Source organism: Poecile atricapillus, chromosome Z (assembly GCF_030490865.1).
Source record: "Poecile atricapillus isolate bPoeAtr1 chromosome Z, bPoeAtr1.hap1, whole genome shotgun sequence".
Taxonomy (NCBI): Eukaryota; Metazoa; Chordata; class Aves; order Passeriformes; family Paridae; genus Poecile; species Poecile atricapillus.
In genome coordinates this window covers 111,347,596-111,468,599 of record NC_081289.1, presented here as the reverse complement: position 1 = coordinate 111,468,599, position 121,004 = coordinate 111,347,596, and the positions used below count along the sequence as shown (strand labels likewise).

General features: G+C 38.1%; 2 protein-coding genes across 2 annotated transcripts; both read right to left on the bottom strand.

The window, feature by feature from the left end:
- Positions 1-749: 749 nt before the first annotated feature.
- FXN (frataxin) lies at positions 750-11,742 on the bottom strand. The gene is made up of 5 exons (XM_058827126.1): positions 11,599-11,742; positions 10,044-10,126; positions 8,593-8,713; positions 5,167-5,264; positions 750-2,391 (listed from the first exon to the last, which is right to left on the bottom strand). Exons 1-5 carry the CDS (start codon positions 11,728-11,730, stop codon positions 2,238-2,240), a joined length of 588 nt encoding a protein of 195 aa, XP_058683109.1. The 5' UTR covers positions 11,731-11,742; the 3' UTR covers positions 750-2,237.
- Positions 11,743-14,404: 2,662 nt separating this feature from the next.
- PIP5K1B (phosphatidylinositol-4-phosphate 5-kinase type 1 beta) lies at positions 14,405-113,607 on the bottom strand. Its single transcript, XM_058827867.1, has 15 exons — positions 113,380-113,607; positions 77,623-77,704; positions 76,844-76,912; positions 65,334-65,464; positions 55,269-55,386; positions 51,544-51,696; positions 49,536-49,835; positions 40,780-40,991; positions 39,004-39,087; positions 38,843-38,891; positions 38,236-38,320; positions 33,913-34,068; positions 33,068-33,212; positions 26,527-26,644; positions 14,405-14,532 (listed from the first exon to the last, which is right to left on the bottom strand). The coding sequence occupies exons 3-15, from the start codon at positions 76,910-76,912 to the stop codon at positions 14,461-14,463; spliced, it is 1,692 nt and encodes a 563-aa protein (XP_058683850.1). The 5' UTR covers positions 77,623-77,704; positions 113,380-113,607; the 3' UTR covers positions 14,405-14,460.
- Positions 113,608-121,004: the final 7,397 nt, after the last annotated feature.

Here is a 121,004-nt window from a genome sequence, read left to right as displayed (position 1 = left end):
ACTTACAATTTGATTCAAGTATTAAAGCAAAAAATGAGTCATGTCCTATGATTCATTTTGTACATTGAGATAAAACTCATTCTAACTTGCTGACACTATTTATCTTCACCAGTTAAGACTAAATCCATTTGTTACTCAGATACTTAAACCCAGAAATTGTTTGCATAAATAGCAGTAACATTACAGATGAAGGGCAAGGCATGTAAACTGTGAAAGCTGAACTGCTCTTACAAAATCCACCTTCACTGGCCACACTTAGACAGAACCTTTCTAGTATGTGTTTTAAGAAACAGAAAGAATTCAAAAGTAGGAACCTGTCTGTGGCCTTCACCCTTTTCATCAAACCCTTGAATCACATCTTTACATAATGAATTAAGAATTCTACACGCAATTTTATTTTGGTATAAACATTTCTACCACACATAAGGGAATGGAGAATAAGCTTCCAAATACCAATTAGATGCATGTTAGTGGTCATATTGCATGCAAATATTTAAGAAAATAATTTTTGGAAAAGTCAATTGGAAAAAAATAATCACATGTGGTCAGAATAACTAGGTATCCTCAATTCAAATATAAAGTCATTAACTTCTACACAAATGTGCTTAAATGACTATCTGAAATTGTAGGAGACTGAACTAAATATTATAAAAGTAACCACATAAAAATACATATTTCCATATGCTCTAAATCATTTCCAGTGTTCTAAATTCAGAACAGTAAAAACATATTCTATTTTTACTTCCCGGTACTTTTTTAAAGAAACATGCTTTATTCTTTTGTTCATGAGATCTGGGAGTCATTGTATTTACCTCATTCAGTAAAGTGGAAATTTATATTGATTGTAAAACATGCAAAGAGCATGCACCATTAACCGAGAGCTACTTCCATTGAAATGTTTCTCTCCTTAGTAGTGGGAAATAGCAGGTAACAATCCTTATACTCTAAACGCAAATACTGGGCAAAACCACTTTACAGTTACTATTTTTCAATGACAAAATCCATCCTTATCTGTCAAAGCTAGCTAGAGAATCATGCCAAACTAACCATAGCATCAGAGAAACCAAGAAGAAAAATATTGTGCATGGAACATCTTTTCATACAATCTGCAATAGTATAGTAAAATTTTTCCCTCATGTATTAAAATCAACAACTTGGTCCTTCCCATTTTATAGGCAGTTAAAACCTGCAAGTATTACAATGGTGCAACTGCTGAAGTGTTACCATTCATGATTTCTTTAAATGACTTTGTTTTCAGGTCTGGAGTATATAGTTAATTTCCTTCAATAGATTGACAAAGACAGCTTCATCAGCCTAAGAACCATATTTGAGTCTAAAAAACTTCTGTGTCAGCACAGTGCCAGGGGGAGCCTTGCTGCATCATGGTGATAACAAGCTCACCACTTAAAACCACTGAAGAAATGCAGTAGAATAAAATCAGTGCAGATTTTCACTACCATGAATTAATTCCGCTCAGCTCAAAAAAAAAAAAAAAGTATTTTGTCTCTTTGAAGAACAAAAGGGTAGAGAAAGAGAAATGCACAGTAACAGAATGAAATGTTTGCAGAGATATTGCTGTACAGCTTAAACTTCACATACTAGCCCTTCCAGTTCTATATCATGCTCAGAGCCACAAAAATGTATAAGTAATTTAAAGTTTAGCTCCAAAAAAAAATAAAAATCCTGAGATGAAACAAACTACAATTTAGAATTTGGAGAATAGCAAGGTCAGCAATACTAAGAAAAAAACTGTCATTACACACATTATGACATGTTAAATGTGACTATGATGTGTTCCAATAGGCACAAATTTTGAGGCAATACATTCACAGTACCACAATTCATGTTAATGTACCTTACAGGTATTTCTCATTTTGGGTGAATGTTTCACCAAGAAAAGTTCAGTGTTTGTGTGTTGTTCAGAAGTCACCAGGTAGTCACTCTTTACATGCAAACAAGTCTACAGAAATTAAAAATTCATGACTTCTGCAGAAAGAAAGCAAGAAATTAAGAGACAGGATAGGCGACCTCAGCCACATGTACTACATGGGCACAGATTCAAACAGCAAACAGAAATCCAAAGACTGAGCACTAAAGAAAAAATATATTATTTTCTTTTTTGTTGCACAACATATTGATACCAAGAGAAACAACAGAATTAAGCTCAGGTACTTCAGCCCAAGAAAGAGCTTGGCTTGAGGTTGAAGTCTTTAAAACTTCCATGAGGTAGAATACAATCAAGTGTCTTCTTTCCCAGAATATATTAAGGAGGACAAATCCAATTTAGTTTTTAAAGCTGTTGAAAACTCTTTTGATAGTAGTTCATGGAGAGATACTCTGTCATGAGAATACACCCAGTTCCGTCCAGTCCAGTCATAGCGCTTGGGTCCACTAGAAAAAAAACACAACAAAACATCACACACTGTGTAAGTACAGATTATTTCAGGAGACCTGATGGAAGCCTGTATGCATAATGTATGCCACAGAGTGCCCAGGAAAACTAACAGATAGCACGGGGAACGGCTGGTGGGCAGTCTGAGGAAGTGGAGCAGAAAAGGCCTGATATGTCAGGAACTACTGAGCCATCAAACAGATATATCTGAAAGGTGACAAGATACATCAGTCACTCCTAGAAGAGACAAGCACTTTCCCTTCCTGCTTTTGGCACTGATCTCCCCATAATTTCTTCCTTTAGCCCATTCTTCCCTCAGATATAATTTTCTTGCACACAAATATCACAACAGATATTTTTATAATGCTGAATTAATGCCACTGATTAGTTCTTGCAGAAATTCTATGCACACCAAAGCACAAATAATTTCATTTTAGATGCAACAATATAACTTAGCCCCTGAAAGCAAATATATTGGCATGTGGGAGATTTGTAACTAAAATGCTATTTTTCTCTGCGCTATTGTATTGTTACTGGCTTGTTTTTCCCATGTCTACGATAAGTATCAAGAAAGAAACTTGAATACTTGGGTTCCACTCCAGACCTTGCTATCCACTCAGTTTTCCACATGTCAAATGGGAGAATGATTGAAGGGTACTCACTGCTGTTAATATCAGCTAAGCAAAGAAAATAGAAAGGAACAAAACAGTCATCTGGGATAAACAGATAAAACCCTTGATCTTGTAGGACATATGGCTTGGAACTCAGTCAATGTACAAAAAACTGCTAGAAAACAGACTATCCTAAACATACATAAGAACAATCTGCAGGTTCTCTCTCTACAAGCATAAGCATAAACACTGATCTGAACCTTGATTATCCTGAGTTACTTACAGTAGTCAAATGAAGAACTTTCCAGCCACTAATCAGTGTATAAGAAGTTAAAAAGGCAACCACAAATCCAAGTCACTTTCACTGAAATCTCACTGTCTGTATCAGAAGTGGTAACTGTTTGAATCAGGGTTACACGCACCAGTTATTTTACTAAGTATTTCTCACTTCACCTTTGCAGCACAAGCATATGTTTATACTCTCCTACACCTAGAGAACAATGGAATGTCATTCATGAAAATCAGGCTAAGACAGACCATTTAATCAATGACAAAGAAATATGTATGTTATCTGAAGTGGTTTTAAATGTCATGCAGTAATTATCAGTGATAAGATTAGCATATGAAGCACCTTCATAGTTCTGCGAATCTCCAAGTGTACAAACGTGACTTTTAAATTTATAGTTTAAGCAAAGATCCAGTGAATTCCATAAAATGCCTACAAAGTTAAATATAGATTAAATGTACTTCTCATGGAAAATCTGCATATATGTTTCAACCATAAGAGAAAAGGATTGAAATATCACATTAAGGTATTGCTAATATTCTGTAAGGTTGAAAAGTCTTTTCAGTCAGGAGGTTCAATTACTACAATCACACTGCTGGCAGGTTGCAGAGGTTGCACATCCCCTCATGCCCTTATTTTTAACTGTCAACTAAGTAAAGTTCTCACTTAGGTGTACAGATACTCAGTAGCAAACAGATGGCCAAATACAACTCCAAGAAAAATGTCTCACAGATTGACAAATTTGTCTCCCTTGGGATATATTCTTAATGACTAAAGGTCAACATTTACCGTAAAAATGCCCCAAAACATTCAGTGCAAGTGATTACTGGCAGCAACATTTGCTTCTTTCACTTCCCAGCATACTGTAGTTAAGAAGATGACAGTTCAGATCATACAGCATATTAATTGCTGGAGTTGCCTTTTAGAAGTTAGGAAATAAGTGAACACACAGCATCATGTTCCAGGAAATATCACTTTTTATCAAAATACCAGTTAAAAGAGTATAAAAATGAAAAAATTAACTTTTTTTCTCAAACTCCACATTCCAGAACACTGTATGTCTTAGCTCAACTACAACTAAACAGACAGGAATTATCTCAAGTTTTGTTTTCATAAAGAGATGAAGCCTGTACATCAGTGATGCAAAAAATCTTATAAGCTGGCTCCTTCACCAGTAACACCTACCAGCTCCCTGGGTTCTTTTCCAGGGATAGTGACAGAGAATACAGATTTTGGGAGGGGAGGAGGGGTGGGACAACACAGCTACAGCATTTTCCCACTTATCTGTCTGCCCTCCAGTTTCCCTACTGAAACCAACCACAAAACCTGGAATGGATCAAAACAGAGCATTAGAAAAGGCAGAGGAAGCAGCTAGCTAAGGCTCCTGTTAAGTACAGATGCTTGACAAAAACAACCAGTGTGGGCATACATAAACATATAAAGCAGGAAATCCCACAAGCTTAAAAGGGAAGGAGCCACCCTGTTTAAAACACAAAGAGAGGTTTAGATGATGACATCATCATCACTCTTTTTTCAACAGAAGCTTTGTTTGTTTCTTTGTAATCACTGCTGGTTGTATTTCCTATGAGTAGGCTATATTCCTGTAGACAGTGGTTTTGGACTGAAACAGTATATGAAAAGTCTTTGTTACACATTTCCTGTATTAATTTAGGTATGAAAGTAATATTGCAGTGTGCCCCAAACCCCTACACCAAACTATTATTAAACATTTAGATTATACCATGCTTTGAGAATACACAGAGTAGAAGAGTTACTTACGAAAAGCATATTACATGATCATGCCATGCTATAAATAAGGGGAAGTACACTTCCACCCAGTCTGCAGATATTATGTAACTAACTTACACATAACTTACCTAGTGGGTGAGGACAGCCAAATCTGCCGGTTTGGTGTTTGCTTATTGATAACATATGTTCCCATGTCTCCACCCAATTTAATTGTTAGTACTCCACTCTTAAAAGACAAAGAAAGTGAGAAATAAAAAATTTGTATCCTGTTACTTTGACAACAATTACTTCATCTGCAGTGACAGAAACTCGTATCAGATTCTTAACCATCTCCCAATGATCATTACATACTAAAAATGTAAATTAATACCTAGCATATCTTTGAGTCTGATCTAGACTTTGAACCTTCTGGTTGGAGTTTGACTTTAACGTGTTTGTACGATTCACAATGGTACTACTTAAATAATACTCCTGAGCTTGAAGCTGGCATCTTGAAAGGACCAGACCATTGCAATTAATTTTGCAATGACTAAAACATCATCCAGTAGCAACTTTTTTATATTAATGAACAATGTAGAACTGGTGTGGTTCAAAGTCAAGAAGCTTTATGTGTCATTGCTAAATTTCTGAGCCATGCATTTTTACCTTACTTTTCTTCAGTAACAATTTAACAGGGAATAGATACATTTTTTTCTTGATAATTCTGATTCATACCTGAAAAAATGTTCCGGTTCTAAATCCCAAGATTCTGTTTTATCATGAGTCTGGTTTTGCTTTGGTTTTGCCACCTTTAGACCATTATCCTAGTGAACATTTATTTTCTCTTTCTTGCTCATGTTTCTTACTGACAACATGAGTCATGTTTCTTGTAAATTACAAAAATATTTTCTGTTCTGACTTTAAGAGTGAAAAAACAACAATGTTTGGACTGGAGTTGAGCTAAAGGTGATCTGAATGATACTAATTTAAAGGGATAACATTTCTACAGAATGCAATGTGATAATTCTAAAATAATTTATTTAGTTCACAGCATTTCAAATACTTCAAGCCCTATAGCACAATAAAGTTTTTTTAAGTGTATCATACTTGTCATGCTTTAGTCAGAAGATACTACTAGAGCTACCTATCATTGCTCAGGCTATTTGCTATGTATAAGCACTCACTATGGGGAAAAATACTTTCAGGTATGAGTATCTACTGTCTGCCAGTATACCGTGTAGCACAAGCAGCAAGTCAAAGCTTCCTTCCACTACAAAGTAACTCAGTGTTACTCATTTCTGACACATCTCAAGTACCACCAGACATAAAAAAACACTCTCAGAATCTGACTTTTTACCTTAGTTTTCATGCTGTTTCTGTGCTTGTTAAGGCATTTATATCTCTGATCAAAACAATAAAAATAAAAGGGTCTCCTGGTTAAAAGTTCCATCAGGTTTATCCTGCCACTTATTTCTATTGGACATTAGTACAGTGCACAGAAAAACAGGAACAAGCTACTTCTTTGGTTGTCAGAATTTCAAGTTTTCCATATCTCAGTGGTCTTAGAATTGTAGAGATACAGCAGAATAAGAACAGGATGGAGGATTAGGCCTGCATAATGATATACAGGCTTCACCATTCCTCTCTGCAGTTTGTAATACCATATTAAGTATTCAGCATGATATTATGCTACATGTTTCTAAAGAAACACCATAAGTAAATAGGTTTTCAAAGAGTTAACAAAAATTTATACTATTATTTATATCATGTGTCAGCTGTTAGAGAGTACTGTTGCTCGATCCTTGCAAAGTAAATAGAGTTTAACCTTTACTGCTGTTTTGGAAACACCTCCTCATACATTTTCCAGTACTTCTGAAATACTAGAAAATACAACTTTAATTTTTTAAAAAATTTAAATTGAGAGATACTTTTACCATATTTTAAGAAATACTGCTGCATGTGTTTTGTACTACCGGATGAATGTTTCCCAGTTCCTGGTAACAAAAATATTCTTCTAAAGTGACATTTTTTTTCCTGATCACTAAGTATAAATTGCTCAAAGCAATCACGATTACAACAGGCACAGCAGATCTTTATCACATTCGCCACCTTGTGGCTTCCTGCAGCACTGACCCCGTTTGTTTAGAATTAAAACCTGGGCTATTTAACCTTCTGCTTATTATTAACTGTCATCATGCAGTCTGTACAGTAAAGGACCACTGGTAAAAATTAAGATGTAAAAGTATTACCTCTTGAGCTTCACAAGTCAATGTCAAACATAATCCACCATACAGCAGATGGAGAGAAAAATTACGACAAGACTCATCAGCTTAACATAATCAAGTGTCTAAGAATTCTAAAGATGTGAATCTCAACCTTTGCTAATTTTTGTCCTAGGAGAGTTACATCAGGCTAGTAGGTACTGAAATCCTAAAGCATACTGAAGAGTAATGGTTAAACAATGCTTTTTACCAGAAAAGCAATTAGCTGTAACATTATCTACGTACTTAATTAAAGCAGCAAGTAGTATTTGCTTAACAGAAAGTTACTGGCAATATATTATTTTATATCCTAGCTGTCAAAAATGCAGAATGAAATTATGATGAAAGCTACACATAAGGATACAGACTTTTGGTTTTGTTTTGTATTTTGCACAGTGAAACCCAAACCATCCGAGTCAGCATCTGGAGGCACAAAACCCTTACTGTCAGTGCCAGTAGAAAGCAATCTTGTTGTGGTAAGTTACAAAGAGGGAGCAATAGCTGTGTGTCCTCAAAAAACTGAAAGATATGTGTAATAGACAGTATGTGAAAAACAGCACTCTTCTTCAAGTTATGTTGAGGGCCGTAACACATAGATCACTTCAGGAACTGAATTTATATAAAAACTACTAAATTCCCTATACAAATAAAACAGACATTTTTAATCTGAGTCTGTCACACCTGTACAAGAATTTGAGTGACTGACTACTGAAGGCTCCACGCATGCAACATCTCCTGTGACAGTAGCCTCCTCCCCATGTATGCTCTGGTTTCACTTCTGCAACAACTTATCCAAACACTGCACCCTCCTGTTGTTTCTCCCGACCACAGGCTGTCATCAGTAAAGCCAGAACAAGCATATACTACCTGGTCAAGACAAATGCTGCTTCTCCGTATTCAGGACAATCAAAGAAACTGCTCTAACAGCTACATGTGATGTACTGTGCCATGTAGACCTACTGTTCTAGTATTCACCAGAAGGGAACTGATTGCTGTGCCAGATATCTGCACCTGTTTAGGAAAATTTATAGGCCAATGTGACATTGGAAAAAAGTTTCCATCTCCTCTTGTGCTCATTTATTATTCTATATTACATCTTTCTCTAAACATGAAGCATTTTAAATCCCTAAAACACACAACAGTATGTGCTACTTTTCACTAGAATTGTTGCCCCAGTCAGCACACAATAAAGGTGTAAAAACCCATTGTAGTTTCAGCGTCAGCACTAAGGTGACTAATTTAAAATTCTCCTTCAAATAACAGAAAAAAATCCGCTACAATAATTACAGTGGTAATATAATGTTTAAAACATACCCCTAAAGAGACATCATAATCTTCTGGGGTAAAAGGTTTATCTGTCAGGTCCTCAAAAAAATCTGCTAAGGAGTCCAGTGTTTCTTCAGCCAGTTTCTCATAGGTGGTCTCATCTAAAGAGCTACAAATGACATAGAAGTCCATAATTAGGAGGAAAAGCATGGAAGAGAGCATTTTCCCTATAATAAAAACATACCAAGACCATGACTTTGGATGAAACAGTATCCATTAAATGATCTTATAAACAAGTAGTCATTTTTCTTAAGGTCATGTAGGTGACAATCCACCTTAGAAATGGAGGATAAATTTTGAAATTAATTGCTATTAGAGATCCCTTAACTGAGGAAAAGGGACTTATGTCCTTAGATATACTAGCCCCCACTTAGTATACAGCATTAGATTTGAAAGTAAGGAATTTTCATAAAAGGACTTTGTGTAAGAATTGCTCAGTTTTGAATTCTACAAATAGAGACAAAAGCATCTCCCATTTAGAAATACATGTCATTTGACTCTACAAAAACTGCTGTAGCCACACACAGTTTAGAAATGTCAGTATCACATGTTTATGTATAGCATTTGCCTTCTCAACTGGAATTACCCATGCAGCCTGGTAATTAGATGTTATTTAAACTGTGCTTATGATCTAACACTTATGAATTACAGTCTTCTCCAGAGAGTCTCAAAGCAGCCTTGTGGCCATTACGTAAGGCTTAAAGCACCTGTGAGACTGCTTCTCTTTTCCTCTTTAGTGGAACAAAGAACAGTTTAATTAACCAAATGTAATTAAATAAAATAATGTAAGTTGTTCCATCTCCATCAGTGTCAGCTTTTAACTGAGTGTGTAAAGGGGTCTCCCCACCAACAAACACTTCAGTGAAATAATCTCAATTTTTGCTAATGCTTATGGCAATGAAACAGTTACCATGGGCTGATTATATATCAGTTGGTAATAGAAAACATGCCTTTTTAAGAAGTTTCTTATCCAGTTACTGAAATAAGCTCTAACTCACTTATGTGAGGGATACCACAAAATGCCTTGGGGCATGGAGAACAGAAAACCTTAGGATCAGGCAGGATTCATGTACTGGTTAAAGGTCCACTTTAGGCACTTGAAGGCAAGAGCCATTTCAGACACCTGCACAATCTTTTACTGTGTCTTGAACTGCTGCATCAGGAGGGGAGAAGTCTCCAATAGATGCTGTGTCACCTCCTCTCAGAACAAGCAGAAATTTCACATCCTCTACTATATGTAAAATGGTGCTAGACAGTTGCATTTAGGTACATGAATTATTTGCTACGCAACTTCCCAAATTCACAGAAAATGCTTTTAGCTGAAACTATAGTTGTCCTTTACATCACATCAACATTGCATTAGTCTGGTAGTCTTAGTATGTATGTAAGTTATTCTAAAATACATGACAAATATCTTCATATGAATCTCTCATTTTTACCTTGTGTCACTCAGAGTTCCTGTATTTCTTAAATTCATGAACCAAACAGTCCTGCTCTTCACATCTGAAGAATACTGTAATTGCTGTTTAAAGTAAGTAGAAGCAAAATGGAATTAAAACAAAAAGAATTATAAACTATATACTTATCATATAAATTAAACAGCTCCTTGAAGTCCTTTCCATCCTCAAGTAAAATGTTCATATTCTATATCACAGGGCTAATACGGAAGGAATTACGCAGCTTTAGTCTTTGGATGATTGAAGCAATCTATAATATCCTTGTCTTCATCACACAAACTAATGGAAACCCCCACAACCCTCTGATTCATACACAAATGAACTAGGAAAAGAGAACTACTCTAACTTTTCTATTGCTCTGCCAGAGATTTACTGAGCAACTGCAGACAATCAAATGGCCTAGGTTCAGATTTTCATAAATATCCACAACTCACATGCTGCACTACCAACATGTGTCTCTCTGCTGGAAGTCAGGAACATACTAAGCTGAAATAAACACAAACCCTGAATCCTCCTTATGTACAAAAGAGACAAACCACTTCAGATTCCGGATTTCCAAATTACGGAAAAGCTGTATTGCTGTAACAGCAGTATCAGACAAGGAAAGCAAATGGGTAAACCCGCTGAGGGGAACCAATAAAAGCATGAAAATAAAGCTAATCCCCACATCAGACACAGTAGCAGAAGTTATCATGCACTTATGCTATCCACCAAGAAAGGAATATGGCATGATTTCCATTTTTTCTTAACTGGCACTGACCAGTCGGTTTAATGTTAAAACAGAATCCATAATTACTTTCTGTGTACTCGTGCCAGGTTCTGCAAACTTCAGACTGAGCTGAAAAGCAAGTGACATTTGCAAAAGAGCTATGTCAGCCTTTCTTCAAGCGCGCAAGAGCAAAACACAGGCCGATATCTCTCCATGGGATGTGACATCTATCTGCAGGTATTACCAATGAGCTGCCAGTTAGTCCAAAACTACAGCACAGGCATAAAGGACAGAACGCAGACACAACCGTACAGGCCGACAAAATACACCACGGTGCCTGCATGTTTGACTGCACCCCTTTCCCTACAGCATGTTATATACGCTTAGAATCAAAAGCTACAAGACTACGAGCACGTTCAGGCTCTGTCCAGGCTGAGAGGCTCTAATTCCACCAGCGTGTACCCACACTCTGTTTGTGACTGAAGGCTGCCAACAGCGGTCCCAGCACGCAGCCGGCATCTGCCCCCGCGTACCACGCCCGGCTGCGGGCAGCCAGCACGGCCTTCTGCGCCTGCACAGGGGCAGCAGACGAGTGCACCAGCTCCTGTGTGCGGCACCTCCCGAGGCACGGAGGGAAGGAGAAAGCAGAAGGCAGGCGGAGGAGAGGGAAGGAGGGAGGACGCGCCCCGCTGCCGGCCGGCCTGCGAGGAGGCCCGGCGGCCGCGGGATGACATCGACCTGCTGAGAGCCGGCGGCCGACTCGGGAATCCCCGCCCGCCGCCGCGCAGGCCGCGCCTCGCCCCCGCCGTCCGCCCGCCCCTCGCTCACCGTGCGGCCGCTGCTGGCGGCGCCTGTGCCCGCCCTCGGGGCGCTCCCGGTGCCGCCGCGCCCTCGCCGCGCCCCCGCCGCCGCCGCCCGTCCCGCGGCGCGCACGGCGCCCGCCGCCCCCGCCCGCCACATGGCGCCCGGGCCGCTGCGGAAGCGGCGGGGCGGGGCCGGGCCGGCGCGCGCAACCGCCCCCGCGCGGCGGCGTGAGGAGAGCGGCGGGGCCGGGCCTAGCGGGGCTCGTTCGGCAGCGGGAAGGAGCTGGAAGGAGACGGGCGGAATGTGCGGGTTTCTCTTCCTCCCAGCCCCTGCTGGCTCCAGCCTCAGCAGCGCCAGCATAAATTAAATCCAAGTGCTGCTGCTGAGGCATCACAGGCATATCGGAGCCGAGCACGCTCTGTCCGCCCGGCCTGGCTTTCGAGGCTGCGGCGGCTTCCCCGCCAGCCTTATCCCGGTGTCCTTCTCCCGGCAGTAGCACGGCTTGGCGCGGCTGTTCCTAGGAAACGGGTGCGGGGCCCGCTGTGCTGCTCAGGCTCCGCTCGGAGAGATCTCTATCCCGACATGTCGTAGAGTCAGGGAGCTGCGGCTGCTGCCGCTGAGCGCTCCACCGCGCTGCTCTTAGAGCGGGCAAAAATCGCTCGTGGGCGAGTCCCTGCAGGCATCTGCTCGGGCAGAGCGGTCTCGCTGGGACATTTACAGCGAGCTCGAGCCTGGGAAGAACAGCAATTAGAGGCCACACTATGCACCAGGCATTGACTCAGGGGCTCGTTCGAGGACTATTTTCTGTGACAGGAAGTATTCTGATCTACGTCCTGCAGGTAAAATGTTTCACTGAGCCAGTAAAGGAAAAATAAAGCACATAATTTATCACACCTGGCATTTTCCACTAAATTACATAAAAGCTGGTGATGCCATACTGTCAGCAGTATGTGAAGATGTAGTCTCAGCCAGACATGTCGTATTCTTAAACCAAAAGAAATAAACTAGGTTTGCCAAGTAGATGAGAGGAAAGAAATAATTCCTATAAAAAGGTTTCTTAAAAAACCCGCAGAGTTTCTATGGGAGCACAGACAACTTTCATTTCAGAGCTTTCCACAGGACAGGACCAAAAGATGCAGCCGTTGCAAGTAAAACCATAAATATGAAAAGCCTACTAGTGTTCAGAAGGTTACTGCTGGTTAGTGTGTGATGCATTTTTATATTTCAAAAACTCTTAATTAAAGTAAGCAACTGGGTGCACTGAGTCACCTAATCTAGTTGAAGATGTCCTTGTTCAAGGCAGAGGGGTTAGACTGGGTGACCTTGAAAGATCTCTTCCAATCCAAACTATTCTGTTGCTTCTATGATCTTCCACTGCATTTGGGATTAAGTTACCAAGCTTCTCACCAAGATTTGTAATTCTATTATATTCTTCTATAAGCCGAAATTATTTTACTCTACACAAGGGGAAAAAGCTCAAACAATTCATGCCACTTGCATAAATTTCAACTGAAATGATAAAGTCTGTTTTAGCTAAAAGCTGTTTGTACCAAACTGTTATCTAACTTAGCCAGCTTCTTGTGTCTTTCCAACATATTCCTGTGTCTTTGTTACCAGTGTCCTCCCAGTTTGTGTTCTTGTTGTATTTTGTAGGAGTGGTTTTCATACATCAAGCAGATTTAAGATACTCTTTAGTTCCTTGAAGAGGAACCCATTCTTAGCCCTGCTGGAAGAAGCGACTTATGTTTCTACAGGAGTAATGGTTTACAGACTGAGATAAGGCCTGTACAAACAAATTACTTGTGTCAGACCACAGAATACATTGGTAAAGCAAATGACTGGGTTTTCACACCTTGGTAGGGAAGGGGAAAAACAGCTAGAAGAAAGGAGGAATACCTGTTCTTTTATGTAGTATTTAACCTATTTAAAGATGCTGATTGTTAATATAGCTTGCCTTTCCTATTAAAAGAACCTCAGGTGTTTTCCGGTATTATCCAACTAGTTCCACAGTGATTTTTCTCTAGTCATCCAAGTCATACACAGGTCTCAATAGGAAATGTTCATCTTGTGTTTCTAAGTTCATTATAAATCAATGAATTAGTGTGGATTAAATATTTTCTCTAGTACTAGCAATTCCACATACCAAATATTTTAAAAAGAGATTCAAATGTAAAGTTAAAGTTAGTGAATTTTACAAGATCCTTACTACCAAGCAAGGATCAGTCACACAACTTCTAAAGGCCCAAGTTAGGGATTACCAATTTTATCAATGATTTGTTAATGGTTCTCATCTTGATTCTTGTCCCTTAAGTTAATGTTGTTGATATCACAATATCACATATCACATATCAGTACCTTTTAACGCTGGTGTTAAATACCTGTGAAGGAGTTTGAGATGCAGAAGCGCTGCAGGGTCAGGCCCCACACATGTAGAAGTCCACAATGGCTCCTACAGAGAACAGGAGGTGCATGCTACTGATTACTCCTTTATCACTGTCTAGTGGAAGGGTTTAGGGAAAATACCATCGGGTTATATGAAATTAAATTGTCTGAAGTATAAGCAGAGAAAGTGTTTTCAACAAGAAAACAGATGCTGGGATATGTGTGCTTTCAAACCACTGAATTATAGCACAAGGACAGAGAGTGGGTGTTTTTGTTTGTTTGTTTGGCTTGGGTTTTTGTTTGTTTGGGGCTTTTGTTTTATTCCTTATTAAGTGAGGGCGGCTATTTGGTGGTGCTACCACCAAAGGCAAAACTTCACCTCTGAATGCCGTATGATTAAGTCACAAGCTCAGATAACAAAAAATTGGAATTATTCCATACCTTTCTCAAAGCTGGCATCAACCTGTGCTTTTTCATTCTGAGCAGCTTGCAGGGCCAGAGTATTCAGATACAATTGCCCACAGATAGCCCGTGTTTGTGACCTAATTCTTCTTCGCTCCCTGTGGCAAATTCCATCTGGAGAAACAGACCAATACATTACTTTAAATACTCCCATCTGATTGTGCCTTCTGTATATTATTTTTACTTGACATGATCTCTCTCATCAGCTCTAAAGGTATAAGTCTTTAAATTTTCATCAAGTGAAACACTAACATGAAACACCTATGCAAGATGAAGAGAACCAAAATACTTAAACATGAAACTTTCACATCCCTACAAACTCCTAACTCTTTGATATTTGAAAATTGATATCATTTAAGCACTAGAGAGTAAAATGGATTCCAAGTTGTTGATCATTAACCACACACACACACACCTTTTAAGTGCACATGCTTTGGAGGAGGTTTCCCCAGCAGGCTCCATAGTCATATAGGATTTCCTTTATCAAGTGTTCAATGACTGTTTTGATTTATAAATTACTGAGTTCAGGGGATTGTACACGAAAGATGTCTGAGTGTCTGAATCATTTGGTATAGATGTTCTTGTTTTGGACAGAATTGTTGCAGTTAAGTTGTGAGTCCTTTGGGTTCTTCCTAAGAGCAAATGATTCAGATGCTATAGTTACTAGGTAATTGGGGAAAAATTGTCATGCGTGTTCTTTATGAAGGTTAATGGGGTGCTTAAATGTTTTTCCCCAAATAAGATTAATGACAAATATCTGCTTTGCATACAGACACATTCTAAATATCCTGTATACTGCACATGAAGGAGCAGACACTTGACAGATGAACAAAATGTTTTTACTCATAGGACATGAAGATTTGTTTTACTTTTCTCAGAGGAATGCTGCAGAAAAATTACCTTGCTGAGACTAAGCAGTCTAGTTTTAAAGCCTAGAAAAGTAGTAATCACGAGATACAGGCTGTGAGTGAAGCCTTAGACTCTGCATACTTAGAAAGCAAAAAACCCCAAACCCCTTTAAATTTCTCTATACTGTGAATAATTTAGTAATTATTCTTCTTACTCATCAGCATCATAGGATTATATCAAAGTAAAACAAAAAAACCCACCACCACTATCTCCAACCAAGCTAAAACAACAACAACAACAAAAAAAAAAAAAAAAAAAAAAATCCAACACACCAAATCCTTAAAAGAAAAATTCCGTACAGATACAAAGTATAATTCTAGGACTTAAAATATCAGGTTCTGTTTTTGTCAATTTAGCAGGTTTACAATGCTTATTCCTAGAAGACATATTATTACAAATAACTTTGGTAGCTTTCTAATTGACACCAGTGCAAATTTTTAAATACACCACTTCATTGAAGCATAAAATCTTGGACTGATGATCACTGGCATTTGGTATTATCTCCTTGTTACTTGGGAAATTTGGGAACCAAAACAGTTTCTGTAGTTACCCTGAAATGATTGCCCATACTGAAAAATCTGAAATGGTTTTGTAAAGCAGTCCCTGTTGAGTATGTTCCTTTGGCTTTCCTGCTCTAATTTCAAGGTTCTCCTTTTTATTATAGAGCTGGTAAAGATAGACGCTATGTTTGTCATATCTCAAGAGGCCTCTTAGGACTGTCTCATGAAAGTAGGGAAATGCAAGGACAATTAAGTCTAGTATAGGTAAATAGCAGGATGACAGCTGTGATAGTCTTCAGAATAAAATCTTTTATTCATCAATAAAACTATAGTTTACAGTAGTATATTCTAAATAAATTATAGAATTTCTCTTTTACAAGAAATAGCACAAAATCAAAAATATTTCAAGGACAATATATGTACACAACATAAGGCCTTATTATAAATAACATTTTTATCTCCTTTTTACCACCAGTGAAAGTATCTTTAGAGGTTCATTTTCATATGGTATGTGCAGATATTTGCCCTAACCCTCATACAACATCAGTACCAATTTCCACTGATGTGGACCTAAGCAATTAGAACTGAGGGAGTCAAAAAAATTAAATTGATTTTATTCACCACTGTGTTTATTTTAAAATAGGTAAAGTAGGTAATCAATTTTGCTTGTGCAAAATAATTACAGAATGCATGCAAATGAAACCACTAGAGAGCTGATAAGAAAATATCACTTCAAAATCCAAAAAAGGTGATTGGCAATTTTGTAGAAAGCAGCCTGAACACACAGGTCTTCACAGCTCAGCAAGCAACAGCAGATGACAGCAGTGTGGAATGTTTCATGTCATTTTTGTCAAGTCCATCAAACTTTTCTATCGATCAAAGATCCTGGCATTTCTTAGAATAAGTTCCATTGATTATTACTCTGTCTATTAGGCTCAGCAAACTCCTCCTTCTTAAATGAGGACTGCAGAAAGTGCTCTTCATTAACCATGGTCACTTCTCTTAGTTTTACTCTTCATGTATTCTTTGTTACTGGAAATACAGAAATGACAAGTTAAGAGTTGCCTTTACTTGTTTTCTTACAGAATTATAAACAGGTAACATCTTTCTTCCCCTAAATGGGCTGCAGTACAACTTGGCAGCGATTGTCTCATGACCCTGACTCATAGTCAGAAGCATTGGGTCTCTTGTACAGCAGCTGACCCATATGTGTTTTATAGGCATTGCAGTACACTTGTATTACGTGAACTAGAACTACTTGCTGCTACAAAATGCTGAACACTCCAGATGTCAGAGAAGACAACAATCTGACAGCACTCAGCAATTCACAACAGCTTATTTTTATCTTGCAGAACTGTGGTATTTACTACTTTAAAGCTGCAATCTTCATACATCATGAATAAAAGTGCTGTCAGCTTCCGCATGATACTCTTTCCCCAGATGAAATATCAAACCTATCAAAAAACTTTCAGGCACAATAAATGTTCTAGTCAGTGTTGTAGCAATCATCCTATTTCACAAAAAAGAAAAAAAAAAAGGTATCTATATAAAATTAGTTAATAATGTTGATGGAATAGTTTTCTATGTCATAGAAATAATTGATCACTTCTTGGCATCCCTGTAGAGTTAGAGATGAAATGAAAAATTGAAAAGAAACTGTTCTTTGCCGAACATCTTATCGTGACAACTCAAACGAAGGATAAATGGACATCTGAAGTATGTATTTCAGTAAATCAAATGCATGTCAGCTGATATATCCAAAATGGAGCAAGATACAAAATCTAAACAAAGGGATCTTAATGATCTTACTCCAAAACCGTATTAAAAAACATTACAAAAATTATTTATGAAACAGATTTTTAAGGTCGCCTTTACATTGTGCTTTTTGATATGCTTAAATGACCATTAAATAGTTTGACAACAGTCTGATCTTGATTATGAACAAAAAATTTCTGAAGGCATTTCTTAAGCTTATCTCAGAGAAAGGTAACCAGTACATTTAAATCAATATTTTTGTTATGACTTCTAGCACTAGCCCTTGAACCTTGAGAAGCGGTATTTCAATATTGTTCTCTGACAACCTTTAAACTTCCTACTGTATTGTGCACCAGTGTTAGAGTGTTCATAATCACTGATGCCACTGAGCACAACAGCGCCAATTTCTCAGGTGCTGTTCACTCTCTCTTTCTCAGGAACTGTGGTCTGGCAAGTAAAGCTGACTGTCATATTAGCACCTGAATGTGCTAAGGCAGTACTTAGAAAATACAGAATCATTTCATATATGAAGTGAAATTGTTAGACAAGTGAGTAAAATTAAAGAAAGTACTATTCTAAAATCATTGTGATGTAAAGCTAACAAGGACTTTTAATTTATTTTTTTTAAGAATCTGTTTGGCAGAAAAGTTGAAAAATGCTAGTACCAATAAACATAATAATGTTATATGAAGCAAGACAAATTAATCAAAGTTTTCATTAGCATCACCTTGTTTCTGTCTGAAAGTTCAGATACGAATGGCTGCAGATCCATTTCTGACAAATATGTTCATCACTCAGCACTCAGCTTCTGACTCTCTGGACTTATTACTGCTTTTCACTAAGGTGGTTATTGGTATTGCTGATGCTGATTTTATGGTATTCCATTAATTATGCAATGCAACCATGTCTAGCTTATTCTTATTCCCTTTCCTCTGACCCTTCCAAAGCATTTCAGTAAAAAATTCCAATAAAATTTGCATAACAGAGTTGGAGAAAAGAAACCTGACAATAACTTGTAGCAACTGCTAACTGTATGAGTCAATCACAGAGGTACTGTTAATGATACTAATGCCATTTTAAGAAGATGAGATTTTCAGATGTGTTGTAGTTTAAGGCCTTGCGTTCGGAAAATATCGGGATGTAACGGAAAGTTAGCAGTCCCCCTCTCTGTTAGGATAGTAAGGCCCCTTGCAATTAGCCAATAGCAACGAGGTGTGACGTATGTAGATGGGAGTAACACAGTGACCCTAGGCTATAAATGTTAAATTCTCCTGCAATAAATTGCCATATTCGCCATCCATCACATTGATGCTGTGGGTTATGGTCTGTGCGGCTGAGGATAGCTGCCCGTGCTGGCTCTAGCCAGGGTGCCCGCCTTGCTTGAAAACCCACACAGATGTTCATATTTATGTCAGCTACAGTCCAGTACTGTATTATTCTGGAAAGAAATCCATCAATTTCAAGGTGCAGGACATGATCCTGTAGGCAATATTGTATCTGCTGCACAACATTGGGGTTACATTGATTACAGATAAAGGAAACTTTTTTTTTTTAAATTAAAAACTGAGTTTGGCTGTAGCAATTTGGTCTAAAATGATAAATAATGCACAAATGACATTACAGGAATCATTCCTATAATGTCTGCCTAAGATGTCTCACACTGTGTATATAATGGATTTACAATGTTTGAGCCTACTTGAGGCTTTTTATCTTGGAGCATTTTTGTGCTCCAGTTCTCTTTCCATGGATATGTTTTTGAGCTGATTGATTTCCTCTTATGGTGTTTGAAAAGCCCCAGGCATGAGAAAATGTAGTTCTGTGATAATACATGCTGGCATTTTAGCACTTGGCTTCCTCAGGCAACGTACTGCTTCTGATCTGAATTGCTACCTTTTTAATCTAATCAAGCACCTAATTCCTGTGTCTGATTTTCATGCAATGGCGACTAAAAGGTTCCTTGTTACATAATGTTTCTTCTGCAAGAACACCTCTGCCACGTAATGTTCAAGTGCTTGTTTGTTTTTCACCCCAGGTTTCAGTTTTGTGGGAGACAGAGGCCTTTTTTCCTCTCCTTTTTGTCATCATGCATGGATGGATACGGGGAAAACACAGATAGCAACAGAGGAAAGGACCAGTTAACTGTACAGCATAAAACAAGTTGGTTTGCCCCTTTCAGCCTGAAACAATTTCTATTTTGAGGAGAGTACTTGATTGGTTCTACCATGTGCACATAACATTTTAAGGATTATAATGCTCTTAGCAGAAAGAAAGGATGCCTGTAAGTGAGAAGGTCTTCATTACTGTCTCAATTCAGGTTCAGTCTACTGTGTTTTTCCACCAGTATCTTCAGAGGAAATGGTGAGGCAGAGAAACTGAAACTTCCATAAAAAGAGCAACATACCAAAATTCAAGATATGCTGTGCAGTGCTGCACAACTTCTAACTTGTTTTGCATGTATTCTGCCTGGGAATTGCTTTCATTTCAGCTGCACTTGTTATTATCCCACAACAGTACTTTGAAGAAAGCTAAACCATGATTAGAATTTAATTGAAGTTATGTGAGAGAATACAGAAGAAGAGGAGAACTGATGAGTAAGAAGAGTCAGAAAGATTTGACATTTTCTAAACAGGTATTTTATAGACCAATATTTGTAAATCTGCTTACCTATGCATCTACAGCAGCTTTGAAATACAAAATTAATCTTCAATATTATTTTAAGACTTCAAAATCCCATAATAAAATTGGCATTTGGAAATAAACCACACCATAAGTAATTTTAAATGTAATAGTATTATCTATGCAATTCATCTGACACAAATCATATCTACACTAACCAGCCTCTAAATACACTAAGCTTGCTCATCACTAGAGTTTTCCGTTATTTTATTTTACTGAAGCCCTTACCAAACCATATCTTCATTAGCAGTGACTTTTAAATTATATATAAATTTATGAACCTTTCCTTTAGCAATAGGAAGCAATGCTGTATTTCCATGTGAAGACTTCTGTACTACCCAAGAATTTTGCATTATAGTTAAATATACAGAAGTACTCTGTAAATAAAAAGAATTAATTATTGAAATCCTATAGGCAGGACATATATTAAAGATCCTATAGACAGGACATATATTTATTTATTTAAGTCCTATATCTACACCAGGTAACATCTGCAGCATCACAGCAGAACAAATGTAAAAGTTTGTCACTGCTATTTACATGCATGTCCTTTTTCTGTTGGAAGTGCAAGGAAAGTCAAGCCTATTTTAAGTAAATCAATTAAATACCTAAGCCTTACTACTCTGATTTTATTGAGATTGTAGTACAGTATGTCAACTATTTTTATAAATAATTTCATGGGAAGGCTAAGAAAATGCAGTAGGATAGTTTATAATTGCACATGTTGCTTTTTTAGCTAGAAAATGCTCAATCAAACAATTTGACACTTTAGTGCAGAACAGAAGGAATAAGGTGACTTTTAAGTTATTCCTTACTCTTTAAGTGGAATTATCAATTTTAAGGCACTCCATAGTGATGCTGGACTAAGATCTTCAGGATTGGTTGCACTTTTTGATTGTAGATCACTGTTAAGGAACTTTTGCAAGTTTTGGCTTTTATATTTTACTTATCAGTTTCCATAGAACACTGAGACACTGTTGTGTTCAACAGCATTTGCTGACAATGTTTGAACAGACACCAATAAATAGGGCTTCAAGGGATTCTTAAAAAGAGATCCTTTATTTACAGAGGAAGGAGAAAAGCCTGTTTTGTGGATTTCTACATCAAAGTGCTAAATGGAAATGTGTTACCTTCTCTGTTTCTGGCTTATATACAAGAAACCTATTTATCTCATACAGAATAGTTTGTTTCAAACTGGCTGATCTATCATTGTATTACATATTCACAAAAGCAAGAAGCCTTTAATGTTTAAATTTATGCAGAGAAACATTTCAAATTTACAAGTTTTTTCTATATCTCCTATCTATAATTTATTATTTATTTCTTCCTTCTGTTTAATTGATAATTAATATTGTATGAATTAATCAGTTTTGTAACTATGTTACTAGAATAACTGGAAATAATTTCTATTGTCTTATACCTACTGCTCATTGCAGATGATGTTTAGTTATATTCTAAGTCATAAAAGCTAGATTTCTTAAGCTGTTATCTGGGTTAAAAGGTTTATGAGAAAATAAACCAATATAACTTAAAAGTAAACTTGATTTGAGAATGTACCTAACAGTGCTTCTTAGAACAGCAGGTGAACAAAATGCTAATTTGAACTAGGTCTTTCCTCAAAATTAAGGAATTATGGGCTCAGGCCAGCATTCAGTTTTGAACCCAAGATGTGTCTCTACTTGTGTCCCGGAACAAAAATTCTTGCTGTTAACCAGGTGCATTCTCAGTTTTGACATCAGCAACACAGTGTGAGTTTGCATGGAGTTCCCTTAATGTAAGGGAAATCCTCGTACCTATAAGAGAAATTTTTTTTTTATAACTTCTGTTCTACCTCACCTTACTTGACTATCACAATTTTCACACAAAACTGTTCAGAAAATGCCATTTTTAAGCTGCTCTTTATAGTAAATTAGTACAATGTCATTTTATGACAACTTTTTTTTTCTATACATGGGACCAAAAATTCATAGCTCTTAATTTACTAGTGGACTAAAATTTGTCCAAAAGGTTTAGCATTTCAAAGAAGGATGCAAAGACATCAAAGGATTAATGGTGTCTGAAATTAATCAAGTTAAGGTATTTTTCATTAAAATATATAGTGGGTAAGACTACAGCAGCTTGCCTTGTGGTAGAAACACAAAGATTATTAATCACAGGGTTAAAGGAAAATCTGAGAATGCCATTTAAAACTACATTTTTCTCCTTGCATTTTGCCCTTTTAAAACTAGATCATGTAACCTTTCCAACTGAGATTCAGATCAGCTAATGCAGACGTCATTGATTTGCTTTCTTTTTGAGATACACACTAGAAATGACTAGTCTGTTCCTAGTGTTCTCAAAAACATGCATCTTTTCCTTCTAACATGCATCTAATCATCCTCCTATAAAAGCAAAATTGCCTTCTGGCCGGCACTTGTACTTTAGTATCCTCAAGTATTCCCAGCAACGGGCTAATTGTTTCTGGGCCCACTGAAGGATATTGCAGGACATCAGGGAGTAAGATTGGTAGATGAACAGCATCATATTCCTGTTTCTTCCACAAACACCTCAGGATACATACAGGGTACATGTGATTACAAGTTACAGCTCACTTCCACAACAATCTCAAAACAGTTAAGTAGGCATCAATATAGGATGTGGGACGAGAGAGAGAAGACAGGGATAAGTAACTTCTCAAGATGAGTTTGCTTAAGAAGTACCATGTGCTTAGCTATGGTATCCACTTTCCTGTCAGCTGTCAGCTGTTGCATACCTAGACAGTTCAGGTGTGTGCCATTACCTTGATTATTGAATTTTGAATTTGTTTTTTTTCAGGGTGCAGAGGAAGGATGCTGCTAGTTCCAAAAAGCATGTACGATTGTCTCCACTTAAGACATATTTATTTGTTCAGACCTTTGCTAAGGGAATAAATATTGGGTATTTGTATGACATCCAAAATTGGGTTTTAATTATTTTTCTGTTGATACTCACCAGTGGAATACACACATACTTATTTCAGTCTCCAAGGCATAATAGTAATGAATGTTCTACAAGCTGAAAACCAACTAGAGAGATGACTACACCTGAAACTTATACAGCTTTAAAAAAGGCGTCACCTGTGCCTATCACTGGATTTTCAGAGCACTTCACCATCCATCCTACAGACTTCAAACCTAAAATTAAGTACTTCACAGTGATAAACAGTATTATTGTAAAATAAAACTGTTGCTTTATAAATGAAATTCAAAAGCTATCAAGAAAAAATGGTTTCACAGTTTAAATGGGACCAAAAGAACCACACATCAGCCCAGGTTGAAGTAACCATGAGAGGCCATCTTAATTCAACCTTTTTTAGGAAAGAGAGCCTGGATGAGATTATCGAGCATTACTGTCCAACTGCATCTTGAAAGCCTACTGTGATGGGGACTTTACCCCTGCGGAGGTCAGTCAAGTAAATCATTCATCATTATAAAATCACGCTTATTGTATATCATTCTCCTTGAATCATTCTCATTGTCAAAACACAGAGGAAATCTCCCTCACTACAACTTGTATCCACTGCCCCTAGAGAAAAGGAGGGTCTCAATACTATCTGTAGTCATGCTTTGGAAAAGTGTGTTGAGGTCCCTCCTGAAAATTCTATGGACTGGAAAGATCTAACTTTTACAGTCTTTCCGCAAATGTCAGGTTCTCCCCATCCTTGGCCATCTTTATGGCACTCTTTTGACCCCTCTTCAGTCTGTCCACATCTGTTTTGGGACTGTGGGGGCCAGAACTGAACACACAATGCCATGTGCAGTCTGACAAGCACTGGTGAAGTGGGATGATCACATCTCTCTGTTAGCAGTGCCCCAGGGATGCAGCTGAAGATCCACTTTGTCTCAGTGGCTGCAGCAGTGATGACTGCTGACCTGATGTGTGTGTGTTGTCTGCTGGGAGCCCCAGGCTCCTCTTGGCAAGGCTGTTCCACAGCTCATTGGTCCTAGCCTGGCTGGGCTCTTTGGTTTTGTTTTCTTGGCTCTTTCGGTCTTTCCTGCTCTCCCAGGTTCAGGACTCTGCACTTCTTTTGGTTGGACTTTACGCAGTTCTTGTGGCCCAGTCTTCCAGCCTGCTCACATCTCTGAAAGGTGGCTCTCCCTGCCAACGTGTGCCCCTCAACACCCAGTTTAGTGACACAGCAAATGTGGTGAGGGTGCTTTTGGTCCCATTGCCCAGATCAGTCATGGAGATGTTACAATGTGGAGCCCAGTACTGGGGGGGCCCACTTGTGACAGCCTGCCAGTCTCAGTAAAACACACTGATCACCTATGAGATGATTCCTGCCCATCTCACAGACCACCCCCATCCAGTCTGTTTTTGACATTTGTCTAGGAGGAAACTGTGGGAGACACGACTTGTCAAATGCTTTACTGAAGTGCAGGCAAGCAACATCCACTGCTTTCTCATATTGACTGAAGATTGTAATTTGTTTTAGAAAGGTGATCAGGTTAGCCTGGCATGATTTGCCTTTGATAAATCTGTGCTGGATTTTCCCAGTTACTTGATTCATTTAGTTGGTAATAATTCCTAGGAAGCTTGTTCTGCCACTTTCCCAGGGACTCCAATAAGGATAGTGGGTCCTCTTTCGGGCCATTCTTATAGACAGGTATGAGATCTGCCCTCTTCCAGTCATCAGGGATGTCCCCTGATCTCCATGAATTTTCAAAATAATAAGACTCCAGCCCTGCAACAATATCAGCCACTTCTCGCTCAAGATTTCTGAGTCCCTTTTTTTGAACAGATGGTTCAGGTCAGCATTGTGCTAGTAATGAGCCAAATCAACACAAGTCCTACAGGACTGTGGGGCTACTTGAGGTCACAGTTAACTAAGTCAATTCTACATCTAATTGGCCACTGGTACTTTCTACTGTTTTGTGTCAGTGGAGGCAGGACAGACAACTCCCCTAAGTGTGTTGGACTATTAAATTAGTAGCTATTAACTGAGTACTACACACAGTCAAGTGTTGCCGGCTAATAAGAAGGAAAAGAACATGAGTGGCACAGCCTACAGGGAAAGAGAATGTGACAAACATATTTCATCTTGATGTAAGATCAGACACAAACATGTTTCATCTGAACATGAGAACATTTTTTTCTGGACAGATAATCAGTCACTGGAACAACTTCTGCAGGATGTGGCAGAGTTCCCATTGCAAGAGGTTTTTAAGCTGCAGTGGAAAAGGGTGTTGGATAATCTTATCTAGGCTCCCTTTTCTGCAAAAAGCTGGACTGGATGATCTCTTGAGGCCTCATCGTCCTGAGATTTTTTATGATTCTAAGAGACCATGGATTTCTTAAGACAAAAATCACGTAACTAGGGATAAGAAAAATAAAGAATGCAATAAATTTTATCTAGAAAGGAAACAACCACGTGTACATGAAATATTTATTAGAAACATCAACAAACTTCCCTCTTTTGATTCTTCATCTCTGGTGCAATTCTTGCCATGAGAGTCAAGGGGAAGTATTACTAGAATAATGTCAGAACTGTTTAGGATTTATGAAAATAAGCCTTTAGAAAAAATGCCAAACTTAATATACAATTTCAGAACAGCCTAAAAAAATTAGATGCACAAAACTTCACTCAACTAGAACTTGAACTGGGTGCCTACTGCCTTTATGTCTGCAGAATGTGAGCTGTGGGTACCAAAAGAACATTTGAAACACAGGTGCTATGAAGATAATGAAAGATAGACTTTGACCTTATCTTTCAGCAGTCAGAAAAATTGCACACTAGGAACTGAAACAGCAAAGATACATTTTTAATCAGCCATCACAATTAGACAACCCTTCAAAGTAGAAAAGGGGGCCATTAATATACTTCAGCTCTATTTAAGCTCTGTTGGCTTCAAAATCGGTGACATGAACACAGAACTTTCCACTCTGAGAAAATTTAATTTCTATATTGTGAAGTACTCTACTTCACAAGAGGAAAGATTTTGTTGTTGTTGCTGTTACGGGTTTTGTTCTTTTTCCCTCCAATGGAAAACAACAGAAAAGATTTCTTACCATTAGAGAAAAACTGAAAGGTGTTTTTGCATACTTCATTATTAATCCAATAGCTATAGGCATATAAATTCTTCAGGGATTTGCTTTGGCAAATCATACCTATGCAAACTTATGTGTGTTTCATACAAAAAGTACCTCAATAAACCTCTGGAAAGTTAAGCAGGTATTTTAGTCACTTACTGAGCCTGAGTCAAAGCAATTACAGGTGAAAAAGCCCATCACAAACTGTTTTACAACTTACTAAGTAAACATCCAAAACTGAAGCATTATCATTTTCCATTTCCAATGTGCTCTGTTCTGAAGTCAAATAGATGGCACTGTCTCCCAAAGTGAATGTTGAACTCGAAGGTAACCCTTTACTGCAAAGAGAAGGGAGAGTACAATCAACCAAAAGTCCAAGTTACAAAGCTCAGTCATAACTGAAAATTTACAAATTTCTGTGTTAAACATAAAAATCTTCAAATACTTGGAAAATACTTGGAAAATAAATAAACAAACATAGATACTTTGGCAATGGCTGGATAACTGGAAGTTCATATTTGACTACCTGTTCAGAAACCTCAGATTTTAGTTTTGCATTTACTAAAATTTTAACAGAAAGTAATGCTCTTCCTGAACGTCAGTATTATTTAATTAATGAAACTATGTCACAGTAAATGTTACAAAGTTTCATTAATTTCAAAGTACATTACTTCTGTATTACACATGGTGTAAATTTTGGCAGCATTTCGTGATTCAAAATGGGGACAAAAGAGTAAGAAATTAGGCACATTGTAACATTACTAACATTGGACTTTTCCATGCAGACACAGATTATTAACAGCCATAAGTTTAGAAGGAAAAGTGGGAGAACAAGAATATTGTGATTAGTACACTTATGCAAGGAAGTGATGTTTACAGAGCAGGTGCTATTACTTTATTCATTGATTGCTTTTTTTTATTCTCTGACACACAGAAATAATGTGAAACTGCAAATAAACCTCCACATAAATTTCATTTGGTAACACACTTGACTTGGTCAACAATGCTGAAACTCTCAAAGGTGTTTTAATGGAGTCAGGTGTCCCTTATTGCATATCTTGACTAGCTGCCAGAAGTAAGGCTCCAGGCTATCTTGAAAACTCAACTGTCAGTTGTGCAGAGATATATTTTAGAAATTCTTAACTATTTACAGACAAGGTGAAAAGCAAAAATTATTAATTATAACTTGATATGGAAACATGGTTACAGCCATCAGTCTAGATACGGCTCATTTACCCCTCCCTTTTGTACTACTTCAAGTATACTTCAGATGGGATAGAACTTCAGAAAGGGCAAAACTAGCATGCAGAAAATGTTGCTTTGATTCAACAAAATAATGAATCAGTGTTGTACTGGAACGGAGCTTTACATTCACCACATTACAGTGTTCCTTTTATCATATAATGCACTGGACATTTTTCAAAAGCAAGACTATTTCTCTTGCACTAAATGACCCAGGTGCTACTGACTTAGCACTATTCTCATATGTGTAACTTGAATTCTATTGACCAGTGTATAAGAGTAAAAACAAAAGTCTTGTAATTAATCTCTTAACAGTAATACACATGCTGTCAGCAGTTGGTAACTGAAGTTCAAATTTCTTCAATAGCATCATCATAGATGCATTTATTGCCAGTTTCAATGCAGACTGATTATAATGACACTGATAAGGCAAAGACATATTACTGGCGGCACAGAAGAGAACAAGTGAAATCCCCACATAAATAGTGTTTCAGAAAGAATAGTTTGGAGGAACAGAGTTTTAATACAGTTTCTACAGTGCACTAAGTTCTCATCCTTAATTTTTAGGTTGAAAAAGAAAAGCCAAGCAAAAAAAAAAAAAAAAAGCCAGCACTTTTATAGGTACTTTCTCTCTCATACAGTAATGACCACCACAAGGAGCATGCTCAACTATGATGTTGCCCTCCTCTGGCTAAAACATTCTATTTGATCTTGGTTCTTAATTAAGAAAAGAAAAAAAGAAGCAAAAATAATTCCATCATTAGAGAACTGGGAAAGCTTTGTTTTACTTTAAGCCACAATTACATGTTGCTTCAATCATAGTCAAATTTTCTTTCCCATGGGGGAACCCCCCAGTGTCTCAGTGCATCTGTTCATACCATTTAAGCATTCAAGTCTTTTTCCTTCCACCCAACTGCTTATTATCGTGAAGCATGTGTGAATTTAATCCACTTTGAATTGATTCAGACGAAGTTGTCTAAGCTTCAGAAGCTAAGAGTAATGTGTAATTATAGTAATGGACAGACAGAACGTTGAAACTTAACATACAAAATTTTGTTTATGTAGAACACCAACTGGCAAAAGGGGTGCTTAATATTCCTTACAACAGAAAAACCAATACCTATAAGTCCCTGTCGCTGGAGAAAACAGCAGAACAACAGTTCAAAGTCTGGATGCTTCAGGAAGCTTGACTGTATGAGTGAAAAAACGCACAATCCCTCAATGCCTTCCAAAATTTCAAGTGATCTCCACCAAGAAACAGCAACACAAAGGTAAGACAAACAAAAACTTGAAAAATATACAGATAAGAAGGAAGAAGAAAGAGGAGGCAGAAGTCCAGACTATATATACATCTTACAGAAATCAGGCATAGAATGCATAAAGATAAAGAAGAATTAGATTTCAGATAGATTTTTTCCCTTCGGCTCAGGTGTATCAGAAGAATTCAACAGTCCTCCTTATACAGCCCACAGTATCTTGGCATTACTCTAAAAAGGGAGATGAAGGACCCCTTCATGCATCACAGGATTTAGCTTGGGTTTGGGACTAGAGAGCCCCATGAGGCCTCCTGGAAAATACATTGAAAAAAGACTTTCTGTATTCTTGAAATATTTAAAGCATAAGTTGTAAAACATCTACAGTTTGAAACATTTTAAAATATTTTAAAGCAAGTTTCAAACATTTCCAGAAGCACCATTGACCTCCTTCAGCTCCTTGCAATTCTAAAAACAATGTCAAGTTAGATGAGTTAGAGTGCTTAGGGCATTCAGATTTGTCATATTTAATTCGTCAGTACTTAATAAGAAAACTTTTCCTGGAAGGAGAAAAAATCTGTTATCACTTCTGCTATAAAAATTATCCCCAATGTAACACGTAAGTATTATATTTACTCAGATAAAACAAACCCTTTCAAAGAAGTGGTTTTGGACTAATAATTACATTTTCTAGTGGAAAACAGACCATCTAGGAACTAAAATATCTCTGCATCAAATATAAACCTACTTGAGAAATGGAAAATATTTGAAAATTTTAATAGAAGCAATAAATTCTCAATTCTGTTCTTTTACTGAAGGAATACTTGACACTGCTTATGACAAAATCACTTGACTGAGAAACAGCTTCATGGAAAAGAAACCAGCTGTCTTCTGACAAACAAGAAAGCCTGCATTTACTGAATAGCATATGTCATGATTGTCTTTCTTTTCTTTTTCGTTCTGTTTTTTAGGTCCAGTCCTTGTGCTGGAAAATACAGCAATTTACCCTTCTCCACTACTCTTTCATTTGTACTAATTCCTCTTCACACTGTCTGGACAGCACCTCAGGTTTCCTCTACTTTTTCAACAACTGAGGAATAACTTGGTGAAAATAATCAGCTTGCAGCCTGGAAAAACACTCCCAATAAGCTGTATATTCATGACTGCTGCTCAGTCTCTCTTTTTCACTTTGATCACAAGTCCCCATACACTCCTCTGTATTATCTATCAATTAGTTATGCTAGTTCTAATCTGTACCAAGCCACCTTTACAAAAGCCCTCCTCACAAGACACAGCCTCAGGAGCTGGCTCCACCTCAGCAAGTCGCCTCTGTCTGCTTAATCTTAGCAGCAGCAGTTTCTCCCTATCTCCCACAAATGCTGAGCACTCCCAAGGAAAGATGCTGCTGATCACCTGTCTTATGCTATTAGCCATTTGCCTCTCCTTGGGGAAGTATTACAATGGATACTAGAAACAGGGTAATTCTGAACATAAAAAACAACCTAAATAGAAAATATGGTGTGTGATTCAAGGTATCCAAAAGTATTACTGGTCTCTTTTTAATGAGGAAAATAATACCATCTGTTTTCTAAGTGGTATGGGCATATACTGCTCATTAGTAGGAGTCAAGGAGCTGTACAAATATCACATTATTACTACACACACAGGACTCTCCTCCTTTATTACCTTAAACCAGAAATTTGTGACAGGTTACAAGCAAATTCATGTACTCTCTACTTTGTGCTATGTTACTTTGAAGAACAAGAAAAAAGCCTGCTGAAGAAGATGTCAAACTGTAATTCTGTTAAATAATAAAGCAGAATATAGTCAATTACAGATTTAAAGATTGAAAGCAGGCTCACATTTGTAAACAAGTCTTTAATTCAGGCTTTGTTTCAAAGACTGCTCCAAGTTTCTGTTTACCAGAGACAAATAGCAAAATGATGAGTCCTACATCACATAATTTTCTAATATTCAGAAGAAGAACTCTGGCAAGAAAAAACCTCAGATCGAAATCGAATCTACAATTCAGTGCATCATTGTAGCATGAGTTTTTTTTGTGGGTTTATTTCCCTGCTATCTTTTTTTATTAGAGGACTGAAGTTCCTTCAGTGATCCATAAAAACATAAGTAAAACTTTAGATGTATTTAGTGCCAAGAAGAAGGAATGACCTTCCTGAACCGATGCCAGAAGAAGTGGATACAAAACACCAGGTGCCCAGAATCTTATGAAAATTAGTTCAATACTGAGCAGCTTTCTTAACTCCTAAGAGAAAGCCATTAGCTATGCCAGGGAAGCTAGTCCTCAAGAATTTTACATACTGAGACTATGACACACACCACTACTTAATGAGAATTAAAAGCTGCCACCAGGCCCAAGCTGAAGAGGGCACACCTAGACCAGCAAAGATGCTAGTTGGTAAGCCCCTATGACAGATCTCTTAGCGACAGTGTAAATATTTTGGCAGAAGATGTGGAGACAATCACACATGTGTGAATGCTGGCACCAGGTCTGGTGTGTTAGAGGACGTGCCCTCTTGTAATGATGAAGTCCATACCTGGACTGCAGACACTAACAATCTGATTTTGTAAGAAAAACATGTTAATCACATAGTTTGCACGTGTCCTGCATTAGAGGTTATTTCATTGACTGAATCACGACTGGAAAGTAAATGAGTCTAGATGTACAATCAAAGTGTAGACCTGCTAAAAACTTTATTTTAGAATTATTTTGGAGCATCTTTACAGTACAAACATAATGGAATTATGTCATACGTTTTCCTTGCAGTAAATTTTTTAGAGAATAAAGAATATTTGAAATGCATTAAATCTGAGCTCTTTATTCAGACAACTCCACCATTCTCTTTTCCTGACTGATGCTGATACAAAGCAGTTCTGTAGATTTTATTTGATGTTTAAAGCAAACAAAACCCTCCAGTACTCTGTAACTTTATTTCTATCAAAGAAAAAACTTTGTGAAAGATCATGAATATTGAAGTCCTACAAATAACTTGACACAAGTTGAAGTGAATGAGCTCTATTTCCACTAATGCTTATTCATCAGTAGTTTTATTTTCTAAACTATTTCCTTGTGTAGAAACATTTCTGTTCTGCAATTAAAACTTCATCTTCATTACACCCCAAAACATTCAAGTTTTTATAGCAAACCATCAGACATATGGAAGATGCCACATCAGTGAGATTTATTTCAACTTAATGCAAGTGGAAGCTGTAAATATCACGTCCATCAAGTAAAGCTGCAAGTCATTTTACTTTTTATGTAAATGCAGTTGTCAAATATTTAACTGGAGGTAAAATCCTACTGCCTCAAGATTGCTTTTAAAATAACTTGAGTTTTTGGGCAGCATGCAGTTTACAGGGAAGAACTACATCTTGGCACATTAGTGCATTTGTTAAATTTATACATTGAGTAGTTCAGGACTTCAAATTATTCCAAACAATATTCAGGATGCTTGAATGGCTACCCTTCTTGATGAAAACAGCAAAGAAATGGCTCAATACACAGTTAAGAGATCTGCAAGCAGGCAAGGTGACAAACACAAGACACTTCAGGTGCACAACGGAGCATATAGGCACATACAGAGATGATCTCCCAGCAAGACTTACTGGCTTAAGCATGGTATTGGACAGACACTGATGAAATATACTCAAACAACTCAAATCCCATTCAACCTAGCTCATTAGCATCTGCATTACTTTTCTTAAGACATTCCTCTTTTTATACTTTCTGGATGAAAAGCAGACAGGCTCTCATCACACCCATGAATGAAGTTTCACAGAAATTTACTTCAGAAAATGGTTGTTATGGAAGTATTTAAAGCAGAGCATTCAGCACTGTACATTCAGAATAAAGAACAATTATTCCTTTTCCTAGCACATCACCATTTTTTGGCAGCTGTTTTAGGCTACAGATGTGACCTTAATGTAGTTTGGTTTATGGTACAGACTAAGACCCAAGCAAAGTTTAGATATCAAATTTAATTTTGGAACATGAACAAAAATTCATATAACATTTTTCACTCTGTGCTTTCTATTTCATGATCCCCAGTTACAATACGTAAATTTATGAACAGATATGTGATAAATCCTACAGGCTTTTGGCACCCATCCTTCACTGGAAAGGTTAAAGACTGAGTTACAAAGACAGTTTCCCCTCCTGCTTCTTATTTTGAGAGCCTCCTGTTGATCACAACATTAAACTTCTAGCAGAGCAGCGAGGAATCCTCTAGCATATACAGCCTTTACCTGCTAGAATAGAGTGTAGGTTGATCACGTTGACAGTGCTCATCTACATTCAAGGAAGAAGAAGAAAGTGTGGTTGCCAAAGAAGCTGCTTCAAACAGAGACGGAGTGCTTGGCACTAGATCCGGCCGGTGATGTGAACCTAGTACTGCATATGCAGAAATAAGGAACAATGTTAACACATTTCATTTTTAATTGAGCCCGAGAATTTTCATGTAAATATATTGAGTCTCACAGTGCCCTCATCAGCTTCTTGAAATTTCCTAATATTTGAAGTGATGAGATGGTAGTTTTCATATGCCCACACCCACACTCTTTTGTATTACAGAGTGAATTTCAGCTGCTAACAAGTATATTCAGCAGAATACAGAGTAACTCCAAGGTCAAATATTAAGCAGAGGTATGAGTTAAGGATTCTGCTCAATCCTGGGACTATTCTCATGCTACCAGACCTCATTTATCTGATTGGATTTAGGCAATTGGTTCTGCTTTCTTCATGGCTGCAGGCAAATTCTGATAGGGGCAAAGTTGAATCTCTCCAAAAAGACTCTGGGAACATGAACTGGGCTTCAAAACACTTCATGTGACATATTTGTTTAGAGGTCAGTGAAAAGTTCTGAAATCTGCAAGTTTATCTGCAAGCATCATACTACAAACCTTGATTCTGACTTCGTCTTGCTCCTGAAGGTCCATTTTGCCAAATATTACTGAAAACTCTCTCCATAAGAATAACCTCACTCTGATTTTGAGACATCAGCCATAGTGGTACCGTTCTAGTTATAGGACTTCTAGAGTTTATACAAAATTCTTAAAAACATCATTAATGTTGTTGATCTGAAACACAGTACCTTCTTCATCAAGGCTGGCATAACTTTGTCCTTCAGCAAGAATGCCATGCTTTTCATCCTTCCAATCCTGGCTAACCGCACACACTATTTCTTGTGACGCTGCCTTTAGGGCTGTGATGGAATTGCACCATTTCTTTGAAGGTGAAGGCCTTAAAGCTGCATTACCAAATGAACATAAGATGACATCATTCAACACCTATCTCCCTGCACATCTTTAACAGTGTATGAAAAAGTAAGTCATATAGAAAATCTAGGTTTTGAATACAGATGAAAAACATGTCCAGAAGTTTACTTAACAAACATTACATTAAAACTAGAGTGAAAGGTATTATTCCATCTGCAAGAAAAGTATGTTTGTCTTTTTCAGTTTCTTACTGCTTATTACAGGACAATAAGTCAAGTCACTGGCATCACTAAGTTTAAAAGCTCCTATAGAGTACCAACCCATATAATCAGAGACAGAATGATACAGAAACAAACCCCAGAAAATAAGAAAATGGAAAAGATATTTGGAGTATTCTGAGAGGTTACGATCTTTTTTTTTGAGCTGATAACCACTTCTATATAATGATACTGCAGAATTTCCACTTCATGTATCAAACATTTCTTTTGGGTACAATAAACACTTCCAAAATCTTAATGGCCTACACATGCCAGGTATCAGCACCTCTTTTATAATTCTTAGCTAGGGCCTGCCTATTTAAAAAGCACTCTAGAACTGATCATTACCACCACTGCTGAACCATGACCCCCATCCATAGTTCTCCAGAAGGATGCCAGCTATTTCATTCATTGTTTTTCAGCTGCTAGCTGCTGATCTCCATGCATTGGCTGCAAAGTTACTTCAGATGCACTGTGACACTTCTTTCATTGCTTTACTACAAAATTCAGATAAAACACTTCAAGTCACTTGGCTAAAGACTGAAGAAAAGAATCAGATACATAGCTCCAGGGTAGTTTTAAAAAGTAATATAGTAGATAGTTGCCGAGCTGGCCTCTGCCCAAGGCTAAATCCACTTACTAAGTTTTGTTGTTAATTATGCATGGTTGTTCTGTGCTCTAGGGGAGAAAAAACAGATTCAGAACAGGGCTTAAGCGTTTAAACAGAAATGTCTGACTCAAAGCTTAGAAATAGTGTTCCTGAAGGCAGGAACACTCCCAATTTTTTATGAAAGAAAGATAATGCATGTGAACCACTAATCTGTATAAAAGTGCATTAACAGCCCTGTGTACAGAGGAAATCAATAAGAGTAGGATACTTAGACAGGTTAATAGCCTGGAAAAATGAGACAGATGAATCAAGATCAGAGAGAAAATTTGGCATGATATCCTTTAATTGTACATTGTAGGCTTCAAATACAGAACAGGTTGTGTCTTGTCCTAGAACAAATTTAGCAGTCAGAATTAGAAAGAATTGGGGAAAAAAAGACTCAGATGTTGAGGTAACATATATGGCATTTATTTTGCCAAACAGGAGTATCAAGTAGTAGGGAAGCAGACACTCTTTATTCTTTATCAATTCAGAGGAGTTCCTTTGACTATTGTCTCAGACTGCAGAACTCCCACCAGTTTTTCAGCAAAATTATTCTAAGATTTAAAGAGAACTGGGTCTCAGGAGGCTCCTTTCTCCTTTAGCTGAATTTTGCTTCACATTTTGTCACATTACATGAAATTCTTCTATTTTCTTATTAATCAATTTTTCCAAAGGATTTAACTTTCAACACTTTATATCATTAATTTATTCTAGTATTTGTAGTCATTTTTGGTTAATCTTACTTGCCTAAATCTTATTTAGCTTTAGAGTTTGTTTGTATTTTCTTCTCGCTCTGTCCACACAGACTTATTTCTCACTCCAGATAGCAAATGAAAATGTTAAAAGACCAGCATAACACCGGTCAAAGCATTTGCAAAACACCTTTTATCAGTTTCAGACAATGCCATATGCTTAACACTCCTTCTGTAGTATATGAGCCGAGTGTCCATTCCACATTTTGACACTCAGACTCTGAAGCAAATACACTTCTATGAGCAGGATTATGAAACTGCTAACTCAGATCCATTTTAAAGTACAAGTTTCTCTATAAACTAGAAAATTCTAGCCCATCAGTAAATACTTATTTGTCAAGAACACTGCTTCATAAAAAACCACTCAGCCCAGAAAGCACTCTCTCCTAGAGGGTTATCAAAAATCAATTCTCTTACTAGAAAGAAGCAAAAAAAAAAAAGGTACAATTTCAGCATCATCTCCATGGGTTTAAAAAATAATCTGGTAGTAAAGCAGCAAGGTAATACGTATACACACTATTTAAAACACCTAATCTCTATGTCTTACTGTAAGGTTTCATACCCTTTGGATAACTGCTAGGAAAAAAATCTCATTGCTCATAATCAGAACAGCTTTTCCCCAAAGAACAGCCTGGACCTCATCAAACCACAAGCACTCTTGTTTGCCTTGCCAGTATATTTGTTAGTGACTTCCTTACTGCACACACATTGAGCACATCTCAGCAGTTGGCACAGAATGGCATGTGTTGGAAGGGATTTTAAAAATCATCTAGTTCCAAACCCTGCTGAGTTAGTGGTCGGTAGTGACACCTACCACTAGAGCAGGTTGCTCAGATCCCCACCAAATTGGCCTTGGACGCTCCCAGGATTGGGCATCTACAATTCCTCTGGGCAACCTGTTCCAGTGCCTAATCACCCTCACTTGTAAAGAGCTTCTTCCTAATATCTAACCTAAATCTACCCTTCTTAAGTTTAAAGCCATTCTCTCTTGTCCTATCACTATATGCCCTTTTAAAAAGTCCATCTTCAGCCTTATTGTAAGTCCCCTGTAGGTACTGGAAGGCTGCTACAAGATTTCCCCAGAAACTTCTCTTCTCTGGGTTGAACATCCCCACTTGTCTAGCTTGACTTCATAGGAGAGGGGATCCATCACTCTCATTATGTTGGTGTCCCTACTCTGGACTCTCTCCAGCAGTTCCATGTCCTTCCCGTGCTGGGACCCCAGAGCTGATGCAGGGTTCCACGTTGGGTCTCAGCAGAGCAGAGCAGAGGGGCAGAATCCCCTCCCTGGCCCCGCTGCCCACGCTGCTCTGGATGCAGCCCAGGGCATGTTTGGCTTTCTGGGCTGTGAGTGCCCATGGCTGGGTCATGTCCAGTCTCCCATCCACCAGCACCCCCAACTCCTTCTCCCCAGGGTTTCCCTGTTCTGTTAATCCCCCAGCCTGTCTTGGTATCTGGGGTTGCCCCAACCCAGATATATCACTCTGCTCTTGGCTTTGTTGAACCTGGTCAGGTTCCCATGGGTCCGCTTCTTGAGCTTGTCCAGGTCTCTTTTGTCCCACATCACCATCCTTCTCTGCACTTGCAACACTTCATATTGAATATCCTTTCAGTAGCATGGTCAATTTATATAGAAATTATCCATCAATTCATCAATATTTATAAGACTCACAAAAAATCTTATTTTCCTGAAAAGCTGTCATAACACATCATGCATCCACGGAATCACTGCTAGAGGTTAATTCAAATTTTCTCTTTTCCTTTTAAAGATTTCTTCATTCTACCTAAAATATCTTAATGGTTTTAGTACAGTTACTCTCAGCCTTTTCCTTTCATCTATCTATTGTATTCTTTTTCTTATTTAGAGTTGAAAAAAATACTTGGCACCTACACTTATGCCTTCTTATTGCATTATCAATTTTCCCTCCTCCTTCATATGCCTTTACACATAATCATGTCTGTTGTTCTGATCTGCCAGGCCTTTAACACTGGTTTTCATGGGCCGGCTCAGAGTTTACTTTGAGTGTGTCTCTTTAGACACCATGCAGAGCAGCACAGGCCAATATGACTTCCAGTGGTAGAAAAGGTAGTGAAAATAAAAGTTGATCTGAACTTTTGATGGAAAAAGCCTGTATGAATGTGTCTCTAAATTTATTTTTTTTTTTAATTAGTAAGACAGTAAATTAATTTCCCTGATTTGAGTCAGTTTTGCCTGGGATAATAATTGGTGAGTGATCTCTCCCTGTTCTTATTTGAACCCACCTGCCTTCTGTTGTAACTTTCCCCATCCTCAAAGTGCTCACCTTGGTCTGAAGCCAGTTTCAGGCAACCCTGACGTGACAAAAATATGTAGTACATAATTCTCTGTAATTTTGCTAATAGAGTAAAATCCCAATTGCCAGAAATTTAGTTTCTTGATTGGACCTATGAAAGTACTACATGATGGTGGAGAAAGGCTTGTTTTATTGCCAAGACTGAAGCATTACAAAGTTATGATTATAAAAATATCTAAAAGAGTAGAAGTCACTACTTTCTTACCTTGAACTTTTTTGAAGACTCTTGTATTCATAAACTTTAAAAATCTGTCTGCATAAAAACTTGGTCGGTGAACTGAAACAGTATCCTACAAGATTGAAAAAGAGCTCAGTCATATTTTCCAGAAGGAAATCACAAGTAAGGTGTTAAGAATCTGGACCTCAGGCAAACTATATTATGCATTTCAGACATAGTCAAAACTAGTGAATCAATACCATTTTTTTCCCTTTTTAAAGGCTGATTCTTCAATAACTTCTTTAGGTATTTCATTTATGAAATTATGAGTTATGAATTATACAGCTGTATTCTGCAAAATATTTCAAGCATTTGAAATTAATGTTTTCAAGTCACATATATTTTTCTGTTATAGATTCATTAGTGTTCTGGTAGGTGGCTAGACTTGTGTAAGTTCTAAGGACTAATATTATTAGTTGTTATTTGAAAGCTCAACAAATCAGAGCAGGTATTGGGAAGATTTCAGCAGCAGTTCAAACCACATGGTGAGGTTAGACTACAAATAAACCAGAACTAGTTTTTTCCTGGTCAGCATGAGTCAAAGGTCCATCAGCTAAAATATGAGCAGTTTAAAAAAATAATAATATCTACTTACCCCATCATAAACAAGAGCTTTCCAAGAATGTTCCAGTTTCTTCATTAACCTAGGTATGTAAAAAACTAAATAAGAACTTCTTTACAGAACTTCCACTTCCATACGTAGTTTCAGAATATTTTGCTTAGTGAAAATTCATTGAAAATTGAAGTTCAGCTTACCTGTAAGACTGGAGAATATCTATAATACCCATAAATAAAAGCAGCTTTTCACCTTTATGGCTTTTTGCTGGAATACCTCCCATCCTAAGAGAAACAAAATAGTTAGACTATCTTTTAAGACATCTCTGATCACCAGTTACCAGCTGAACTTGTAAACACAAAGGAATAGACAATATTCAAGCCAGGTGCCATGGTGCAAAGTCAGTCAAATGTGAGTCACCTAGTATGCAACAGATTTTAAATAGAAAACTTGGATATCTGTGATTCAGTGGAAAATATCCGTCATTAAAAAAGGAGGAATATTTTAAGATACATTTTAGAACTGGAAATATTCAGATGATTTGAAAATTGGAAGAAAGCATACATCAGTTTATTGCTATGGAACATAAGTAACTTTAGATAAGGGATAATTTTCTCATTTTGTTGATCACAGGTAACAAATCACAGAGTCTGCACATTAATCAAAGTCTGAAAAGGTTGTTTTGTATATTTTTCACTAAAATTATGTATTACTGCGCTTTTACAAAATTTCTTTACAGACATATAAGTGACAGATAAAGCAACAGTATCAAGCTGAGAATCCTCAGTGCATGGGCTTCCAGTTGGTCCAGGGTCTGCACTCAGCCATGAACCTTCATTCTAAGACCCTCTCTTCCTACTCCAACACCTAGCAAAATGGTCCATTTTAGAAGCTCAGCATTGTTTTTCACTCCACTAGCAAAGTGTCAATATGAGAGAGATAGTGCAAAGGGCCAAGGAAGGACTCCACTTGTCAGGATCTGCACAGCACTGTATTAGCTCAAGTGCTGTGGGAGCCCAGGGTGGCAGCTAGTGCAACACCTCTGCCATCACACAGCAGCACTGGCCATCTTCTGTGTGAATGTGAGTGAGCTGTAAAAAACAAATGAAATAAAGCTCTGTCTAAGTATTGTGTAGAGTTCTCAGTGTTTGGAAACTCTCTGCAAATGCTAAATATCATAATTCTCTCACTTGTTTGCTGTAGGTTTAAGCACAGATTTCTGTATCATTAGTTGTATTTACCTACAAAGGTCCCTTGAGAACCAGGAGTAAAATGAATCTTTAATTTCAAAAATTTATTTTACTCCTCGTTGTAAGGAAGGACTTATATAAATCCTTGTTATAATGAAGGACTGATTATATGCAATACTGAATGGTGGTGATAATGCCCACATAGCACTTAATATATTATTAAGGAAACAACAGAATAATGATTGTTATATATTCAAATTTCTACTTAAGTTTTTGCTAGACAGAAAAATATGAGAAAAACATCAGTTCTTAAACTCAGGATATATAATATATGACTGCACTTCAGTATTCAATGATATCATTCTATGTACATTGTATATAATACTTCAAGGTGAAAACAACCCCATAGGAATATCCATTTCAATATTAATTTATAGTTTTTGCCTTGGTCTCACCAGGCTGCTTCCAGTTAAAATTAGCTGGGACTTCCAGTTAATTATAGCTGGGACATTTGTAATAGCTGTCTAACAACATTTCTTTTACAAAAGAACACGTGTGCATACGTAAGTCACTCTGAACTATCATGTATTCAAAGACAATCAATCTGCTGACCAACATTCTAATTCCATGCTCTGCTGCAAATCTTGATGATACAGCTTTTGGAAAAAAAAAACCAAAAAACCAAAACAGGCTCAATTTTTAAATTCCTGGAATGCAGTGTACTCATGGATGTTTTGCTCGTTAACAGTTTTAATAGCAATCTTAAGAGGCAGTTACAGCACTTACGTGTTTGTTGTCTCTCTGGTGACGGAGTCTCCAGACTTCCCAGGGCCCTGTATAGATTCCATCGCTGTGGAATAGAGAACTTTCTGCCCTCCATGGCGTTTTGCGTCTGATGCACTCTGGGAACACTCTCCTTCTTTTTCCTTCATGTTACTGTTCAATATGTGGATTCCCAGAAGAAGGCTGTAATCCATGATCTTAAAACTTTCTAGAACCTACCAAGGAAGAATTCACTACACTGAAACCACGAAAGAATTACATAGAAGCATTTTGCAAAACTGAGTAAAAACAGGCTCTCAAGGCACCAGCTTCTCTTACTAGGAAGTGTGTGAAATTAAACAAAAGCCTTTTACTATCCCACACAAGTCAAAGTGCTAGTTATCTAATTAGCTGAATGCTCTTGCAACAAGTGGGAAAGAAAGATGCACAGTTGAAATGTAAAATGTTGTTATTTTGTAGTCAAGGAAGATAATTCCAGGCAGCACCTTTTTCTTTATAGAAAACAATCAATTAATGGTTCTATCATCACTTACGAACAACACATTATTAAAATTATCTCTAATCTACTTTCCAGACCTCCCGGAGCGTTTTGGCCTGTACTCCTCCCTTATCTCCCCTCCACCTCCTATTTATAACAGAGGCCATACTGTTGGAGAACTTTCAAATGTCAACAAATGTATTTGTTACCACCTCCTTATTAGCAGTTGATGGGAATGGAGTACAAAAATCATGCATCTTTCTACTAAGCTAAATAGGCCTACCTAAGCTCAAAAGACAAGTTCTACTTCTGAAGCATGACTTAATCACCCAGCCTTCTCTTCTAGCTCTACCAACCATTTCTGTCTCTGGCAGCATGTCTTCTCTCACACACAAGTACTTTCATTTGTTTTCAGTCAGCTACACCATTATGAATTCTGGCATGCTGTCATTGAAAGGCAATACAGCTCAGGTCAATACCCACACATGAACTAAAAGCTGCAATCATATCTAGTAATATAACCAAACTGTTCACAGACAGCAACTGTGTTTATTTTCTTACAGAATGGTGCACTACTAAGTGGAGGGAGAAACACCAGTAACAGCCAAGAGGGATATGCTGTGCCACTCGCCTCTCCTTTACCTCATGCAGCTCAGCAGTGATTCATGACATGTTTTGGCACATAGTGGCCAAAGATAAGGATGCAATTTTTGTCACAGAATCAAGAGGCAACAGTACGTCTTTTTACATGAATAAGAAGAGAAAGTGATGTTACAGAGATGAGAGCAGATTCCAGGTATGTAATTATGATGAAGCTTATCCAAGCGTAAGTTTTTTTTGGTTAAACAGAAACATCCCTTCTATTAGTGAGAAAAAAAAAAAAAGCAATTTCAGCACTTGTATAGGTTTAAAAACTATATGGCCATAAATCAGTAACTTAGTATGGATCTGTATGTCTAATCATAAGGTTTTTATACCACTTACCCTAATTATTGGAAAAATACTCATTGCTCAGATAACCAGAGCAGTGATGAAAAAAGCATAACATACTATAATATAAACGTAGAAAGGCACAAAATCAGACCTGATTTTCAGACTCAAAGAATAAGTTTAAGACACCACGGGTTTTCTCTTGTGCAGATGAATCCTACACAGGGATGCCTTAGTTCAAATGGAATAAGAAAAAGGCTGCTAATGTATGGCCTTAATAGTTAGTCAACAGCATCTTCTGATGACAGAACTCACAAATGATTTCATGCACAATAAAAAATGTATTCTAACCACAAGATTCTGAAATTTTATTGTGCCTTACGTGGAAATATTATTATTATTATTATTATTTAGAATAATAAATTGCAAAAATAGCATGGCTAACAGGTACAAAGGCACTTGGTACCAAAAACTTCTAAAATTGTCTTTACTGCTTACTTATTACTACCCTTTACTTAGACTTTCTCAAAAAGAAATTACAATATCATGTATTCATTAAAAATACGTAATCAATGAATGTTTGCCATCAAATGCTGAAAGTAAATTCTGGGTAGGCTGAAAAATAACACCTTAGTAGTACAGTAAGCAACACTGTTCATGCAAAACCAGAACAGCAGCTAGTCAGTCTGGTGAAAAGCATTATCACATTTAGTTTACAGTTATAAATTGCTGCTGACAGCTCTGCCTTCAACATATTCTTTACTGTATTTTGAATTAGGTCACATTAGAGACATGATTTTACTGCAGTGATTACATAACCTACATCTAGGATTGGATGTAGTCTTGTGGGATGCTGTGCAGTAATGTGCTGCTCCTCCTTCCACAGGGACCTCTTATGTGATAAAATTAATCCTTCTGACTACATCAATTCACCATTGCCACTTAAACCTATACTACTTGTATAGTGCAAAAGACTATGCCTTGACAATTTATGATTTTGGTGTAGGATTACCAAAAAACAACATAAAAGCAAGTAGCTATTTTGCCATTAGACTTCATTGTCAGACTGAAACACCTTCACATCCAATGGATTAACTGCAGTAAAAATTCTTATAAACCGCACACAGCATAAGAACCTTTGTCCCCCTGACACTCTGTTCATGGCAATACTCAGAGGTGGCATTGTACTGTCCAAAGTGTCTTCAGGATATCATGACATGATCTGGCTCAGTCTGCCTACAGCTTTGAGGTACAGTTCTAATTACTTCCCCTCAGAAATGTGATAACCAAACCAACCACTCCTTACGCAAATGAACCTTTGTGACCATATCTAAGCATGTTTCACTCCCCATTTGTTTCTAATGAAACTTCTGGTAAGAAATAATTAACCAGAATAACAAGGAAGAATCTCATATTCATATAATAAGCATTCAACAAAACCTTGTGTCAAACTCCTCAGTCTGTATTAAGACAGCAGTTATACACATACTTCTTGATAAAAGTATATCAGTTGGATTTACAGTTGAATATATCTGAGGGTTCTTACATATGCATCTTCATTAATATTTAAGATACCAAATTGTGACAAATTTAAAATGTGTAAGTAACATTTTGCACACACAGTTGTACAAAATAATCTGTTTCTACAATGGCAAGTTACAAAATGCAGAACATAATGACATTTCTGGACATGCAGTATTCTATGAGTACATAAAAAGACACAAGTCTTTTTCCTGTGCTGAGGTTTGTTTGCAGATACTTTTGATGATTTTAGGACTGTTTTTGAGATGCAGCAGCAAGTTTTTGCTACAAAGGCACCAAAAAGATAACCTAATCTAATGAAAAAAACCCACTCAAATAAATTACAGTATTACATGGATATATTCATAGCAAAAGGAGAAAGCCCTGAAAAACACCTGATTCTATCCATGTGAGATCACTAGAAATTTACATAAACTCCTAGAAATAGACTACTTGTGTGGCTAAAGGGGGGGGAAAAACACAATCTTTGCTCACGTAACCGTGCTGATACATACCTTGCTAACAAAATGGCACTGTGGGGCTTCAGCAAGAATGGTCTTAATCATGGTATGTACTAACAAGTGGTGTACTTGATAATGACAAGTAAACCTTCAGTTCACTAACTTAGCATTAAATTGTTCATCTTGGTAGTATTTATATAGGTGATAATTCACTAGCTACACAGATTCTGTCAACACAGTGCTGTCACTTGGCCACCAAGTATGGCTGTCAAGGCTGACTTCAGCTGCTCTGAAAACATCCAGATGGCAAGTGACACTCACCTCTTATAGCCTTAAGCACTATTTTGTTTCATACCACATAAAAACACACAGTAAAATGGCATCACAAAATATGTTGTTTCAGAACATGAAAAATTAACTCTCTGAATCAGATTTTCTTTTCTTAGAGCTAATCAGATGTTAAAATATTCTGTGAATCATCTCAGGCATGGTTACGCTCCACTATCTCACCCAGTGACTAACAGAGCAAAACAAGTATTTCTGCCACGAAATGTCATTTTTATTTTATATGCAGCCAGCCCAAACTACACACTATCTGACAGAGAAATCTGCATTTTCATTTGCTATCCATGCAAAACAGCAGGCAAAAAAAAGTCATCAGATCATTTTCATAAAAGGGTCAAGAAAAATCCAACTCAAAAGAAAAAAACTACAAGCTTATTTAACGCAAGTACTAAACAGATAACCATGCAAGGAAATGATTTCCTCTCCTTTGAGCATTTTGGAAATTAACTTAGGAATTGACTTAGGAATTAACACAGTAGAAAGAAGACTGATTTTACAACAAATCAAGAATTAATCTTTAACATAATGAGTTATATGAAATAAATACAAATTAAAGGACTGCCTCAAACTAAGCATTTTTTAGGAACAAGTTTACAAATGTCAATGCCTAAAAATGTGTCTAGTTTTGAAAAAAATCTATCCCAAGAAAATGAATCACCATATTCCCAGCAAAGTATATGTGGAATCACTTCCCATTTCAACAGAATTCTCAAAATATATTGTTAACTAACCCTCCAAAACTAACAATATGGATTCTAATTTTAAAAGTAAAAGTAATAAGGCATTCCTTATGTCAATTGATACCACTGAAGTGATAATATATAAAGATACAAGAGATCTACAGCATCGTGCTATGGTAATTTCCCTCAAACTACCACTTCTGACAGAGGTCCTTCATCTAAGATTAGTATGCTCTCCATATCCATGCCACATCATGCCATCTTTTATTTCTGTCCTATGTTGCAGTTTTATTTTTTAATTAAATTTATAATAATATAAATGCAATTTATAATTAAATATATTAATAAAATATATTAGATATAAAATACTATATATTCTAATATATTAATATCTATTATATACAATAATATATATAATATACTAATAATAAATATATTAATTTATAATTAAATAAATGCAATTTAAGTTTTTAATTTTTCAAACATTACTGTTTGAAAGGATATGCTGTAGAATGGGTCACTGAAGTTATTTCACTTAAAGAATTATCTGTGTAAATGCTTTGAGGCAGAAAAGGCAAAAAACTGCAACACACTGCACATGCTACTATGGGATTTAAAAAATTCTGTGGATAACTTTGGCTATACAAGGTCTCTATCACTGTTGTTAACAGCACACAACAGACATGCATTCACACCATAAAACCTTTGTAGCAACTGGCTAAAACAGCAGTGATGGAAATAACACCCAAATCTCAAACTTAGGAGATATGACCCTCTTTATCTTTAAATTTCCTTGTCTTTACAGGTTGCTTCGTTAGTCACTTAAAATATAATTTCCTCAGAAAAGTCCAGTATTCTTTGCTGTAAAGGTAAAATGCAGACTCTCAAAAGCCATTCATTTCTCAATAGTAGAAACATCTTCAAATTATTTTTTTCTCTTAAAAACAACATGATCACAATTTGATTAATTGTTACTGCTTCTCCTACAAGGCAAGGATAGGATAGCTATGGTAAGTCTCTGCAATAGTCTGGAATTTGAAAGCTAGTTCAGATTTTCAATTGTGTACATTGTACATATGATAAACTCATCCATGTTCCATCTTTAGGAGCACTGTAATATTGCACTCCTTGGTTCAGTTAAGGTCCAAATACTGCAAAATGAACGGTGAGCAAAGTTTTCAGACCCTGTCACCTCAAGTGTGAATGAAACAAGAAGGGGATGCAGGAGCTGAACAATGCTACCGATCTGTACTTGTCCCAGCACAGATAATCTGGAGGCACCAGCCCATGAGGGGTTGCCACAAGAAAATCAGCTCCATTCTCTAACTGGGCAGGTCATGCATCTCCTCACCAGCACTGCCAGGAGGTGTGACAGGCCAGAACTGACACTCCAGCTGGTATGCTGGTCCACCCCTGCAGCACTGCATTCCCTGGGGAAGGAGTTGTGTGTCAGTCGTCATGATGGTCTGTGTTGGCTGAGCAGATGTATCAGGAGACCAATTCAGCTAAGCAAGGAAGCCACAGCACAGCTTGAATATGAAAAGTCAGCATACAGGACAGATGGGGACAGACAGGCTAGAAAGAAGGAATAGAGAAACATTGTCTGGGCATCTAGGGATGGCAGCTGTGGTCAAGGAAACCAAAGGCCAGACAGAGCTGAGACTGGCAAGGAATATCAAGACACAGAGGAAAGATGACCACGGAAAACACAGGTCCAGTGCTGAGTAGGGCAGGAGAGTGGCAGCAGTCACAGACCATGGCAGGTCCCCACCACCACAATCTTTCATTATCAGGAAATTCTACAGGGCCTCTGAACTTAGCAACAGATCTTAAGGAGGAGAGGGCCTGGCAGCCAAGGATGTTTGTATTTAAGAAGTAGGAAAAAGGTCCATTGCTTCCTGATTCTGATTGCATATATGAGCAATGGAAACACAATCCAAATTTAAGCAACACAGAAGAGAATTTCTTAGTCCTGAAATACTGGAAAGATCAAAAATTACCTTTCTTTAATGAATTCTTAATTTCAAGCGCCTACACTAACTTTCTCACCTTGGAGTAGCAGTAAAAAGAGATAACAAGTTTTCAAGTCCTAAAAGGCTGGTCAGTTATCACGCACATTACCCATCTAAATACCTCATGGACAGAAGAAAGCAGGGGCACACACTGATGTGCTTTTCACAAAATGGATGGAATGTTTCTAGTCTTTTAAAGGCAGAAGGTAAAAGGCAGGTAGTCAGATCCAACTTTATTAGCTGTGTCTGCTCCCTCTGTTTTATAACACAGAGAAAGCCTTGCTTGAATAGAAAAAAATGTCAGTTAATTTTTCTTATATACGTATAACTTTCATGGTGTGTATATACATGTATCTACAGATACACATATATACTTTATTGGGTATATGTGTGTTTATGTAAATACACTGATTACTGTAGGATAATTTTCTTCTTTACTTTTAATACTTTTAAAATTTAGCTGGGCCTTTAAGAACTCTAGATTAACTTTAGAGTTGTTAATTTAAGATATGCACTGAAAAGGATTATATTAGCACTCAAATAACATGTAGCAGGAATTTTCCCAAACTTTCAAAGAATCAGTACGAGTCCCTTTATATGTAACAATTAAATGATTGATTCTTGTTTTTACTTTTCAGTCCTGTCTCATCTTTCAGATTCTCTCTATTATTTCCAATACAATAGATTCCCCCAGGCTTTGACTGGGTAAGTAACCTTGGACAAGTGGGGGATGCACAGAAAGGCACCTAGATCCCCAGATGTGACATAGTGATGCATTCAGTGTCATCACACATGATAGGAGCTCAGGAAATACTCACTGCAAGAGGCTACAGAGAGAACAATGTGTTGTGTTAGAGAAATGTCTCATGCTGAATATGCAGCTGAACATTAGGTCACACAGCTTTACAAACCAATCACAAGGCATTGCAGGACTTCTGTGATAGTTAAACAAAAAATTCTATTCATGTGCAAAAACAATGGTTTCCATCTTGTACCACAGGTGGCAGAGAACAACAAAATCTGATATTCAGGGTGTCTCTTCTGTGTGGTGAGTTCAGACTATTCATTTTGCTTTTATATTATGAAATTCTTAAGATATCCCTCAGACAGAGCGAATTTTTTCTCTCCAAAACCCCATGAATCCTAGGAAGCTGTGAGAGATCTGGAGTCTCCCTTTTCCTACTTCATATTTTCCTACCCATTCTACAGAAAAAAAATTAATTATTTTACATCAATTCTCTCTGTCTATAAAAGGAAGTGATTCCTTTCACCAAGGTCCTTTCAAAGAACAATGACTGGTATCCCTATTCTGCCTTGAAAATATTATATGGACAACTTTTATGTGGACTTTGCAGCAGAGGAAGAAATTACCTTGCTCTAGAAATAAGACTGCTGCCATTAGGCCTGCCTTCCCATTCCTAGCTAACCAGGAGACATATTCACAGCAGCTCTACATACACCTTATCATACATAATAAAGGTTCCACGGGGCTAATTATTACTTGGAAAAAAGTAATTAAAATCTCCAAATTAATGGAAATCATCATCAAATCTCATGGACTTCATTCCTGTATTTACTGGTATTGCCAGATGGATCAGCGTAATCCTGGATATACTGAGAAACAGAGGGATAGCCCTGGAATTTAGGGTTGTGCGACATGATTATGAGTCAGCAATGTGCTCTGGTGGCCAGAATGTTCAGCTGTATCCTGGGCAACATGGGGCACAGTACAGCCACCTGGGTTTGAAAGAGGTGATTGTCCCACTACACTCAACATTGGTGCAGCCTCACCTCAACAACTGTGTGCAGTTTGGAGCTCTACAGTGTAAGGAGGATATAAAATATTAGAATGTGTCCAAAGGAAGGCAACAAAGATGGTGAAAGGACTACAGGGCATGATTCGTGAGGAGCAGAGGAAAATATTAGGTTTGAGGGTGGCAGAAAGAGTGCCTTTCTCTTTCTGAGAAGTGGCACCTCTTTGGTGCCTGGTGATAGGATGCAAGGGAACAGTTTAAAGCTCCATTAGGGAAGTCCAGAGTGGATAGAAGGAAAAGTTCTTCAGTGAGATGGTGGTCAAGCACTGGGACCAGTTCCACAGTGAAGGAAGTGCTCATGGTTGCCAGTCTGCTGGTGTTCAAGAAGTTTATGGACATTCTATTCTGTGAATATGATCTCAGATCATAATACCTTAACTAAAATACAGGCTTCATCAGTGCTCTGACATCCATATTTATCCCTCCTTAAATAGTATGGGAAACAAATGGAGGTTAAGTAACCTGTACTGAGTAAATTTAGAGTAGAGGTAAAGACAGAAGTTTAAATATATACTCACTCGACAATCCCGCTGTAGTGTTTTCATTAGTGCACTGTGTGTCTCAGAGTCAAAATACAACCCTTCATGCATATCTTGCAGGAAATCCAGGTCTTTGAATGTAGGGCTGGACTTCTCCCTCTCTTTCCTCGATGCTCTCCGTTTGTATGTGGAACCTTTCAAGTCGTATGTGAAATGCATTTTCAAGGCTCGTGGCAAAACATTGTTCATGACAACAATTCTAATATTAATGCCTCCTGACTGAACACAGTACAGCCCATAAAATTTGGGAAGAAGAGTCCTTGGGTTCTGGTTCAGATTCTAAAACAAAAGAGATAGTTTTACATATGTCTATTTTCAATGAACTTCCATGCTTAAGAAAGGGGGTTTTTTTAAACTGTAAAAGACATTAGCCTGAAAGTTGTGTATGTTTTCTTATTCAGCATTGTTTCTTCAACTAGTTCATTATCTTTGTGGGTTTCTATTCCAGAAAGCTAGCAGATGCATTGCCTTTTTGCCAGGAACTTACAAAGCCTAAGAGAGCAGGAATCACATTTATACCAGGTTTCTCTTTCTCACAGAAAAGAACAGACTAGGCTAAACCTAAAAGCATCCCAAAGACTTAATTTAACTTTTCTGAACAACCTATGCATTTTACCTGCTGGAAGGAGTTCAAATTTAGTTCTCATTATCTTGACTTGGATTCTGAAAAACAGAGCCCCTCTCTCCATGAGGCTTTACACACTCAGGGTTGTCAAGTGACTACGTTATTTCCAAAGGAGTGTGAGGTCATAACAGAACCACAACTGACCATCAGAACAGAAAAATGTGAAATAATCCAAATTCCACAACAGGCAAAATAAATTAGGTAGGAGAGGATAACAGAAGTAAGAGAAAATCCTCCTTCTGACTGCAACTATTCTCAGTCTTCAGCATGAAAAACAAAGAAGGGGGAAAACTACTTCAGGTCTTACATGATTACTAAGTCACAATATACAACTATCAGAAGAAAGTGTTTCCACAGAAAAAATCACAGTGATTGAAGTTTTATACATTGGAAGCCATTGCATAGCAGTGAGAATAAAGTTCCCAGAAACAATACGAACTGGCCTTATACGTAACTGTAACAACTCAAACTTATGCTGAGTGGATTATGATGATTAGGAACAACAAAAAAGTATCTGCCACCATTGTCGTTTTTGATGTGTCAGTACACACCTTTTTTTTTTTTTTTACACAGTGAATCCATGTTACTTAAGTGCAATAACAACATTCCTCATTTTTAGTAAAAGAGCGTAATTTTTCAAGTATTGACTTCAGAAAACAAAGCAAGAAAAGAAAGTCAGTCAGAGACCTAATAATACAAAGTCCCACATACCACCCAGAAGAGCATCTGTTTGTATGTATGATTGGCTTTTGTTTTTTTTAAAAAAATAATTATACTTACTTTTTAATCAATGGTTTTCCCTTCAGATGACAGACAAAACCCAATACAATGGACTTAGAATTAGCCCTCAAAAAGCTCCATTTAAAAATTAAGTTTTGAACAATTCACATAGATAAAAATATCTTTCACATCATTGCTTTAATACATGAGAAATGGAAATTAGAAGTAGTTGGAAACAAAAGGGAAACTGACCGGTCTAGTTTCTTTGTCCACTCTGAGTGAAATGCAGAGGGTAGACAAACACAAAATGGAGAAAAAAAACTGAATTAGAAATTTAGAAACCTTATTTTGTTACTAACTTATTAGAAGCAAAGTTTGGTATCAAATTAGATTATGACATTCAGCTTCATCTTGAATGCTAAAAGAGCACAAATTCTTTTCTTAAATATAGTTTTGATTTGTATATATTCTTTTGGTTGGGTGTGTAGGGCATGAAGTAGAAAGACAGGTAAAAATGTAAAAAATATTACAAAAACTACAGATAAACCCAGTGAAATATTTCAAGACAAATGAAACTGAATCTTCAGAAGCGTGACATGAAACAGGAGAAATAGAGGTAAAATACAGTCTTCAGTTACTTACCATATAATAACCTGGCAAGAGCTTCTGAAGAAACTCAGCCTCTTTGTGTTGAACTGTTTTGATGATGAATTCGTCACCACTAGTTACAAAAAATAAGGACCCACTGGCGCCTGGGTTGGATAATTCAATTAAAGGTTCACTGCAGATTGAGTACTGGAAGAGACAAAAATTGCTTTTCACTGCCAATGCGTACATTACCCAAACAAGTTTAATATGAAGAACTGCAGGTTCAAGTAGGCACAAGAGAATCATGTAGCAATACTACTGCTGCTGGCTGAGATTTGGCAGGCCACTCTGCCCAGGTCACGCTGCACAACCATGGAAAAGCATCTGGCCACTGCACATACAATCCCTCTTCATGTCCCAAAGCAACAGGTGGATGTTCCTTTGGAGTGAAGCCAGTGGTTGAGGTGGAAGTAGTCAATCTCCACGTCAGCACAGCAAATTCTGAGTCAAAAACTTTGAGAAGGCATTTTCACTGGAACTGGTTGCTTTTCACACACACTTTTGAAAGTAACAGGTACAAGATGGTAGAAAAATAATCTGGGACTAGAGGTTTCTCATTATAGGCAAATAGTCAAATCCTATTTTGTGCAACTGGGATTGAAACGAAACTGGGACTGATAAACTTGGTATAGCAATAGCTACTTATTTTAGTATAGTAACTAATTTTTTTAATCCTTTACTTTTTTTGTATTATGATTGAAAACTGCTTGAAACAGAAAAAAACCTCAATAGCAGTAAGCAAGAAAAACTGGAATTTGAAGGACCATTATATTGTATATTTAGGCATTCCCATGATAGGATTCCTCTTCCACAGGACACATTAAGAAGGAAACAACCACATTAAGGAGGAAAAAGACATCGAAGACTACTCCTTACTAACAGAACCATATCTCATATGGAGACTAATGTATATTTATCAAATGTCCACTATTCCAAACTGCATTCAAATTAGATGGAGAGTAGACATTAAGCTCAAAACCATAGAAAAATCTGTTTATATTAAACTTGAAAACAATGATAACAGAAAATCTAATAAATATGTTCCTTAGTGAGTACTTGAACTAAAGAAGCATGTTTTCTCTGGACTTATGCCATTGCCTTAATGCATCTTCTTATCCTAGCTCCATCTAAGGCTTACAATTTTTAAGAGAATTATGCATGATATATAAATATTTCTTCTTCCTGTTTCCACTCAATTCCAATTAATACAAAATACCTTTCTTGTTAATCCAATAGTTGCAATTTTCTACAGACAGAATGGCCATACCAATCTGTAATACTACAAACCTTTAGACCAAATCAGCAGTAGTACTCCAGCAATTGCATTTTTCTTGCCAAAATATTTAAATCTTCATGAGTAACTATCACTGTGTTAAACATTTGAATGCAATTATCCTAAATGTTAAAGCCGGATAGAACAGTATAACATAAGCTCAAGACATTGACCTACACTCTGTATTGGTTATTTTCCAGTGGTATGCAGTCCTGTAAAAAAGTCAGCCCAGTAAATGCTGCTATATGAAGTGCCCATCTAGTTTTGACTGGACACCTCTAAAAGGCAAATCAAAACCAAAAGGTAAGAAAATCCTCCAGAGTCTGTCAGCTGAGTATTTATGTTCAAGAAATTTCCCTGCAAAATGACAGTATTCCATGAGGTTTCCAGTGACAATTTAATTCTACCAATTGTTCAAATGTATTTACACTTGTTATCCTATCAGACTCATACAGTACCTTACTGCTCATCCTCCTTGGAAAAGGTAAGGCTTTCAGTCTTGAGCTTTGTGACTTCAAATTAACAGAGTAAACTCACATATTCTTGCTGCAATTTCTACTCTTCTTTTACTTCGCATGCCCTTCAGCCACAGCTGGACAATCATTTACTACTTACCGCATACTACTTGTGTGTTTTCCTGTGCCAAGAGAAAAAAGAATCTGCAACAAGTTGTCTTGACTGGGAACTTCCCTCAGGGAATAGTTTTTTTGTACTTAAACTGACTGTCACAAATCTTATTCACAGCATGCAGTCTTTGTATAAACTTTAATATCTGCTACTGCAAAGGCTTCCTTAGATGGAAAAGTTGTTGCAGGTGATAGCAACTTTAGGAAGCACAGTCTTTTTAGCAGCTGGCAACACAGCCCACATACTTCAGCTTTCACCAAGTCCAAAAAAAGAGCTAAGATAAATAACACATTATATAATGACACTACGGTCACCCATTATGTCCTTATCTCTAAGTTGGAGAGGCAAAGATTTGATGGATGGATCACTCAGTGTATAATGAATTGGTCACACTCTAAGAGATGTGGTCAATGGAAAAAGAAATTCTTCACTCTAAGGATGGTGAGGTGCTGGAATGTGTGGTCTTGAGAAGTTGTGGATGTCCCATCTCTAGAAGTGTTCAACACCAGGCTGGATGGGGCTTTGAGCAAGCTGGTCTAGGGGAAAGTGTTCCTTGCCCTTGGCAGTGAAGGTTGAACTAAATCATCTTTAACTCCATTCCAATCTAAACCATTCTATGACTCCATGATTTATAAAATTCCCAAACAACTTTCTTTCCTTGCTACTAGCATTTATAATTCAAATTAATTATCTTTTTTTATATATAACTGTTTTATATATATATATATATATATGTATATGTTATATAGTCATGAGGACTAGTAACACAGAATCCATACATAGCACTAAAGAATTGAAAAAAGACACCCACATTAAGACACCCACATTCAATCTAAATAAAAGCAAAACCAGCTAAGTGTTACTTTCAGGCTTATTGTCTATAAAGAAAGAAAACTCCATTATAGCACACTTGAACACATCAGAAACAATTTAGTTAGTAGTATATTAATATTTCAGAACCATTTAATAAATTTTTCTTTTTTATTCACCCAAGCCCTTTCAAATTATTTTAGTTTTAAAAAAGCCATTTTCAACATTGGAGTAAAAAAGGGATTTTAAAACTCATTCAAAAAAGTGCACAATAAAACTCTGGCATTTAAAGTTGCTCATTTGAACCAGGACACTGATTTTTTGGGTGAAACACCATGAAACAAACTGAACACTGGGCAAACATCTAGAAGACAGGAAAACATCTAGAAGACAATCCAGCTCAGCATTCACCCTACTGTTCCAAAAGCAGACCTATAGGAGAAATAAAATAGTGTATACTTGTCCCAGCAGTGTACAACGTGGATCCACCAAGTGAAGCCTGATTTTACAACACCAGCAAACTTGCAACTTTTTTTCTCGTTTAAACCGAACTCTGTGAAAGAGTAAGTCTTCAGTTTATGCAATAGAGAGAACAAAGGAGTCATTCTATAATGCTTCATTTTCAGTCTGCCATCCATGTTCCTCAAAGCTAGACAGAAACATTTGCAGACCTCACTTTGTAATGAAGTGTGTAAACAAACCACACAAAAGTACTTAATTAGAACTGAATTGATAAAAGTCACACAACTACTGATCATAATTTCTGCAGAAAAATTATCTGAATGACATGGATGTTGCTCTAGTCAATTAACAAAGCAGATTTTTAATACACATAGTCTCAAAGATAATTAATTTTTTGTAAACATTAAAAATATTTACTAATTATATACCCCTCCACACACAAAATTTCATATTGATTTGGGCACCCTTTAAGAATCCTTTTCTGCCACAATGAAACTTGCATGCTTTATAATAATTTGTAACTCAAAGGAAAACTGCAGGCTCTTACCAAATAGTCATCAGGCTTGATACCAAAAAGCTCTCTGAAATAGCGGAAGGCAAGGGGTGCATATGTCTTAAATCTGAAGTCAGGGTAATGATGAGCAGGGGTAAGATTGCTCCCTTCACTGAAAACAAAAACAAACCAAACCAAATTACTGAGCAATTATTAGCAGCTAGTTTCACCATAAAGCTGCTTAACTTGACTGCCTGCTGAGGAAAAGAACATAAATGCAGATAAATCTCTATCACCATTAACCACAGTAATAGAAATGCCTGTGAAAGACACTGTCAGCAAATTCCTTTTTCTCACCTTAAAGGAAATTATTATTTTCACCACCTGTATGCATTTGCATAAAGATCATGTGTAAACATGAACAGGACAAAGTTGGCATTCCAAAAGTCCAGGGTAGAGGCTGACTCCACTGAGTATTGAAAACTCTTGTGTCATGGCTGCTCAAGATGGCTCCAACCACGGCATCTCCCCCAGCCCTTCTCTGTTTGTAAGCAGCAGATCCAGCAGGGCAGCTCCTTGGGTAGGCTTACTTCCCAGCTGTGTTGGTAAGTTATCTCCTAACCTGCCTCCTCTTTGCTGTGTTAAATTTCCAGAAGACATCTGGCAGGTTAAAATTTCACATGATTTCATGACAATCATGAAACAACAGTCAGCTTATCTTCATCCACTTCCTCATCCTCTATGGGTGGTCTGTAACAGACTCCCACCAGGATATCTGCCTTGTTGGCCTTCCCCCTGATTGTCACCCATAGATACTCAACCTTCTCATCACTGTCCTGGAGCTTTGTAAAGTCAAAACACTTCCTAGTGGACAGAGCCACCCCACCGCCTCTCCTTCCTTGCCTGTCCCTTCTGAAGGGCTTGTAGCCATCCAATGCAGCACTCCAGCCATGCCACCATGTTCCTGTGGTGGTGACTATGTCATGGCTTTCCTGCTACTCTGTGGCTTCCAGTTCCTTCTGTTTGTTACCCATACTCCTTAGCTCTTTTCCTCATTTCATATCTATCATCTCACTGTATTTTTAATCTGAGTTACAAAAGACTTGAGATGAATTCTAGATATAAGGCAAAGGAAAAAGTCAGCAGCAAAATGCTGCTAGTAACCCCTATGGTTTTTCTATGCCCATGGATTCATTTATGATACAAACTGGGAGAGGTCTTTTAAGCAGAAGAATAAAGTTCTACACTGTGTTCAAAACAAACAAGAGCACTCTTAAGACAAAATCAGCTAGATAGAAACTTCCTAAAACATTTTTGAGTATTAGAAAGAAGGCTTTTATTAAAGCATGCTGGTAATTCTGGGGATCTCACTTATCAATAATCAAGTGCTCTGAAAGTAATGTAAACAAAGTTTTTACCATACACTGTGATTATTATTCATTAGCTATCCCCACTTACTTGACTTTATTTCACATAATCACACGCCTTATCAGAAGTCCTTATCTGATTCTTCAATGAAGAATCATTGAATCATGGGGTCTGTCTTCAATGTCCAGCGTTCTTTCTATGTGGCTCTTCCTTGACCTCTGCTTCTGAGTAAGTGCAGTATCATTGTTTTGCACAACTTCTACTTTGTCAGCCTTGCAGAGCTGAGCTGGCATCCTGGTTGCATTTGGCATGACTTCTGTTTGCCTAAGTTACATCCTTTATCTATTTCTCCAAGGTTGTGCTGTCGTGTTCTACTGTCCTTAATAAGAGTAGAATGCTGTTCTGTTTTACTATTCTTATCAGTTTGGGCAGTGTCTGAATGCTCTGATAAATAGAGAAATACAACATCCAAGACTTGACATAGTTACTGAAATCAGCTTTTCCAGCTCCTCTTTATTCATTTACCATAACCAAATTATTCAATAATGTAGACTGTACCATTATTCTTGGCAAAAAGAATATCCAAAGGACTCTAAAAAAGAATAAAAGGCTACTACAAATTCACACGGATAAGAAAAGCAATAAAAGTTAAGCAACATTCCTGAAAAAGATAATGAATAAAAATTAAATATAATTAAATAATTTTATAGCTTTCATCCTATACAATTAATATTTGTCATATGAACTTGCCACCTTTCATTAACAGTAGCTTGATGACAGAAGCCTAGCTGCCCCTGTATGCATGCTGCCATACTCCACGCAACTGAACTGCTTCAGTGACAGCAGGTGAACAAGCCTTCTCAGGCTCCAGAAATGTATAACACTTCAGACTCTTGAACAGGAGATGCGAGAAGGAAAAAAAAACAAGCAGATTTCTGTCTAGAATTCACACATAAAAGATGCTTGTGGATGACCACAAATACAAAGACAATAGAATACTGCTTCTTCTTGGAGTGCTAAACCCTAGAGGTAATAGTGAAGGCTGCCTAGTCCTAATGAACTCCTTTGATCACTTTCTATGTACTGCAGTACGACTCCAAGATACCAAAATCAAATCCACGTATGCTTTACTGTTCCATTATAGAGCTAAAAATAGAAATCAGTAGGATATAAGCTGAAGATGGTAGTGTTTCTTTACAGTTAAGATAGACTAATGCTCAGAACACTGCCAGATTTGTCAGACACTGAGTTTTATATAGCTGGTTGTGATTCACTAAATTATTGCACAATATGAGGATGTCCCAGTGGTAATACAGCTACACTGGAAACCTGGGGTAAATCCATTTAATTGTCATAAGATGCAGAAAAGAACAGAACAGAGTGTTTGCTGCTGAAGTATCACAATTTTCGGGGAATATGAAGCATCTAAATTTTTTTATAAAGTTCTACATTTTGGTACAAAATACTTTTATAAATCTGCTTCCTCCAGCTAACTTGAAACTAAAAAGCTTCTCTTGTGAAAGCATGTCAGCAAATAGATTACATGTCCTTACCTTACAATAAGATGTATGGTCACCTCAGGTGAATGTCACCAAGGTGAGATGAATGTAGGAGGTTTGCTATGACAATAGGACAGTTCTGAGCCATTTTGTAAGTGTGTTTGGAGTAAAATGACCAACACTGGGTCAGCAGGTGCACAGTAATGCATAGTAAGTGGAGATTTATTGCAAAACAGAGCAATTATATTGGAACAGCTTCTACACAGGGGGCAATTCCATGTATTTAGAGCACATCACATACTTTATTACAGACATAACAATCAATTTCCCTATGCAGACAATTTTCCTTATTTTTTATGAAATCATCTTTTAAAAACACCTTCTGTTTAAGGTCTACAGAGTATTTTGCTATACCCTACTATTTCTGTTAATCATATTAATTAGTTTCAGCTTCACTGCCCAACAGAATAGTTTACTGATCCCAACAGTAAGCTCTTCTGTAATTCATGAAGCAAGCCTGACACAAATTTAAGATTTCTTGTTATTACTCTGGAAATTAGTTTTTAAGGTTTTCTTGATAGTACTTTAAACAGAAAAACGAGCCTCACTTCCAGTAATTTCTTACAGTAATGGAAACCTTTCAAAAATCTTATCAGTTTGAAGCTCATACGACAAGTATGAATTGAATATGGCCTTGCTCTTCATGGAAAAGGACAAACTCCACCGTACAGAATGCTTGATGCAAGTACATCCCTAACCTATTTAGAATTATGCACATTCCACTCTATTAGCTATTGAAATAACGTATCTGTGGTTTCTCTCCACATTTTGTTGATGCATTTTACAGTTTCACTCTTGTGGGATAAAAGTATGTACGCAAAGCACTACATATAACAATTTTTAATCAGTCTAGGGAGTTTCAAGGGAAGGATTATGTCTTTGAAATTGAACAAGAAAAATGCCCATGATCCACTGACAAAAAGTTAAATCTGCAAAATGGTGCTTTGGACATAATAAAAAAGGGGGGTAACCATATAATTTCCCCCTCAGCTAGTTTAAGCACAGGTCTACCTGAAAAACAAAGATAAAGGCTTTTAAAATTAGCTCTGATTCTGGCAGTCTTGAGGAATTCAAGTCGTCCTCTATGAGCTATGACAACAAAATACAGGCTTTTGAAAGATTACGAAGCAATTGTAACTTACGAGTTATTTTAATAACCTTAACTGTTACACCACACAAAAGATTTATAGGCAGACTAAAGACGAGAGACTAAACTTAAAATGCAAGTTTGGTTTAACATGTAAATTGTAATTTTTTTTTTTTTAATCAAGCACACCTTGAAATGACAATATGCGCATCTTAGCCTGTGTCTTTGTAAACACTGAGAGTCAATTCAAAGCATAGGTGGTGCAATATAAAACTAAAAGTGAAGTAAAACTAATTACATTTTAATGACTAACCCAATGGCTGTAAAAATTTGTTTAACACCCAGATACATTTCTCGGCAGTTTTTCTTTGCTGTGGCCTCACCCTGGTAGGATGTACTCAGGAGATACGACACCTATGTGAAGGGGCAGAGAAAGCCAGCTGCATATCTTGGTAGTAAGCCTTCATTGCTGAGGATTGTTAAAAGGCTCTGATAGAGCTGTTAATGAAAGAATTAACACGGGTCTGTAGTTGTGACCCCGTGTATAACTTTTTTGTGTGTATTGTAAAAAAATTGAAGAAGAGGAACACTGCTTCTATCAGTAAAAGCAATTCTTTTTTTAGATTGTAAGATCAAAATAAAATGTCTAAACACAATTGCTCCCAACATTAAAAACTTAGATTATCTAATTTCAATTTAATTGCACTTGAATTCAGCTGTTTTTTAAAAATTCATCAAAATGTGTTTCAGCTCTAAAAACTGCATCAAACAAGTACATGCTGCAGGTATGTTCCTTTCCTGTATGTAATTTCAGGAAAGCATCATTTGCCACATAATGGAAGTAGGATATCTGTATAAATAAATATATTATATTATATTATACACTTATTTATACAGTATGAAGGAAACACTTATGTGTCTGTGTTTCCTTCATACTGTGGGTTAAAGTCCAGTGGTAATATCCCTTTTTCTCACTTACATTTTCCTAAACTTTCAGTTACCAAATGCTCTCCTAAGTGGTTCCCCGCAAGTCAGCTTTGAAATACAACTAGGAATAGTGAATAACTTAAAAACAAGTCAAATCAATCACATCTACATAACAGCTGAATACAGAAGCATTTACTTACAATGATCAAGATATGATTATTTCACAATCACTGGAATTGCTATTAAAATACAGGATCTCAGGGTACTTGAGAAGTATTTTAAGCAGTCTACATAACCATACAACTATCCGGGTTATCAGAGGTTTACCAATAATTTATTGGTTACAGAAGTAGCCGAGTCCAGTAATTCACACCAGATTTTGCTTCTGTCACCAAAGTACACCCATTTCTAATTTTTGTTTTACATCCTCCACTGTGCTATCACTCAACTCACAAACCATAAAATCCTTGTCAGAATTTGAGTCATTCTGTGCATGTCTGCAACTGAAGCACCAAGGAAGAGCAGCAGCACTTTATCAGAATATTCAAGTCACTTTATCTTCCTTGTGAAACTGCCCAATAGAAACCCATGTTATGGTGTAAGGTAGGCAACAGCTCATTGTTAGTGTGAACATTTAAATACAAGTCACACTGAACGTCTAGAGCATTCTATACTACAAAAACACTACTTAGTCCATCAGCTAACCTATGATACAGGTTTAGTACAGGTATTTCAAAGGGTATCAGTTTTCTCAATCGGTTGTCAAAAACATTATAGAAAGCACTACACTTCAGTTTTAGATGTAGGGGGGAACCCAGACTGGCAAAGTTTTTACTTTCTTAGTACTTTTGAGTACTTATTTGGGCTATTGTTCAAATGCTATCACAATACAACGGTAAGCTTCTGGCATTAAAGAGGAGAAACTACTGAATAATCTTTCATTAGCATCACAAGAAAGCAATTTGTAAATGAACAAGTTTAGTATACAGATTGTAGCTGGAGAGTGCTACAGGTCATCAGCATCCAACACACTTCCCAGCTCCATTAGAAACCATAGCAACTGTTCTCAATATGCAGGATCTAGACCCTGTAATCAAAGTGTATTAACAAGCCAAGTGCATAAGATTGACTAACTTGCTGCAAAAAAGGTCAAACTCAATAGCTGTGCTTAGAAGCAGCCTCCATTTAAGAAAAAACAACGCAGACTGAAACATACTGTCTTGCTTGAAACATTCTGCATTTCTGAAGCTTCATAGCCAAAATTAGCTGATACAACGGAGCAGCTTCTGTTTGGCTTCTCAATGACCACAGAAAATTCACCTCCTGTGTCTGCTGGAAGAGCTTAATAAACTGCCTACACTGCCAACTTACAAGCAGCTGCACAGCCCCATGGCCCTGTGACTAGTTTCAACCACCACTGCCTGACAGAGCTAGCCTTACAAATGGGTGACGAGCCATTCTAACCAAGGCCATCTCACTGGGAGCCAGCTCCACAGCCAAGTCAAAGGGCTGACTAAATGCTGCTGAAGCCACATTATACAAATGACTGACTGGAAACAGACTGTGCCACCGGGAACTGCTTCCAGCCAAGGAAGATGGGCACAAATATGCCCCTCACAGCTTGTCACAGGACAGAGCATAGAGAGCACATGCAGGATGAGTAACATTCCTACCAAACCCTCCAGCCACTCTTGCAGCAGTTACAACACCAGGTAAGCATCTCTGTTGCTGGATTTCCAAAGCAGTGTTGAAAAGCCAGAAAAGAGGTTACTTGGAGTGGTTTCAATCTATCCAGTGCATAGAGTATAGACTGCAGACACTGTCTTCAGAATCAAGTAGGTCAGTGCAGGGTGCTTTTAGTTTCTCCATCCTAGGAGGAAATTTGCATAGTACCATTTTAACTCTTTGGGTGGTGGTTCTCAATAAGCAGCATTATAGCAACTTCCAGTAGTACCTCATTTTCCAAAAACAACATGTTATACAAAGTCCTGGGGACCTTGAAGAGAAAGGGATGAAAGGTCCTCCACCACTACCTTGTGCAAATAAAGGCAAGCACCTTTGCAATTCAAATCCGTCCACTCTACAGAGACACCTGTACTTCACACAAAGTCACTTCCAGAAATAAACATGTAAATTAAACTGGGCTAAACTCTGACCAATTCAACACAGTTACAGAGTAACTCTGGACCAGGAACAACCTGCAATCCAGGGAATTACTTCTGATTTATATCAGTAGCTCCCAAAATATGCAGAGCAGTTATGTTCAGATCTGACCTAACCACTTTTTTCTCTTGCCTTTTTCTCCCTTCTTAATGAATCCTGAATGCTTCAGTATGACTACTAAAGCAGAGATACAGGCTGAGGGTTATTTCAGGGTCTGAGATGTGTGCAGAGACTATTTGTCCTCTTCAACCAATAAAATTCATAAACAAGTGTTAACTATTTCCCCCTAGCTATAAAAGGGCAGACATAACACTGTTCTGCTCAGTGGTGCACAGGCTGCATTACATTGCATTTCTACTAGCTTAGGTCTATCTTACCACTGCCATCTTAACAGTGCTCCTGTTGCTGTCAAAGAAGCAGGGGTGCCCATGACTGAAAAACAGAGTCTTCTCACCTCGCTGCCAGACACAGGAAAGGCAGGGAAAACACGGGAGGAAGGTGGAGCAAGGCACTGTGCAAAGAGGCAGGTTGCTGTGAAGTTGCCAAAATGAAGGGGAAGTTCAGCTGACAGCTTGTTTGAAGTTTCAGATAAATTATTTGTACCCAAAGCAAGTGGAAAAATAGGGCAAGCACCTATTTCAGCACCACTCTTGCTGCACTGTTAGGTTCTCCTTCAGCTGCAAAATTCTGCAGAGAGTTTACTCAACCTCAGTGTGCTCCAGAGTACTTCCAGGTAGAGGTCAACCCACTTCATCTGCTAGTGTAACTAATTTTCACTAATTGCTTTCAACCCAGACAAATCCAAAGGGGATAAAAAAAAAAACAAAGTCATGTACAGCCTTTGCTTTTTACTTCAAACGTGGATAATGGAGTTACCTATTGAAGTCCTATGGCTCAGGACCAAACCACATAATGCTGTCCTGAAACAACATCCCAAGACTTTGAACCAGCAGGGAAGAATTCAGTATTAATTTTGTGCAATCCAAAAGTATTACAATTTTTGCACAATAATGCACTTCTGGTTGAATATATTTTAGATAAATAAAAGTGGATGTTACACTGAGACATAGCAAGGACTTGAAATTTGACATTTCTGTGCATCTGCGTAAGAAATCAAGTGCCATGTTTGAAGAGATTGCTACAGATAGCCAACTTTTATTTCCATAGACAATGTTTTCAACAAGTGCTCTTTATGGAGAGGCTCTTTATTACAGTCAAGGTGTCTCATTATGCTATATACTGCTTACTACCTAGCTATAAAAAAAAAAACCAAACCCAAATCTACACTGCTTTGGCCATTACTTTCATTGTCTAATTTTCCTCAAAATTTTTATTTTTTATAGGAGACTGTAAAGGTACTACAAAAGTATTTCTATTAAATTTTACATTAATGGAATCAGTCTCTTCCTTCTGCCTTTTGTTTTTGTTTCAAAAGTGATGTCTCCCAGCTCTTCCTTAATACCAATACAAAACAAGGAAATCTCATTTCTGTGCATACATGCATACGAGTCGCACAGAAAAGAAGGCACATGCAATGCTGTGGACTACAAACCATTTCATTTTACTTGTTCCTTTAAAACTATGATTAAAAAGAGAGTAATTTTTCTTTCTCAAACCGTGCTATGTAATAAAACAGTTTCAGCATGTAGGTTCTATTTAGTTTCCATGAACAAAGCTTATATAGCAAACACACCATGGAAGCCTCTATCACTGTCATAGGCAGACATTTTTCCCACCAATAAAAGCTTTGTTACATGATATACAAATTTCTCACCTGTAAGTTGGATTTTTTAAACAACATTTTGTAATTATAGTGTAGGAAAACACATGCATATAATTAACTTCCCTGTATCTCCCTAATCTACAAGAGAAAGACCACTAATGTGCGCAAACCCTATCATTAACACCAAAACAAGGATATGAATACCCTCAACTACTATGTATTAATGTGAAAGCTTCATTTCACTTTTCTTTTTTTCTTAAGGATATCTCACTTCAATGAAAAACAAGGAAATTTACAGGAGGAAATACCAAAAGTTACAGTGTCTGAATTTTGCACATTGTTCATTTAACTTGGTTTAGTGACACCAGTAACTACAAAGGATTATAAATTATTCAAAACAGCTTATGCAGTAGCATTCAAACTGTACATGAACAAAACTTTGAAAAATTGATAAAAATCAATCCCAAATCCAGGAAAGATTATGTAGATAGCATGTTCTTACTGAAATGACTGCATTTAGTGCTTCTGAAATCCCAGAAAACACTCAACAGAGTAAGTCATCCTGATTTTGAAATACATTTCTCCTAAACCCTCCTCATCTCTTGCTAGCATATGGAACCTGGAAAGGATATATGGCACTGTATTTTATCTTCTGTACACCAAAAATATAACCTTGATTTCCCTTATGAGCATAATTGTATTGTTACAACTTCTATACCATCAACTTGGTAGTGATACAAGCTGAGGTGGTAAAATAGTCAAGGTACACAACCTGTAATCAGAATAGCTTAAAGGAGATGAGTGTTGTCACTAGACTAGATTCCTGAATAGAATTTTATAGTGTAAATATAAGGCAACGTTGTAGTATAAATTTTTACATTATACTTTAAACAGCAGGACTTGAATTTTCAAAATTTTTTTTAGAACTCATCAACCTCATATTAAGTATTATTTTCAGAAACTAATACACAGCTAATCAAATGTGAATGTCAGATCCACAAATCACTTCAAATTCAAATTGATAACTCCATTAATTTAAAGTCTCAAAATTACTTTCTCTATCTATAAAGGGTAAGTCTCAACTCTTCAGAAGAAGTGTGACCTTTCCAATTCTCTCCCTACCTTCGTTTTAAATGACGATATGAGGACCAGTTACTTTTCAAGTTTCATACATTATACTTACTCTAACATGATTTTGTTAGAACTGGAAAACAAACCTGGTTCAAAACACCTAGTTAAGAGTAGAAATTATGTAATTTTATTGAAATAAAATCCAATATGTTTCTTCTTACCTTGGTAGAAAGACACTTTCCACTACATAGAAATCTTGCATAAGAACATCTCTGTCTGGCTTTGATGTAAGGTTTCCTACGGTGTATCCTATTCCCAACTGGATTGCACCTTTAATAGCTGAGGATGCAGTCTGTGTAGAAAGTAAGAATTCAACCATGAGTTTGCTAAAAGCAGATTTCTGTTCTTTTTCAGTAATATTATAGCTAAACACTTTGATAATTTTCAAAATAACAACACCCTGTCATCTTTACATCCTAGACCTCAGTGAAACAACTGATTCTTCATTAAAATTATTTCAAAGAATCACAATATATAAAGTGAAACTTTTCAAATTGCCCAAATAATTTAGACACGGAGTTCTAACTCAGCATAGAATCACAGAATAGCAGGTTGCAAGGGGACCTCAACAGGTTCAACCTGTCTTGACAAAAGCACGATCTAGACAAGACAACCAAGCACCCAGTTCAGCCAAATCTCAAAAATGCCCCACACTGGGGAATCCACCAGGGAATCTGGGGAGATTATTCCACTGGCTGATTGTTTTCACTGTGAAATATTCCCACTTGTGTCCAAGCGAAATATCCCCCAGAATAACTTAAACCTATTATCCCCCATATTTTCCAAGTCACCCCTTGTCTCTATCTTCTTTGGAACCACCCTTCAAATACTGTAACATAGTGACAAGTGCCTCAGCCTTCATTTCTTAAGGTCCAACAAACCAAACACTCTCATCCTTTCTTCGTCAGGCTTCCTAGCCCTTTGATCATCTCTGTGATCATCTCATTCTCTCTACCCTCTCCAGCCTCTCCATATCTTTTTTGTATCGCAGAGACCGAAACTGACAACAGTATTCCAGGTGTGGCCTGACAAACACTGACAAGAATGGGATAACCTCTGCTGCTGAAGCCCCTGTGGATGCTGCCCAAGATCTCACTGGGCTCCTCTGCTGCAGCAGCACACTGCTCACTCATACTGACCTTGTTGCTCACTGGCACTCCCTGGTCCCTTTCCACAGAGCTGCCTCCCAACCTTGTGCTCCCAACGTTTCCCCAGGGGTAAGACCTTACACTTGTCCTTGCAGGACTTCAAAACCTTCTTCTTTTCCCACTCTTCCAGCCTACACAGGTTTTCCTGCAGGGTGGCTCTCCCTTCCAAAGTGTTCACTCGATCCCTGAGTGACTTTAAGCGCCCTGGATGACCACTTATGAAGACATGAAACAGCATTGGGCCAACACCAATCCCTGGGAGACCCCACTTGTGCCAGCTGGAAAATAAGACATTTACCCCCACTCTGGGTGCTGCCTGTGGGTCAGTTCTCCACCCACTGCAAGGGCAGCTTGTCCAGACTGTTACACAACAGCTTCACCAGGAGCCTGTGGGAGATCACAGAGGAAGCCTTGGAGAAACACAGGCAATGTCCATGGCTTGTCCCACATCAACCATACAGGCTACTTGGCTGTAGAAGGCAATCAGGTTTGTCAAGCACAATTTGGCCTTGGTGAACTCGTGCTGGCATTTCCTAATCATGTGCTTCATCTGACTTATGGTGGCTCCTAGAAGAATTCTTTCCATAACATCTTCCTTTGCCTTAGTATTAACCTTCAGAGTGCACAGCCACACTCCAAACTCCACAATATTGTGATCACTGCAACCAAAGCCTGAGTGAGATATTACAAAGCTGGTTTCCTTGTTAGTGAGCAGCAAGTCCAGCTGTGCCTCATTCCTGGTTAACACATCTAACATTGTATGAGGAAGCAGTCCTGTATGCATTCCAGGAACTTGATGGATGTTGTGATCGCCTATACTGCTCTACCAAGAATGCCTGGATAGTTGAAGTCACCAAAAACACCCACGATGTTATCCAAAGGCTGGTTAAGTGACCCTGCTTAAGTGCTTCTTTGCCCTTCTGGAGGTCAGTAGCAGATGCCTAATCTGAGATCCCCCTTGGGGATGTCCCTTCTGATCTCGACCCAGAGGCGTTTGATAGGGCTTCCATAGTCACTGTAGTCGACTTCTACATGTTCATGATTCACTTTTAACCCACAGCACAACTCCTCCTCTACTTTCCTGCCTGTCTTGACAAAACTAATAACAATCCTTTGTAATCCTCTTAAGACATTTACAGTCTAACAGGACATTCAAATTGCTTCAGGATTGTGAAGCATGCATTATATTCTGGAAAAAAACAGTCACAAATTCCAGGTGATTGTACATACATGCCAAGGCATCACAATGCAAGCCTATGGCTTAAATGCTGATTCTAAATGCAAATAAATGTATTTATTACATTCTGCGTAACAGTCAGTGCAAGAGGTCCATTGACTGTGGAGAGTCCAGAGAAAAATGAAATGGGGAAAGCAAAACCTCTCCACAAAAATCTATCCTTATAAAAGTGCAATGACTAAATTCAATGGCCAGAGCCTGCAGGACAGAGAAGGCTTCAAAACAATAGCATGAAATTGTGACACCATATATGTACAAATTGAGACCATGTCTGAAACTTTCCCATGATGAATAGACAGTCATGCTGCATGAATTTAAAAAAGCAGCAGAAGTGAGTCAAAATCAGAAACTAGTCAAGAAAGGAGTTTTTAAGAAAACATGGAAGGAGTGAATAAAGAAAACCATTGGGCAGGGAAAGAATGCTGTGAGGGACTATCTTCTTTTGCATGATCACCAGTTTGAAAACAACATGTTTGGTCCCTGTTTTCAGGTTTTACCTCCTGCCTACCAAACAAGCAAGAGACTAACGGAGGAAGCAAAGAATACCAGAAGTTTCATGATAAGAACATCTTCAGCACTTGAACAGAACCATTTCAGGAGTGGAAATCACATAAGAAATGGTTCAAGTACACAAAGCTACTCTTGTTATAGTTCTTGGAACAGCATATACTAGAGTGGCTGATTTTTTTTTAGAAAAGACAGAGATGTGTAGCTCTTAAATAATTAAGACTGCACACCAAGCAGAACTTTCACTTGCATAACACTTTAGAACCAGTGATTTGGTGGGAACAAACAACACTCCATTCTAAAAGTGCTACTTTGACTAGCAAAAAGATTTGGCTTTGTGTCATAAGAAGAGTCACATTTTTCTTTCCTTGAAAGGCTTCTATTCATGAATGATTAATGCCCAACAAAAGCTGTAATTATGTAACTTTGATCAAACCAATACACATACAAATAGTTTCTGCTTCATTGCTGGATGCCTGTCTTGTTCACTGCCACAGCAAGCAACTATATCTGGAAGAACAGCAGATAGTACAGTACAATAGAAGACATGCCATTCCAAATAAACCCTGAAAAAACCCACCAAACTTCTAAAACACCAAGACAAGTAACCTGGCAACATGATTTCAAAAGGAAGCCTCTGGATCATCTTTCAAGCTCATAAAAATATCTCTGGTATTATTTTTCAAATTCAAAAGACCTACAGACTTCTAGTCTCCAGGAGGCAGTGTGTAAGCCTTCTACCACAATGACACAGACCTTTCCTACAAGGTTACCTTCTTGTTAATTTCCACTTATATTCAGGAGTGTCATTAGTAGCTACTCATCTTTTCTGCAGCAACTAGAGAAGTTGGTTTAGCAGAAATGTAATGTTATGAAATCATTCAGAATACTTTAACAACTGTTTTGAAATAAGTTGAGAGCCGCTACAGTATGCTGAAGGCAACTGATGGTCCAAAGTCCATTCTTTGTCAATCACCACTAACACCAAAGGCTGGAAACCCAGTATGCCCTTAGCAACTGACAAGCATTTGTTTCCACAATCCATTACATAAAAACAAAAAAAGCCTTGGCATTTCTCTTTAAAACATCACTTGTCTTAATTTTTTGATATCATTATTATTATTAATAATATTATCACCATTAAATCCAAGGAAAAGATAAAGAAGCTGCTTCTTAAGCTTTAGGGGAAATGTTCTTGAAGCATTCATTTTGTTACAACAAAAATGTATTTATTGGAAACTGCAAATGCAACTGGAGAAACAGAAGTCTCTTGTGAATGTTTCCTTACTTGGGCACACCTCTTCCAATGCCCATGAAGGCAGCAAAATCTAGTTTCAGACCCAAGCCCCTTATTTATTTCAATTTGTATTGAGTACTCTCGTGCTGCAAAGCAAACAATAAAATTCAGCAACCTTCTGTTGCTGGGTTTTTTCAGTCTTTTAGAGACTGAAATAAATTTTTCGTCCTATTAGCCTCATGAAGAAGTTCAGAAAATAGCCGTGAGATCATTTATTAGCTGCAACTATAAAGCTGACAGTGCACAATGAGAGTACAGCAACTCCCAGATCATTTAACCTGTTATCAACCTCCTAAAACTCTAGAAATATTAAGGAATGAGAATAACCAGCAGGATAAACATGTTGATGAATTTTAGGTGATGAAAGTGATGGAATTTGTAGTAAATGGTGTACACTATGATAGCTGTCTTTGTTACATAAAGGGGCACAAAGTAAAACTTCTCACATCCTCTTTTTGCTGTAAAGCATATTACTGTCTACTGCACAGGTGCTTTGATGCTTTTATCCCTGCATAAAAATATGAAACTGTCCTCATTATGATGAAACATCTTTGCCTCTTTTTGTCAAAAGAAACTATATATTTCTTTCTGTATTTGTCATAAGGCTTTTCTAAAAGGACTTGTAGATATGAAAAATTATATGCAGACTCATAAAGCATAACAGCAGTATATAATATAGAACACAGGTATATGGAATATTTGCATCACTGATAAACATTCTAGCACTCAGTGCACTGTTCTCTGAAATTACTTTCTCTGCAGATTGGTCTTCCACTTGCTCTACATTACTCTAAGCTGAAATCCTTTTTCAGAGTAGCAAAATAAATGAGAATTTAAATCCTCTCAAATCAGGTCTTAAGTTTTCACATGATCCCACAAATATACTAAGCAGGATTTAGATATTGTTTTTCCCACAAATAGTCACTTTCGCAAAGCCTTCTAAAACTCATATTTGTTATTTTCATAAATTAAAGGTGTTAATCAGACAGACATAATGCATATAAAGGCAGTTCACATCCCGATAAGAAAAAAATACCAAGACAATAACTAACTAACTGAAACTAGCTGACAGCTGTGAAAATTAGGGTCAAGGCTACTAAAATGATTGAAAAAGTCTGTTCTTTAAAGTAAATGAAAAAAATCAAGAATGGCAAAAATACAGATAATTGTAGTTTCAGAAAATATATTACAAATTGGCCAACAATTATTTCTGTTAGAGTGTGAAGGTTGTAAATTACTGGCAAACCTGACAAACCATGAATGTGTCAGTAAATGTATAGACTACACTGTACACAAAGATTTTAGATATGGTAAATAGATTTATTACATTAATAAGGAATGAAGGATGCTTTTAAACAAGTGCCCTTATAATTTCTTGGTAATTGTATGGGACGATTAATGGCTATGGACTATCAATCATTTAACAAATCACGAGCAGATTGGAGCTGAGCAGGAGGACACAGGCTTCATCTAATTTAATAGAAGTTACTCATCTCTACTATCATTCACGGTTATTTTTCTGTTCATCTTTCAACTCTCAATTGCTCTTTGCTAAATCTATATGCATTTCCCACAACATGCTCAGGAAATGTGACTTTAACATTCCAGACTTCTTCAAAAGTAGTCATCCCAGGGAAACCTTTTAAGACTTCATGAATGTGAACTTTGTCCTTGTTTTTGTATTCTCCCCTTTTATGACATTTTATTGCAGCTGAAGTTTGACCTATGAACTTCCCATTGCAAAGATGGTGATTTTTCCAGAAGACAGCTGCTTTATTGCAGGTGCCATAAAGTGATGAAGAGAAATTAACTCTGTGTTGGAAATTCTGCCTCATTAACACTGTAAAGGGCAAAATTATTGCTTTCTTTCACCTTCTCTACTGGTGTCATTCAAACAGGTTTAAAAATCTGCCAAATTAAATGGCACAGACACCTAGCTACCACAGCTCTTCATAACAGATGTCTGAACAGAAGCCTTCACTGGTTAACACTTTTCAACAAAGCAGTTGTTGCCAATTCATTTATCTTTGCTACTGAATGGAAAGCAGATTTTTCACGTCTTCCTCACTATCCCACCCTTCTCCTCTGTGGGCCAATGAACTGGACTGAGGTAGAACAGCTACCTGCCTTCAGGCAAAATTCTCAGTGAAATAAATAAATTCTTTTAAAAAAGTAAGAAAAATATTCATGGGTCTCAGTTGATCAAAACTGCTCAAGCCACATGGCTTATGCAATGTCTAAATTTTCTACTACAAGTAGGCAATTTGTTCTTCAGTTTTACTAGTTACCGTAAGCACCAGGAATTCACCTGCATCACCACTTCCATGCAAACACAGTTTATCTTTTCCAGACTTCTGAGAAGATACAACCTTCCATAAATTGTGTAAACTCTTAAGCCAAACCATCTGAAGAGAATGCCTTCTCTTCAAGTAATCTTCTTCAAGTAATATTTAAAAAGAGCTTGCTTAGAATATTAGAAAATTTCAATTAGATTCAAGATGTATGTGTGGTTATTGCCTAGTCCATTGCTCCTGCACTAGATCTGTCTTGTCTTTGAGTGCCTTCTGTGCTTACAGTCTCATTCAAACAGCACTTCTTGACACTTTCCACTGAAACCTCTGGATGGAGGTGGCTATTCCATCCCAGCATGCTTTCTGCAGCTGACACATAATTAATAGGGACATAAAAATAGAGTTATCAGAAAATCCCACTAAAATAACTAATCTTACTGTTTTCCACAACTTGTAACCATGGGTCACTATGGCCACAGTACCCCTCCAATCTTTCTTCAGTTTACACTTCTCTCTAGTAAATGTTTGCCCACCTTCTGCAGGTCACAGGTCATGAAGGTGAACTCCTGCCCATCGTGTGTGTGTCTGTGTGATTGTTACAGTTCAACTGCAATCAGAATGATTTTCTTATCCAAGCTGAATCTGATCTCCCTTAATTTTCCAAAATTGGATTCAGGTGATTCCGTGGCTTACAATTAATTTTTCATCCATTTGAAAAAAAATTATGCTTAAGCTTCAGTAGTAGCCATGAACCCAGCTACTCTGGTTGTTCTATCTTTGAGAAAAAGAATTTGAGACCTCTGAACCTGGAAGCAGCCATAGCCCCAGGCAAAGTCACTAAAGACAGCCATTTTAGTATCTTTCTAGATGCAGAAATCAGCCATTGAGGTCTCAGTGCAGCAAAACTTCCAGTGGTAAAATTGCAGCATCTACAAGAAAAAGTACCCTACCTACAGGCATTAGATGCAGGGCATAAGTCAATACTAAAAGTGATTGAGAAATGCTGCTTGCACATGTTTGCAAGCTCTAACAATAGGTAGCTGGCTTCCTTTATCCAGGCAAATTTCCCTTGCTCCTGGCAAAGTGATGCACAATATGCAGTTTTGAACAGGTTACATAAAGTACTTGTAATACACTAAACAGAAGAGCTGCAAGATATGTAATGACAAGAAATAAACTCTAATTATACACTAGTGTGGCAGCCTTCAGGCTAAATGTAGAGATTGTGGCAATCCAGTAGCAGATTTTTACAAGTGCACATTTACATCTGTTTTATTTTCTGGTGTGATTTTCTTCTGCACTTCTAATATCCTTTGACAGATCTGTCTGTGCCTTATTCTTGCCACTGTCCTATTATTAAGCATCAGGAGGCTACTGAAATGACAGGAAGCTGTGACTGATGACATTGCAATGCAAAAACTGCATGTGTGTCAGCAACTTCTCAAAACAAAGTCTGCAAAATAGGAAGAAAATGGAAAAAGAAGTGTTAACTGCATACTCCAATGTCTGTGACTGGATATGAATATCCAAGAGAAACTATAGTCTGGTGACCTGATTTTTGCAAGCATGCAATGGAACAAATAACTAGTCTCTCTTGTACCCCTTACCCTGTTTCTCTCTGAGAAAAACGCTCACAACAAAGAACCGCACAAACTCAACCAAACAAAAAACTCAAACCAAAAGCAAAAATAAATACAAGACTAACCCAAGCTAACCAACAAAAACCCTCCACCCTGAAAGAACTGGCCACAGTCTGTACAATTTTTCTTTGATCTCAAAGTAATTTTAATTCTCAGCTTTAAAAGCTGAATGGAACATACATCTGTGAAGTGCCTCTTTCATTAATGAAGTTCTTTGATCTGAGTGACTGAAACTCTTCATTGTTCATATTCACACTGTAGATTTAACAACTTCTCAAAATTTATTAATAGACAGAAAATCCATAAGTCATTTCAGATTATGTTTGTAACTGTAACAAATGCATGCAGCTGCAGACCTTAGCAGCCCCATCTTAATTAACACAATTTAAAAGAGAAAAAAATACCTGGTTTTCAGAAAGGAGAAAAAAAACCCAAAAAAGCCCCCAAACAATCAAACAAACAAAAAACCCTAAAACCCCCAAAACCAATAAACAGAAAGACTAATAAACAGAAATAATGACTGTTTTTCACTGCTTTATGATAACCTGAGTTAGATGGAAACAAACTATCTCCAGAAGAGCATTTATTTCAGAATGCAGCAGCAGAAAAATTGAAAGCTAGAAACAAAACAATGGAAAGCAGACATGATTCATAATAGAAATTATGATCTGTCTTGGTCCAGTTATGCATTTCAGAGTCTGAAAGGATAAGGGTAGCAATGCTCACGCAAGCCTTTTCATAAGGCTGTAGTAATATAATTTCTTGAAACTGCAAGACATTTACATCCATGCAGATGGCAAGTCAGCTGACTACTGTAGGAAATTGAAGAGTTCAAGGTCTAATTAATTCAGATAAAGATGCCACCTACCTCTATTTCAGCTGAGATGAACAAAATAATAAAGAAAACACCTCAATAATCTGAAATTCCAAAAAAATAACCTGATAGCCTTATAGACTACTTATTATTCTGGAAAGTTTTATCATGGATGAAGTCAGAGGTGCTCTCCTGGACATAGTTTGTTTCCACCTAACTCAGGTTAACACAAAGCAGTGAAAAACAGCCATTATTACAGAAGTTTGTAATACATGGATAGCACTTATAACTAACTGACATAGATTCAGGATTATATGAAACATATGGCAAAAATTCTAAAGGTCAGAAATAAACTTTTCCACTATAAACACAATTCCTTTTTTTCCCCACAATGAAGTGAGAAGTACTCTCTTTGGGAGCTCCGCCAAGGCCAAATATGCTAAAGAACTACAGACCACAGCACAAACCAAGGTACTGATCTCTGCTTTTCTAAGCTGAGGGGTACAAGCTTCTACATCTTTATTATGTAAAAAAAAAAAGTGTAAGTGAAGTCTGTAACCAATGAGAACACGCTAGCAAGCACAGTCTGACTCCAGCACTAAAATAGTGTCTTGCCCAAGTGTTTCCACTGTAGTGAAGGGCAGCAGTAGATTGGAGCAGAAACTGCCCAAGTAGCTGAAAAAGCCCCAGCTGAGGAAAAAAGCTCTTCCCCAGCCCAGACTTCTGGAGAAAGTGGCACAGGAAGTCACAGGAAGGACTGTAAGTATTTGCCAATCAAACAAGTGTAACAGTACGTGACTGAAGAACTGTAAATGCAACACCAGTGGGCAACTTAAGACAGGCAACTTCTGGCTGCAAACAAGCCTTTTACAGAGCAAGATCTCTCTGTGTAACTTACCTAAAACCATGGAATTAAACAAGAAATTATATTAAATGTCTCTGATGAACACAAGTCCTACCAGGCTTACCCTGTACGTCCAGACCTATAATATTGATACCTTTGAACATCCACAAAAAAGAAAGAAACCATGTATATGGAATATCTAAAGAAGGTGAGAATCACAGAATCACAGAGTGGTTTAGGTTGAAAGGGACCACCAGTGGGGTCATCTAGAACAACCTCCCTGCTCAAGCAGAGTTTTCAAGATTTAAGAGAAGGTGCAAAGTTTCTAAGGAATTTGGCTTAAGAAAAGAGAGATATTGTTAAAAGCGAGGCATAAGGCAAATATATGCTACCATTTAGCTCTGCATGGATAAATATTGAGGTAAAAAATTATTAATTTGTGATAATTAAAATTATCACACAAAGGAGGAGTATGATGATAATATTTGGTAATAATATTAAAATATTAGGGGCATTTGCAGCACAGGATCTTGAAAATAGAATAGCTGAAGGTGTAATTATATGAAAAAGAAATAAATTAGCATAACATGCAACTGGCGGCTCAGGGACAGAACTTGGAGGTGACAGCTTGTGTGATCTGTCAGTGTGTTGTGGCTTTGAAACCCAGGTCTTGTCAGAGTTACTTCCAGTAGAAACACAGTAGAATTTGTGCCATAGTGAGAAGACTTTACACAGCTTCCTCTGAAAGGCTGTGAATTTATAGTTGAAAAGGAACAAAGAGTATGTGGGATGACCAGGGGGAATGGAAGGTTACCTACAGCTTCTACTTGTCTAGTCTAGAAACATAAACCTGCAGAAGTATTCACTTCAGGCACTGAACATGTCTTCCTTTCTCATACTAATTGTCAAGACAAATTTTCACTTCTATATTTTAAAGTTATCAGCTGGGAAATTTAAACTAACCTATATTTAAAATAAATATTATTTCCTTTCACTTCTGAGAAAATGATCTGGAATGCTAAGGCCACTGAGGTACTGGTAATTTAACCAGTACCAGGAAAAGGAGTGGGAAAAGAAATAACTTATTAATCCCCTTGACTTTACCAGCAGTACTGTAAGCAACACCCAGAAATTAAAAACCCTAATCCACTGTATGTACTGCAGAAGCATGTGGACCTCTGTTCTAAATTACAGAAATTAATTTTAAAACATAATCACCATTTCTTTGAGATGATCTGTTAAAATAATGATCATATTCAGTAGCTAACAATTTGGTTGTGTAAAGAAAAATTTGGATTTATAGCTCATCTTAGTTATCAAAACTGCTAGTTGATCAAAATAATGCTGGTCACAGACAATCAATTTCAGAAAAACAACCCCCAAAACACAATCAGCAATATCTGAATGGATCATTGATGAATGACCCTGTATTAAATATGTCCTCTCTTAAACATCTCTTTTTAAAACAACACCTAGCAAACAAACAGTGATCTGTTTGGCAAAGTTCTAGTAAGGTGATTTGCTTTACCGGTTTGTAGTCTAGACACATCTTATAAACAGTCAAAGCATTTGGAAACTTAGTAGATTTCTTACAACAGTGTTTATGCCCAGAGATGTATCTATTGCTAAGAGCAAAGAATTTCTATTAATCTAGCAAGATGGTATATTGTGGTATACATTAAAGCTGGACTGAACAAGTTTTAAATAATCAGCTCTGGCATGGATAGAAATACCTTATGATTTCACAGATGGGATAAAGCAATTTCAAAAATCCCATGGAACATGTTTTATTTGTTGTTGGTTTTAGTCAGTTCTGAAATATATTCACATACTGCAGGTCTGAATTACTGACATGAAGGGAAAAACATACAATAAAAAGGTTGAAGGCTTTACCTTTTTATATGTTTTCTCTTCATTTGGCTTTCCAGCAGTAACATCTCCATTTTCAGTAACAGACGTCATCTAACAACAGAAGCTTAAGTTATAAATAAGGTATTTGTATTACAAAAATAATTGTTCAGAAAAATCATATAATTTATTATCTATTTTGCCAAACACAAACTTTTCAGGGGACAGCACACTACCAAGATCAGTGACATATCTAGGACATTCCTGTAAGTATTTTCCATACAGACTAAAAGGACAGCACTGGCCCAGGAATATGTCCAACAAATGACTGATTCTACATGACTCTGTTTCCTCTCCCCACACAAGTCTTGCAGTGAAATCTTGATTCTCAGACTACTGCATGAGATGTTCTTGAAGGGGAAAAACTATGAAGCTTGTGAGCCAGATAATTCAGTGACATTTCTAGTAGTCTAAGGTACTTGGCTGCGTCAATATGCTGTATCTCCTTAAAGTAGCAAGGAATCACACAAAATTACAAAATAGTCTGAGTCGAAGGGACCCACAAAGATCTGTGAGTCCAATTCTTAAGTGAATGGCCCATACAGGGATGAAAGCCACAGCCTTGGCATTTATAGCATTGTGCTCTAACTATTTGGCATTGCATCTTACCACAGCTGTAAAGCCATTCTAGACCAAGAATAAACCACTAAGACAAAGGTCACCTTGAGACTCAGACACCCTGAGTTCATCTGCCAAAGGCACAATGACATGATTTAAAATAATTCTAGATTTTACCAATACTTTCACAACAGAATTATACTTACCCTTACAAACAACAGGACAGGTCATCTGGAGCTGAGAGTGAAGATCAAGTCATTCATTGGTGGTGTTAATGTTTTCTATAACCTGTTATTAGAAAAATCTGTCATCACTATGCCTTAACAAATTTCCATCTCACAGAACAGCTGTAGATTTCATTTTACTACTATTCTTCAGCCCAAGCAAGCATTCAGCTACAAGTGATGCTTTTCAAGAATCATGTCAAATCACTTAGTTACTATACTTAGAACTTACTATACCTAAAACATACTATAACTTGGTTAATATACTTAGAAACTAGCAGTATTACACAGGAGGGAATCAGTGCAGAGTAATTCCTTTTTGCCCTAGATATTTCACCCCTGTGTCACAAATAACTCTACAATAAAACATGTATGTAGAGCAGTACACATACATGTTCTGGAGTGTTGTGTAATTACATCATGTGTTATTAATCTTATAGCCTTATTATCTCCAGTCACTTATAAGAAATAGCTGTGACCATTTGGAAGACAGCAACATTGTAAAGTCACAGATAACATATAAAAAGAAAATCTCATGATACCTCAAATGAGAAGAAAATCTCATTCTGTCTTTACGCAGTACAAACAACATCTTGTACATATCTAAAAATGGTTTAAAAAAAGTATTCTCAGGCCTTATTCACTGATTTTAATTTTCCATTAATCCAAAGAGTATACTTAACATTACCATGGAACCTTTTAATAAAAGGCTGCAAAATTCAGTATTTTCCTTTTCTTCAGAGAAGCAAAATCTTTTGAGGAACAGAACACACAGTTATTTAACTGTGTTAAATAACTTTCAAAATCTGTGCTGTGACAACCATCTCCTGTTCCATGCTAACAAATTTTTGCAAAGGAAGTATTACTTTGTGTAGTTTCTTCCAGCCCTAGAGCTACTGAAGAGGCACATGGTGCCTTCTCACATGCTTTATAATAGGCAGAGCAAGAGCCACTGTCTCAGTTCTGATGAGGTTTAACAGTTCAAAGACAGGTCACAACTTACAGCCTTGGACTCACTTCCAGGCTAAGCTGAAACTATTTATTTTTATTTTTTTTTATTGTTACCATAGCAGGAAACTACTGTAGCTAAAGCACTGAATCTCAGTATGTACCTGACAAAGGAAAAGCTCACAATAGAGTAAGACACGGGGTAGGGGCAGGTAGAGGAAGAAAACATTTAGTTGCAAAAATACTGTAGTGCGCTGACTTTGGCTAGGATAAAGTTAATTTTCTTCACAGTAGCTAGTGTGGGGTTATATTTTAGATTTGTGCTGGAAACAGTGTTGATAATTCAGGAATGTTTTCTACTTTTGTGTAGTGCTTACACAGCATCAAGGCCTTGCGGTGCCCTGCCAGCGATGGGCTGGGGATGCACAAGGATCTGGGACAGCTGATCCCAGCTGACCAAAGAGATATCCCGGACCACATGGCATTATGCTCAGCATATAGAACTGGGAGAAGAAGGGAGGGAGGATGGTCAAAGTGAAAAACATGTTTTCCTTCCCAAGTCACCATTAAGTGTGATGGACCCTGCTTTCCTGGGAATGGCTGAACGCTTTCCTGCCCATGGGAAATGGTGAATGAATTGCTTGTTTTGCTTTGCTTGCATGCACAGCTTTTGATTCAGCTGTTAAACAGTCTTTATCTCTACTCTGAGTTTTCTCACTTTTACCCTACTGATCCTCTCCCCCATCCCATCAGTGAGTGAGCCAGTGTGTGGGGCCCAATGGCTAGCTGGGCTTAAACCATGAGTGACAGATGGCTGTAAAGATCTCCTCTTTAGCTTCTTAGACACTATCCTACCTGATGACAAAGAAAGGAAAATATTAAAGTACAGGAGAAATTTAAAGGGTATTTTTCTCAAATACTCTCAACCAGCATTTTGGTCACAAATCTTACATGCAGCAAAAACTACTGTGACATGTACAGCTCTTGAAACACAAGTTTACAGTCTTCACTTCCATCCTTCTGCTCTGAATACCTCCTAGTCCTAAATGCAGACTTTAAAAAAAAATCACATCTATTCAATACATGCTTCAGAAAAAAAATAAAATAATAGTGTTTCACCATTTAGCTTCTCACACTAGAATCATAGAACCACATGCTTCTTAACTAACACAAACTGCAATTTCCATCACTCTGGGGGGAATGTGTCATGTGCATTTTCCCCTAGAGCTACAGGGACACCTTTTTAATTTCTCTGATCAGTCAGAAGCCGACCATGTCAACACCAATCTGCCCACCACATAGCTGGCATTTTGAGAACTGAGATGACAGTCAGAAAATATGAGCTTCCTACCCTGCTTTGATTTCTTGTTCTTGAATTTTTAAATCCATGTTCCTTTTATAGACAAAAATGATCTTTTAAGGTAAGGTATTCATTTTTCCAGATTATAAATATCTGTTTTTACACAACCTCAGCTGCTGAGGCCCAACTCACACAAACAGCTATTGGTACTTACACCTGAATGGCCTCTCAGCTCAATTTCAAGTTAACTTTAGAACACCCAACAACTTCAGCCATTCATGAAAAATGCTATTACTAGATTCCTACAGGACCATGTATTAGTTAATTCAACCAAAAATCAATTCTTCTTCCCATTACCACAAAAATAATTTTTAATTTTTTTGGAGAATGCATTTTTTAGCATATTTATATAATTTTCTTAATCAAATCCTTTTTAAAGAGCACTAATAAAACATGCTGCTGAGGAATCACACTGCAAATAAACTCCAAATAAAAGCCATGTAGCTTTTCATTACATGTACTCCCTTGTTCTGATTGATAGTTAAAACTGAAATATTCTTCCTAGCTTTTAAAGCAGACATATCTCTGAGTACTGTTGTCAGGCTTCTGCAGTTAGTTAGAAATATCATGCAACAGAAAACATATTTATAACTTCTCACAGGTGTAATCTTTAATTTTAAATACGAGGAATAAAAAGTAAGACAAAACAAGATTAAATGACACTTTAAATTTTCCAGTGGGCAGAGAGAGAATACTGGAGATTAAAAAATACAAGAAACAATTATGCATGTTTAAGATTAATAATATACAAATAAAATAGATTACATGGGGCAGATTTTTCAGTCTGAAACACACAAATGCATTTTCAGGAAAAGCTTTGGGTTTGTTTTTTTTTGTGATGGATGGAATACACAATTTTGGACTCAATGGAGAAGTTTCATTCTCATAGTTCAGTGTATTTCAGAGTACCTATTTAGCTGTTTCTTAATCCTTGAACAGTTCTCTTTTGCCAGGAGGACAAAAAATCCTCAGAATATGGCAGGTGCCTTCTCAGAAAAGCACAAAGAATCATACTAAATTCATACTAATAATGTTACATCAAAACAAGACAAAAAAAGATTATCAAAATAGACTTACTGTCCATAGTAACTGGGAGCTTACATACCAAAACTGCATTCTTTCTTGATCATGGTATTTTGTCAGCACAACAAGTAAGGATGTTGACAAGAATTTCTTGTCCTACAAACAGCATTTACAGTGAATTCCATTAAAAGGAGTCATGAGGTCAAATTCCTTCACAGGTCCTGTCTCCCCTTTGTTACTACTTTGAAGCAGCATCTTCTAATACAACTATGAAAGTCACAGTCATTTCAATATTGCAAAACTCTTACTGATGAGATTTGTCCAGACATATTTTCATTATCAAAGTTCTTCAATTCATTAAAAGGACTTGCAGATCTATAAGGCAGCATTCTTCCACCAAACCACCTTAGGGACTGTGATACACTCCCAGATTTCAGCTCATGTATGAAGCTGGAGATCTTTGTTACACAAAATTTTTCCAGAAGGGGCAAATTTTCTAAGCCAAAAATGCTCTACAGTGAAAGAAATCCATGAACACATACTCATTAATGAAAAGCTACTCTTTTCATACTTGTTCTCTTGTGTTTCCCCCACCCCAAGCTCAAGTACCCAAAAACCATTCATGGTATTCTTGGATTCACCTGAAGGCAGCTCCAAGATCAAAAGACACTATTAAAGCTAACTCCCCTACTTCTCTGAAATTATAAAGACTTGACTTCATACCTTCTTAGGCACTGAACAAACTTCTCTTGCAGATGATGCATTTATAAAGTCTCCCTCCTGTCTGGATTCTCTGCCAACAAATACAATACGCACACAGCACTGCATTTCCAAATTAGATCTCATTTTACCTTGTTCTTTATTCCATGAAACTTCCTGGTACTCTGGACCACTGTCAAATTTAGTTGACAAACTTAGGCCAATCAGAACTCTTGACAGTTTTTTCCCTACCTTATCCAGTAGAATCTGAACAGTAGGATTATTTATCAGATTATTTGTAAATTAAGGGGTTTGGGACACAAAAACATCCTCTGGCACACAAAAATTGCCTACATACATCTTGTTTCCACACAAAATCCAATCAAAGATATCAGCATCCTATCAGCACTATTTTCAGAAGGGTCAAGAGGCAAATGACCTTTTAGCTTCAGGTGAATAGTGGGACTTGTATTGGTTTTACTACATTTTAGATTCTTAAAGGAGCTTTTCTCAATGCTTTAAAACAATGCTGACAATAATTTTCATGGTTTAATTGCCTTCCTTCTGAGTTTACCAGACAACGAGGAGTGGTGTTTAGGAACCTGCAAGCATTGCTAACAGAGTGCCAATACACAGATCTAAAGAAGTGAAAGGAAGCACAATTTAATGCACAGAGTGGTAAAAGGATCAACATGTCAAAGATCTGACAGCTTTCTCAACAGCCATCACAAGTTAACCCCCTCTCCAAAAACCTTATGTATTTTAATGTAAGAGAACAGTTTTTATACATGAGTGCTTGTGCAGTTACACAGCCTTCAAATAAAAATTGAGGTAGTTTGTTGTTTTTTTTTTAAAATAATATCGCAAACACTAGTTTATGGAATAGATTCACTCTGTACCAGGACACACAGACATCTAAGATCAAATCTGTATGCTCCCATATCTGAAACATCTAAGGAGTAAAACTGATGTATCCTGAGAATGAAGTAAATGTTTACATGTTGCAATAGACTCAATCATTAAAAAGTCATGAAAAGCTTCAAATCTGAAAAAAATTTCGATTTTCAATCTGAGATCCACCTGTAATGCTTGTCAGCCTAATAAATCTCTACTGTCAACTTAATGTGACTTCCACTCTTCGCAGAAGTACTGAAAGATCTCTTATGTCTTTCCAGACATTACTACAAAAGTAGAGCAAACTTTTTACTGCATCCTAAATACCATTAATTTATGCCACTAAAACATTAATTTAAAAAAGTCTATCTTTTCTATCTGGCAGAAAAAAAAAAAAAAAAAAAAAAAAGCGTCATATGAATTTAAAGAAGAATGAGGGAAAAAATAAAGAAAAACCCCAAGCAATTAGGTCTGAAACCTTGTCCCAAACCACAACTGATTATAGAAATTTTAAGGGTGACTGAAAGTAAAATCATCTGTGTAAAATTTTTGATAGTACTATTGTTGCACTTGTGAAAACTGGAAAATGCTATTCATGTTAATTAATGCTAGGATGAACAATTTCATACTGAACAGCTAAAAAAGGCAGATCAGAAATTGTGTAGCCTGTGATGCCTAACAAGAAAAGCCAACCAACCAAAAAAAAAAAAAAAGCCCTGATTAATCGACCTGATTTCTTTATCATTTTGCTCCAAAAAAAATAAGATTAAAATCAAGAGTAGTATACTGTGTGATGAAATTCACAAATAAAGTGAAAAAAAAATAAATCTCATCTTTCTCCTGGTCTTTGTAATGTAATCAGGCCAGTAAAAATGCTACAGAGAAAGCAGCAAGCAAAAACCAACATAAAACTGCCATTTTGACTGTTCATCTACTCTAAGTCATGTCAGCTGTTCACACCACCTTTATTTACCTAGCTTGAATAACACACATTAGTTTCAGTGCCCTGCCAGATCTTTTAGTCTCTCAGCAACTAATCTGAGCACAATGCTAGGATTCTGATACTGTTTGATTTCTGCAGTTGCCCTCCCTTCCTTCCTTTCCCCAGTTTCAGGAATATGGCACAGTACTTGGATGTCTTTTAAAAATGTCATAATAGGAGTAGTACTTTTTTCTTAGTTTGCTGGCTGGATTTGAAAAGTAACTTATCATAGTATTCAAACTATAAAAAACATATGTTCATATTGTACTGCTTTGATTTACTGCAAGAAAGGTCAGAACATATATCCTCCTCCTTTAGCTTTCATTGTGAAAAAAAATGAAACTGTAGAACTTCAGAAAATACCACCTCCATCAAAGTCCACAAATATTCAGAATACATCTGATTACCCGGAAGATTTGATAACCTATAAGAGTGCCTTCCTCTTCCATTTAAAGTGGTAGTCCTTCTGCACTAACCTGTTTTTTAAGGTGAAACACACTACCATTGTAATATCCAGGATCACAGGAACAGCCACAACAACACCACAAACTATAGCTATGAATCATATCCCTCATTTCAAAAATAATCTGACGTGATTCTTTCAGAAGGAAACTTTTTTACCACAATGCAAATAAAACTGAAAATTCATTGAAGAAACCAAAGTGTAGAAGTCCTTGGAAACACTGCATACTGTGCTCCTTCAACAAAGCACATAGATTTTAATTTGTAACTTCTGTAATTTGTGAATTCTGCATGTGACAGATAACTTGGAAGGAAGAGTTTGGGCTTTTTTCCCCCTCTATGAATTTCCAAATTCATGACTTCATAACAAGGGCCTTAAATCTATCTCACTTCTCTACTCTCTATTAGCCTATTTAACATTTCCTGTCAACTACTGTGTCTTCTGCTCTCCCCAGAAGCACCAAAGGATCTCTTACGTCTTGACAAACATCATCTGTAAAAGCAGAGCAAACTTTCTACTGTGTACTAGACAGTGTTGTCTCAACTAAAGGACTTTTCCAAATCAGTGAGCTCAGATCAGCAATCAGAAAGAACAAACATTTGATCTATGACAAAACTGACGTCATACTGTGTATCTTGCAGAAACTGTTAGCAGGCCCTCCCTTTACGAAGTGAAACTGCTCCATTAACTTCTCATTCGTTTGTAGCAGTCTGAAAGCATACAAAGCAGAAAGGCATATTTGTACATAGCCAAAGAAGACTTCCCAATTGCTACTTATGTTTTCACAATTCTGATTTCATGTGCCAATAACAGTACTTTTCAGAGGACTAGCAAGCTTTCTGTGAAGCCATCTGGAATTACAAATTAATACAAATTGTCAAGATGCAGTTTTCTTTGAAACAACTGAAAGAAGGAAACACCTGCATGCTATATACAACAGTATGCAGTATAAGTTAGGGTAGTACCACAGTGAAGGGCAGAGTCCAGAATCAAGAGCTCTGCTCCTTTACTTTGGTGACTTTGATATGGCAATGGACTATTGTTACCACATACCAGACACTGCACTTTTAGATAAAGCCAGCACAAAACGCACGTTGTCCAATAAAATGACTGCAGCACACTGAGACAAATGGTTGATAAGGAAAGCAAAAAGCACAAGGAGAGGGAAAATTCTTCTACATTTGTCTTTGATGGTACATGCAAAAGAGAGTGGCAGGGATCACGTAACACTGTGGTCATGATTTTTTGAAAGGAAAGCACGGCAAGCTGCTTCACTCATACAAGCGGCAGGTAACATCCATGGGGAATGAAATCTCATGTAGAGCAAAAAGGAGATCAGTGAACATGCCAGTTTCTTACGGAATGACACAAACAGAGATGCAAACAATTCCACCTTGGTGGGTGGGGAATAGATCTAAAAGAGGAATTTGGTAAACCCAGAAGCTTTAGTAATCTGAAATTCCAGAAATAGTCATTTGAGAAAAGAAAAATAGGTCAAATGGACTTGCAGAAGATTAGGTATAAAAAGAATAGACTGAACATGAAAGAAAAAAAGCATAAAAGCACAGGACAAGTTACTTTGGTAAGAAATATGTTTGTAACAACAAGAACTTCGCAATAGCTGTATTGCTCTAGTTTGAAACCTCTGTCCTTTTACTCATTCACATTTTTCCACTTCAAAAGGAGGTCAATCACACGCAAAACTGCTATGCAAGCATAACTTTACAACAGAGGCAAGAATAAAAATTGGTAATAGGAATTCTTTGTTTCAAAGAACATTGAGACTTCTGGGTGGACAACAAAAAAGCTGTGGTTAAAATAATTTGCATGCACTAAAACAGGTGGCATAATTTGCGCATCAGCTCTACACAGGTAACTCATAAATGATACACTATTGGGAATTATTTAGGCCATTTGCATATTAGCATGTAATTATTGACAACAAAGTTTTCAAAAGGATATATCATGGAAACACTGATCTCAATGCATGAGTGAATTATTATGACCTTCAAGTTCCCTATGCTTTCCTCCCCAAGTCCTGTGAGTATAAGTTTTGTACATATAGCTTTTAATTAATGCTAGCTAAGTTAAGCTGTTCAGCATTCAGATTATCTAAGAAATTCAATTATTTTAAAATCCCATTTTTGTCTCCAATTCAGGGCCATTCCATACAGCTGCAAACAGACAGCTGAAGAGTGGAAGAGTGGAAGAGATTACCCTGGAGGATGTGACAGGTAATATTTGAGATTCTTTTGTTTAAAAAGTAGTTGATACTGTCTTGAAGGAAGGAAAATATCTTGTTTCTGCCATGACTCCTCCTGGTTTCCATTGAATCACTGTATCACTCAGACTGGGTATCTCCAACAATTTCAGCTGGTCCAGGCTGGTGCTACTGTGGTCCTGCCTTCCAAGTATGCATTCAATAGCATCATTATTATGCACCAGTGCTTCTCCTGCCCCAAGAGAACTCATCTAGACAATTAAACTTACAAAAAAAAGTAGCATACCAAAGAATATCAACCATAATGGAACTCCTTACAACAGCTTTGCTGTGGTCACCCCTAAGATCAAAAAGAAGCTTGGGAGGGAATGAGGAAGGTAATGAAAACTGCTATACTCTTGATCCATGATGGAGGAGAGACCAATTGCCTCAGTTGTTTCAATCACTCACATACTTCTTCATAACCTCAGAATCACCAGTCCACCAGTGATAAAAGCAGGAAACAAGACTGAAGCAGATGGAAAGAAGCGTTAGCAGCAGTGCCTGATGGGCCAGGCAACAGGGCCCAAACTGAGCTCAACATTAGCTTGAGGGAAATAGAAATGCACGACTAAGGTTAGGTTCCCAAATGTATATTCATACAGCAACTCATTTTTTGGGTGCCTAGCTTGCGTGAAAAATAAGTTCACTCAAGAATGGGTATAGAAGGATGATGCAAGCACCAAATTAAAAAGTTGTGTATGAATTCAAGATGAGAGATACTGTAAGTTACTCTACTGAGTAGCAAAATCTTTTACAACCAATTAACCCCCCATGTACTATTTTCCTTCAGGAAACCTAAAACTGAAATTAATAGAAGTTTTCCTTGGACCCCTACAACATAATTTAATAGAAAGCTCACTTTACTCTTGAAAAGGATTTGAAAAAACTGTCTTTTACCATTCTCAGCAGAGAACAAATCCTGCATCACTAAAATATCTTCGATTAAATTGAGAGCTCTCAGTTTCCTATAAAGCAGAACTTCCTCAGTTACATTTCCAAAATCACTCACAAAGCTATAAAAAAGGAAACTATTATCCCATTCTATTAAATGCCCTATAAAGCACAAAAGCTGGAGTCTTCTTGGCTTAAAAGGAGCTCTAACATATTTCTTTTTAAACAGAGAAAGCTTCAAGGGAGAAAAGAATTATTTCAGAAGCTGCATAGGACAAAAACTCAAAAAACATGATTATTACAATAACATGAATTTCTGAAACCAATTCAGTAAAGAACTGCCCAGCATGTAAGGAAATAGTGCTATTTGTCAGAACTCCTGTCATCAAACCAGGACAGATATTTTGCAGCCACTAGAGTAGAACTGCAATATGGGAACCAAAAGAACTGTCAGAATTTTTATAAAGTCATTCCATTCTCTGACTGGAATGTGGATGCTTAAATGTAAAGGTTACTACTACCTTACAAGGAACCATATATTTCTGTTGATGCCAAGATGATTTTTTACCTTTTCTTTTGTATACCTTTCATATAACTTTTATGTGTCCTCAGTATTCTTAGTGTGCATACCTGTAATTCCTTAAGTCTGATAAGTTAGCATAGTCCTACTATTCTGTTAGACCAGGAGACCAAACATCCTAAAAGCCTCGTAGTAGGAGGCTGGAAAATCCTATTTCTAGGGAAACCAAGGTCCTCTCTAGAACATACCCTACACTCCAGAGACTTGGTCCGTCCAGGGGGCAATTCTGTGGATGGAGGAACATTGTACCATTCATCCAGGCCTCCCATTGGGGCATCCTTGTTAGATATGCTAATTTGTAAGGTCTGTAAATTGTATAGGTGAACCGTCATGTATGTGCATTGTGGTGCATTCCACCTTGGCAAAGCGGTGCACCAATAAGGATCCTTATTAAAATACTGAGGTAAAAACCCCTTATCCCTTAACCATGTCTGGCTCTCAATTTTTTAAGACCAGGAAAAGGCATCACTGTTCTCCAAGCCATGTCTCAGCTGAACAGATCAGAATGGGCAAGTGACTACTTTTTTTCCCCAACAGTATGCTTTGGCACCCAGCTGAATTATCAGCATATCTGCACAGTAATATACAAATCCAAACCACATCAACACACATACCCCACCCTACTGACATCAAGCAACATGGGGTGTATCATGGCAAGAAACATGTACAGTTCTTTTAAGGTATGGACACCTAGTCACAGAATTTTCAAATGGCAATACAAATGTTTTCAAATAAATCTTTATAAGTAGTTCTTTCCAGCCAAATTACATATACAAATTGTTTTCCAACAGTCTTCACTTGCCAAAGCAAATTGAAAAACCTGTCCCTGAACAGTTTTGGCAGCAAGAAAGTAAAATGAAGTCATTACTAGATGTTTTTGCCAGTTCTGAAACACTCTGTTATTCTTCAGTTGTTGTTTATACTCCACATATTGTTGCACCACTTTGAACATTTTTGTATTAAAAAAATGCAAGTTAACAAACACTATAGAGGCACCATCACAGTCTCTCTCCCCAGGGACTTCTTTGCAAATTACTAGCTGGATTTCTTCAAATAAAACCTAGCTGGAAATATTATAGAAAAATTAAAATCTTAAGCTATCACTGTTTGCACATATCTGCACATAAATTAGCCTTAAAAGTGTCCATGTACACATGAACAGGACTTAAAAAGAAGACAGTTTACCACCAGCAACAACAGTAAGAAGTGGGTGAATAAGTTTGTAGAAGACCCATACACAACATGAGAACCTCCTGACATGAGAACTTGTGAGCTCACCCAGGAAAATAAATGTGAGTTTTGCCACAAATTTTCCCACAAAAAGGTGTCTGAATTCTTGAGAGGCTTAAATAAGAACCTCCTTCCTTCTCAAAAAAGCCCTTTGAAACAGTATCTCCACCTCTCACTGCATCATTATAACTGGGCTGGAAGCATCTTTATAAAGTAGGTTAGAAAAGGCTTCTAATGTTGTCTGTAAGTCAGTTAACAGCCCACACTGTCGTTTTCAAAAGGTAAAAATACAGCTTTCAGCATTTAGAAAGAAAAAACCCACACCACTAATCACAGTTTTTGCTCAATGTATACTGCTTTATGAATTGTTAACTAGAAAAAGAACAAGATTCTGACAAGATGAAACATGGCTATGAATATAATAAAGATTCCATAGACTGAAGTGAAAAAGCCCCAACAATTTAGTCTACGTGTTCTCTCAGGAACAGATTGTTCTTGCAATTTAAGGTGTACAATGCAGTAGCCTACTTTATTATATTCCTTACCTGGCATTAATCTGCTGGAACATCTGATTAAATAAATTAACTACCTTTTTCAGTCTATGATTTAACCAACTACTAGACTGGGGGTTTTTAGTCTGAGATGACAAAGATCAGTATGCTCAACAGCACGTATTTTAAATGTATTTACAGAAAATTGCCTTTCAAGAGTTGTTGTTAACAATGTGTAGCCCCTGAAACTCTGTTTTCTATCTTGTTCCTGGGAATAGGGAAACTGATGATTAGCTGTGTAAGAGGAAAGCAAAATTCTTTAAAATTTCATTCTAGCTGGTTACGCATTTACTTTATAGAAATAAACTGGTCTTCACTTTTGCTTGCAATATGGCAGCATTATAAGTGCACTGAGCCATAGCCCAGCATTAGGAACTAAGGACTGCCAAATAAAGAGCAAGAGTGCTGCAAGACAAGAGCCAGCCAGACAACCCTGCCTGCTTACCCTTCATCATCATCCTAGCTGCAAGGATGGCCAGAGAACAGACAGGTGGCCCCTTCACTGTAGGAACAGGTGCAGCAGGTCATCACAAAAATGGTGATGGTGGCATGAAAAATTTTCTTGCAGACCACAGTGTAACTCAAATGCTTGTAAAAGACAGCCTTTAGCTTAAGAAAACCATTAGTTTTAGATCAGCTAAAAGCCTTTACTGAGGTTTACCAGCTCTGGCTGTTTCTGTGTCTGTGTATGAGTTGGACAAGTGCATGCATATGCAAAAATGACAGAGAGGAAGGCTAGACACTAAGATGCCTCACAAGCCCAGTCTGAAAGTGTAATCACATTAAAAAAAGCTGCTGTTAACAAGCAGTAACTAACAGTGGTCTGGCATAAAAGCTGAAAAAAACCTGGACATTATCCATATCTCCCTTCAAAGCAAAAGCTTTTTAGTAAAAAACACTGCTTTGGAGATACAGGTCTGAGCTTGCAGGGTTTTTCGAGAGAATGAAGGAGTTGCTAGGTGATGGTGAACTGAGGCTATGACAGAATAAAAGACACACACACGCTTAACCCAGCAGTGGATGGCAAATCCATTTTCCCTCACAGGGGTAAGGCGGTAGTCAATGTTTTCTTGGTAGATGCTTCTCTTGGGAGTTTCTTCAAACCACAGCAAAATGCTAATTAATCTAAATAATTAATTTAATTTTAATTTTATTAAAATTTCTAATTAATCTAAATAATTAGAAAAATTAATTTCATAACTAATCCTTGATATCTTGTTCTGCCAAAAAATGTTGGTAGAAATTTACAGTAGGTGTCCATTTTCGTACACCTGTCTCTGAAAAACCTCTTGCATCAATGGGCCCAGCAGGTGACAAACTTGGGTTTGGAGGGATCTCCTTCCATACCATTGAGTTACAGGTAGCATAGGTACGTTGCATAAGAAATACAGCTCCCAAGAACTGACGTGTATCAGGCTGGGGGGACAGAAGAGGAATCTCCAGGGGCATTTCATACCTGCATGGCATGCATCTCTGTGAAGCTGTGTACCTTTCTGTGCTCAGAAATCAGCCAGGGCTCCTGGAAGTCTGTCTCTTACTTTCTTTGTTTCCTTTGCACTGTTTGTGTCCTCATAGCAAGAAGAAAACTAAATCTAGCTAAAAAGCATTCTTTCTTTCACTTTGAAGACTTTTATGCATAAAACAGAGAGGAAGGGTGCAAGTGAACACAGGGAATGATATGGGATGGGAAACAAATTAAAAATAAAGAGCAAAAAAGGAAAGAAGGGAAGGGAGAGACTCAAGAAGAGACTGTGCACAATTGAAATGGGAAGAAAGAAGGAATGGGAAGCAGTAGTGGATGAAGAGCAAGGGAAACAAATAGAAGGAAAACACACGTTAACAGGAAACATACATAGGAAATTATTTCTGCTTTGGTCTGCTAAAAACAGGCCTTCGGTGCCATTAAATTAGAATGGTCAAAAGGATACTGAGGGCAAGGGAAAAATATATTTAAAAAGTCAATAAAAAGCTGTTAGTTATATTGTAAGAAAGAAAGCAAAGAAAACAGTATTTTTTCTTTCCTTTAATTAAGGTGGAAAAAAAAAAGGCAAAAAACCCCAGGCATATTTTAATGCATCTCTGTGCGGAATACATCAAGTACAGCAATATTTGCAGATGGATCAATCTGAACTACTAACTTTATGCACAGCTTTGGCTAAAACAAAAGCAACAAAGCACACTGAAAAATTCAGCAAGATATTAAACACTGCTTCTACTAGAGTACATGCTGTCAATATTGGGAAATGTCCTCCTGAACAGCTACTTCAAAAATATTGATCTTTAGTAGAGATGCTGGTAAAGCATATTTTAAAACCTGGTCAGGCAACTAAGACTGAATTACTGTTCACATTTGTGATGACCCCCCAAATGGTGTTTTTCCAAACAAAACAGACACACGTGGAAGTCAAGGTGCACACTGATCTATAGCAAAAGGTTACATTTGCATAGTCTCTGTTCGGATAATTTGATGGTTACAAAAGGAAAGGAACCTCTAAACTAAGGGAAGCAGTCAAAGGAGCAAGATGTGAACCTCCACTTGGCAAAAGTCATGTTACACTGTTCTTGCAAATTGGACAAAGGCGAAAGTTTCAATTTGCTTCCAACTTCTGTTAACAGGGTCCAAAATTAGACTCATGGGATGAGAAGCCAAATCACAATAAAGCAGAAAAGGTTTGAGTGAGTAAAGTTACCTCTGCAATACCTTTTTTTATTTTTATAACAGAGAGCCTTTACCATGGGCACCTACTGCTCATGCACCTTTCTTTTACTCTGTCAATTATACCACACAAAAGAGATCGCAAATTAAAAAAAAACAGAAAATGCAAATGTTGTATGCATAGCTTTTTCTTCCAAGTCACATACAAGCTTAACTATAGGCCCTGAGATATAAACACAGGTTATCACTACTGTGATTTACATCTCATGACCACAATTCCAGCAAACACCATTCCAGTGTGAATTTTAGTATAGCAGTTTATAGGATCACAGACTGGCTTGGATTGGAAGAGATCTTAAAGATCATGTTGTTCCAGCTCCACTGGCATAGCACCTTTCAGTAGGTCAGGCTGCTCAGAGCCCCATCCAGCCTGACTTTGAACACTGACATTCACAAATTCTCTGGGCAACCAGTTCCAGTGTCCCATCAGCCACATAGCAAAGAATTCCTTCCTAATATCTAATCTATCTTCTCCCAGTTTAAAGCCATTAGCCTTTGCCCTTGTCACTACATGGCCTTATCAAAAGTCCCTCACCAGCTTTCTTGTAGGCCCTCTTTAGGTACTGGAAGATGCAATAAAGTCTCCCTGGAACTTTCTCTTTTCCAGACTGAAAAATCCCAACTCTCTCAGCCTGTCTTTACAGGAGAGGTGCTCCAGACATCTGATCATCTTTCTACATACCTTGCACTGGATGTGTTCATAGCAGTCTGGAGAGGGAAATTGTTGTCCTCCTACTTCTGCACTGACAGAAGTTGATATTTGTATACAAACAAAATACTTCATATGAAAGTATTTCTATGACTGACAGATCTTTGCATTCTCTCACTCTTATATTCATCCTACACTAGCAGAACTAGTCTGTGTATGCTTCACTGAAGCAGAGGAGTCCACTTATTGCTTTTTTGCACAGACCTCAGCCTCACTCTGTTGCAAGGTGCAAACATGAAGCACCACACTCAAAATGCAGTGCCTGAGGCCTCTGTTTCTTATCCCACAGAGAAGACACCATACAGAGGCCTGAATTTTTCTCACACTGTTTCATCATGGACATGATGACATAATTTCTAGCTACAAATATGTCATCTGTCAGGTTTGTTCCTTTGTGAACTCAGTGTAATTGGTAAAAAACTATGTTTTAGCATCTGGACTATGGTTGTGATTTCAAATTATCTACAGTCCTGCTAGACATTTTCTAGCTTAATCTCCAAATTTCACCATTAACTATACTAATTCTCTCAGGATAACTTGAAACACATTTGTTCTTCCCATTTTGCAGCTTGTTGTTATATAATTCTTACCAGGAATATACATATTTAATAATAAGGGAAAAAATCCAGCATGATTCCCCCCCCCATGCCAACACCCAGTGTCAAAAGAAATTTATTGATATTTTTGAACATGAAGACATTCCATAAATACATTCCAAGTAGGCTTTTTGCAGAACACACTGTTTTATCAGTGTTAAATTTGAGATACAAGTCCAAGAGGCTGCCTTTGCAACTCATTAAATCAATGCTATTTTGACAGTATGCTGCAGTATGTGCACTCTTATATGAGAAAGCTTCACCACTACCCTCATGCACTCTTCTCCCAATATAGCTTCAGGCTATCACTTGGCACCATGCACCATTATTTCCACTGGCCTGTAATATTTTCAAAAATGCAATGGTACTGCCAAGACTGACTAAGGCCCACATATACTCCTCCGAGTGTGTTTCTGGACAACATTTATAAAATATCTAGGAACAACTTTCAGTGTCACAAGAAATGTCTCAAAAATAAGAGAAGCAAGTTGTTTCTGAAGAAATGTGTTTCCCTTACCTCCTGCATCACTACAGCCTTTTTGAAATTGCTTTGATGCTTGCCTGCTTGCAGAATGTGATCTTTTTTGGTTGGGTTTTTAAATTTTTTTAAAAAAAAGGTGCAAGTTCTTGTGTCACAACTTGGACAAACCTCCCACTTCTACAGCAGTAGCTTCAGAAATAACCTCATGGAATAGGAAAACTAATCCTAAGGAAACAATAGCATACCACTTTGTTAGTAAATGCACATCTTAGTTTAGTTGCACTATCCATTAAGAATACAATAAAGTAGTGCATATCCAGTGTCTTCTAGTCAGACAAAATTCAGCCCTCATGACTATTGTAATAGGTTAAAAAAAACAAAACCGTGAAAGCTGCTTTTATTATACATAAATAATATATATGTATATATAACATATACTTAAACAAAAGCAGTATTTATCCTCATATATATGATGTCTCTCACCACCATTTCAAAGCATAAATAGTGAAAGCCTGAAGTATTTCTCATCTCATACAGGAGCCAAGCTTCACAGATCTCTCTAAATGTCATCCCAAACAAGTATATTATCCAAGTCTCAAGAGAATAAGGAAAACACAAAGATAAACACAAGAAGCAGAAGAGGTAGGTTCATCATTCCAGAAAATTACCTTGCCAGATAAAGTACAGGTAAGTGAGTTATTGATGCATCCGTATGCAGTGCAAAAAAGCCAGTGGAAAACAATGTGTGGTTCTGCAACAGACTAGAAAATGGAAGGCTTTTTATCCACCATCCTCAACCTGATATTCACTCTCCCTACTAAGATTTTCCACTGCTAAAACTTTTTATTGTCAAATGACATGCATGAGTTACCACTAGTGCACAACTCTACAACAGGCACTTTGTCTCTGAATGATATTTAAGGAAATTCCTCAAGATAGAAAGCTAGAGCTATCTCAAATGAAACTTTAAGAAAACTATTTTGTCTTGAAATAGTAGTTTTTGAAGCTGCATTTAGCATAGACTCAAAGTCCTGGATTTAAGAAATCACGGATTTGAAAGAAAGAGAAGGCCCCAGAGGCTGCATCTGCAATATGCTGTAGCTCCAGACAGGGCTACCTGTGCCACACTTTATGAGAGGCCAGCAATAAGCACAGAGGAGACATATTTTTAAAACTCACAAAAGCAGCTCAGTTTCTTACAGCCCCATATGAAAATGGTGAATTTTGAAGTTTTAACTGCACTTAGTACAATTGCTTCAGAACCAGACCATGCCTCTTGAAGCACTATGACAGATAAGAATCTTTATTTTTCCTTCTTTTGGTTGTCAGGCTTAACCATCAGTTTGCAAAGATCTGGAGTACAGTTTTGCCTGCCTTTCTTGATAGCTAAGGAAGTCTGAAAAGGGAGTGCTTATTGGTTTCATGCCCGCACAGCAAAAATCTATTCATGCTTCAACAGTGCAACTGGAAAGAGTATTTTTCAATTTCAGTATCTGAGTTGCACAAAAAGTACATTAAGAATTCTAACATGCTTACAAGAAGCTTTCTTGAGTTACAGCTTCAAGGAGGCACTATGCACCTTAGCAAAAATGTCTGGATTTCCTTGTGGCAGTGGTACATGTAGTAAGAGACAGAATCATTCATGTAGTTGAAGCATACTTACAGGCCAAGCAACCTGTAAAGTTTATACATTCAATACCACAGAATCCTGCAAGATGTGTTCAAGTTCTTACAGGATCAAAATAAAACCGAGGTGGGAGGAAAGTCACCCTAATTCACACATTTTCCAATAAAATGTTGCTTGAAATTACCTTCTTAACAGCCATCCCCCCACCTCCATAATGTAATTCAGGATGGAAAAAACTATACTGTACGTACACACAAACTTGTGGTCAATCACCTCAATTTTACTAGAAACAAACAGGAATTTAAAAATACCACTCAGAAAATACCATTCAGAGGAGACTTTTGAAAAGAGCATATGCTTTTCATCTCTGTAAAAGCACATTTTTAAGCCATTAGTCAGGCAAATTGGGATGAAAATAAATACATAAAATATAAATCTTACCTGAGTTCAGAAAAGGCCTTTGTAAGTAAGCTGAATAATGCCTTTATACATGCATATAAAATTTGTACACATATATATTACGTGTTCTGTCTACATTGTCTGTTACATACTACACCATCTAGCTATATTATGATGATCACAGAATGGTTTGGGTTGGAAGGGACCTTAACGTTCAGCTATTTCTAATTCCCTGCCAAGGTCAGGAACACCTTCCACTAAATCAATGGCACACATACATATACTGTACATATACACACACACACAGACAAAGCTTATAAAATACAATTTGTTGCTAACATGCAGTGGTAAACTGAAAAACATCCTCAACTGAACATAATATCAGAACTGTGAAATGGACAAGTAATTTGTTCCCATGTAACTCTTACAACAAAAAAGACACCTTTTTACTGAACAGGAGTGTCAAAAGCAATAGGACACTATAAAATAATGGCATAATGAAATCCTTACAATATTTGAGATACAAAGCATATCAAAGCAAATTTAATACTGTATTTTTTAAAATCATGGCATAATATGAAATATGAATCAGGAGTAACAAGTAGCCTCTCCAACACATAGTTGATGTTGGAAACCTATGAATTTTCATTAAGAGAAATTGATTGTAACTTAGTCTTATACGGTATTCAAATAAATTAAAAATTTATCATGTGGCACTGCAACAATGCTAAATCTGAGTGACTGTTTGCTTTCAAGTCTCTTTATTATACCAACTAAACAGAAAAACTATTTTTCATTGCATTTTTGTAAGACTTTGATTAGCCAAAATTGCTGTCAATTAGTGGTATCCTTAAGCTGTATTGCTGCACAAAAAGAAAAATTATCTTGTCAATAGGAGGTACAGGAACTGCAGTGCCAACCATGTTTCATGGGCCATATCCAAATAAATCCAATTCTGGCTGAACAGAAATGGGAATTTCTCTTCCCAGTGAAACCAGATATACAGGGATACAGTTTGTCATTATACACTGATTTTTAACAATGACCACATGCTGATTTTTGATGTAAATTCAGCAAAACACAACACAATTGAGATTACTTTATCTCATACATACAATTCCCAAATACTATTCCCAGCATACTTCAGAGTAATATTCCTTGTAAGCTGGCTTTTGCTACTGTTGTCAGTCACCTTTTCCAGCTGCTATCATGGCTTAACATCTTTGACTTTTATCAAAGTCAAAACTGGAACAAACGGTATTTTTCTTCTCACTCTACATTTAATACTCTCTGCACACATCTAAAATGATGGTTCACTGTCTCAGCATTAAGTTCACCAAAATATTTGCTTTCCCTGCAGAGAGATCTTCTCTTGAAGCTAAGGTAAACAAACAGATGGAAGCATCACAGACCTCCCAACACCACTGCTGTCTTTGCCAATTATTGCCTGAATACCAGGTCTGATTCTCACTTACGTGTACACAGTGTTGGGCATCAAGAGAATGTGTGTGGCAGAACAGAATAGATTCCAATATTTCATAGGTACAAATAAGAAGTCACCTAATAGAATACATGTCAGAAAATATATGGTCGAGGCCCAGTAGACATCACAGACGTTTTACAAGTGAAATCTGAGTCTGTGTGCTGCTGGCATCTCTGGGAAACCCTACAGCACAAGCAGGATCACAGGCTGCATTTGTTTATCCCACACAGAGACAGGCAACAGGCTCTGCTCTCCTGCAACACAGTGACAAAACACAGATGGAAACAAACAGGTGGAAATGGCCTCAGTCATGATGGGGTCTCACCCATCCCTGTCCTCACTACACTGTGCTTCTGTTCTTGTTAGCCATTACAGTTCCAGCTCCTACAACTTGCTTATTTAGTCCTTAAGAGTCTCTCACATGAAAGGCTGGACTTTTGGAATCCTCACTTCTGCCAGAAGGAGCTGCAGCAAATCAGGGGGTCTTATGGGGTTGGTTAGCCCTGATTTTCTCCTCATATTTTGTCAATGTTTTAAGGGACAGCTTGTTGCAGAGGATTGGCAATCTAAGTGCAAGCTTTTAATAAAAAATAAAAAAACTTACATAGCCCAGGCCTTATGTGTTGCATTTCATGAAACGTTTTTACCTCCAGTGCCTTATACTTTGTAAAAAGCAAAAATCTACACAACCAGAACTGAGACTACAAGAACCAAATGTATATTGCTGAACTACTCATTTCCAAATAACATCTATCTTCAATTCTTCAACAAAATGGGAAGTTGCATTTTGTGCTCTGTAAAAATTGCATCTGAAATTTGCATTTAATTTTAATGCTGAAGACACTGTGCCTAGCAAACCTCATAAAAGCTTTAAGAAAACCACTGAAGATTTTATTCCTCATCCTTCCAAGTTTGGGCATGCTCCTGCAAATCACAGCCTTCAGTGAATGAAAGACATACTATCATTCTCACTTTGTAGATTCATACTACACCATATTTCTCAGAGTTTGCAAAACCCACTCTAAATATCACTTACAGCTGATAGGTGGAAGTAACAAATTCACAGAATCAATGTTCATACTGAGTATTTCTGAGGTCCCACAGAAAGACTGTGAACATCCAACTCCCTGTATCAGCAACTGCTGCTCATTTCAATTAGCCCAAACAATTAAGTCAAACTCTGTTTGCTTCCAACCTTTTCAGCTGAACTTTTGCTGCTTTTAAATGCAACAATCCCCACTGTGTCAAATGCACTCTGCAGAAAAAGATAAACAATTCTAAGAGCACTGCAAGCAAACATCCAAGTATTTCATGTGGTTGCTACTTAAACAGAGTTTAAACCCAAGCACTTACTAAATTCCAGCCAGTCACTTGCCACTAGGATCCTTAGAGATTATTGCAAATGCAAAAATTAAGTCTCATTTTTTTACTAAACCTAGTTACTTACTCTGTCAAACTACTTCCTAAAAACACATTTCTAGCAGATTTCATGTCATTTGTGATACTTTAGCACAATAGTAAGAGTGTTGAAAACACTGAGAAAAATGTTTGCATTTCAACAAACCCCTGAAAGTAATTTATATCCCTGTAATTACACCTCAAGTTCAAAGTTAAACCTTTTCTGCTTTGAAGATTTATGTAAAAATCAAGAAATTGCTCAATAGCAACCAACAAAAATATCCTAAAGCATCTTTTGTTTTTAACTCAACATTTATGAACCACACTTCTTGTCATGGACTTACCACCATTTATTTGCAGGTAAACAACATCCTTCTATTAATGTAATGCTGTGACAAAAAAACCTCAAAGAAACCCAAAAAAAACCCCAAAAAACAAAAAACAATTCCAACTAAAAGCCCCCAATCCAACAAACAAAACAAACTAAAAGACAAATATCCCCCAAACAAAACAAAACTCCCCACAGCCAAAACAAAACCAAAAACCCACAACAAACCAACAACTCAAAGCCAAGCAAAAAACTTATAACTTATTTCCTACCACAGTCTGATACTACACATCTAACTTCATCTAAAATCATGACTGGCATTTTAACCTCCCATTTAACTGTACTAAACAGATGATGTACTTGTGTGCTCCCATACTTGCCATAGGCAATGGTGCTGTTCTGATACTCCACATTAAGTCAGAAATATCTTAATAACAGAAATAACATCAAGACTGAGGGAATTTCAGGTAGTATTCGTTAACTACATACATTCAACACAAAGTTCTACAATGCACGTATGAACGGCATATGAACAGACCAGATAATTTCAGATGAAAATGAACTGAATATGATTATTTTAGATTTAAGCTTTTCCTTGAACCCCAAGCAACTACATGAAAGTCCCCCTGAGTTTTGGAAAAAAATATAAGCAGCTCGACACTGCTGTGTCCTCATGACTTCCAAGGCCTTTCTGACCACAAAATCAGCCTAGTACAGGGATGCAGTCATAAACAGGTAAAATTCAGCTCCAGTAAGAGCTGCAATAATGCCATGCATGGAAAAAAAGTTTAAAAGATGTTTTATCTTTATTACTATGGCTTATGTTTCTGAAATAAATCACTCCACTGTTTTTAGTAGCCTGTCTCAGGGTGATGGAAAAAAAACCGACACAAAACCAAACTAAACATGAGCATCTTCCTTTTAAAAGGCAAATATACAATCTAAATTGGATTATGACTTGGCAATATATGTTATTATTTAAAAAAAAACAAGTGACACAAATTAGCTACCAATACCAATTAGTACAGATGGGTTTTTTTGTCTTACAATTCACACTGCCTTAATTTAATAAAAGAGATATTTGCTTCCTAGTAACTTTTTTGCTAAAATAGAAGTCCTAATTACTCAAATACAACCTAATGTGAGAAGAATGAAACATACAAAGCTACACTCCTTTTTATGGTGTCATATCCCAACCAAAGAGATCAGACAGCCCTTTAATCCCAGGTGACTTTCACTACTCTTTTTTAAGTTTAACATATACCCAAACCAGGCACACACTACGGATGTGCATCAGTTTTCTATGACACCACATTACATGTCCCTCAGACACCAAGGTCCTCGCCATCAGTCACCTGCATCAACACTGCAATGTTGCCTGATGCTGTCCCTGCGGCACATCTGCCCACACCACTATGCACAAGGCTGATTTAGGGCACTGGCAAGACTGCCATTGGGAAAACAGCTAGCAAGGGCCAGAGGGGTCCTTGCCCACATAACAGAAATGCAGGAAGTACAGAAAAGCCATGACCTGGTAGAAGACCCATTTCAATCTGTGTACAAGGGCACACCACAGGTTTCAGATTACTGTTGCTGCGGATCGGAACATGGAACTTGGAACCACGATCCAAATCGCAAGACAAACAATGACAATTAAGATGATAAAAAGTGGTTACCTTTAATGAAGGTCCCTCATATGCAAATATGGTGAAATGCACACATAATAAAGGACCCTGACAATTTTGTAAGTTTAAAAAAATTAGCATACTTAACAGAAATCATCCAATTAGAGGAACAGTTAATTAAGTAATCCCTCCACTTTTGGTTCTGCCCCTATTTAAACCCCCTCCACCTCCCCAGCTCCTAACCACACATTTTATTATGTCTGTGATACTTGGAAAAAATGAGATGTCCTTGGCCCACTACAGAGGCAAGACTAAATAAGATTCCATGAAGGTTAGCTTATTGCTCTAAAATCTAAGTGAAGGGGTAGGATAGTACTACAGTTAGTAAAGGAGCTATACAACTATGTAATAGTAGTCTAGAGAGCTATGATTATATAGAAAATTTGTAAAAAGCAAAAATCTTTTTGGCATCAGTGATAAGATGCAAAGGGCAATTTTGAATTACAGATAGCTTGTGCAGTGTATATGCACAAAGTGTAAGGAATCAAGATGAGTGATGAAGGTAACTGCACTTAGTAACTGTGCACACATTCACGGCTGCTTACTAGTTAATAATTGACCTTCACATATGGTCAAACGGCTGATAAAAAATTATCACTTACATCACAGGTAAATAAATTCAAGTGCCAAAAAATATGAGGTAGGATATTCCTATGATACAGAACTGCTTTGGCGCCAAAGTCACAGTTTGATCACAAATGCACTTAAACTACAGCAACCTTTCTTGAGCAAGTTCAAAGAAGAAAATTACTATAAGAATCCTTACACAACGTTTCCTCTGGAGAAACTATGGCCAAGAGGGTACTGATCTCAGATGATCAGCTTGATATGTCAATCCTCCGCCATGCAGAGCTCCTGTCACTTCTGCGACATAAAGCACATGAAACAGAAGCTGGGTAGGTTCAAATACTTATCAAAAGTAGGAAAAGACTTATAAACTCAGGAGTCAGTAACATGCAAGACATGTTCGGTTTGGGCTTTAGTACAACAGACTTCAGACCCCAAAGAAATACAGCTAAATCTAGGTGCTGGAGCTCCCAGAGACCAAGCATATGATGGCTCTTGTTTCCATTTTAAACTACATTTAAAATTATTTCTATAGTATGAAAACACTGCTAATGTACATTGCTGTCTCTGCGTTTAAGCAATCTCCTTCCTTGGTGTTGCACCGCACATTTGTCTTACAACACTATCAGCCTCCCACAGCAAGCAGAGTATCTTGTAAAACTAGGGGTGAGACAAATGCATGTCACAGATTCCCCTTTAGAAACAAGCCTATAAAAAGTCTGAATACTAATCAGCAAAGCAATAATTTAGTGACTTACTGGGTTGCTACTGAAAAGGGGAAGTGAATTGATCAGTTCAGCTGCTAGCAGAACGCAATGATCTGAAGCTGGGAACCAGTAACTCTGAAGAGCAGTTTCAAATATGTTTCTTCTTTTGTCCCGAAGCTCTGTGTGCTCACTTTTGTTAATAACAGCACAACAGGAAGGCCTGTGCTCACATAATTATAATAATAATAACAACCTGGTCTGCTGAGGTAAGAAGGAAAAAATGAAGGAAACATTGCCCTCATTTCAGGCTGTATGGGCTGTAGATGACTCAAAGTATTCATTTGCTGCTCAAAGCTTCCAGTTTTGCTACTCTGCTATAAAGAGGCAGTCAAATAACACAGACAGTCCTAGATCTGTCTGTTAGCAGTAACACTTCATACTCCAACACAAGTGTATGAAAACCACAACTGAAGTCACACCTAGATAGACACCAAGACACAACAAAGCCTGGTATGTTCTCTAGCAGGATAGAAACCTAGAGAAAGAGAACCAATCTTGTAAACACTAAACAAAGGCCTGGGACAGACATACAAAACACCCAGACCTGCTAGACACTCTTTCTTGGCTATTTTGAATGAGAACACCACAGAACACTGAATCTACTCTTTCATATGCAGACAATTAAAATATTTCTCCACAGACAGGTCAAAATTAGTTGCCCGTGTTCTACATAATTCCTGACAGAGCTTGGGACTGAGCAGAGATGACAGCTTACAATACTCCAGGACTTAATTAAAGCTTTGCAGGCTAACAAGTAGGACAGTCCTCCTACTATTGGAGTTTTGGGTTTTTTTCCCCAAAAACTTAAGCATAAGACTTACAAGTCTTTTGCTTAGCATTTCTTATGTTATTCATAAGAATAAGAAATACATTTCAGACGAGAAGCACTATGTGAACCATCTTAACCTAAATATTTGTAATTTATGTATAATACAAATTTCTATATTATATAATATATATAATATATTATACAATAATATATATATAATTAATTTTATGTAATATAATTTATATTAATAGTTATAAACAGCCCGTTCCTTAGACCTGGCTCTGAAAATACACTTATATTTTTTTAAAAACCAATTTGTTCAACAGTGAACATTTTAGCAGGTATTCCCATATAAATGATACAAAAACAATTTGCCATTCACATTGTCAGTTAAGACCTTCTTCTGACTGGATGGCTTGTTTTGTTGAAGAGGTCTCAGACTCCTCCTTCACATCAACAGTAAAACTTCACATTGTTTTGTCTAGTTGTATCAGAATAATAGAAGGCCTCTTAAAATTACACAGGTATTTGTGCTTCAGTTTTGGGTACTTTTAATATCTTTTACTTAGATTCCATTATTTGCACCCCTGTAGTAACATTCTGTGTGTTGCTCTTCTGCCTAGAAAACAGATGCATTTTTAAGAATGCCATCTCTGCTTTCTGCATAAACTAAGAATCATCACACTGACAGGCCTGAAGATTTAACTCTCAGAAGCACCACATCTCTGTATGCAAGCAGCACCACAAATTTCAGCAGAGGTCTAACAATCACAGAAAAAGTGATCAGAAAGACTACGACCCCGACTCATCCACATTCCCAGTAGTTCAAAATTATTTCTAGTGGAAAGACCAGAAAAGCCTCTAAGCAAAGTAAGTTTCCAATTTAGATTTGTATAGCTCCTGAGAAATAAATAATAACATTCTTTCCATTGCAGTACTTAAGAGTCCTACTACAGCAATCTATGAATAGCTGGCAGAAAAGTTTATAGTGTAAACAAAAACTGATAACATTAAACATACAAGTATCATTATTTAACAAGATTACTTCATTACATCATCATGTTTGTACTAAAAACAAAACCAGAAATTGCAGACTCCCATGAGAAGATTTACTGTTTTCTAGCCAAAAAGCTCTTCACAATACTTCCTTTGTTTTCATGTTGACCAAAGTGACTAAACTTGGTGGACATATCTCTTCCCTCCCAGGAGCTTCCATTACCATTCAAAATGTGAAAGTTTCTTTTCTTCAAAGCTGTGTGGGGTGTAAAGAGCTAAAGTACCAGTCCCGCAAAGGCTTCTCTGTGTGCTGGCCTTCATACCCTGTCACATACCTTATACAGTTACCCATACTGACTTGCACATCACTCAAAATCAAGCAAAGACACGAGTTTTGGCAGAAGCTAGGGACTCAATTTTGTTATAAAGCTGTGCTCCTTCATGCACAGTAAGACACATGAGCCTTCTTCTCTGCAGGCTACTTGTTTAACCACAGAAACACCCCAGAATCTCTCTGCAGCCAGGTGACCAGAAGCTGGGTCAGCTGAGTAAGAGACAATCGCCACACCATCCCCACTGCTCAGTGAAGAATCTGACATAAAACATAACACAAAGAAATACAGAGATCACAATCAGCACCAGCAGGTGTGGACCTGCTGATTATGCATTGCACAATGAAGAGAGTAAAGGTATAGTGATCTTTACCTTGACTCATACTCCAAAAGACTACTCTCATGGCAACATCTCTAACAGCCTAGAAGGCAATTTTAACTCTCCATCCTCAGATAAATCTCTTCTATTATGGTCAGCAAACATACTGGAGAGAAAAGGCTGATTGGACTATATATTTTCTTAGCAATGTTTTGTTAGAATTATGCATACATAAATATTTGTGTATTCAGACAAAACAATAGCAAGTTCTCAAATTTGTAAAACCCTAGAGGAAGAGAAACAGACACTAATAGATCACAACACCACTGATTCATCCCTTGACAGAGTTCTCAATATCAAATTTGACACTGAAGTAGCTAAGTAATACAGTGATCCAAAAAACTTAACTCAGAGACCACTACTGAAAATGAAGTTCAGTGTTCTTATCTGAGACAGTTTTGATTCTGTGTAGTGCTCCCTGCCAGACTCAACATGGCCATGGCCCTGGCTTTGATGGCCACTGCATTACTCCTGTCAAAAAGCTCTGACTCATGACACATTAAGACTTTAATTAGGTATAAAAGAGGAGAGCATCTGCAGACACCAGGAAGTTAGCTTAGCAGTAACTGGGAAATCCCATAATCTTACCATTTAGTTCAATCATCCTTTGAAGATTTTCAATATAGCTCTAATAGGAGCCCCACAAATTTCACAGAACCCTTTCAACTATGCATCTTTACAGCTTGGGTTAGAGGAGGTACATAGCCATGAAGATTGTTCTTCTGACACAAAATAAATATTTTCCTTAATCTTCTAATTGGAGATAGACAGAAGTGGTAGCTGCAATGGATTTTTACACTACCCAAATAAAAACCTGGCTTCTTCCAAATTTTCTGGCTCATGACTGTTAAAAATGTTTTACCAGCAACTGAGTTCACTTGGGCAAGAAAAAAAGACAAACAAAAAACCTACATTTCCCAAATTGTGTAAGCTAGCAAATTACAAACTTCCCTCCAAATCACCCAGAAATTAGCAGAAATCTTCAGAAAACCAACAAAAGATCATTTGACATATAGCCTGTGACCCTATTACTGTCATTAGTAATGAGCAAACCACAGTTTGAGATGTGCTATCTCATTCAGTTAGGCCTCTTCACAAACTGAAAATAAATCAGCCTTAAATTTTTTAGGGAAGAAACAACAGTTTGCAATGAATCCAAGAGCAAACATTTATTGGTTTTTGTGGTCCAGTGGCTAATGGCAGAAGACTTCTCAAGATTTTCCATAACTAAACGGCAATGCCATTCCGGCACTGGGAAACTTTTCTACACATGCCAGTCAGCAAGAGCTGCAGACACAGACCAGAGGCCGGCACAGGCTGCCAGCCTCGGTACAGACCTGGTACTGCCATGCTGCTGCTGGTATTTCCCTGATCCCCCAGATGCTGCTGCTGGCAATAGCTACCCTGCGACCTGGAGAGTGACAGGCACACCCCTCCTACAATTAATCACAGAGTCATAGAATGGTTTGGATAGATAACCTTCTTAAACATTATCTAGTTCCAACCGCACTAGCCACAGGCAGGGACACCTTCCACCAGACCAGGTCGCTCAATGCCCCATCCAACCTGACCTTGACTTTCAGGGACAGAGCATCCACTGTTTCTCTGAACAACCCGCTCCAGTGCCTCATCACCCTCACAGTAAAGAATTTATTTGTAATAGCTAAACTAGACCTACCCTCCTTCAGTTTAAAGCCATTCCCCACTGTTGTATTGCTAAATTACCTTGTCAAGGGTCCCTCCTCACTAGCTCTCTTGCAGGCCCCCTTTAGGTACTGGAAGGCTTCTCTAAGATCTCCCAGGAACCTTCTTTTTTTTGGGCTGAACATCCCTAGCTTGTTCAGCTTGTCTTCATAGGAGAGTTGTTCCAGCCCCCACATCATCTTCATGGCCCTCCTTCTGACTCTCCAACAGGTCCATATCCTCCCTGTGCTGGGGCCCAGAGCTGATGCAGCACTGCAGGTGGGGTCTCAGCAGAGCAGAGCAGAGGGTCAGAATCCCCTCCCTGGCCCTGCTGCCCACACTGCTCCGGATGCAGCCCAGGACGTGGTTAGGTCTCTGGGCTGCAAGCACACGCTGCTGGGTCACGTCCAGCCTCTCATCAACCAGCAGCCCCAAGCCCTTCTCTCCAGGGCTGCTCTTGATCCATTCTCCTCCCAGCCTGTACTTGTGCTTGGAATTGCCACAATCCCCATGCAGGACACTGCACTTGGACTTGTTGATCTACGTGAGATTCACATAAGGTTCTCAAGGCAGTCACAGTCCCACTGGACACCATCCCTGCTCTCCAGCATGTTGACACCACCACACAGCTCGGTGCTGCCACACAGCTGCTGAGGGTGCTTTCCATCCCACAGTCCCTGTCATCAACAAAGCTGTTAAATAGCTCCGGTCCCAAAACCAGCCCTGGGGACACCACTCGCCACTGCTCTCCACTTGGACATTGAGCCATTGCCCACAGCTCTCTGAGTGACCATCCAGCCAATTCCTTATCCAAGAAGTGGTCCACCTGCCAAATCCATGTTTCTTCAGAGACAAGGAATAGTGGCAATGTTTTGTGTAAGTCTGGGTAGGTAGTGTCAGTTGCTCTTAAGTACCAATTCCATAACCCTTTCAGAGAAGGCTATCAAATTTTCCAGGCACAGTTTGCCCTTAGTGAAGCTATGTTGGCTGGCACAAAACATATCCTTATTTTCCATGTGCCTGAGCACATTCCCAGGAGGATCTATGCCCTGATTTTGCTGGGCACAGAGGTGAGACTGACGGGCCTGTAGCTCCCCTGTAGTTACGTTATCATCTAGCTGCATGGATGCATCCTCTGGCATTTAGCTAATTCACACTGGTGCTCAGGCCAAGAGCTGATTGTGAAAACAAATGCACCAGGAGAAAAAACAACAAAACAACAAATTACTTTCCCAGATAGTGAAGGATGGGAATCTCTGGATACAGTGTGAGGAGAACCCAGTCCATCCCCTCCCTTGGCAGGCACTGATCTGACCATGGGCATTGCTACAGAGTAGTAAAAGTAGCTAATTTTGCTATAAAGTAGCAGCAACAAGAAGGGAGGGGGGGAAGAAAAAGAAAAGAAAAAAAAAATGCATCTCAGGCTGCAGATGAGGCTGTACCAAGCTAGTGAAACCAAGCAGTAAGTTTCTCTCTCTCGACTAGATTAAATGAACACCAACAGCAATTTCACATGCTCAATCATTTTCTCGAGAGCAAGAGAAACTATAACGCCTCAGTCTATGAATTCCCCTTCTCTTACACCTGTCCCCTGCTGTTTACACCCCACCACAGCACAACCCCACAAATGCAGGCTGAACCTGCAAATTGTCCCAGCTAAAGAGCCAGTTGAAGGACAGCTGCCCTTCACACTGGTTTCTCTTGTTCTTGCAAAGTTATTTTTAATTCAGATCCATTCAGTGATCCGATATTATCACAAAGCCTTACCAACAGTTGTGCAACCACAGCCAAAACAGTGGCAAGCTGCCACAACAGTTGTAGCATTTTCAGTCAGGTTTGTTTGGTGCTGACGGCAACATCTCGTTAAACTGCGCTGCTCACCAAGCTGTAATGTTAAATGGCAGCACTTTTCTTCAGCTCAAACAGCACAGTTAAGGTTATGGAACTGTTAACAAGGCTTAATAACTGCCAGCTTTACACCAAGATTTATGCTGTTGAAGGGTATTGATTTTAAGTATTTGTGTGATCAAAGGATCTTTATATTTGTGTTCATAATGTATAATATACTTGTGATCATAAACTAAGAGCTCCACAAAAGGACATCAACACAGACTTGTCAATTTGTATTTTCCCTTGCCAAAATGCTGCCAACTCCTAAGTTTGCATAAAGATAAAAGGAGCCACGTGGAACCTGATTCCAGAAGCCTGATACTTTTTTTCATAGGATTAGTTTTAAGATTCACAGTGAGCTGGTCTCCTTTAGAAGAGGATAAAAATCATCTTACCAACACTTCGTTTTGATCTGCAGTCACACACTTCTTATACAGCACTGAATGAATTTTTCAGCTTCTGTGCCTCAGCTCCAGGGTGTCTAATGTGTGTGTTCTCTGGTCTTAAAGAGACATTTTAAAAGGCACATCACTATCTCTAGTGTTTAAAATACTGCAGTAACAGGGATCACATAAAAAAAACCAAAGAGTACCAAACAGGAGGTTGGCCAGGTGGTATGCAATCACAAAATGCATGAATCTTGAGCTAAAAGAGCTATCAAAAAAATGAGCACAGTTAATAAAATGGCCATCATCCAGATCTGACTTTACTAAACAGAAGCATCCTATGACTATGCAAATGCACAGCACCACAAAAAATTTTCTAACTAACTTAGTTTTTGATTATGATGCAGATCATAGCTGTGATCCACTGAAGAAACTGTGAACTTACTCTTGCTTTTAGTTTCTAAAAATTTAATATTTCAAAACACAAGCACATCTAGACAATAGTGACAATATACAAGGCACTTGCAACACCTGCAACTTCCTCCTACTCCACTGATGACAAGCAAAACAGACCACCTTTACTGCAAGGAGGAAATAACAATAAAATGGTAAATTGTACTTTGCAACAGGTTGATACAGTTTTCTACTCACACCTGGAAAATGAAAAGGGAATGTAAAAAAAATGGAATTTCCAGCTCACTGAAGGAGGACTTGAAGTTTCTTGCTCACATACGAGGAAAAAGGCTCTTTTGGGACTGGACAAATGTGAAGAATAAGACAACACATGTGACCACATAACCACAGCAGGAATCTGCAATGACAAATCAGACACTTGATCTATTTAGAAAAAATAAAATTCAGAGTATCAGTGGTGTGAGCCCATAACAAGTAGTGAGTACAAAACTGATTCAAATACAAATTACACTTAGAGAAGGAATGGTCCAAACTGTACCTAGCATTGAATGATAGCATGTCCAGCCGAGAAGACATGAAGACCATGTTCCCAATTCCTGCTTGCTACTGCCAGCAAAAGCTTAACTTAAAAAAGCATTTAATTGCTGTTAACTTGTGTAGAGCTTGCTATGAAGCAATATGGGGTTTTAATCAATAAAACATGTACCCAACTGCTCATGAATATGCTCCTAAATGCGTATTTTACTTTGCTTAATCACTGAAGTTTGCTTCTTAGCTTCTACAATATATAAATTTTGAATATGGCATCACATAACCACAAGCAGTAAAATCATAGAATCATTTAAGTTGGAAAAAACACTTAAGGTCACTGAGTCCAGCTGTTAACCTGACTGTGCCCGGTCCACCACTGATCCATATCTACACATCTTTTGAATGTGTCCAGGCACAATGACTCAACTATTGCCCTAGACACTCTTCTCCAATGTCTGACCACCTCCACTTTCAGCCAAGAAATTTTTCCCTAATACCTTACCTAAACCTTCCTCAGCTTAAGGCCTTTTCCTCTTGCCCAATTGCTTGTTACATGGGAGTACAGAATGACCCCCACTTGGCTACACCCTCCTTTCAGCCTCCTTTGCACTCCCCTGAGCCTCCTTTCCTCCAGGCCAAACAATCCCAGCTCCCTCAGCCCTTCTCACAGAGGAAGTGAGAAGCTTGTGCTCCAGACCCTTCACCACCTCTGTGGCCTTTCTCTGGACATGCTCCAGCACCTCAATGTCTGTCCTGCAGTGAGGGGCCCTGAACTGAGCATGGGATTTGAGGCGTAGCCTCACCAGTGCTGAGTGCAGGAGGACAATCCCTGCCCTGGCCCTACTGGCCACACTATTGCTGGTACAGGCCAGCATGCCAGTAGCCTCCTTGGCCACCTGGGCACTGCTGGCTCATGTTCAGCTGCTGTCACAAGCAACCCCAGGCCCTTTTCTGTTGGACCCCTTTGGAGCCACTCTGCATCAGCCTGTAGCACTTGATGGAGCTGTTGTGACCCAAGTGCAGGACCTGGTATGGCATGTGGAACCTCATAGCCCCAGCCTTGCCCATCAATCCAGCCTGTCCAGATCCCTCTGTAGAGCCTGTCTACCCTCAAGCAGATCAACACTCCCACCCAGCTTGGTGTTGCCTGCATACTTACTGAGGGTATACTTGATCCTCATCCAGACCATCAATAAAAATTATAAAGATTCACTGAGCCCTGGGAAACATCCCTTGTGACCAGCCACCAGCTGGATGTAACTCCATTTACCACCACTCCCTGAGCCTGGCCATCAAGCCAGTTGTTTTAACCAGCAGAGAGCAGCTGGACAAGCCCTGGGTTGCCAGCTTCTCCAGGAGAATGCTGTGAGAGACAGTATCAAAGGTTTCAGTCCATGTAGCCTTCATCCACAGCCTTTCCCTCAACCACAAAGCAGGTCACTGTCTCATAGGAGGCGATCACATAACCAAAGCAATCACACTGCAACACCAAGTATACATTCTTCAATCACTGTGTAAGACAAATCTTTAGGCAAGCTCTCCACGATTGCTAGCACAGCACTGTATTGCACAGGGTGCTGAAAAGGGCATGGAAGATGTGCCAGCTCTTATCTGCCCTTAAAACCAAAACGTGAACTGGGAGGAAAGGGGGATACCTTGTGCCTTGTAAACAGCTGCCCAAGGAAATGTTGTTGCCAGCATCTACTCTAAAGTAGCCAAGAATGCCAACACACCTAATGTGCCTTGGTTACACAGAATATAATATAAACACACAGTGATTAGGTACAGTACGTCCAGGACTGGAAGAATCGGTAAGCACATTTTCAACAGTACAAGCAGCACATTACATGACCACAGAGAAAGTAGTTTTTATAGTTTCTAGCCCATCCTACTGCTGTCAAAAGTAAAAAAATAAACCCTTTAGCTCCCTACAGGATAGATAAGAAACAGAGAAATCAACACCATTCCACAAACACACTGTGGGGGTTTACCCTATTACAGTAAAACATGTGAGCAAATTCTTGTTCTTAGGCACACGTTTCAATTCTTCCAATATCAAGAATATCCAAATATATAACTAAAGACAGCCTTTAATTAGCACCCAATGAACTTGGAGAAATAAACCTCCTGCTGCTTTTAATGGTTTAAGGATCAATTCCTAGATGTAGAATATGATTTTCAACTCCCTGTTTTATCTAATTGTGGGAAGAGAAGAATCAAGGAAAGAGATGTAATACAGTAAAATAAAAATAATTAAGAGGAACATTTTTACAATCTTGTTTAATTTTCTCCCTATAAATTAATTACTAGACACTGATCTTTAAGAGCAAACTAGATTTGAACAATTGTGGTTTATTTTGGTTTTTCTGAATCAGTTTTGAAATGCCTATAAGGAAAAAACCCAACAGATTATGATTAGGAAAAAATATTTGGGTGGAGAAAGAGATGCAAATACAAATACAAAAACACAAATTAGGTATTATTTATGTTTTGGAAGAGTCAGAGTAACAACTACATTAGGCATTCACCAGAACATGCATTCTCCACTTTGAAAATGGATGAATTTTGAGACACAATTTAATGAACTTCATTATAAAGCATCTCCACCATAATCAACTATGAAACAAAACATCCAATAAATTTACATTGCTACATAAAAAAGTGCAGTGGGCGCTACAACACATACTCAAAAATTTCACAGCTGCCAGTGCTCCTTATGTTAGGTTCATTTTAAGACGAATTTCTGTGGTTTTAACATTGATCTAGGCCCTCTTCACCTTATATTACCCAAATGTTAGTGCCAAATCACCTACATAAATCCGTGACTCTAACAAAACAGAAGGAACGAACCCTCTGTTTCTTCACCTGAAGCAATATCCTTTCAGAAGCAACATGAAACGAGTATATTTACATTTCCTTAGGGAGTGATAACAACACCAACACTAAGTTTTCCTAAAGCAACAGCATGTACCACAGCTTTTAAAAGGCACCACGGAAGAGAAAAGAGGGGGGCAGAGGATAACTCAAAAACCTTTGATCACCTAAGCAAAGTATTGGAGGGATTGCTACTTTACAGAAGTCACTTCATGGTAATAACAGGTAAATCTACTATTTAAAGACTTTACAGCTATTGGACTCTATTCAGCAAAATCAGCCTCTTGGGCAGAAAGGTCTCAGTCCACCAGCCCCGCTCTCCCCGCAGCGCCCAGCCGGACCTCCATGGGGATGGGCTGTGCGCACCTGGAAAAGCCCCTTCAGCTGCAGCAGAGCTCAATTCCGGAATGGCCAGCGCCTCAGGCATGCAGCAATCTACCTCCCACCATACCCCCCACATGCTATTGGCTGCTCTTTTTCCTTAAAGTGATGCAATCCCACAATCAAGAGACTGAAAAGTCAGTGGAAGTTCACAGAAAAATCTCCCCCCTCCCAAAAGGAAGACAGACAGACAGACAGACAGACAGACAGACAGACAGACAGACACACACACACACACACACACACACACAGGACAGGAACGAGACACGTTTTCCGCCGGTCCTTCAGGCCTGGGTACCGCGGGGCTCCCAGCGGGGACAGGGACCCGCGGCTCCCGGCGCGGCTCAGCACTCGCCCCAGCCCGGCTCGGGGGCCCCGCCGCCCTCCGCCCTGCGCCGCCCGCCTTCCCCCCAGCCCTCCCCCGGGGCCGGATTGAGCAGCACTAAAAACACGATCAGACAAACCCGGAGAGCCCGCGCCGCAGTCCCCGGGCACGCCGCGCTCGCAGCAGGGGACACACGGCAGGGCAGGGCAGGGCAGGGCAGGGCAAGCTCCGCGCTGCCCGCGGCCGGACCGGCACCGGGACCGGCACCGCTCCTGCGGGGCGTCCCCTGGCCGCCGGCGCCCCGCCGAGCACGCCGAGGCCGGACACGGGAGCGAGCTGCCGCCCCCGGCGCTCCCGGGCGGCACTGCCTCGCCCGCTCACCTCCAGCGGCAGATGACGGCGGGAGGCGGTGCCGAGGGACGGCTCCTCCCGCCGGCGGCTCCTCCCTCCCGCCCGGCCCGGGGGCCCGGCGCCGGGACCACCCGCTGGGCGTCCGGAGAGCCTTCCCCGCCCTTCCCCGCCGCCCCGGCCGCCTCCCCTCGCCCTGCGGACGAGGGCGCTCTGGGAGCTTTTTTGCGGCACGGGCCGGGGGAGCCGCTGGGCTCGTGGTCCCGGCTCCGCAGGAGACGCGGCTGCCGGGGAATGTGCCGGGCTCCGTGTGCCGCTCTGGGGCCGTGCGAGGCCGTGCTGGTGCACGGAGAGTGACGGCACCTCTTGGCCCGTTTGCGACAGGAAGGCTCTGGCTCACACTAAGAAATTTCTTCCTAACTAAATTTCCTCTCTTTCAATTTGTACCCATTATTCTTCATCTTACCTCTCTTCCTGACAAGGAGTTCATCTCTGGCTTCCCTGTAGCCCCCTTTCAGATGCTGGAGGGTTGCTATGAGATCTCCATGCGACCTTCTCTCCTGCGGGCTGAACAGCTCCAGCTTTCTCAGCCTGTCTTAGCCCCTGTTCTCAAATCCTCTTCAGCATTGAGCCTGTCGGCTTGGATCGGAGGCTCACCTTCCTTGCCTCTCATTTTGTTTCTCCCCATTCATCACACGTGAGCTCCGAATTCTGTTTCTCACATAAACTACTTTTGGGGCAGCCACCAGCAGACATGCACCTTGAGCAGGTCCACAAAAGAATAGCCACTGGCACCATCCACCTGGTCATTCCCATCCATGCTGAGAAAGCAAAAAATCCAGATTGTCAATTCCCCCAACATGTACTGTCTGTGTTTAAAATTTTCAGGTCTCAGGAAAAAATTGAGGGGGAAGAATTGAGAAGAAGGACAGTGAGGAAGGCTATAAATCAGTGTAAATGAATGACTGTGGAAAGGAAGCTGTGAGAAAAAATGTGCAAAGATTTCTTGCTGATGAAAATGGGAGGTTACTGGGACTTCATCTGCAACGCTGCTGCATGCAAGAGAATGTCTCTCCTACAGGGCCCTGGGCTCTTCTCAGGGAGCAGAGTGCTGGGGCTGAATTCCTGCTGTGTGAAGCAAGGCTGCACAGTTGACTGCCTGGTGGCTGCTTGAGAATGGTTAACAACCCTAAGCTGCTCAAGACCTTTTTGTTCCTGGTGGAATAGACTACTCCCAAACTACACAACATGAGTGCATAATAGCTCTGCGTTTATAGCTGTAATTGCTGATATTGGACAGGCTGACTCATGCACATTGAATTCCAAGAGCAGAAGGAACTATTGTGTGCCTGTGCATGTTGAAGAGAAGAAATAACAGCATTTCAATGTCCTGCTTCCATTTTTCTTCCATTTAGCTCAAGGTCCTTACTTCACCCTGGTTTTTGTCTTTCATGGTATTTATAAATCAGCTTCATCACATGTTTACTCAAACCTATGTGCAGTAGTCACACCACTTATTGGCTGCTCTAGGTCAGAGCCGCAAGAGAGATTCCTGGGAAACTAGCTTCATCCACTGATGCTTCAGTTTCTGCTTTTCACAGCAGTAGGAGTACAGTGGCTCATATACACTGCAGTCAGATGTGCCATCTGGCTCAGCTCTGAATCTTCAGAGTGGATGGCATTTTTTTTAAGATTCAGAATCTGCAGCTTTAACTACCTTCTGATTATATGGGTATTTTCAAGATAGAAAAATGGAAGATGAGAATAATCTAATACTATCAGGTCTTCTCAAAATTCTCTTTCAGATTTTTATAGTGAACTGCTTCATGTTATATTTCACCTCAACAGGCAAGACTAAACTGCCTTACAGAACTCTTGCATAGGAAGTTTTAAGAAGTGCAGAAGGCAGTGACACTGGTTATGATGAACAAGCAATACCAAGTCCCAGACCCTGTTCCCAGGGCAGACAGAACCCCTGACTACTCTACTTTCAAAAAAGCATCCTAAAGTAAGAGAAACTTTCCTCTTCTTTATGCTGAACCAAACAGGTTCCTGAACATTTTTTTCCACTCCTGCACATGCTCTGTAACAGTGCTATATGTTAGAAGTAAACTCTCAGTGAATGGGAAGTTATGAATCTCAATGACCATGTTTTTCTCCTCACACGCTGGGGTCTGCCAGCTATGTGCAGGTGTATAAAAACTAGGCAGACAGGACAGGAGTTGTGGTAGTAGATTGCTTGCTACAACCTAATTTTCTGCAATTATCATTCCATAGTAATCATTATATTTTAATGGTTTACCTCCAGCTGGCAACCAAGTGCCACTCACTCACTGCTCCTTGGAGTAGGAGGGGGGAAGGAATTGGAAAAGTAAAAGTGAGAAAACTCATGAGCTGAAATAAGGACAGTTTAACAGGTAAAGCGAAAGCCATACATGCAAGCAAAGCAAGAGGAGAAATGAACTGATTTCCCATGGGCAGGCAAGTGTTAAACCATCCCAGGAGAACAGGGCTCCATCAGGTGTAACATTGACTTGGGAAGACAAACACCATCACACTCTATATCCCAGGTCCTTCCCCCTTCTCCCCCCAGGTTTATATGCCAAGCATGACACCCCGGTACATTGAATCCCTTGGGTCAGTGGTCCCAACTGCGTCCTTGTTGGTGGGGTACCATGAGGAGAAATAAAGGCCTTGATGCTGTCTAAACACTGCTCAGCAGTAACAAAAATATCCCTGAGTTATCAACACCTGTTTCCAGCACAAATCTAACTACTGTAAAGAACATTAACCCTTCCCCAACCAAAATTCCATACTGAATTCCATGTTATGCTGCTTATAGCATACAAGCTAGTGAGGTAACTGCAGAAAATCTGGAGCTTTGGGGGCAGCCAACACATTTTTCTTCTTTGTATAATCACTGTTTGATGGGATTGATGATCATGTTTATATAGAGGACATTTATGACATCCCATAGCAATGTTTTTATTCCAAAAATATCTGAGATGGGAAAAGTATTATTACTTATTTTTATATGTGTGTGACTGAAGACATGTATTAACAATATACTGAAGTCAGTTTTAAGACTCATAGTTCCAGATCAAAAATGTTGTGGCAGAGTGATGATCTGGTATAAACACGTTTTTCTGGTTGAGACTCTTTTAGACAATTTATAGTAATTAGCTTTATGCTGATGAGTTTTTTACCTTTTTTACCTGCACAACTTACATTCTTAATGGTGTGGGGAGAAATCTAATTGTATGCCATGTCTAAACCAGAACAAATTTATACTACAGAAGTGCACAGCTCAGGGATGAATTTTGATGAAACAATCACTAGCTGCAGCTGGATCATTTTGCCAGTGCAGAATATTTAACATTTTTCTTGCATTTTCACTTCGTCAAAACTTTCATATAAGGATGGCAGTATAGCGTGCTCAGTCACTGCAGGATACTAGGGTTCTAATTGTCTCTACCAGAGGAATGAGATCAGATAATCCAAGTAATTTTTTTGTCTTGAAATCCATGAACTGGTGTTGATCTGAGCTATTAACTGCAGAATTTCAGAGTACAGAGTCCAGCATATGCACAGATAACATCTCTGGCCCACATCAGTAATTTAATTTTCACTTTCCTTTGGTTTTACATATCCAGTAAGCATGGACCCATTTTTGAAGGAAAGTTGTAAAGTTACACATAGGAAGAGCTACTTCCTTTAGCCTTGAAGAAAAAAGGAATTCAGAAAGGGTTTCTAGAAATCTGCAAATGTAGTAAGAGCTGCTGTTTAGAGTCTTCTGAGTAGCAGTGGGTAGTGAAACATTTTGCATTAAAAGTCTCTTTTCAGAATATGACTTATGCAGGAAGTAAAACAGCATGCTGTTTCAAGACAGACAGTTCTGTGATATGTTAATTTGGTGAGATTTTTTTTCCCTATAAATGTATAGAACTGCAAAGACTTCAATTTCTTCTCTTAATTAAAATAAGCAATTTTCTTTACTATGTTCCTCTCTTACCATAAGCAAGCAAGATTACATAAAAAACCAGAACGAAACAGTTTTCCACTTCTACTGATTTGACCAGCTTATGAATATAATAAAAGTTTATGTATTAAAATAATGTATAATAATATATAATATAATATATTATAATTATATATTATATGTGCAATATAATATTATATAATATATTATAAATATAATATATAGTATATATAGTATATAATAATAAGTGTATATATTAAAATAATACTGAGCATGCATTAAGAAGAATTAAGAATACATTTTACAGGGAATTAAAATTTATTAGTTTCTTATATTTGTCTGAATACCTAAGGACATTTTCTCCTTTCTGTCTAGTGAATACAGATTTATATTCTAACATACTATCAAACAGAAGTGAGCTATGTCAGAATGTCAACACTAAGCCTGAATTTTTTTGGTTGCTGAAAACAAAGCAGAACATAAGGACTTTCAAAAGGGTCCTGAATGCTTTTAAGAAAATACACCTTATTTGATAAGGATTGCCTAGTGTTCTTTCAGGTAATAATGAATCTTTGGTATCTAAGAACTGATTGCTTGTGTCATCCTACCCTCCCCCAGTTTTCTTTTTCGCTTTTTTTTTTTTATTCCACAAGCAATGTAGATAACTGAGCAGAACTAGTTTTCTACAGTTTTGCTGTAGAAATCAGAGACCTCTTCATACAGCTACCTACATGATCCACAGTCATTTAGACAAGTTTTGTCTACAAGTTGACAAATCAATCATCCTGATCCTTTCCATTGAGCAAAACTATCATCCTTCTACTGTTGGCATTATTATTCAAAACAGAACAGGTGTGCTTTTCTGAAAGAATGGAAACTGTTTCTCCCTGAATCACTTTCTTCAGCTCTCAGTACAACTAAGTTTGCAAATAGATTCAGTATGTCTGGATTCCCCACCCATGAATCCATCCTTTTAGCCACCTGCATATCCCTGCATTTGTGCTACTTAATGAACAGCTCTGCAATAAGATATATATTTTTGATTGTTCTTGTAACTGTGAGGCTGTGGAGCATGATTACAACTTGCAGACGGGACCTCCAGTCTGAGTGTTGCCATTATCTCCTGTTTTCCTGAAGAAAACCACACAGGTCCACAAAGAAAATTGTATGTAAGACAAAAAATGTTGTAAAAACTTTCTGAAGGTGAAAAAGAGAGAAGCATCTGCATAAGGTAAAATTCCAGCACTGCCAAACAGAGAGCACACAAAGTTCTGGCAGTTAATGTGTTTTGCCACATGTTCACTTGAAAACTGAGCAGTGTTGAGTTCTCCTAGCTGTCAAAAACTAGATGACATCAATTCTGTGCCCCTGCTCAGGGCATGCACCTGAAGTGATCTAATCACTAGAAATTCCCACGGAATAACAGTAACGGAGAAATTCTAAACCAGTCTTTCATTTCCTGATCGTTTCATTGCTTGGAGTATATAGATGCAAACTGGTTCATAGAAGAGGAAGAAATAAGTGAAATGTTAGAATAAATGTTTTCTGAATGTTTTATTGACTAGTCTTCTAGTTTTATGCTCTTCTAAGTAACAGTGTAATGGCTGGAGAAATATCGTTTTGCATGGAAGGATGATTTGAACTCACCTTTTTAAAAAAAGTCAGACTTAAAGTGAGATTGCATTTATAAATATTTTACATGTTCACTAATTATACAGTCATTAATTCACAGTAAGTTGCATTATTTTGAGTACAAGAATTTTGCTTCATATCTGAAGTAACCTGGAAAATGAAATTTAGAATATATGCTTACATCTTTAAATTCTACAAAATGTATTATGACACAAACCAAACAACCAAGCAACCAAAAGCAGGTATTGGCCTGTAGCATGCACTCTGTAGACTTAGTCTTGCTTTTGTGGCTTTCTCCTTCTCAAAGTTATGTTTTATCTTAAAGACACTGAGTTGGAGAACAGTGGTCTGAATGCATGTTTCAAGTTTCTCTGAAAACAAAGTTTAAAACTCACAGTTTACTGTCTGGCAGAACAAGACTGTTTTTCAGGGAAATCTAATGCCACTGCAACATCTTCCATGTAGTGAGATGCTTTCTCCCACACTTGGGACTCTGCCCCCTTTGATAATGAATCATTTGTTTTTAGCCTCTCAGTGCTGTTTTATGTTTTTCTATTTAAAGAGTATCTAATCTTTAGAGAAAAATGTATTCAGGAGAGAGAACTTAACCATGAGACACAGTGCACTTTCAGTGGGTGTTGGCACTATTTTACTGATAAAATCCTGCTCTTGAGGTGCACCTGTGTGTAAAGCTGTGCTCACATATATGGCAAAGGGGAAGAAAATTCTGTTTCTAAGAGTATTCAGAAGTGGGTTGCTCAGATCCCAGTATGATATCTTACTATATCAAAACACAAAATTACATTTGCTGTAACATGTAAATTCTATTGCACTTATTTCAGAAATATGTTTAAAGTGTGTATCTTTGTCAGTTAGTACTAGGACTAGAAAACACTGCTTTATTCCCTAGCTAAACAGGGAGAGATCTCTGAATCATGAGACACATCCTCTACTGGATAGAGGTCGAGACCAAGCCCACACGGATTTTGGCTTCCAGACACATCCCTATATAGCTGCACAGAAGTAGGCTTGCAGTGTATTTCTCTTTCTATTACTAGAGCACATCATCATATTGGAGAGAAAATGTTGGTACACTCCACTCCTGTGCTAAGGCTATCTTCTGTCTCTGTGGCCCAGCAAATAAGCTGAAAGGAGCTCTGGTACCAGATACAATGGAGTTGCACAGGCAGCTTAATCAGCCCAGGCAAAGGGTGATCCTACACAGGTATGCAATGTCCTTCAGCACTACCTGTAAATCGTAATAATTAGGCATACCGTACTCACTAACGCTGCATGAGATGCTGCATTAGGCTTTGTGAGCAATCAAGCAAATGTTCTGTAGTTAGCAAGCTACTGCTCCTAAGTCTGTGGAAAATGCTAAAACAAAAGGTGTTAGTGACTGTTTCCAGTTGCAAAAGAAAGGAAAAAAATAATAAGCACAGTAGAACAGATAAAACAAGAGGGGCATGAAACAAGTTTGTAAGAATTCAGAATTCCTTCTTCTTCTCTGACTAAAATCCAGCATATTCAGGAGAATTTGTTTCAGAGTATTTGAATCTTCTTTTTACTCCATCCATTGAAACTGTGCATCTGGAAAATCTTTACTGAGACAACTGTCATGACACTTCAAGAATTTTTGCTACTTTTGTAATTTTGTACTTTGCTAATTTTGTTCTATTATTTGGTGATCTCTCTGCATTCAGAACTTGGATTCTGAACAAAAGTCTGTCAAAGGTAATGGGACAAAGATGCTGAAAATATGTCTCTATGGAAAAGTCATCAAACAACTATGGATAAAATTTTAA

Excerpts from the sequence above, each read along its gene's own strand:
- FXN (XM_058827126.1), bottom strand. The coding sequence starts at position 11,730 with ATGTGGCGGGCGGGGGCGGCGGGCGCCGTGCGCGCCGCGGGACGGGCG. Across the intron at positions 8,714-10,043 it reads GGAACTCTGAGTGACACAAG|CTCTTTAGATGAGACCACCT; the intron begins GTAAAAATGAGA and ends TGTCATTTGTAG. Across the intron at positions 2,392-5,166 it reads TGGCTGTCCTCACCCACTAG|TGGACCCAAGCGCTATGACT; the intron begins GTAAGTTATGTG and ends TTTTTTTTCTAG.
- PIP5K1B (XM_058827867.1), bottom strand. The coding sequence starts at position 76,912 with ATGACGTCTGTTACTGAAAATGGAGATGTTACTGCTGGAAAGCCAAAT. Across the intron at positions 49,836-51,543 it reads TCTTGCCAGGTTATTATATG|AATCTGAACCAGAACCCAAG; the intron begins GTAAGTAACTGA and ends CTTTTGTTTTAG. Across the intron at positions 38,321-38,842 it reads AAGCTCTTGTTTATGATGGG|GATACTGTTTCAGTTCACCG; the intron begins GTAAGTAGATAT and ends TCAATCTTGTAG.